Source organism: Capsicum annuum, chromosome 5 (assembly GCF_002878395.1).
Source record: "Capsicum annuum cultivar UCD-10X-F1 chromosome 5, UCD10Xv1.1, whole genome shotgun sequence".
In the NCBI taxonomy this organism is placed as follows: Eukaryota; Viridiplantae; Streptophyta; class Magnoliopsida; order Solanales; family Solanaceae; genus Capsicum; species Capsicum annuum.
This window is the reverse complement of record NC_061115.1, coordinates 60,652,669-60,796,847: the sequence shown is the minus strand read 5'-3', so window position 1 is coordinate 60,796,847 and position 144,179 is coordinate 60,652,669.

Below are 144,179 nucleotides of genomic sequence, written 5' to 3'. Positions count from 1 at the left end.
TCATTCGGGAAAGGCCAATATAGTGGCTGATGCTCTCAGTAGATTGTCCATGGTAGTGTTGCTCACTTTGAGGAGGGTAAGATGAAGTTATTTTAGGAAGTTCTTTAGCTTGCCAGGTTGGGTGTTCATTTGGTTGATTCAGCTGAGGGTAGTGTTTGGGTGCAGAATAGTTTGGAATCATCATTGGTTTTTGAAGTAAAAGAAAAGCTGGGCAGAGATCCTAGTTTAGTTAAGCTAAGAGATTCAGTTAAAGATCAAAAAGTAGAGGTTTTCTACAAGGGCGAGATGGTGTGTTGCATTTCCAGGGTAGACTATATGTGCTAGGTATGGATTGCTTAAGGAAGTGGATTCTTACGTAAGCACATGGTGTGTATTACTCAATTCATCCAGGGGATATTAAGATGTACCATGATTTGCGGGAGTACTGTTGGTGGAGTGGAATGAAGAGGGATATTGTAGAGTTTGTAGATAAGTACTCAACATATTACTAGGTTAATATCGAGCAACAAAAGCCTTGTGGGTCTATGTAGGAGTTTAGTATTCCCACTTGGAAGTGGGTGGAAATGAACATGGACTTGGTGACAGTATTACCTTAAACTCGTCGTCAGCGTGATTTGATTTGGTTCATTATGGACAAGATGACCAAATCAGCCCATTTCTTTCTAGTTCATTCCTCTTACTCAGCTGAGGATTATGCCAAAATTTATTTTAGAGAGTTGGTTAGATTGTACAGTGTCCTATAGTTGATTATTTTAGATAAAGGTATGCAGTTCACCTCACACTTTTGTAAAGCCTTCCAAAAGGGTCTCGGTACCTAAGTTTACCTCAGTACGGCCTTTCACCCTTAGACAGATGGTCAAGAAGAGAGGACCGTTCATACCTTAGAAGATATATTGAGAGTGTATGTTATCAACTTTAAGAGTAGTTAGGATGACCACTTACCTTTGATTGAGTTTACGTATAATAACATGTATCATTCCAATATCCAGATGTCTCCATTTGAGGTACTTTATGGGAGGATATGTAGATCTCCCATTGGTTCGTTTGAAGTATGTGGGTCCATAGTAGTAGCACCTGACCTAGTATTTGATGCCTTATAGAAAGTTTTGTTTATAAGGGAAAGGCTTAAGACAACTTAGAGCCGACAGAAATCGTATGTAGATGTGTGCAGAAAAGATCTTGAATTTGATACTTGTGCTTTTGTGTTTTTGGAAATCTCTCCCATGAAGGGAGTGAAGATATTCAGCAAGAATGGGAAACTCAGTCATCGATATGTTTGTCCTTACAAAATTTTCAGCTATTTTAGAATAGTAGCTTATGATCTTGAGTTGCCTTCAGACTTAGCTTTAGTACACCCTATGTTTTATGTCTCCTTTCTAAAGAAATGCATCAGTGACACAATGTTGTAGTCCCTATAGAGGGTATAGATGTTCAGAATGGTCTCTCTTATGAGGAAGTTTCAGTCGAAATCCTTGATCATCAGGTTCGCAGACTGAGGAACAAAGAAGCTCCTTTAGTAAAAGTTCTTTGGCGGAATCAGTCCGTTGAGGGAGCTACTTGGGAAAAAGAAGAAGATATATGGACCAACTATCCTCACCTTTTCTCTGCAAAATCATACTCAGCTTAAGCTAATAGTCTTACTTAGATTTATGCAGTGCTATATTCAGATTACCTTTAAAAAGTTGGTATCAGTTCAGCTGTGTAGCATTCTCATATCACGTATACCTTTATGAAATAGCTCTATCATTTGCCATGTCTTTTGAATTCAGCCATGCTACAGTTATGTATGTTTAGTATAAAAACTCAGATTATCAGTAGTTTCAATCAAGTAATCATGCTTCATTTGTGCATGTTTAGTATGTAAGCTTAGTCTAGCAGTATTCTCAGCTTAGTCAACCTCATTTGAGGATGACTGTTCCCAAGGGGGAGATATTCTAAGACCCCGTAATAGTCCTAGTCTAATTAAGTTCTATATAGCAAAAAAAGATGTCCCAGACTTAGAAAAATTCAGCTAAGTATTGACACTTAGTTTCTTTTTGGGCTCGATATTTCAATGACTTTATTTTTTATCTTTCCGGCCTTGGATTTTTATTTTTTATTTGATTCATGATTATTGATGTTAATTGGTGTTATCGGGTGAGTTTTGGAATTTTAGGACTAGCATAAGGGTCAGTTTGGATCTCCAAAATAGTAAGCTCTCACGATAAAATTGCGACGTGAGATCCAGTCCCAATTTTTGGGAGTCACATCGCAAGGTCTATTCCTCATTTCTACGTGTTGCAGTGTGAGGTCTATTCTTTATTTCTAGGTATCACAATGTGAGGTCCATTCAACATTTCTGGGAGTCGCGCCTCGAGTGTCAATTACAAGGGAAAAGAGTGCTAGGGATAGTTTAGTCCTTTTTCCCTCACCCAAATTATGTAAAACACAAAATCAAACACCAAATAGGGAAAATTTCATTAATTATTCACTCAATCCTCTTAATAACAAGCCCTTTTTGATCAAGTCTCAAGAATTCTCCACAATCTTCATGAAATTAATAATCAAGATATGTTAGGTGTTCATTCTTAGGTTTCCTTCCACCCGTGGAGTTAAAGAACGCTTTTTAAAACTATGAGTTTATTGATTTATGAATTTATATATTTAAATTTAGGTTGTATTTATGTTTGTGTTGTTGTATGGGTTTCAATTATAGATTTTATTATGAGTTTCATGAAACTAATATACCATGTATGTTGATTGGTATAATTCCCATGTTATAATCCTTGAAATTTGAAGTTTAAGTTGTAGTCATAATGCTTATTTATTGTTCATTATTATGTATAACGATCATGCTCCCCAAGTGTTTGATAGAATATCCATGTGACTTGAATAATGTAATCATGACATGTTAGTATATGTTCTTATTCATGTATAAGTTTATGGCTGTAAGTGTTTGGAAAATTATTTCAGTGAATGAATTTTGAACAATTGACTTCTGCTATACATTTAACAAGTACTATGTATTACCTTTATGCTATTGAGTCCTAGGATTAATTACCCGAATTTTAGCTTTTGACTTAATTGCAGTAGAAATAGAGTAGACCTAGTAAAAAAGTCAAGAACAGTGGTACTCAATTTGTAACAGAAATTAGTAAACTTAGTCCAGTTCAATCAGTCAATATGATTAGTGTTAATTTAGTCAAGCTTTGTATAATCTAGTGATAGTTGTCTATTCATTTGTGAGTAGGATTCCGCACCGTGTGAACCCAAGGATTGGGGCATTCCAGACAGCAGAGGGTTTGACACTTAGTAGTAGTCCCTGCATTACAGAACTACATAGCCATCTTATGGTAAGACGTCCTCCTTCCAGACTAGGGTTGACACAACCATATATATGATTTATGAGTCTTCCGGCCAGACTAGGGTTGACCCAACATTGTTAGTATCCCTTGGCAAGGTGCTAACACCCTTGAAACTAAGGTCACATGTTAGACCCCAACTCAATTTATAATTGGGGTATGTCGGTTAGATAAATACTCCCATAAATACAGTTTCAGTTTTTAGACTTAGTATAGAACTCAGTTCCATTCTACAGAACCAGGACAGTCAGAAATAGTACCTAGTTATCATTAAACTCAGATATTACTTAATCAGTTTTCAAAACTCAGTATTTAGTTTCAGTATGATCTCAGTTATAGTATACATGTATATGCACAGTCTTGCATAATCAGTATGTACAACTTTTATAGATACCCATGTATATAATCCTAGCTCACTTAGCATACCAGTACATTCAAAGTAATGACACATACTCTTTCTTTTGCGCTATGATGTCTCATATCATAGGTTCAGATGCATGGGCTCCTGACCATACCTATCATTTCATATTATAAGTAGTAGATAAAGTGGTTTGTCCTCATATTTTGAGGATGGACTTATTTATATTATCATTCTAGCTAGTTCATGTAATACCCTGGGAAATATTTCGTTGGAATTTTGTGCGTAAATGTGTTGGGTTCTATCTTCTAGACTGAATTATATATTTTTCGTATGAAATATCTTAGATTACGACCCACCATTGCGTAGAGTATCCAATAAGCTTTCTAACGATATGTGGATCATCTAAAACGGACACCCGAGCGACGAGTTATGAACATTCCGATCGAACCATGAATAGTAGTAAACAGTAAAACATGCAGGAAAAAGTACTGAGGCTTGGCGTATTTTTGCTCCAAATTTAAATAATCATAACTCCTTGTACATAATGATCTGGGTGATCTACTATATATCAACAAAAATCTCTACGAGTGCTCTTTCCAATGAAATTGTTTTCATCCAATTTTTCTATCGGAGCAAAACGTTATGGTCGATCTACTTTAGCCTACCAAAAGTAAATTTTTAGGTCAACTTCAAATGATCATAACTCCTCATACATAATGACTTGGGTGAGATACTATATATCAATGGAAATATATGAGAGTCCTCTTTCTAATGAAATTGGTTTCATCTAATTTGAATATCAGAGTAAAATATTATGGTTGATCTACTTCAGACTATCAAAAAGTCCACCAAAGGACAGATTCGAGATTTTTTTTGATTTTTAGGGGCGTTTTGGCCATTCCCCTCACCCAAAATCTGTCCAAACCCTATATTAAATCTTATTAGAAGAATTATATGTTATATTTCATCAAACACCCTCAAAAAGAAAACCCTAAGCTCCTACATCTAACTTCAAGAACCTCCAAAGTTCACCATTAATTCTGCAAATTTATTCAAGATTCCAAGTTCCTACTTCATGAACTCCAAGAACCATCATTCAAAGCACGATTAACATCTCAAAAACAAGTATCGATCTAAAGTTCATCATTCAAGGTATGTGGGGTTTTTCTACAAGAACTCTCTTTAGTTCTTATGCCCAAAAGTAATTTTCTTTACAAAGGCATGATTTTTATTTAATTTTTATGAATTTGAAGCATGAACCCATATCTTATTATGATTATTATGAAATCTTAATGTTTATGATTTTGAAAGATGAATTTACATGTGTGGTGATATAAAGCATGAATCTTGAACGATATTTATAATTATTTTGATATTTGGGTCATGAATCCCCATTAGAAATTGTATTTTTTTTAGAAAGTGTGTGTTATAAGCACGTTGATATTGAATATTTGAGATATTTTGAATGAATTGACCTTTTGGTCTTAATGGAGTTGTTTTGTGTGAAAGAAATCCACAACGTGGTGATTTTGATAGATGGGAAGCATAATGGCTCCCGATGTATGTTTATATATTACTGAAATTGTTTTGTTTTGGATTGTATTTGAACTGATCTGAGCTAAGTCCAGGAGAAATCTTTAGCACCGAGTGGGAGGTATAAAGCGACCTTACTTCCCTAGTTCTACGTGCCCCCATAGGAGTGAGCCTGAGGCTGATTTATCTAGTGATCACTAGTTTGTGTGGATTTATATAGATAGTCCTACTCCGATGGCAAGGATAGGACGGCTCTCCCCAACGTGGGTTGTACGTTGAAATCCATGTAGCTCACATGGTTTATGTCGGTTATAGGATCTCCCTGTGTGTGTGTTTCCTTGTGTCTATGATGAATGGTGAAGTGATTTGAAAGTGGAATTATGAAAGTTATTCTTTCAAAAGATTTAAATGATATTTACATTATGAAAATTAATATTCTTGATGAACCGAAAGTGATTGACAAATTATATGATAACTCACATGTGGTATTGTACTTATTTCATCCTCTCATGATTATGATGATTTTCTTTAGGCTATGTGAGACTTTCATACTTTCTGCATATTTCTTATAAATATTTATGATGATGATGTTTATACAACTGCATACACCCCCATATACTCGGTTCTTTTCCATAGTACTGACCCACATCTTCGGATGTGGGTTGTATTTTCTCAGAATGTAGGTTCAGGTGCTCAGTTCTAGGCTTGACAGTGATTCTTTGGGCATGCTATTCTACATCCTCTGTTGTGGTGAGTCCTCATGTTTCGAGGACGTGATGTCTGATGTTGGTTTCACGGAATTATTTATATTAGATAACTGAGTATGAGTCAGTTGGGGTATGTCTCAATGGCTCGCTGGTTTTATTGATTTTCTTAGAGGCTTGTCAGACTAGTATAGATGTTAGGAGTTAACTAATAAGTCATATTTTGTTATCTATCTAAAATTCTTTTATTCTTGGATGATGATTACTCTGTTGATATTTGAGGGTTATGTATGGAAACCCCGTTGATTTGTGTTGAACTGAATGAAAATGGCTCAAAGGGTTAGCTTAGGGATCCTCGTAGCCTCAAGCACCTGTGACGCTTCGGGACCTGTTTTCTGGGGCGTTACAAACTTGGTATCAGAGACTAATGTTTTAAGTTTTCCTAGAGGGTTTGACAAGCTACGATAAGTAGAGTCTTGATCATCGGTGTGTAGCACACCACATCTATGAGCAAGAGGCTACAAGACGTTTTAGGAAAAAGTGTGATTCTTTCTTTCAGAAGTCTATCGTGCTTAAAGTGTCTCTCTATGCTATTGATTCCTGCTCTTCTCTTTTAGAAATATGCCTCCACGTCGAGTGATAAGAAATATTGATGGTCAGTAACCTCAACCCGATAACCCATTGATCTTCATAGAGTCTTATTAGCTGATCTAATTGAGTTAGACATGGTAGATTTTGATGTAATTCTAGGTATAGACTGGCTATATTCTTCTTATGCCTGTATTGATTGTCGAACCCGAGATGTCAAGTTTCAGTTTTTGGGTGCATCCGTGTTTGAGTGGTCTGGGAATTCTGTGTCACCCAAGAGTCATTTTATATCTTACCTCAAAGCTAGAAAACTTATTTCCAAGGGGTGTATTTACCATTTGGTTAGAGTCAAAGACACTAAGTATGAGACTCCAACTCTCCAGTCTGCTAACGTCATTTAGGATTGATCTTATTCCCGATACTCAGTCCATTTCTATTCTTTCTTACCGTGTGGCCCCTACAGAACTTAAGAAGTTGAAAGAGCAACTTAAATATCTACTAGATAAGGGCTTCATAAGGCCCAGTGTTTCTCCTTGGGGTGCTCCTGTGTTGTTTGTGAGAAAGAAAGATGGCTCTTTGCGTATGTGCATTGATTACCGCCAAATGAATAAAGTCACCATTAAAAATAAGTACCCCCTTCCGAGAATAGATGATTTGTTTGACCAATTAAAGGGTGCAAGTTATTTCTCAAATATAGACCTTCATTTCGGCTATCATCAACTCAAAGTTAGGGAGTGTGACATCCTTAAAACTATTTTCCGAACTTGTTATGGCTATTTTGAGTTTCTTGTATGTCTTTCGCGTTAACTAATTCCCCAATATCTTTCATGGACCTTATGAATCAAGTGTTCAGATCATATCTAGATATGTTTCTCATAGTGTTCATTGATGATATACTGGTGCACTCCCGTAGTGAGGATGAATATTCTGATCATCTCTGAACTGTCTTGCAAACCCTTAAAGATCACAAGTTGTTTGCCAAGTTGAGTAAGTGTGAGTTTTGGCTAAGGTCAGTTGCTTTTCTAGGTTATATCATTTCTTTCGAGGGTATTAGAGTTGATCCCCAAAAGACCGAAGCTGTTAGAAATTTTGCCTAGACCTATTTCTCCGACCGATATCTAAAAGTTTCTTGGGTTTAGCTGGTTATTACCGCCTTTTTGTTGAGGGTTTCTCCTCTATAGTGTCTCCTATGACTCGGTTTACCCAAAAGAAAGTGAAGTTCTTGTGGTCCAAATCTTGTGAGAAGAGTTTTCAGGAGTTAAAGACTTGACTTACCTCATCCCCTATTTTTACTTTGCTTGATGATGTTGATGGTTTTATGGTGTACTGTGATGCTTCGAGAGTTGGGTTGGGTTGTGTATTGATGTAGAAGGGTAAGGTGATAACTTATGCTTCTAGACAGTTGAAACCCAATGTGAAAAATTACCCCACTCATGACCTTGAGTTTGCTGCTATTGTGTTTACTTTGAAAATCTTGAGAGACTATTTGTATGGTGTCCATGTTGATGTTTTCACTGATCATAAGAGTCTGCAGTATGTATTTATCGAGAGAGAATTGAATCTTAGGTAGAGACAATGGTTAGAATTGTTAAAGGACTATGATATGAGTGTGTTGTACCATCCGAGCAAGGCCAATATTGTGTCGGATGCCCTAAGTAGAGTGTCCATGGGTAGTGTTTCAAATGTGGTAGAAGGTATGAAAGATTTGGCTCGTGATGTACATCGTTTGGTTAGATTGGGGGTTAGGTTGTTTGACTCTTCTGAAGGTAGTATAGCGGTTCAGAGTAGTTCTGAATCCTCCTTGGTTTTGGAAGTGAAGGAAAAGCAATACTTAGATGCTAGTTTGGTCAGACTGAAGGAGTCAGTTAAGGACCAAAAAGTAGAAATTTTCTCCCAATGGTGTATTGAGATTGCAGGGTAGATTGTGTCCTGAATGTTGATGTCATTTATTATGTGTTCAGCTGTAGTTTCTTGAATATATGCATTCTATGTTGCATTCGGAGTGAGAAACGATGTGGTGATGAGTCTAACGAATGGTTTCAACTGTATACTCTATTCCCTATCTAATCTTGGCATGTCTAGCATCATTCGAGGATGAATGTTTCTAAGGGGAGATGATGTAATACCCTAGGAAATTCTTCGTTGATATTTTGTATGTAAACATGTTGGGTTCTATTTTCTAGAATGAATTATAAATTTTTCATGCAAAATGTCTTATATTATGACCCACCATTGCGTAGAGTATCAAATAAGCTTTCCAACGATATGTGGATATCCAAAACAAACACCCAAGCGATGAGTCATGAACATTCCGATCGAACCGTGAATAGTAGTGAACAGTAAAACATACAGGAAAAAGTACTGAGGCCTGGCGTATTTTTGCTCCAAATTTAAATGATCATAACTCCTTGTACATAATGATCTAGGTGATCTACTATATATCAACGGAAAGCTCTGTGATTCCTCTCTCTAATGAAATTGGTTTCATCCAATTTGTCTATCGGAGCAAAATATTATGGTCGATCTATTTTAGCCTATCAAAAGTGAATTTTTGGGTCAACTTCAAATGATCATAATTCCTCGTACACAATGATCTGGGTGAGATAATATATATCAACGGAAATATATGAGAGTCCTCTTTCTAATGAAATTGGTTTCATCCAATTTGAAAATCAAAGTAAAACATTATGGTTGATCTGCTTCAGTTTATCAAAATAGTACACCAAAGGACAGATTCAAGATTTTTTTTTTATTTTTTGGGGCGTTTTGGTCATTCCCCCTCACCCAAAATCCGTCCAAACCCTATATTAAAGCCTATTAGAAGTATTATATGTTATATTTTATCAAACTCACTCAGAAAGAAATCCCTAAGCTTCAATATCCAACTTCAAAAACCTCCAAAGTTCACCATTAATTCTGCAAATTTATTTAAGATTCCAAGTTTCTAGTTCAAGAACTCCAAGAACCATCATTCAAAGGCACGATTAACATCTCAAAAATGAGTATCAATCTAAAGTTTATCATTCAAGGTATGTGCGGTTTTTCAACAAGAACTCTCTTTCGTTCTTATGCCCAAAAGTAATTTTCTTTACAAAGGCATAATTTTTATTTGATTTTTATGAATTTGAAGCATGAACCCATATCTTATGATGATTATATTGAAATAGTGATGTTAATGATTTTGGAAGATGAATTTATATGTGTGGTGATATAAAGGATGAATCCTGAATGATATTTATCACAATTTTGAGATTTGGGTCGTGAATCTCCATTGGAAGTTATGTTTTTTTAGAAAGTGTGTGTTATAAGCACGTTGATGTTGAGTATTTGAGATATTTTGAATGATTTGACCTTTTGGTCTTAATGGAGTTGTTTTGAACTCGAGTGTGAAAGAATTCCACAACGTGGTTGATTTTGATAGATGGGAAGCATGATGGCTCCCGATGTATATATATATATTACTGAAATTGTATTATTATGGATTGTCTTTGAAATGATCTGAGCTACGTCCGGGAGAAATCTTTAGCATCGAGTGGGAGGTATAAAGCAAACTTATTTCCCTAGAACTACATTTCCCCATAGGAGTAAGCCTAAGGCTGATTTATATAGTGATCACTAGTTTGTGTGGATTTGATATCGATAGTCCTACTCCGATGGAAAGGATAGGATGGTTGTCCCCAATGTAGGTTGAATGTTGGACTCCATGTAGCTCACATGGTTTATGTCGGTTATAAGATCTCCCAGTATGTGTGTTTCTTTGTGTCTATGGTGAATGGTGAAGTGATTTGAAAGTAGAATTGTGAAAGTTATTCTTTCGAAATATTTAAATGATATTTACTTTATGAGAATTGATATTATTAATGAACTGAAAGTAATTGACAAATTATTTAATGACTCAGATGTGGTATTGTACTTATTTCATCCTCTCATGATTATGATGATTTTCTTCGGGCTATGTGAGTCTTTCATACATCCTGCATATTTCTTATAAATATTTATGATGATGATGTTTATACAACTGCATAGACCCCCATATACTTGGTTCCTTTCTATAGTACTGACCCACATCTTCGGATGTGGGCTGCATTTTCTCGAAATATAGGTTCAGGTGCTTAGTTCCAGGTTCGACAGTGATTCTTCGGGCACGCTATTCTACATCCTCTGTTCTGGTGAATCCTCATGTTCCGAGGACATGATGTCTGATGTTTGTTTAACAGAATTGTTTACATTTGATAACTGAGTATGAGTCAGTTGGGGCATGTCTCAATGGCTCGTTGGTTTTATTGATTTTCTTAGAGGCTTGTCAGACTAGTATAGATGTTGAGAGTTGACTAATAAATAGTATTTAGTTATCTATCTAAAATTCTTATTCTTGGATGATGATTACTCTGTTGATATTTGAGGGTTATTTATGGAAACCCCATTGATTTGTGTTGAACTGAATGAAAATGGCTCAAAGGGTGAGCTTGGGGCAACTCATAGCCTCAAGCACCGTGTAATGCTATGGGACCCGTTTTCTGGGGCGTGATAGTTCGGTAGTCGGAGTTACTTGGGGACTTGTCCCATCAACTCCACATTCAGACAGTTTAGTTAGAGGTTTTTCAAACTAGACTATTTCAGATAGATATTCAATTTCTTAGTATTACTATCAATATTCAGTATTTATTTTAGTATTCAGATTATGAACCTTATGTCATTTCAGCCTAACTTCTGCATTATTTTAGGGTTATTATTCAGTGCGCACAGCAGGTACCAGTCATGGGTTAGCTTGTTGTCCTTCGGGATTATAACTACCAAGTTATGTACAGGGTGCAGACTCAGGGTTTTATAATTTGACTTAAACCTAAAGTGGCACATAGTTTTGTGGCATAAGACCTTGTATTCATACTCAACTCGGTGCTAAATACTACTCCCATTTTACTTAAATTCTCATACTTTAGGAAATACACCTTAAAATAGCATAAGGGTTCATAGCATAAAAGCCAGTTATGATTTTCTTTCTTTAAATCATAATCAGGATAAACAAATGTGGATTCCATATCTTATCTTATGATCAAAAGATCAATCTTTACATTAAATCTTCGTATAAACTTACGGATGGAGCTTAAGAGAATAATAGTATTGAAATCTCAAAGCTTGTACTTAGGACTTATAATATATACTTAATTTCATAGAAATTTATAACGAAACTTCATTGTCAATAATCTTCTTTATATACTTCAACAATTTTAGTCAAGATAATGAAATGAAAATCTTAATATGAATCTTATAAATCCAAACATGAGCATATGTAGTCTAGATGCACTTAAAGCATTTGAATATCATGCTTTATTTTATATAACTGGTAACACAATATCATTCCTAAAACTTAAATGAAAATCTTTAACCAATGCCTCAAATCATACTTATGGTGTTCAAATCACAAAAATAGAATTCTTTGAGTCAATAAAAATATGCACTTTAATACTTCAATCACTTTTGAAATCCATAAATTCAAAATAAGATAATTTGGGTATGAAATCTAATTGCAAATATTATAACATTAATTTTAAAACAAGTTTTGGGCACAAGGATGAAAGAATATCCTTCTTCATAAACCCCACATACCTTAATTTTCTTAACTTGTGAAGAAAATTTGAATCTTGGGACTTGAATGATGAATTTGTGAAGGAAACCCTATTCTTGATGTTTCGTGAATATTTTCATGAACTACAGCATGACTTCTTGGATTCTTGGGAAGAGAAAACTTGAATTTCTTGTTCTTGGGAAGAAACTCTAATCATAATTTTCTTGAGATTGGGGAGGATTATGGAATCTGAAACTGATAAGTAATGGATAACAACACATAATTATGCTTTATGTCATGGTATGAGTAGGTTTTGAGGTGTGGAAAATACCAAAATACCCCTATGAAATTAAATCAAAATTGCTGGAATTTCTTTAGTTGTTGTTTTCGTTGATGGATTGTCAACTGGTTGATAGCCTTTCACCCTAGTCATCAACTCCCTTTCATGTTCTTGGTATAGGTGACAATTTGGCTGATGGTTTATCAACTGGTTGATAGCCTATCAGCCTAGTCGTCAACTCCTCCAATGTTACTTCCTAAGGTTGATAGCCTATCAGTCTAGTCATCACCTTCTTTAGTGATTCTTCCTAAGGTTGATGACTTGGCTGATGGCTTGTCAACTGGTTGATAGCCTATCTTCCGAGTCATCACCTTGATGACAGATGGATATGCTAGGTTAAAATTTCCATAACTTTCCACTCTGATATCGGATTAAGGTTAAACCAGATGTATTGCAAAGAAAGCCTAGCTTGCATATTCGTCAAAACTCTATCGATAGAAAAGTTCTCAACTCATCTTTGAGTTAAAAGGGTATTACGACATTGGTGAATATACAAAGATATTTCTACTCCATATATTTGATAATCACACATACATATACATAGAATAATTCGGTTCAAGTCTGAATGCATAGGAACAACGATTTGAATTCTAGCCCGATAATACGGGGTGTTACATACATCTTCATTAAACCCGAAGAAGAAAAATAGATACTTAGCCCTCATATCATCTTCATCTTCCCATGTAGATTCTTCCACCTTTTTATTTCTCCAAAGAACCTTTACCGAAGACACATCCTATGTTCTCAACCTACGAATTTTCCCATCCAAAATCACCACCAGGACTTTCTCATAGGAGAAGGAATCTGAAATACCAACATTCTCCACTAGAACCATCAAATAAGGATCACCCAAACAATTCTTCAGTGTAGGCACATAAAAAATAAGAAGAATAGAAGCCAAATTCGCGGGCAACTCTAACTCATAAGAACATTCCGAACTCTCCTTACAATCTGATATGGACCAATCTAATGAGGATTGAGGTTCCCCCCTCTTCCCAAACCTCACAACTCCTTTCATAGGAGAAACCATCAATAACACCCAATCAACAACCTCAACTCCAACTCTCTTTGCCTCATATTTTCTTAAGACTTTTCACGACTCAGAGGAGTGTAAAGTCTTTCTCTGATGAATGCTACCTTTTCTATGGCTTGGTGAATTAAGTTAGGACCAAACTATCTAGTCTCACAAACCTGAAAGCATACAGTAGAAGAACTACACCTCCTACCATAAAGATCCTCGAAAGGAGATATCTAAATACTTTAATTGTAACTATTATTGTATACAAATTCAATGAGAGGCAAGTGATCAATCCAGTTTTCCTTAAAATCAATCACACAGGCCCGTAGCATATCCTCCAATGATTAAATAGTATATATTTCTTGCAAGCATATTGGTATGATGATACCAAGTTGGTAAATGCCTTAATAAATGAATACTTTGTTAATGGTTGGTTTATGTGAAATATAATCTAATTTGGGCTTAAAGGGAAATTTATAGCTCGTCGTGAATGTGTAGTCCCAGAGGACCAATATTCAAAACCACGTTTACTAAAATTGGGGGTTTATATGATAATGTTTCTGGATATAAATTATATTTTGAATGGCTATCACCCATGTGTCTTTAGCCTTTTCCTAGATACATGCATCTAACATGGATTGGAGATCTTTTGGCATAGGGTGACAGACCCACATAGCCTGAGGGCACCATTAAGACGGAGCGAGTTACACATTCAGGATTAACTCTTTAAAAGATCATGTTTCTTCACCTTTGTCCCTATCCTAGCACTCTCTATATATGTATAAATTTTGTGCATGTTATTTACAAGCGGATTTTTGTTAATGCATTATTTTGTCCCTATCCATTGAGTTACATGACAATAATCTCCCCATTGAATGTATCCAAACGCTACATCATTTCATGATGTAGGTTTCCAGGACTTTTCTATTTCTTGTTCTATTGATAATTTGTGAAACAGTGAGCCGCCATCCTTCAGAAGGCCCTGTCATTTCATTATTATCTTATTACTTATGGATTCCTTTTGTCATAGATGAGGTGCATGCACAGACTTAGGTTGTATTTCTTGTTTAGAGGTTTTTGTGGACAATGTCGGGATGTTTTGCATTTCTTATTTTGACTTTAATAATTCTTTGGATTTATATACTATTCATAGAATTGTTTGGGTTTTATTATTTACATTTATGTGCTCTTGAGGTAAGGCTAAAGCAGTTTTCTCCGGCCCATGGTGGGCTTGAGATTACCTATCATGTCCAGTCTTTAGTTTGAGTTGTGACAAGCTTGGTATCAGAGCATGATTTAGGATTGTTGGTTGTCCCCAAAGTGGCACAGCTTGGACCAAAGCCTTGTTTTAATGGGCATCCCAAGTTCACCTAGGACCGTAGACCACCCCTTAACCCAACCCAACCACCTTATAGAACCTTAGATACATTGAATTTCGACCATATAACAAGATTGCACAATGCTCTTATGAAGACTTTGGGATAGGGTCACAACCAAGACAAACCTAACCAAGTCTTTCCATACCAAACCAACCATCCATGTCATACCAAACCAAAGAGCATATCGAAACATAATATGAAAGTTAAACCAAAAATGTAATACGATGGAACAACCAACAATATCGTCCAAAAGTGTAAGCCACAACATCCATCTCAATGGCGAGACCAACCCCAATACCGATCCCACCCATTTCAAACTACAGAAGTACCACAAAGTCTCTATCTAAAAGAATACAAATATCCGGTTGGGACATGCCACCAAACCATGGCCAAAACTAATATTCGAAAATTAAATTAAAAGTCTACGAATATCCAAGATATACTAAAGCCTTCCAAGAGGATGGAAGCTCACCACTTCAGTCCTATATGGTGTACCCAAATCAAGTACTATGAACGAGGAGTTGAACATCTAGTTCCCACATAGAGTGGGTATATAAGCACCACTAGACGGGTTAGTAGGTGAAAGCTAGCATGAATCTCGAGACAAGAATAAAGTGATGGCATTTATCAAAACTAAGTGAAAACCATCCAATGCAAACAACCACATATATATAAGTGTTGGGATAAGGGACAGGGTTTAGCATTCCATTTAAAACATTAACCTAAATCGTGCATCCTAGCCGTCCTACCATCCACGAGCCATATTGGTCCAACTCCCCCTACTGAAAGGGTCCCGGTGCATCTAGCCGCATAATAAGGAAATAACCTTGGGATGACTAATACATCCATCCAATATAAATGTGAGACTCATAGGTGCACATAAAAGACCCCTCATATCGAAAAATATGAGTTTTCGGTTTTGATCCCCCATGGATCGCCACCTTCCATGGCTTAGCTTGTACTTCTCACCACTAATACCAATTTAAAACCATGTCCAAACAATCTAATTTTCCATTTATTAACCAAGGCTATTTGATAAACCAGTGGTATCGTCTTACCACTATACTTTCAAGCATTATTCATAGCCAAACCATATAGATTAAGCAGACTCTCAGTGCCCTTTACAGTTATTATATTAACCTCTTGGGAGACTACCATATGCTCCACAAGCATAACCAATTAACTTTTTAAGCGTTAACCATTATAAAAAATTTAAACCATTTGTAGTTTTATGCGTAAGCCAAAAACGAGCAAGAGCTCCCTTTTAAAAGAGTTAATGTAATAACTATATCTTTATAAGAATTTAATCAAACACCTTGGGGGCAAAGTATAATAAAAACCAAATTTCATTACCATTACCATCCAATTCCATTATCCAAAGCCACCATTAATGCATAGAAATCATAAACAAAACCATAAAAATCATAACCAATCTTTTAACATCAAAGCCTTCAAATCAATGATTGAAAACCAAAACCATGCAAAAGTAAAAATCATGAAAGAAACCATATAACCATAATTTTAATTAAAATTACAACTAGGGAGGAGAATCATGCCTTAAACCCAGAATATTGATGGAAAGAATTCACCAAGACAAGCTCCAAAGTAACCCCTTAGTTGAAACCTTAGCTATTTGCACCAAAAGCTCTTGAGTGAATTGTGATATGTTTTAGAAGAGATTGTAAGTGTTTAGGATGAAAATAATATAGTAAATAACCTCCTAAATGTATTAGAAGTTATGGGTCCTTATTAGGGTAAGTAGGGAAATGTCTAGAATACCCCCACTTAAATTCCATAAAAACCTGACACATAGTTACGATTGACCTCCTTATGAGTCATAACCTAGACCCACCTAATCGTAACCAATTCTCAACCATGGATCTGAAACTTTATGGTATATGACTCATCCAACCATGTCGTAATATGAGCATACAATCTGTACCTATAATCTGTATCCCTGGTATAATGTCACACTAGGAGGATCAAACACTGACAACCTTACGAGTCAACTCTATGACTCGTAAACATGCTTTAAGAATCATACTCTCAAGTCTTATCCATTCCAACATCTATGACCATACCACCAACTAACACTGGTCAACTTATGACAGGTCTTCACCATTCGTACCCCTGCTTATGGCTCGTACCATGAGTCATAATGGGCTTGAACAATAAGATTCCTTGAAATTTTCTAAGGGTTTAAACTTGGGATGCTTTAGTCTCCCCCACTAGGAACATTTGCATCTGAATGATGGATAAGGTAGGGCTATTCGCACACAGAGCCATTTACATTATCAGACATCCCATTAACAAAGTTTAAAAATAAAGAGGCAAAGATGTTAATATTTCCTGTAACAAAATCAAAAAATACAGATGTGTTCAAGAGCACATACCTTCCACACGAATATCAGGAGCAGAAAATAAGAGCGGATACCTGGAATTTTTGTCCTCTTCCACTTCCATGTGGCCTCTCTCACCTTTTGGTTCCTCCATAGACCCTTAACCAAATCCATATCCTTGGTCCCCAACTGACGAACTTGTCTATCCAATATGTTAATCATGACCTTTCATAAGATAGAGAATCCGAGATATCCAACACTTCCAAAGGCACAATTGAAGATGAATCACCAATGCACATCGTCAACATAAAAACATGAAATACTTGATGAACATAACTCAAACTATATGGCTACTCAACCTCTTACGAAACATTGACCGCTGTCTGTAAAATCTCATAAGGACCAATAAATCGAGGAATGAGCTCTCCCCCTTTTCAAAACAACACTACTCCCTTCATAGGATATACCTTAAGGAAAACCTTATCCCCAACTGCAAACTCTAATTCTCTTTGCCTAATATCTGCATATGATTTTTGACGACTCTGGCCAGCCTTGAGACTATCCCGAATCACCTTTACCTTTTCCATAGCTTGACAAACAAATTTTGGACTAAACAAATCAGCTTCATTGAGCTCAAACAAACAATAGGAGATCTACAACTCTTATAATACAATGCCTCAAAAGGAGCTATACCAATATTCTTATGATAGCTATTGTTGTAAGAAAACTCTACTAAAGGTAGATGCTCCACCCAACTACCACTAGAATCAATCACACATGCTCGAACCATATCTTCCAATGTCTAAATAGTTCTTTCCACCTACCCATCCGACTAAGGGTAGAAATCTGTACTCAGACTCACCATAGTCCCTAACCCTTTTTGGAAAGACTGCCAAAAATAGGACGTAAACTGCATACTACGATCAGAAATAATTGAAGCAGGATCCCCATGAAGTTTCACAATCTCTTGAAGAGAAAGCTTCGCACAATCCTCCACCAAAATGCTAGTCCACCTGGGCAAGAAATATGCAAACTTCATCATCATATACATAATGACCCAAATCGAATCAAATTGGTTCTAAGACCGAGAAAAACCGGTAAGAAAAATCCATATTGATCTCCTCCCACTTCCATTCAGGAAACTTAATCTCTTGATACAACCCACAGGCCTCATTTGCTCAGCCTTAACTTGTTGACACATAAAACACTTAGACCCAATATCAACCAGGTCCTGCTTTAGGCCACTCCACCAATAGATCTCCTTGATATCATGGTATATCTTAGTGGAACCAAGATGGACAACATAGAGCTACTCATGTGCCTCATCCAAGATTCTTTGCTACAAACCATCTACATCAGGAACACACAACCTCCCTTGGTACCGCAACATACTCAAAATCCGCCAACTTTTGCTCACCAATGCTACCCTTGATTTTTAATCGAGGAAGAATCCAACACTTGTTTCTCCTTAATCTCTACACCAAAAGATGATCTAACCACCTTTTGCACCATCACAGTGCCATTCTTTGAGTCAGTGAGATGAATCCTAACATTTTCCAAATGATGAATATCCTTAACCAATTCCCGCTTTCCTTCTTCCAAATTAGCAAAACTACACATGGATAACTTGCCAAAAGCATCAACAACCACTTTAGCTTTACCAGGATGGTAGTTAAGACTCATATCATTGTTTTTAAGAAGCCCAAGCCATCGCATATTCCTAAGATTAAGCTCTTTTTGCAAGAACACATACTGCAAACTCTTGTGATTAGAAAAGATGTCCACTTGAACCCTATACAAATAATGCCGTCGTATCTTCAAAGCAAACACAATGGCCGGTAGTTTAAAATAAAGAGTAGGATAGTTCCATCTCATGCCCCTTCAACTGCCTGGAAGCATAGGATATCACCTCCCATGTTTATCTAATACGCAAGAAAGACCAACGCAAGATGCATCATAATAAACCACAAACCCATCATTGCCTTTCAAAAAAGTTAGAACTGGAGGCGAAGTCAACTTATTCTTCAACTTTATAATACATCCTTCACACGCATCCGACCAAGAAAACTTATCCTTCTTTTTAGTCAACTTAGTCAAAGGAGCAACTATCGATGATTAGCTCTTAAAAAACCGCATATAATACCTAGCTAAATCCTTAAAACTCTAAACATCATATGGATTTGTAGGTATAGGCCACCTTTTCACTACATCCACCTACTGGAGATCATCATGATCTATTTACTAGAAATGATATGACCCAATGAAGTAACAACATTCAATCAAAACTCACACTTAGAGAACTTAGTGAACAACCGTTATTCCCTTAAGGTTTGGAACACCACAAGGAGGTGATTAGAATGATCCACCTCACTTTTTGAAAACACCAAAATATCATCAATAAACACAATGATGGAGAGATCCAAGTACTGATGAAACACCTTGTTCATCAGATCCATAAATGCTGTTAGGGCAATTTTCAATCAAAATGACATCACCAAAAACCCATAATGCCTATACCTAGTGCAAAAATCCACCTTAGGTGTATCCATCTCCCTAATCTTCAACTGATGGTACCCAGACAGAAGATCTATCTTAGAGAAGAAATTACACCTTATAATTGGCCGACCAGATCTTCTATCTGCGATAGAGGATATTTGTTCTTGTCTGTTACCTTAATTAACTGCCTATAGTCGATGCAGATATGAAGAGAACCATCCTTCTTGTGCATAAACAACACAGGTGCACCCTATGGGTAAACTATAGGATGAATAAACCCTTTGACTAGAAAAACCATAATTTGCTCCTTGAGTTTCGTTAACTCAGCCAGAGCTATTTTATACGGAGGAATAAAAGTTGGAGGAGTGTCCAGAAGTGAATCAATACCAAACTCTATTACCCTATTCGGAGGAACACCTGGTAGATCATCTAGAAAGACCTCTGGAAACTCATTAACCACTGGGACCGCAAATAAAATAGGATCTTCTATATTAGAATCTTTAACCTTGACCAAGTGATAAAGACAATATTTAGAGATTAACCTTTGCGATTTAAGATAAGAAATAAACTCCCCCCTAGGTACTAAGGAACAACCTTCCTATTCTATTTTTTGGCTCATAAAGAAATCTAAAGCTGACCCTATGGGTTCGACAATCCAAATTTGTATAGGAAGAATGAAACTAATCCATGCCCAAGATTACATTAAAATCTACCATACCTAACTCAAACAGCTCTACCAAAGTTTACCTACCACTCATAGATACCACACCCCCTATAGACCCGTTTAACAATGATCAAATCTCCTACCATGGTTGAAACAAAAAATGGATCTGAAATAATTTCTAAATCAAAACGAAAAGACACAACTATATAAGGAGTCACATAAGAAAGGGTAGAGCCTAGATCAAAAAAACAATTCACATCATGAGAGAAAAGTTGTAACATACCAGTAATAACATCATGTGATGCCTTAGATTCCTGATGATATGCTAAAGAATACAGCCTTTTTCGACCAGCACTAGAACGAAAAATAGTTATAGAAGCATATGCCATACCATTATGTGTAGGAATAGGAGATGAAGCCACCAGAATCATATTCGCCCATATAGAAATCTTTTTAAATCGATAATCATTGAGCTGATGGCCTACTTTGCCATACTTAAAGCACTTATCCCTACCTTCCTCAAAGATTCCCCAACGAGGATGACCGCAAAACTAACAAAATGGATACGAAAAAATATACTGAACTTTGCCTACCTAAGACAAGACTCTATGCGCCCGAGAATTATCAATTCCATAATGATGCTTGTCACTCAACTACCGGGGGGTAAGGAGCACTAGCTGTTGATGAGGAACCAGAACTCCCCTATTTTTTTTAATCATTTTCCACCATCTCTACCACCTGAGACTAGGCACCTTCCTAATCAAAAAACCTACCCTGCTTACCCTGCCTGTCTCCATAATTTATTTACCTTCTTTTCTTATCCTCAACATACTGCATATGACAGTCATCCTCGACATGTCCATATCCATCATGAGTAAAGCAGTCTTTCTCTCTAGAATCTTTGTTTATCCCAGAAGTAAACTTCCTCATTCTCAACCTAATACAACCACCCAATCAAGATAATACATCAAAAACTAATGGACCTTTATGGCATACTCCTTCATTGACATTCTCCCTTACCTGAGGTTTATAAACTCCTCTATCTTAGCTTCTCTTAATTCTTGAGGAAAGAACTAATCCATGAAGGAATCAAAAAAGGCCTCCCACAAACCGTACTCTTCTACATAACCCTTATCTCTATCCCACTCACCATACAATAGATAAGCAACATCTTTGAGCTGATAAGCTACAAAGTTTACTCCTTTCAAATTAGTAGTCCTCATTTTCTAAAAGATCTTCTCAATGTCATCAAGAAAGCCCTATCGGTCTTCCTCTACCTTCACTCTCATAAAGTTAGAGGACAAATCTTTATAAATGGTCCAACCCTAGAAGCCAAAACAGATATAATAATGGCCATACCCCACTAAACCAAAGTAGCAACCAGTTGGGCAATAGCATGAAAACACTAACGAAACTCTGCATTTATCACATTGCCCTGAGGAACCTGAAGAGCAGTAGGAGAAATAAGAGAAACTCCAATACAATAAAGATAAGGACCCTAAAAGAAAAGATGTACTACAGACGTAGGAGGTACTCCTACAGAATTATACCTACATGGGATAGATGAATTTCTTTGTGTTCCAGATCTAGGAGTCATGATCTAAAAGATGAGCAAACACCAATTAAAGAAGATTCCATAATTGAGAAGTCAAACTTAAAGAAAGAATACAAATAAAGTAAAGCATTCCTAGATATCTTGTAGTCTATCCCTTATGATTGTGGCTCGCTACACACCCCTTAAAGAGACTCTACTAAATATGACTTTGTGGACACCCAATTGACCATGAACCCAGGCTCTGATACCAGCTTGACACTGCTCGAACCGAGGCCTTATTGTAGTGGGCATCCTAAGTCCACCTAGGACTAGGGACCAACCATTTAATCTAACCCATCCACCTTATACAACCTTAGATAAGATGAATTCAAGACTATAACAAGTTGGTGCAATGCTCTCATGATGCCTTTAGGATAGGGTCATAACCATAACCGACTGAACCAAGTCTATCTATACCAAACAACCCATCTATACCATACAAAAACCAAAGAGAATATCAAAACATAATATGAAAATCAAACCCAAAATATAATATGATCAATCAACCAACAACATCGTCTAAGGGTGTATTCCCCAACATCCATCTTGATGCTAATGCCAACCCCAATACTGATCCCACTCATTCCAACCCTCAGAAGTACCACAAAGCCTACATCCAAAAAGATATAAATATCCAAATGGGATATACCTCCAACCATGGCCAAAATGGTTATCCAAAAAGAAAATAAAAAGTCTAAGAATGTCCAACATGAAATAATGCATTTTGAAAAGATGAAAGCTTACAACTTTAGTCTAATATATTATCCCCAAATCAAGTAATATGAAGGAAGATTCGAACGTTTGGTTACTGTATAGCGTGGGTATACAACCTCCAGTAGATGGATTAGTGGGTTAACACTAGCATGAATCTCAAGATAATGATAAATTAATGCAATTTATCAAAACTAAGTGAAAACCAATCAATGAAAAAAACCAATCATATATATAAGTGCTGGGATAAGTTATCGGGTTTACCATTCCGTTGGAAACCTTAAACTGCGTCATGTATCTTAGCCATCCTTCCACCTAAGCGCCATATAGGTTCAGCTCTCCTAGCTAAAAGGGTCTCGGTATGTGTACCTACATGACCATACAATAACCTTATGATGACTAGTACATCCCTCCAATATAAATGTGAAACTCATACGTGTCCATCGAAGACCTATCATATCGGCAAATAAAGTTTTTTGCTTTGATTCCCCTGGGATCACACCTATCCATGTCTTAGCTTACACTTTACACCATTAATTCCCAATAAAAGTCAAGTCCAAAAAATATAATTATCTATTTGTTAACCAAGGCTATTTGGTAAACAAGTGTCATTGTCATACCACCATACTTGTAAGTATTATTCATAGCTAAACCATTTAGATTAAAGGGACTTTTGATGCCCTTTCCATTTATCATATTAACTGCTTGGGTGAATACCATGTTCTCTAAAAGCATAACAAATTAATATTTAACCTTTAACATTTAACCTTTCTAAACTATTTAAACCATTTGTAGTTTCATGCATAATCTAAAAACAAGCAAGAGTTCCCTTTTAAAAGAGTCAATGCAATAACTATATCTTTATAAGAATTTAATCAAACACCTTGGGGGCATAGTATAGCAAAAACAAAATTTCATTATGATTAAACCATTACTATCCTATTCATTAGCCAAAACGATCATTAATGCATAGAAAGCATAAAAAAACCATAAAAATCATAACCAAATTTTTAACATCAAAGTCATCAAATCAATGATTGAAAACCAACACCATGAAAAAGTAAAAACCATGAAATCAACCATATAACCATGATTTTAATTGAAATTACAACTAAAAAGAGAATAATGATTTAAAAAAAGAAGATTGATGGAAAAAATTCAACAAGACAAGCGCCAAAGTAATCCCTTAGTTGAAACCCTAGCTCTTTGTTCCAAAAGCTCTTAATAAAATTATGATATGTTTTGGAAGAGATTCAAAGTGTTTAAGAATAAAATAATAGGATAAATAACCTCCTAAGTGTATCTGAAGTTGTGGGTCCTTATTAGGGTAAGTAGGAAAATGTCTAGCATAGCCCCACTTAAATCATATAAAAACTCAACACAGGGTTATGAATGACCTCCATACGATTTGTAACAAAGTTTACGATTGATACCCACACAATCCTAACCAATCCTCAACCATTGGTCAGACACTACCTAGTATACGACTCATCTAACCAAGCCATAACCTCAGCATATGATCCATACCCATGATTCATATCCCTAGTAAAATGTAACACCAAGATGATCAAATAATAACCACCTTACGAGTCACTTATATGAATTATACCCTCAAGTCATATCCATTCTAGTGTCCAAGACCATCCCACCAACTAACACTTGTAAGATAACGACAGGTCTTCCCTACTTATACCACAACATATAACTCGTACCATGAGTCGTAATAGGTCCAAAGAACGAGATTCCTAGAAATTTTCTAAGGGTCCAAACACAGAATGCTTCACAAAGCCATGTTGAGTAGAGTCAGTTTCATGGGTTTGTAGCACGCCACATTAATAAAGTGGAGGTTACAAGGCATTTCGAAATATTTCACTTTATTGTATTCTATTTCAAGATATAGAGTCTAGTTGCTGTGAAACTTCTCTAACTCTTGGCTTAATCGCATTTAGATCATGCCTCCCAAAATATCTAACGATCGTAGAAACTATGCTGGAACCTTTGTCCTACCTGAGGAAAATATAATAGGAATTCATCCTACTTATGAAGCACAAACCCATTCTAAGGTCCTTACTCCTGACTATATCACTTCACATGGGGTTCCACCATTTCTTATTAGTCCTTCTTAGCTTCCTAGGTTAGTGATACTTATGCTTAGTCTCCTTAAGGAGATATTTCTAATATGGAGTTGCATCATTCTAATAATATGTTTTCCTAACTTACAAAATTATAATCTCATTGATCAATCATGTTGATCCAGTGGCTACTTCATCTGAGGAAAATTAGGTTAGCTATTTTATGAGGTTGAATCCCCAAACCTTTATAAGCTCTAAGTTTGATGAGATTCCTTAGGGGTTTATTGATGAAATGGAGAAGATATTTAGGATTATGTAGGCTACTGATTTTGAAGGTTTGGAGTTTACTGCTTATCAGTTGAAGGATGTGGCTTACTAGTGGTATGAGGAGAAGAAAGAGATGAAAGGTGAAGATGCTAAGCCAGTGATGTGGGATAACTTTATAGGTGATCTTCTTGATCACCTCTGTAATGCACCGAGTCTGTACCTTGGATGCTATACTGTGCTCATAATCCTAAAGGACCACAAGCTAACCCATGACTGGTACCTTCTACAATAACTATGTAATAAATACTATAATTATTTAGAAATAGGTGGAAACATATGACATAAGGTTCAAATCTATAAATAAATCTGAATGAGGTATCAAAATACCAAAACTGAATATAAGTACTAAAAAACTGAACAAATGTCTGAAAAATACTCTAGTCTGAAAATGCCTCAAACTGTCTGAACTGTGGAGTTGATGAGACAAGCCCCCAACTAACTCCATCTACTTAAATAAAACTGAATTACTATAAATAATAAGAACTTCCTCAAACTATGAGGACGCACCATTACTCTGAACATTGAGAATCTAAACTGCTAAGAGTGCTCTATAGCCCGTGCATCTAAACCTATGATATAAGACATCATAGCGCAAAGAAAAGCATCTGTTAGTACTTTGAATATACTGTTATGCTCAGTGAGGTTGGCTTATATACATGGGTTCATATGCATGCACAATAATGACTAAATAACATCAGTATGATTGAGTAAGAGTATATGCATGAATACATAGACTATAACTAAGATCGTGCTAATATTGAGTACTAAATCAGAATACTGATAACTAATATCTGAGCTTATGAATACTGTGTTACTGATTATATAAATGATAATATCTGACAATTCTGATTACCATATAACTATACTAAGTTTTGTACTGAGCTGACTGACTACATCTGATAATCCTGGATCTATAGAACTAAACTAATTTCAATTCTGAGATTGAGACTGAAACTGAGACTGTGGAAGATAATCATCTAACCGACATGCCCCTTTTCTAAATTATTTAGGGTCCAATATGTAACCCCAGTTGGAAGGGTGTCCACGGGTAAGGACAAGCTGTATGTTACCCCTCTCTGACAGGAATCTCTTTCATTAGCCCTTACTGGAAGGATAAATCGAATGACAAATATCAACCCTTATAATTCTAAAAAGAAGATACCTCAGCCTACGTAGGCTACATAGTTCTGTAATGCATGGATTCCTGCTAAGGGTCAAATCCTTTGCTGATAAAATGCCCCCATCCCAAGGTTAACTCGATGCAAAATCCTACTTTTAACTGAATTGACGCTGAACTGATTTTTAGTTTGTACTAGGCTGGACTGAATGGTTACTGAGATTATTGTTTATCTAAACTAAACTAAGTTAACTAAGTTCCGTTGACTGATGAAATACTACTAAATTCCTTTAGCTAACAGAGTTTAGTGAGGTCTAAACTAGATACTGAATTAGATTAGACTAATATGGATTCTACTAAGTTTTCTTGAGTTCTATAACTAACTGAGAGTTGTACTGATCATGTCGTGACTGATACTATTCTATGACTGACCATGGCTCTAGGTAATTAGCTAAATTATCGAGTACAAATACCCCCAGGACTCGATAGCATAAATTAAGAGACAAGACATAATATGAAATATGTAGACTATGAACTTGATCATTATTCATTCATTGGGGTATTTTGATTAGTACTTGCATAATATAACTTGCACATAAGCTAACTTGACATAGTTTCATTATCTGGATAGTTCACATAGATAATTTATCAAACACTTGGTTAGCATAGTATATGCACATAGTATTGAACAACAAATAAGCATCATAATTCATCTCTAATTTCACAAATTAAGGGTTTATCATGGATTCACATAAATATACACACATAATGATCAATTTCACATGAGATATGTATATATAATCATGAATTAAGAATTTAATCCAAATTGCAATCATGGATATACTTTAATTCCAACAATGGAAATCATAAAATCAATTACTTGAAGTTCAGAAGAGATTCTTGGACTCCAAAGGTAGAAAGAACTCTTGGATGAACACTTCACATATCTTTGTTGAAGAATTTCTGAAAGCTTATAGTTGAATCTTGAGTTCTTGATTTGAAATTGGATCTTCTATTGTTTTGTTCTTGAGAAAATTTGAGAAAGAATGACTATATTTACTCTATAAAGAGTTTAATTTTGTGTTTCGATGACTGAGAGTCGAGGTAAAAATACCTAAATAACCCCAAGAATGTGGTCTTTTAATGACTAAAAATTAGGTTATCGACACACAGGTCGACGTGATTCATCGATGCGATATCCAATGCATTGCACCAATTTTGTGTTGATTCACTGGAATTGGACGCTAGTAGATGGGAAAAATATTAATCAACGTGATAGTTTACGCGGCACACAAAGGTCACGTTGATTCACCATTTTGAAATTCCAAAGGAGCTTCAAACAAAGTCTGTAAAATTCAAAACATGTCTGTAAACACCTACGAACATTTCTGATTATGAATCAAACTAGAAATCTATATTTAATAGATGTAAAGGTTGCAAATTAAGATTTCCAACCTTTTTAGGTTAAATTGACACTAAGTTTGAGTACTTAGCTAAAATATTCTAAGTTTGAGACCTCTTGACAAGTCTAAAGGACTGAATTAAGCTTAGGATTTTACGGGGTCTTACAACATCTTTACCTAGTAGTTGAGGGAGTCTAAGGTCAAAGAATATTTTTAACTTAAAGTATGGTAGGATGAGTGTTATGGAGTATGACTTGAAGTTCCATCAACTATTTTGTTTTGCTCCAAAGTTGGTGTCTAATATGAGATCCCAAATGATGAAGTTTTCGTCTGTGTTGTTTTATGATTTGGTTTAAGAGTGTAAGGATGCAATATTTAATAATATAATATACATTACCGGGTTGATGGTTTATATGTAGCAATTGGAAGATGAGAAATGAAAGCTGGCAGAAATAGGAGAAAGGCAAAAAAAAGTTTAGCTATATAGATGGGGTATGAATTAGCAGAAGAGTGGGAGAGATGGTATATCTAAGAGTTGTTTATATCATCTAATTTTTGTTAAAGGTTAAAATTCTGAGTGTCCTTCTTTAGAATCTATCATCATGGTTAATGAATTTCCTAAATGTTGTCCCAATGATCTTCCTGGAATACCTTTTGATGGGGAAATATATTTTGGGATTGATTTTCTGCCAGATACTTGTCATATTTCCATTCCTCCTTATTGGATGGCTCCAGCTAAACTAATGAAACTATATGTGAAATTGAAGAATCTTCTTGAGAAGGGTTTCATTCATTCTAGTATTCTCTATGGTGTACTCCTATTTATTTTGCGTTAAAGAAAGAGAGGTCTCTTCAGATATGTATGGAATATTGTTAGATGAAAAAGGTTACAGTGAAAAATATGTATGGACTTCTTAGGATTGGTGACCTTTTCTATTACCTTCAGGGTTCTAGGTGTTTCTTAAGAATTAATCTCTATATGGGCTACCATCAATTGAAAATAAGGGTGGTTATTGCTTTTTGGACCTGGTATGTCCATTATGAGTATTTGGTTATGTAATTTTGATTCACTAATGAGGCCACTACTTTCGTGGTTCTTAAAATCAAGTTCTTAGCTAGTATCTAGATTTGTTTGTTATAGTCTTCAATGATGACATCATGGTATACTCCAAAAGTGAGGAGGATCATGACAATTAACTCTAAATTGTGTTGCAAACTCTTAAGAACCAAAAATTATATGAAAATATTTTTGATATGTGAATTTTTTTAGAGTGTTATGAATTTTCTCAGTGATGTTATTTCTAGTGAAGTGATCAAAATGGATACATAGAAAATTGAGGCAGTTAAAAGGTTCCCTAAACCCTTGACTCCGACCGACCTTGGGAGTTTCTTAGGCTTGGCTGGGTACCATACAATGTTTATGGTGAGTTTCTCATCTATTTTTTCCCTGCTACCAAAGTTAACTCAAAAAATGGTAAGTTTATGTGGTTTGATGCTTGTAAAGGTAGTATTGAGAAGTTAAAGGATAAGCTAACTTCTACACCTAGTTTGACCCTAATTGAGGGTACTATAGGGTTTGTTGTGTATTGTTATTCATCTCATTTGGGATTGGGTTGTTTTTTGTTGCAATATGGTGAGGTTTTAGCCTACTCCTCTAGGCAGCTTAAGGTTTATGAGAGGAATTACCCAAATCATGAAAAAGAGTTGGTAGTTGTGGTCTTTCCTTTGATGATTTGGCACCATTATTTGTATGGGGGTGCATATGAATATTTATTATAACTATAAGAGCTTACAGTGTGTGCTTATATGTAGGGAATTAAATCTCAAGCAAAGCTAGTGGCTTGAGCTACTTAAGATTACAACATAAGCTTTCACTACAAACCATGTAATGCTTATATATTGTAGACTCTCTTATTAGCTTATCTATAGGGAGCTTATCTAAGGTTGAGAAGGAGAAGAGTGAGTTGGTGAAGGATATTAATAGGCTGGCTATGTTTGGTGTTTATGTTTTGGACACTATAAAGAGAGGAATGAGTATTCAGGAAGTGGTTAAGTCATCTCTTTGTGCTAAGTTCAAGATGAAACATGTTATGGATCCCATACATATGGAAATTAAGGATGATGTGGGATGACCAAAAGTTATGGCTTTTGATATTTTGGGAGATGGAATCTTATGGTATTAATGAAAAATTCTAAGGTCTTAATATAGATAGTTTATGGGAGAGGACTTTGATCGAAGATCATAAGTTTAGATATACGGCTCATCTGGGTTCGACCAAGATATATCATGACTTGAAGGAAATCTATTGGTGGAATAATATGAAAAGGGATGTGGCAAATTTGGCTGCTAAATTTATGGTTTGTTAACAAATTAAGGTAAAATATTTGAGTCCTAGCAGAATGTCCCAAGAGATAGTATGAAGTCTCAAACTATTTGCCATAAATTTCATTATGGGTCTTCCGAAGTCTCAAAAATAGTATGATTCTATTTGGATCATTCTGGATAGGATGACCAATCCTTCTTACTTTATCCTGTGAAGACTAGCTGCTCAGCAGAGGATTATACTAAGTTTTTCATTCAAGAGACAGTTAAGTTATATAGAGCATTAGTCATCATTTCAGATTGAGGTACACAGTTTTCTTTTACTTTTGGTGTTCTTTCCAGAAAGGTTTGGGTACTCAGATAATCTTTAGCACTAATTTCTACCCTCAAATGGATGGGCAATTGAAGCATACTATTTAGTATAGATGAATATGCTAAGGGCCTGTGTAATTAATTTTAAAGATAATTGGGTTGACCATTTTCCTCTTATTGAATTCCATCAGGACAACATTTATCATTTAAACATTAAAAAGACCTATTTTAAGTCTCTTTATGGTAGAAGATGAGGGTCTCTTATAGGATGGTTTTATCTAGGTAAGACTAGGTTTTTTTGGACCAGACTTGGTTCACTAAGTCATGGAGTAGGTGAGGGTGATTATAGGAAAACTTAAGACTGCAAAAAGTTGCCCAAAGTCTTTTACGAATGAGGCAAAAGGAGTTAGAGTATGAGTTAGAGATTTTGTATTCTTAAAGGTATCTCTTATGAAAAGAGTCATGAAATTTTTGAAGAAAAGGAATCTCGATCCTCGTTACATTGGTCCATTCGAGATTTGAGAAGGATTAGTAAGGTTGCTTATGAATTGGAAATACTGTCATGTATGGCTATCTTTCATCCTATATTTAATATGTCTATTCTTAAGAAGTGTGTGAGCGACCCTTCTTTGATAGTGTCGGTTGAGGATATTGGCATTATGGATTTGTTGTCCTGTGAGTAAGTTTCGATCAAAATATTGAATAGGCAACTTCATAGGGTGAATACAAAGGATATAACTTCAATGAGGGTTCTTTAGAGAAATCAAAATGTAGAAGAGGCTACTTGGGTATCTTAATAATATATGAAAGCCAAGTACCCATTCTTGTTCCCTGTGTTGGATGGAAGTGCTTAAGGTATGAATTTCATTTTCCTTTTACGACATTTCAATTTTTTCCTTGAATTCTACTCTTCTTTTTCTAATATAGAGCTAAAAATGCCACAACTATTCTTTGGGGATGAATAATCCAACCGGGGAGGGGGATAAAGTAAGACCTCATAAAATCTCAATAATTTTATTTTATAACCTCCCATATGTGTAACGTTAATTTTTTACTTGAATTATGATGAGGGATGTTAAAATTGTGTTTTCAATAGTTTTGGAATTTTCGGAATATTGGTATGACGATACCAAGTTGGTAAATGTCTTAATAAATGACTCATTGGTTGATGGTTGGTTTATGTGCAAAGTCTTCTAATTTTTGATTAAAGAGATGTATATCACTGCAAAGGTGTAGTCCTGAGGGGACCAACACTAGAAACTTTGTTTGTCGATGTTGGGGGTCTTTATGACAATGTATCTTGATACACATTATATTTCTGATGGCTATCAAAATATAAGACCTCATAAAATTTGAATAATTTTAATTTTGAACCTACCGCATGTGTCAGTTAATTTTTTACTTTAATTATGATGAGGGGTATTAAAATGGTGTTTCCAATAGTTTTGGAAATTTTTGAATATTGGTATGAAGATACCAAGTTAATAAATGACTCCTTGGTCAATGGTTGGTTTATGTGCAAAGTCTTTTAATTTTGGCTTAAAGGGAATTGTGTATATCACAGCGAAGGTGTATTCCTAGGAGGACCAACACTAGAAACCACGTTTGTCGACGTTGAGGGTCTATATGATTATGTATCTAGATACACATTTTTAGTTTGGATGGCTATCGACGTTTTATCTTTATCTTTATCTTTTCATTGATAGATGTCGCTAACATTGACTGGGGCCCTTCCGATAGGGAAAGTCGGACCCACATAGGTCATGGCTACCTATAGGATGGAGTGAGCTACATAGTTTAGGACCAAATTTTTAAACGATCGACTTTCATGACCCTTGTTTCAATACTGACATTGTATATATGTATATAAATATTGTTCAAGTTCTGTATGAGAGGATTTTGGTAACTGCATTATTTTATCCCTATCATTTGAGTTATATGATAATACTCACCCGACTGACTATCATCGAACCCTACATTATTTCATGATGTAGGTTTTGAGGATTTTTCTGTTACTTCTGTGCAACGTTAGGCGATGGGTAACTTCTGTTGATCTGCTGTGTAGTGCTGAGCCTCCATTCTTCAGAAGTTAATATCATTTCTTTGTTCTTTCTTTATTTTCTTAGTACCTATGAATTCTTTTTGTCATAGTCGGGGGCATGTCTCGACTTATTTCATTTTTCTGGTTTAGTGGATTTAGTGGACACTGTTGGGATTTTTGGATGTGTTATTTTGACTCTAATATTTCTTTAGATTTCTATACCATTCATAGACTAGTTTGGTTTCTGTTGCTTATGTGCTCTTGAGGTAAGTCTAAGGAGGTTGTCATTAGCCAATTGTGTGCTATAGATTTGCCGTAATCAAAAGACTTGGGTTCGGGTCGTGACACCAAGATCACTTAAGAAATAGCTGCTTTAGTGTCCAAGAGTATCTTATGCAGTAGCAATTTGGTAATCATTTAGTCTCTGAAGCAGCAATCATTGTATACATACACTTTTTGTGATTTATCACCATTTTGGGACTTTGAGCTTCGAATGTTAGCGATTTTTAGGGTTTTCATCACCATTTAATCTTGGGTAAGTTTCAAAATCTTAATTTCATTAATTTACATTGAATTACATCTTCGAAACACTCGTTAATCTTGTTTTCCAAATGAGATTTAAAGGGTTTTTCCATTAAGCTTAAAAATGAAATTTCTTCAATTTAGGCCTTACTTTTTACTTTTTTTTGCGTGGGTTAGCAATAGATTCTAATATCATTGGAAGATGTGTTTCTAAAGAAATTTTGGGTTTTACCTCTCTTTTTTAAACTTAATTTTTAAACCCATTTTGGATCTAGCTTAAAAATAGTGAAAATGGGTATTGTTAGCTTTTTGACGCGTAGATGCTATACTTGTATATTTTAGTTGTTTTGAGACCGTTCAAATGGGAAAAGAATCATGTTTAAGGACTTTAGGATTGAATTTCAATATTTGGAGATAGGTTATGACTTAAATTTCTTCAGACTAAGTTGGGTAATTAATGAATAAATAAATCATGCTACGGATTAGGAAAAATAACAATGAAAATTGTTTCCTTTGCAAATATAAATTAATCCTAGAAAAAGATCCAAACAAAAGCATTTCTCCTTCTACATCCACATTGAATTTATAATTATAAATAAAGTGAATTTTTCTTTCATTAGAAGTAATGCTAACAGGAAACTATCATACAATATAAGAAAAAAAGGGGTTCATGAGAAAAGCTCAGTAAATCAGTACACTTTGTGGTGTTGAAATATCCGCAGTCATCTATAGTCATAACAACAATGGAACAGTGGTGTTTCAAAATCATGAAACTGCACTCAATACTTTTAGAAAGTTAATACTGTTTCCAACGTTAGTTCAATCAAAATATATAGTGATTAGAAAAGAGTCCACCAAGGAAATCACAAACATGATAAGTGTACAGTTAAAGCAAAGGATCTTCATATTTAAAAAGAGGGTTCTACATCGAATGTATCTCAACCAATTATTGGATGGAACGGCACCATGTTGGACTAACTCTGAAGGGCCATGAATTTCTTGAGAGGCATTCGATGTAGAACCCTCTCTGTCAATATGAAGATTTTTTTGCTTTAACGCGCCGTGCATTATGTTCCTAATTTTCTAGACCTTGGTGAACCATTTTCTTATCACTATATATCTGATTTATCCAACATTGGAAATATCCTAAACATTCTTAAAGTATTGAGAGCAACTTTATGATTTGGAAACACCACTTGTCCATTTTTGTAAGGATAATAGATTAAAGTAGCTATTTCAACACCATAAAGTGTACTGAGTTCAAGACCTTTTCCAATTAACCTTTCTTTCTTATATTGTGAGAGAGATTCCACTCAATATTAATTTTCATCGAAAGCAAACTTCACTTTATTTCTTATCATGAATAAAAATAGGAGATAGAAGGAGAAACATGTATGTTTTAATGAGGATCAAATGACTTTGTTATATATTATTGTGAGTTTCTTTGCATAGGATGGACTTCTATTTGAAGGGGAAATACATATTTCATAATTGTTGAACAGTTCTAATTAGTGTATTAGTAGCTGTGAGATATAACTATGTTGGCATGAGTTAATTATTAGTGTATTAGAAACCAAGTTATATGTAATAATCTTAAAATATAGGTAGTATATGGATCTAATCATATCCTGACAAATTTTTGGGTCGAACTTTATCAAGTTAGATATTACCATCTTAAAATATTGATATTTTAGGTCTTCGATCTTATCCTGGGCAATTTTTGGCTAAAATTTTCTTTTTAGAAGAATAATTTCATGTGGCTTAATTTGATTAAATTATATCATTAACACATTGTCATAGAGTAATAAAAAATGTTCTTGCTTACTCATTTCAATTAACAATAAATACAAAAACGCATATTGTGATCTATTGATGTACAAAATTTAATGAATGAAACAAGCGATCATTTCAATATTGTCTAAGAAATTTGAAATATCAATTTCGACAATATTTATGCATGTAGAAAAAATATGACCAGTTTAATAATAAATTTTTTTTAAAAAATTCAAATACGTATTGACTATTAAATAGTGATATACATATGATTATAATAGTTGTAGTACTTACAGAAACACATTAGTATTTTCTTTAATTTTGGAAGAATCAACTCTTGATAGAATTTTATGCTCCTTCAAAATATATTAAAAAAAACTATTGCTTAAATTTATTTTTGTGCTGCCTAGTACTCACCAATTCATCACTCAACTGCCATGACCTTAGTCAGGACCCTAGCCGTGATGGATACCATATGTCGACCTAGCAATTAGATGGACCCTATACCTAACATCTTAAGCACAATATTATAAAGAAATTTTGAAGCCAACCCATAAAAAGAAAGAGTTTAGTAATTCTTAAAATGAAGTTTGAAACTCAAATTCAAAATCAAAAGAATAATAACCCCATATTATCTACAAGCCTCTTTCCATGAAACATTTTTTAAGTCGGAACATGACCCTAACTATGCTTGAAGAAAACCAAGGGAACAAAAAATGTAAATAGACTAAAACCTAAAAAATTTTCTAGCTGAGAGAGGGCTCACCACTTCTCACCAGATGTCCAGTAGAATAGCCATCCACCTAATGCCAAACGGGGTCACAAAAAAAGGTCTCCAAACATACATCATTCAACGATGCAGCTTTTGGCGACGGTCATTATGGAGAGTACTGGCATGCAACCCAAGAAAAGGGATAAAATATTAAATTCAACAAAAAATTAGTTATAAATAATATGCATAAAACCACCAACATAGTAAAATATAGGGGTAGGGATAAGGGAAAAGAAACATGATCATTTAAAAATTTAATCCTAAACTATATAGCTCATACCAAACTTTAGGCACCTACGAGCTATATAGATCCGGCTCCCCCGGCTGGAAGGGTGCCAATCTATGTTAGCCGCATGGATCGGAGATTAGGTTGAAGTCACCAAGACAATAATTGCTAAAAAACACACAATGGTCATCCATCTTTAATGACAAGACCCCTCAATATCAGCAAATGTGGTTTCCACTATTGGTTCCCCTGGACTACTCTTTCTTGGTGTTGCTAAATAATTTTCTTTAAGCCCAAATAAAAGATTTTTACATACCATTAACCAATAACCATGGGCTTTTAACTAAGGCATATCAAAATTGGTATTGTCATGCCAAAAAACTAGCATGAGATTCTAATTATGCCAAACTATTTCATTAGATCATTTACACTCCAACTTCCAATTCACAAATTCAATGTAAATCGTTTTTCAACTAATGCTAGACTATTTTTATTTAACCATTTAATGTTTCAAAAGATGGGTTAAATGCTATAAAAATCTCTTTTAAAAACCAAATTCATGAAGTGGGTTAAGGTTTATATTTTTATCATACAAAGTCAATAATGATCATGAAACCATATCACCAAATTACATCATTACCACAAAACATAATTTTATCTTACAACCCTACATTTAAACCATGAAGAAATCATTAAAACAAGGAAAACCAATGTAAGTATATAATAAGAAAAATTAATCAACCCTAGTTTACACAACCATTTAAACACAATAATTACAATTTGATTTTATAATTTAAAGATAAGTAAAAATAAGAGAGTGTCCAACTTGCCTTTTTAGTAGAATAAATTATAGAAGAACTTGAATTGGGGCCTTGTGAGTAGAATTCTAGACCAAACCCTAAGCTTGCTTCTTTTGAGTGTTGAAAAGTTGGAAGAATGATGTTAAAAGTGATAACAGATTGGTTAATAGGGATTAGAGAATGTTGAATATTGTTAAATATGGAAAAGGACCAAAAAGCCCTCGACGATATAGAAAAGGACCAAAAACCACTTGACGCAACTAAAAAAAAGAAAACTGGGAATTTTGTGCCCTTGGGTGTGGCACGCTGCTATTGCGGAGGTCCAACGACATGCCATAATCTTATCATGGCATGGCACACCGCTATTGTGGACCCTCCTAGGTTTAATTTCCCGAAATGACCCCGCCCTCTTTTAAAAAATTCAAAAACTCTCCCTAGTGGTCCCATTTACATCCTTAATCATTACTCATGTAAAAAATAAAGTTAAACAGGAGGGAGGGTAAACAAAATCATCAAAAATTTTAGGGTCATAAATTATCCCCCTATTTGGATCATTAGTCCCCAAAGAGAGCTTAGGACACCCTTAGTATTTGAATTTTTTCAATGGGCACCATGAATAAAGGATCACCCATAGAATATTTGAACTTGAGCTCATCTACATAAGGAACACATAACCTTTCTTGATATCTCAAAATGCCATATTTCAAAATTTTAAAAGCTATAACCTTCTACTGACCCTCATGATCCTTAACTTGTATGAGTATGGGATCCAAAATTTATTTTTTCTTGACTTTATTCCAGAGATATGATTTAGCCACTTCCTTAATAATTACTCTCCCATCCTCAGAGTCCAAAATATAGTCTCAAAAATTGGACAACTAGTGAATATCCTTCGCTAAACCCCTCTTCTGCTCGTCAACTTGAGACAAACTCTCCATGGATAACTTGCTAAGTTCTCAAACTCCCCATGGACAACTTGCTAAATGCATCAACAACAACATTAGCTTTACCTAGGTGGCAGTGCAGGCTCAAAACATGATCATGAAGAACTTCGACCCACCTCCTCTACCTGAGATATAATTCTATCTGTGTGAACATGTACTGCAAACTCTTATGATCTGAGTAAATATCCTCATGCACCTCCATACACATTATATCACCAAATATTTAATTGAAAACATCATAACCACCAATTTTAGATCATGAGTTGGATAATTCCTTTCATGTACCTTAAGCTATATAAGCCACAACCTGACCATACTTCATCAAAGCATAACCCAGTCCTTTATGGCACACAAAACAATATACAAAAAACCCCTCAGTACCATTGGTAGGGTAAAAAATGGAGCAAAATTTAACTTGTCCTTAAATTTCATATGACTACCCTCACAAGCATCGGACCATAGAAACATTACCTTTTTCTGAGTCAACCTCATAAGAAAAGTAGTAATAGATAAGAAACTCTTCATGAACCTTCTATAATAAACCTACCAACCCCAATAAGCTCCTAGTGTTGGTTGGATTTGTGGGTTGTCACCACCTGAGACTTCCCATTAATCATAACGTGGTGCTTAGAGTAACAAGTGATCCAAAGCTAACCCGTGGTCTGTTATAACTCTAAGAATAATAGGAAAGTAACAAAATACTAGGTTTAACCTAAACAGAAATAACTCATGGATATGAAATAATGAAATATTTAATATTAACGAAAAATGGAAATAAAACTTTTTGTCAAACTAACATGCTAAAATTCTAAACAACAGTCTAAAAGCTTCTAAATAATAGTGAGTCGTTGAGACAAGACCCCAACTAACTTTAACTTACTAAAAGTAAAAGAGTGAAAAAATTGAACACTAATAACTAGCCCTTGAATGATGAGCACTTACCAAAATTATTGTTGAAAATGGTGCAGAATGTTCTAAGTGTGATCCAGGTAATGAGCGTCAACCCTATATTTTGAGATAGTATAATGCAGGAATGTTTTGGATCAGTACTTTGAATGTGCTAAGTATATGTGATGGGAAACTAAGTAGTACATCTAAACATGAATGTAAGAAACATAATATCCCTAATGCAAGACCAAGTATATGCCTATGCTATAAAACTGAATAACTGAATACATGGTCATGCATATCGAAACAAACACATAAGCTAATTATATGTTAAGGACTATAGGAGATACCAATAACTAATATTCCCTAATCTAAGCTAATCGGGGTTTAACCTGTAACCCCAGTTTGAAGGATTATATTACCTTGCCAAGTGTAACAACACTGGATGGCATGGATGTACTAAACTGAGTCCCCAAAGAACTAGGGTATCATTCATCAACTTATGTGTGACCGCTTGTAACCTATGGTGGCTCTATTTTTTAGGAACATAGGAAACTTCTACTAATGGTGTCAATCCCAACTGATGAGTGAGTCATCATCCTTGCATTCACTTAGTGTTAAGTACTACTCCCTACTGAATGATACTGAAATATAAACTAAATTTCTCAACATGATCTTATTCAAAAAAGTATCAATAATGGATAATCTAAAGTGCTCAAATACATATAACTAATATATGCATGAACCCTACGTATCAGGTGTTCATAACCCACCTTCTTTGACTATTACAACTAAATATAGTAATATTAAGAGTTAATCATAATAGGGAATTTCATAATTCAAGCCAAAATTTAATGATTAATTAATAACAAGGGAAATTTATGATCTTGGGTATGGTAAAATGCTACTCTTATGGAAAATACATACTCAAGGTTTATTTATAAGAATAAAACTTAAGGAAATTATGAAAACTCATATTTGACTAGAACCCAAAACATGGGAATTAAGAAGTTATTAGGAATCAATTGATAGAAGGAACCCATTAATAAAATCCCACATACCTGGAGGTAAAAGCCTTGGACAAATCTTTAGAGTTTGTGCTTGGATTGGAGGAACCCTACTCTGCTTTTTGAGAAGAGAAAATTGCCCTTTTTAAATATATGTCAATTGATTTTGAGTTTATGAGACGTTAGTATAGTATTAATTCCAAAAAACTAGTCTGACAGTATCGAAATATCGTCTGTTTAGGGTTTAAAGAAAGCAAAAATACTAAAATACTCTTCTTAAAACGTTAAGGAAATTCTAGGAAACAGTTATCATATCATGTAACAACTCATTATGTCTGGTGACAAGTCGTGGAATGAGTCGTGACCTAAGGACCTAAATTTTAGGTCCTTTTTTTATGGAATAGGCTCCTTTCTTGACGACTCATTAGGTTTGATAATAAGTCGGCATGAGGGTCGTTGCTAAAGGGCTGAGTTCTTAGTTCCTTACTATTATGACAATGAGTACAAACACAACGACTACTTTAATCTAACAACAAGTTTTATGTTGGACTCATTTCCACTATGCTCTTTCTTTACTGCCTCAACTTTTAAGGATCCACCTTAACAAAGAAAAGTCACAGCACTTAGCAAATATTCACATCTAGAAACTTTTGCATAGAACCTCTGGTCCTTTATGGTCTGCAACACGGTATGAAGGTTATTTGTATGATCCTTCTCTCTTTTGGACACAAGGATGTCATCAATGAAAACTATGATGAACAAGTCTAGAATATGATAAAACACCCAATTCCTAAGGTCCATAAAAGAAGTCAAAGCATTAGTTAACCCAAATGACATACCCTAGAACTCATAGTGGCTATAATGGGTTTGGAAAGCAGTCTTGTTAATATTGACCTCCCAAATCTTCAGTTGGAGATGACCCAAATGAATATTTATTTTAGAGAAACACTTAGCGCATGAAAGTTGATGAAAAAGGTCATTGATCCTAGGATGAGGGTACTTATTTCTCACAGTAAACTTATTTAGCTGATGATAGTATATACACATTCAAAAAGACCCAACCTTTGTTCAGACAAAAAGCACAGGAGAACCTCTACAAGAAACACTAAAACAGATGAAACCCTTATTTAAGGAGATCCTTTATTTCTCCTTTAGTTCTTTCAACACCACGGGATCAATTCTATTAGGTAAAATAGACATGGGACAGGTATCTCATAGAAGATCAATCCCAAATTTTATGTCCCTATAGGAAGGAACCCTAGGAGGGTTATAATGAAAACTTTGGGAAATTCATTAAACATCAAAATAAACTGCAAGTAGTCCCTTTCAAAGCTAGAGTCTTTGACCCAATCTAGAGGTAAAAATGTCTTTTGGATATTAAATTTTGGGCTTTTACTAAGAGATTAACTTTCCTTTCTGTACTAAGGAACTTATCACCCATTCTATTATTGGTTCATTAGGAAAATAAAAAGTAACCTTTTGGGTCCTACACTCCAAAGAATCATAACACGAATCAAGCAAATCCATCCCTAAGAATATATCAAAATTCACCATATCAAGTTCTATTAAATCTACCAGCATCTCCCTATGAAAGATAGACACCACAAAGCTCCTATAGACTTTTCTCGAAACAATAGACTCATCCACTGAGGTTGAAACTTTAAAGGGGTCATAAGTAATTTTAGGACCAAAACCAAATTTTACAGCCACCTAAGGAGTCACATAGGTTATGGTGGAACCGCTATCAAGCAACGCATAAACATCATTGGATTAACCCTATACCATGCCAGTGATAACATCGAGGTATGCCTAGGATTCCTGATTAGTCAAAAGTGCATAAAGGTGGTTTCGTCCATTCCATATCCCTAAAGTAATACCCTTTACTGTAGGAGCTAATAAAGTGGCAACCCTAGCTAAGAGGTAATCATACTGAACATTACTGGGCTAAGCACATCCATAACCTTAATTCTTTCCTCCTTATAATACGCTCGATGAAGATTCCCATAAAAATAGAACGGGGGTAAGAGGCTGACTGAGCTTCACTATCCTTAACTGGGAACCTTGTGCCCTAGGATCACTATTAGGATAGAAACACTAATCACCCAAAGGCTTAGGGACAGGAGAAGTAGCTATAGAATACAAATTATCCCAAGTATTCCTCTTGAACCATTGTCTACCCCCGTTACCTATTCTGCTGGCTCACACCATATTCTGCATACCTAGTCTTTTTCTTCTACCTTTCCCCAATTTCCACTTGTTTCTTCTTCTCATCCTCCAACTACTACATATAAACCACTAGCCTTGATATATCCATGTAACTATTAACCATATCACCCTTACACTCTAACACCAAAACATAAAATGAGCCCAAAGAAAACTTCGCATCCTAAACTTCATAGTAGATACAAGCTCAAGTGTATAACAAGACAGTTGGGTAAACTTCAATGCATACTTCATAACTCTTATCTTACCCTAATTAAAATTTGCAAAAACTTCATCCTTTGATATCCTTAAATCCTGAGGAAATAAGTGATCAAAGAAAGCATCTGAGAACTCATCCAATAAAAATAGCTCAACATCGTCAGCCCTTAACTCTTCTTACTATTCATATCACTAATAAGTAACTTCTTTCAACTGATAAGATATAAATTCAACCCTTTCTGAATCACTAGCTTTCATAACTTTAAGGATATTTTCCATCTTATTAATGAGACCCTAAGGATCATCCTCAACCTTAGAACCTAAAATGTCAGAGGATTCATCCTCATAAAATTGGCAAACTCAAGTGACCTCATAAGAACCCATGGTAGAGAAAACATAATTAGACTAATAAGACTGTGATGCCATAGTCTGACCAAGCATATGGATGGAGTTATAGAACTCAGTATTCGATACATCTCTCTGAGGGGATTGAGTATAGTAATGCAAGCCTGAGAAGCCCGAAGAGGAATAGTAGAGAATTGTAGGATCCTAGGAGCAGTAGTAGAATAAAGAGTTAGGCTTTATACCAAGTCTGCATACAATAGGTAGGGAGAATCTCCCTAATATTTTCTTGAATTGATGTGTGGGTTCCAACTGAATTCCTGTGGCTATAAGATCTTCATGGAGACATGTTCTGAAATATGAGTGAGCTAGGAGTTAGAGGAAATCAATAGTAATCGGACTCTGGCATGAATCAGAACACACAGAATAGAAACCATTCCTAAATGCTAAATAGCCTCCCCCTTAAATGTGTAACATGCTACATGCTAAAAAATGAGACTCTACTTGACTTGACTTATACACACTTAGTGACCCTGAACTGTGCTCTGATAACAAATTTGTCACAACTCGAGCTTGGACCCTGGTCATGACAAACACACCAAGCTAACCAAGGCATGGGATGGCCTCTTAGCCATACATCATAAGCATAATATTATAATGAAATTCTGGAATCCAAACCATAAAAGATAGAGTTTAGTACCGATAAAATAAAGTTTGAAACTCAAAGAATCCAAAATTAAAAAAAATCCATATTGTCAACAAACCTCTTTCCACAAAACATTTACTATGTTAGGATATGACCCAAATTATGACAGAAGAAAATCAACGGAATAAAAAATATAAATATACTAAAAAGTAACACAACCTTCTTGATGATGGAGGGATCATTACTTCTCATCAACTATCTAATAGAATAATGATCTACCTTAATGCTTCACAAGGTCACAATTAAAGTTCTTCAAACCTGCATCATGAAATGATGTAATGTCTGAGGATGATCAGTTTGATAATTACTAGCATGCAACCCAACGAAAAGAATAAAATATACAATTCACCAAAAATCAATTATAAATAATATGCACAAAACCATCTAGATAATAAAATATTAGGGTAGAGACAAAGGACATGAAATATGATCATTTAAAAATGTAATCCTAAACTATGTTGCTCATAGCGACCTTCAGGAACCCACGATCAATACAGGTCCGCCTCTCACTGCCGGAAGAGCCCAATCCATGTTAGTCACATGGACCAAAGAATAGGTTAAAGTCACAAAGATAACAACCTCTCAATGAAATGACTATGTGCTATTGCGAAGCAAGCGTACTGTTGTTATCTATATTTTAGGAAAAGACCCCCCAACGTTGAAAAACATGGTTTCCAATGTTGGTCCTCGTAGGACTAAACTTTCTCAGTAAAGCTATAAAATTCCTTTTAATCCAAATTAAAATATTTATCTATTTCTATTAACTAATAACCATGGATTTTTCATTAAGGCATATGAATTTGTGTCATCATACTGAAAGACCAGCAAGAGAATCCAATTATATCAAACCATTCCATTAACCCATTGAAACTCCATATTTAGATACCAAAAGTTTAATGTAAAACATTTTTCTATTAATGCTATACTATTTCCATATAACCATATAATTATTCCAAAGATGTAATAAATGCTATCAAAATCTCTTTCAAAAAGCAAATTCATGAAGTTGGATGAGGTTTACATATTTATCATTCAAATGCCATAAATATCATAAAACCATATCACCAAATTATACCATTATCATAAAAGATAATTTTAGCTCATAACCTAATATTTAAACCATGGAGAAACCATTTAAGCATCAAAAACCTATTCAAGTATATAATGACCCAAATTCCTCAAACCTAGTTTACCAAACCCCTAAAACATTATAATATCAAGTCAATTTCATAATTTAAAGATAAGTAAAGACAAAGGAGTGTCCAACATGCATTTTTAGTTGAATTAATTTGAGAAGAACTTAAATTGGGGCCTTGTGAGTTGAATCCTAGAGAAACCCTAAGCTTTCCTCAATTGATTGTTAAAAAGGGGAGGAATGATGATAAAATTTATAACTAATAGGTTGATATAGATTATGTAACGCCTTGAGTCTGCACCCTGGATGTCACACGATCCTTACGACCCTGAAGGATCATAAGCTAACCCATTTTTGGTACCTGCTGTAAACACTGAATAATAATACTAAAATAAATATAAAATTTAGGCTAAAATGTCAAAAGGTTCATAATTTGAATACTGAATGAATATAGAAACTGATAAAAACATCTGAAAAACTTAGTATTGTCTGAACTAGTCTAGTTTGAAAAGCCTCTACTGAACTATCTGAAAGTGGAGTTGATGGGACAAGCCCCCAACTAACTCCGACTAATAAAATACTTAACCTATTGTAATACTGAAATGAATAATATCTTCGATGGATGTGGACTCACTACTTAATCTTCTACTGCTAACTGAATCTGGCTAAAGGTGCTCAGGAACCTGACCTTCCAAACATATGATATGATACATCATAGCACAAGAAAAGAGCATGCTACAGTATGTGGAATGTACTGGTATGCTAGATGTGGTAGGCTGATATACATAGGTTGCTATGCATGATATGATTACTCACCGAATAGTATGGATATAACCAAATGAGAGTACATGGTTAACTGAAAGTGCTGTAAATACTGATTATGCAATACTGTGCATATATATATATATATATATATATATATATATATATATTGTATCTGAGATCATACTAAAACTAAATACTGAGTTCTGATAACTGAGTGACTGATATTTAAGATTACTGATAACTGTATTAATGAAAACTGGGCAACTGTTTATGACAGTACTGATTTTTGGAGAACTGGACTAAGTTCTATATTGAGTTTGAAACTGAAATTGTAATTATGAGATTATTCTTCTAACTGACATACCTCAATTAAATTGAGTTGGGGTCAAACATGTGACCCACATTTTAAGGGTCTTAGCACCTTTCTAAGGGATACTAAAAATACTGGGTGAACCCTAATCTAACAGGAAGACTCGTGAATTATATATATAAATATATCATTGTGTCAACCCTAGTATGGCAGAAGGATGCCTTACCCTACGCTGGCTCCATATTTCTATAATACAGGGACTGGTATTAAGGGTCAAACCCTCTGCTGGCTGGAATGCCCCAATCCCTAGGTGCTCGATACGGAATCCTACTCCCAACTAAATGTACACTAAAATGATTACTAAACTGTACTAGGCTTGACTAAACTGATACTAATCGTGTTGACTGACTGAACTAGACTGAGTTCACTGAGTTCTATTAACTGACTGAGTACTACTATTTGTGATGTTACGAGACTATTTTGTACCTACTATAATTCTAGATAAATAGCTAGATTGTCAAGTATTGAATACTCCCAATACTCGATACCATCAATAGTAAAACATGGCATAATCTTTGAAGCATAACAATAATTGCTTGTTAACAATGCATTCACTTAGACATTTTGTCAAACACTTGAGAGACATGAACTTTTACATGAATGGGAACACATGCTAACTTATTGTGATATCACTATCTAATTAACATAGGCATTCTATCAAACATTTGGGGAGCATAACTAATGTACTTGATAATGGTCAACACATAAGCATCATGAATACAATACTCGACTTGCAATTAGGAGGTTTAACTTGAGGATCACATAATTCAACACACATACTATCTTGATATTCATGACACTTGCAATTAAATCTTGAATTGAAACCCATAAAAATACACAAACATGATCATGATCTAATTCACAACCTGAGAATCATAATTTAAGTTTTTAAAAATGGTTCTTGAACTCCAAGGGAGGAAGAAAACCCGAGAAAGAACAACTAACAACCTTGATTATTGATATCTTGAAGATTGTTGGGGATTTCTATAAACTTGATCTTTTATTTGATGAACTAGGGTTTTCTTTTCTTGAGAGTATTTGAGAAAATAGAGTGAATCATGCCCTTTGGGATTATTAATTTCATGTTTAGGCTGAATTTTGTGAGGGGACAAGGACCTAATTTCCCTTGAAAAATTAATCTTGTAACTAGAACCCACTTTTCACCATCACCATATTGCGGTGAAAGTCTCATCGCTATACTCACCACACCGTTGTGCAATTGCATTGAGTTACTGGTTGAAAATTGTTGATTTGGCCTTAACCACAATGCGATGAGGCTCCCATCGCACTTTCCACCACACAGTGGAATCGCCGTGGCTTATTAGAATTATCCCACCACGACGTAATGGCTTTCTCATCGCCATAGTCACCATGATGCAATGAAATCGTGGTGACTTGCTATTTTGGAAATCCAAACATAGTCCAGCCCTCGTCAAAAATTCCCAAACCTACCCGAGACTACCTATAGATATCCCTGATCATGAATCAACTAAAAAATTTACATTTTAAGTTCGAAAAGATTGTAAATAATGCCATTAAAATATCAAGGTCAAACTTGAGATTAAGTATCAACACTTAGCTAAAATTTTCTAAATTTGGGACCTTTTTATCATGCTATATAGGACTGAATTAGACTAGGACTTTTATAGGGTATTACAATATCTCCCTCTTAAGAACATTCGTTCTCAAATGAGACTGAATAAGTTGAGAATACTGATAGAAAGAGTTTACATACTGAACATGCACAACTGAAGCATGATTACATGACTAAAGCTACTGATAAACTGAGTTTTCATACTGAACATGCATAACTGAAGCATAAATAAATTCTGAAGACATGACACATGACTGAGCTATTACATGAAAATATGCATAATTTGAGAATGTTGTGCAGTTGAAAATGATACCAAGTTTGTAATGGTAATCTGAGCATTGAACTCAGCATTTCTAAGAAAGACTATTTGCGGAGAAGACATGATGGTACTTGATTCATATGTCTACTTCTGCTTCCCAAGTAGCTCCCTCAATGGACCGATTCCATCAAAGAACTTTAACTAAAGGAACTTCTTTTTTCGTCAGTCTGTGAATCTGATGATCAATGATTTCCACTGGGACGTCTTCATAAGAGAGGCTATTCTGAACATTTACACTCTATATAGGGACAAAAACTACTGGGGCACCAATGTATTTCAATATCAAGGAGACATGGAACACTGGGTCTACTGAAGCTAGATCTGAAGTCAACTCGAGCTCGTAAGTTACCTTTCTGAAATAGCAAATAATCCTGTAAGGTCCGATATATCGAGGATTGAGCTTCCCTTTATGGGAGAGATTTTCAAATACATAAAGTCAGCAATCTCAAACTCGAGATCTTTTCTTTCCACATTTGTATAAGATTTCTATTGGCTATGGGTTGTCTTAAGCCTCTCTTTGATTAACTACACTTTCTATAAAGCATCAAATACCAAGTCAGGGCCAACTACCGTGACCTCACCAAATTAAAACCAACCAATAGGAGATCTATATCTCCTTTCATAAAGTGCCTCAAACGGAGCCATATGAATACTGGGATGGCAACTATTATTGTATGCAAACTCAATCAAAGGCAAATGGTCATCCGAACTGCCCTTAAAGTTAACCACACACGCTCTCAGTATATCTTCTAAAGTCTGAATAGTCCTTTTTACCTAACCATCTATCTGCGGGTGGAACGCTATACTGAGGTGAAATTGGGTACCAAGACCATTTTGGAAAGCTTTCTAAAAATAAGAGGTGAACTATGTACCTCTATCTGAAATGATGGACAAAGGGACACCGTGCAATCTGACCAGCTCCTTAACGTAGAGACTAGCATAGTACTCGGAGGAATAAGTGGTACAAACTGGTAAGAAATGGGCTGAGTTGTTCATCCTGTCTACAATGTTCCAAATCGAATCATGCTAACAATGAGTATGAGGCAAACCCATCACGAAGACCATATTTACTTCTTCCTACTTCCATATGAGAGTATTGAATTCCTGCATGGAACCACTAGGATTTTGATGCTTAATCTTAACCTGCTGACATATGGAGAACTTAGCCACAAACTCTGCAATGTCTCTCTTTATCCCACTCCACCAATAGACTTCTCTCAAGTCATGGTACATCTTTGTGGCCCCTAGGTAAATTGCGTAATGCGCATCATGCGCTTCTGCAAGAATCCTCTGCCTCACACTATCCATACATGGCACATATAGTCTACCCTAGCAACGTAGCACAACATCTCCCCCTTGGGACAAAACCTCTACTTTATGATATTTGACTGACTCATTTAGCTAGACTAGACTAGTATCTCTATCTTGTTTTTCTTTTACTTCAGAAACCTAAAATGATTCAAAGCTATTCTGCACCCAAACACTACTCTCAGCTGAATCAACCAACAAGACACCTAGTCTAGCTAGCTGATGAACTTCTTGAATTAGCTTCTTCTTACCATCCTCAATGTAAGCAACACTACCTATAGACAACCTACTGAGGGTATTTTCCACTACATTGGCTTTGCCTGGATAATACAGAACACTTATTTCATAATATTTCAATAACTCTAACCACCTTCTATGATATAGGTTCAAGTTATTTTGAGAAAACACATAGTGTAAACTTTATGGTTTGTGAACACATCAATATGTACCCCATACCAATTTTGCCTCCAAATTTTTAAGGCAAGCACTACACCTTCTAACTCAAGGTCATGAATAGGGTAATTCATTTCATGGAGCTTAAGATGTCTAGAGACACAGGTTGTGAACTTACCTCTCTACATCAAAACACACCCCAAACCTACTCTAGAAGCATCATAATATAAAAAAACTACTCTGAATCATCGGATAAAGTAAGAACTGGGGCTGCAGTCAGTCGACTCTTCAACTCATGAAAACTCTTCTCACAAGAATATTTCAACTGGAACATGACTTTCTTCTCTGTAGATCTGGACATGGGGGATGCAATAGAAAAAATCCCTCAATAAATCATTGGTAATAGCTAGCCAAACCTAAGAAAATCCTGATATTTGATGGAGAGATAGGTCCGGGCTAGTTTCTCACTACTCTATTCATTTAACCATCAACTCTAACCCCATCACTAGAAACTATTTGACCAAGGAAAGCTACCGATCTTAGCAAAAATTCTTACTTACTTTATTTGTTGAATAGTTGATGGGCTCTAAGAGTCTTTAATACTATTTTGAGATGGTGTGCATGATCATTTTCACTATGGGAGTAGAAAATAATGTCGTCAATGAATACTATGATGAACATGTCTACGTACTTCTTGAACATGCGGTTTATCAAGTCATTGAAAGATGCAGGGGCATTGGTAAGATCAAATGAGATGACTAGGAATTTATAGTGACAATACCAAATTCTAAAAGCTGTTTTCAGAATGCCACCTTCTCTAACTCTGAGGTGATGATAGCCTGATCTGAGGTCTATCTAAGAAAAGTAACTGGCTCCTTGAAATTTGTCAAAAAAGCCATGAATTCTAGGAAGTGGGTACGTATTCTTGATGGTGACATTATTCAACTAACGATAGTCAATGCATATTTTAAAAGAACCATCTTTCTTACGCATGAATAGGACTGGTGCACCCTAAGAAGATACACTGGGCCTGGTGAATCCCTTTTCTAGGAGATCCCTCAACTGTCCTTTCAACTCTTTAAGTTAAGCTAGAGCCATTCTATATGGCTGAATAGAAATGGGCTAAGTATCATAAAGACGGTCTATGCCATAGTCAATTTCCATTTTGGGAGGAACTCTAGGGAGATCTTTGAGACACACATTTGGAAATTCGCTTGTGATTGGAACTGACTCAAGAGTAGGAGCCTCAAAACTAGAATCCTTAACTCAGACAAGATGATAAACATACTCCTTAAATATCATTTTTCTCACTCTGAGGTATAAAACAAGATGACCTTAAAGAACTTAAGTATTACCTCTCCATTTTAGGATAGGTACATTTAGGAACTCGAAATGAGCAACTCTATTTCTATAATCAACTAAAGTATAGCATGAATGAAGCCAATCGATATCGAGAATAATGTCAAAATCCATCATCTCTAACTCTATTAAGTCTGCTTAAGTAACTTTTTAAGATACCATAACCAGATAGTTCCTATATACCTGTCGGGCTGTGATAAATTTACCCACTGGGTTAGAGAATGAGAAGGGATCTGCTAGGATTTAGAGATTGAATTCGAAGTCAATATCTATATAAGTATTAATAAAGGATAAAGATGCTCGTGGATCAAGCAAAACATAAATATGTAAATGGTATTCATGTAACGTACCAGTGACTAAATTAGAAGAGCTTTCCTGATCTTGTTGGGACTAAACTAGAAGTGGCACCCAGCTGCAATGGGCGACCTGACCAAGCTGGTGGACGACTAGGCTGACTCTATGAACCCACCTGAGGACACTTTCTGATTCTATCACCTAGTTCACCATACCCAAAACACATAATGTTGCCAACCATTCAGACACCCTGAGAATTTCTAACATTCCACTAAAAAAGAGGATTTGTTCAGGTACTGCTGACTACCCTGAGATTTAGAGCCAGGAACACTATCATTATTACTATTTTTGAATTTAGATACTATAGCAATGGTTGAGGACGGAGATTGTACTGAATATTTTGGGTAAAATTGAAGACAATTTCCACCCTCTGATTTAGGCTGATTAAAGTTGTTGCTACATCTTCTAGCCCTTTTTTTCTCTCTCTCCTTCTCCTTAGTCTTTCTCTCTTCTATCTTCTAATCATAGACCATCAACCTAGCCAAGTCCATCTCCTTAATTAGCATCATAGTCATATACTTCTTGACCATACTATCGGATACACCTAATACAAACTTACTATTCTAAGATCTTCTATCAGCTACCACATGAGAAGCATTTATGGCTAACTGCATAAACATGAGGGAATACTCCTTCCCTGTCATGATTCCCTACTTCAAGTTAATGAATTCTAACACCTTAGCTTCCCTTAACTCCATCGAGATGAACATATCTAGAAAGGTAGTAGCAAACTCTTCCCATTTGATCAGCCATGGATCTATGGCCCTATCTACTTTCCACTTCTTAAAACATGTATGAGCCAAATCCTACAATTCATAAGCAGCAAAAAAGTCACTCTCACTAGAAGTTACCCACATAATATCTATTACCTTCTACACCATATCAAGGAATTCCTATGGGTCCTCTTCAGACTTATACATTGTAAATGAAGAAGGGTTTATTTGGGTTAAATCCTAAATTATAGCTGTAGCAGTATTGTCCATTGTGTTAGCTAAAACAATAATCAGATGCTCATTCTAGGATACTACAAAATGGGCTAGAGTTGTGAAATCTGCTCTAAATTCTACATGAGAAACATGCTCATTCAGGGTATCTTCCTTAACAGGCAAGGGTGCTGGCCGGTTTCCAGTTCTTCTTCCGTTAGTCTTTTTGGGAGGCATATTCCATAAACAAAAGAGAAACTTGAATTAGACAAAGATTTTAACTTGAGCTCATGCCCACTCATAGGACATGAATACTAAAAAAAGGGAAACTTTTCCTAAAAATACTTCATAGCCTCTTGTCCATAAGTGTGGCGCGCTATACATCCCCTTGATGTATCTTTTAGAATCCCTAGGACTCTGTTGAACCTTAGGCTCTGATACAAAGTTTATAACATCCTGAGTCTGCACCCTAGATGTCACATGGTGCTTACGACCCTAAAGGATCATAAGCTAACCCATGACTAATACCTACTTTGAGTAATGAATAATAATACTAAAATAAATGTGGAAGTTAGGATAAAATGCCACAACGATCATAATGTAAATGCTGAATAAATATAGCAACAGATAAACACATCTGAAAACTGAGTACTATCTGAACTAGTCTAGTGTGAAAATCCTCGACTAAACAGTCTAAAAGTGGAGTTTATGGGACAAGCCCCCAACTAACTTTGACTTATAAAATATTGAACCTACTGTAATACTAAAATGAATAATATCCTTAATGAATGAGGACTCACGAATGAATCTGCTGCTTCTAACTAAATCTGGCCAAATACGGTCAGGAACTTAAGCGTTTGAACCTATGATATGATACATCATAGATCAGGAAAAGAGTGCATTAGTATGTGGAATATACTGGTATGCTAGATAAGGTAGGATGATATACAAGGGTTCATATGCATGAAATGATAACTGATTAAATAATATTAATATAACTAAATGAGAGTATATTGATAACTAAAACTGCTATAAATGCTAATTATGCAATACTATGCATATACATATATAAATACTATGTCTGAGAACATATTGAAACTAAATACTGAGTTCTAATAACTAAGTGACAGATATCAGAGATCACTGATAACCATATCATTGATAACTGGGCGACTATTTCTGTATCAGTCACTGATAACCATATTACTTATAACTGGGTGACTATTTCTGACAGTCTTAATTTCTGGACAACTGAAGTGAGTTCTATTCTAAGTCTGAAACTGAAATTATAACTGTGGAAGTGTTCAACTAACCAACATAGCCCGATTATAAACTGAGTTGGGTTCCAACCTGTGACCCTAGTTGGAAAGGTGTTACACCCTTGCCAAGGGATACTAATACTGCTGGGTCAATCCTAATCTGGCAGGAAGACTCATGAGTTTAAATATATACAGATATATATATATATATATATATAAATTTTTGTATATATATAAATATATATATATATATGCTTGCATCAACCCTAGTCTTGCAGGAGGATGTCTTACCCTACGCTGGCTACGTAGTTCTGAATGCCACTATACCTGGGTTCGCTTGGTGCTGAATCCTACTCCCAACTAAATAGACATAGAACTGATTATTAGATGTACTAGGCTTGACTGAACAGATACTGATAGTGTTGACTGACTGAACTAGACTGATTTCACTGAGTTCTGTTAACTGACTGAGTACTATCATCTTTAACATTATTGAGACTATTCTGTAGCTACTATAATTCTCGGTAAACAACTAGATTTTTGGGTATTGAATACACCCAAGACTCGATAGCATCAATAGTAAAACATGGTATGATTTATCAAATATTTGGGTAGCATAACTAATGTACATGATAATTGTCGACTATAAGCATCATGAATATAATACTTGACTTGCAATTCGGAGGTTTAACATGAGGATCACATAATTCAGCACACATACTATCTTGATTTTCATGAAACTTGCACTTAAATCTTCAACTGAAACCCATACAAATACACAAAAATGATCATGATCCAATTCATAACATAAGAATCATAATTTAAGTTTTTAGAAAGGATTCTTGAACTCCAAGGGTGGAAGAAAACTTGAGGATGAACACCTAACATACCTTGATTATTAGTTTCTTGAAGATTGCTGGGGATTTCTTAGAACTTGATCTTGAATTTGATGAACTAGGATTTTGTTTTCTTGAGAGTATTTGGGAAAAGTTAGTGAATCTTTCCCTATGGGATGATTAATTTCGTGTTTTGGCTGAATTGGGTGACGAAAAAAGTACCTAATTGCCCCTGAAAAGTTAAACTAATAACTGGAACCAGATTTTAACCTTCACTGTATCACGGTGACAGTCTAATATCAATACTCACCACAATGCGGTGCAATCGCGGTGAGATACTAGTTTTGAAAATTACCAATTTTTCCTTCACCACGATGCAGTGAGGATCCCATCTCGCCTTTCACCGTGATGAAGTGGAATTGCTGTGGCTTACTAAAATTAGCCAACTGTTGATTTGATATACACTATGATGTAATGGCTTTCCCATCGCCATAGTCACCGCGATGCAATGATATCGTGATAACTTGCTGATTTTGAATATTAATGTCGTCCAACCCTTATCCAAAAAATCCAAAACTTACCTGAGATGACCTATAGATAACCCTGATCATGATTCAATTCAAAAATCAAAATTCTAAGGTCAAAAAGATGTAAATGATGCCATTAAAACATCTAGGTCAAATGTGAGACCAAGTGTAAAAACATAGCTAAAATTTTCTAAATTTGAGACCTCTTTTCGTGCTGTATAGGACTGAATTGGACTAGTACTTTTACGGGGTCTTACAGATTATAGGTTGTTTATTATCGTTTAATAAGGAAAAGGACCATAAATCTTGAACCCCAACTGATAAAATGAAATCTGGCATTTTGTGCCCTTGGGAGTGGCATGCCGATATCGTGGAGGCCCAATAGTGTGCCACGGTTTTATCGTGGTGTGCACGCCTTTATAATGGTCTTCACTTGTTCTAGGTCCCAAAATGACCCCTAATGCTTTTCAAAAATCCCAAAACACTTCTTAGTGGTCGCATTAACATCCCTAATCATGATTTAAGACAAAAATTACCGTTAAACACGAAGAAGGGTCCAAAATAAAATCGTCAAAATTTTTTAGGTCTTCCATTGACTAACATTAAAGATTTTTCTAAGTTGATACTGATATGTATCAATATAAAATAATTGCACAAATTAAACACTGATCAAATCTATTGTTTTTAAAATATTGGGGAACGAAAAAGAAAAATTTTAATTATTTTAAGAAAAGTATTCAACAAGAAGATAAATAAGTTGCATATTATCAAACTAATATTTGTTAAATGAAAATATACATTACACTGTAGTGAGATTTTCTCCTTTGGGATAATGTCCTTACATCGCATATTGTAAGTCAACTTGAATTTTTTCTATTTGACAAAGAGAATGATCAAGTTGCATTCATATTAGACTACACTAATGCCCACTTTCCATTCGACTGCTCGTAATAAAGTCTCAACACTATAGGCGAATATAAAATCTTACCTACAGTAGCAAGGAAATAGGCATAATACCCATGTCTAATTTTTCCACTGATGATTCCTAACCACCATCCATCATTGGAAAATACATCATCCATACCGTACAATTGAAATTCTTTTTCTAACATAGTTTCACGTTTTTCAGGAGGGATAGGGCGGACCTCGAGCACAGTAATAATTTCATTCAGTGCCATAGATTTAACATTTGTAAAAAAAGTCTTGTACTTCACCCAATATTGATAATACCCAACAGAATAAATAATAGTTCTTTATAATATGAACCTATGAATCCATATTCTTGACGTGCCACAAGTTTCAAAAGGGGTAATAAAGTTTAATTGGAAAGTATAAAAAAAAGGCTTGCCACTTCAATTTCATCACCCTGCTAGAATGTTTTTGTTTTTTATTTCTTGTTGAATTCTATTATTTTTACTGTCCTTGAGAACATATCTATTCTTTTTTTGTGGTGTTCCTCAGAATGATGATTGATTTGTTTCTCCATTGATTGAAGCCGTAGAGAAATTCATTATGAGATTTATTCAATTGAATGAAAAAATGAGGATTTTTGGGGCTTTAGCTAGAGAATTTATAGGAACCAAATTTTGTTACCCTTAACTATGTTCCATCATAAAGAATAATAAATGTTGACCGAAGTCAATTACAAAGCCTTTTAAGCTCAAAAAATCGCAAACTCTCTCAAATCAGACAAAAATCCATCAAAAATCATGTCAATCATATTTAACACCATAAACATCATAAAGCAACCAAGGGGAGGAATAAAATTATCAAATCACATAGAAATAAACAATTCAGAAAAATCTAGTCATTACATATGCAAGCTTATCTTCACTAGTAGGAAAATAGACCTAATAATCAACTTTAATTTTCTCAATGATGATTGTTAACCACCATCCATCATTGGGAAAAACATTATCCATATCGTACAAACAATATTTTTTTTCTGACATAATCTCAAGTTGTTCATTGGGGATAGGGAGTACCACGGACAAAGTCACAATTTCATTTAGTAGTGTGGATAGAATTGTACTTGGCCCAATATTGATTATAACCAACAAAATAAATAACAGTTTCTGTGTAATAAGAACCTATGAATCCATAATCTTGACTTGCCAAAAGTATTCATAAAGGATTATGAAGTTGAATTGGCAAGTCTAAAACAAAAGAGACTTGCCACTTCAATTTCATCACCCTTTTGGAATGCTTTTGTTGTGTAGTGCTCCTTGAATGCTATTGTTATAATTGTTGTCGTGATCATAGATATTATCAATTGACAATATTCCTCTGAGTGATTTTTTCCTATATTAATTGAAATCATTGAGAAGTTCTTTACCAGATTTATTTAACTAGTGAATTTATAGAAACCAAATTTGATTTCCCTAAAATGAGTGGGAATGAAAATTGTTGTCCTAATTTAATTTGCTTTCCTTCAATGACTAGGAACTAAATTTATCATTTTTTCTTATTTTACTTGAGACTAGAAGAAGGACTAAGATCTTATTCTGACCAATTTTTAAGGCAAATTTTTCTTATTAGGAGATTAATTGGTTCTTTAATCAGATCATGTAGTATAAGTAGAAGATGGTCATAAAGTAACAATAAATGTATTTTTATACTCAATTCAATCATAAATAAATACTAAAAATGAATATATTGATTTATATTTGTACAAAGTTTGAATATTTGAAACAAGCGAACATTTAAATATATGTCAATTTCAACAGCATATGAAAATACAAAAAAATATAACCACTTTAATAATAAAGTTTTTTTGGTAATACAAATACTTATTGACTATTAAATAGTAATATAGGTATGATTACACTAGTTGTAGTGCTTATAGGAGCATATTATTATTTTCTTCAATTTTTAAAGAAACCACATTTAGTAGAATTTTATGATTCTTTAAAATATATTAAAAATAAAATTTTGCTTAAATTTATCTTTGTCACTACCTAATATTCACTAATTTGTTAGTCGACTTACGTTGAAAATTTTCTTAATTGATTTTGTGATGAATGAATATTAAATAATTGCTCAAATTAAACACTAATTAAAGCTATGTGTTAAACATATAGATGAAAGAAACATAAATTTTACTCATTTTAAGAAAAATATTCAAGAAGCTAAATCAATTGCATATTCTCTTGCTAATTTTCATTGAATGTAAATATACATTATACTCTAATGAGTTTTGTCCTTTATGGTAATAAAATTAAATTTTAATCATGTTGGGATCTAGGATGGGGCTATTCTCAATTACTCATTCTCTTCATTCTTTCAAGTTCCTATCCGGTTGGCCACCACATGTTATAATTAAGAATTAAAGATTGAGATTTTATTAATCAACACAAGGTTCTATGACTGGAAAAATAAATATTTCCTTTATTTACTCTTAAAAAAAAAATTGTCAATCCCATAATTCTCTCTAAAAGTCATATCATCCGTAAATTTATTTTAAATTTCACTCTTTTTATATAATACCTTGTACCATTGAGCTAAAACTTGACCTGTTAAAAGTGAATAACTCGACCCAAACCAAATGAATATGGCCATGAATATGAGCTAAGCCCTAATGTCAATATGTTATATTGATGCAAAAGTGTGGGAGTGATAAAGAACCGAATGAAAAAGTTCGTAGAAATTGTAAGTTGAAGTATGGATCCTACATAAAAGCCATAAGTCGTATAAGCGATATACAACCACTACACTAAACATATAACCGTACTTATGGTCCATATAACGACCTATAAAGGGAATAATATTGGAATATTAAAAAAATTCTAAGTTTGGGAGCATGTATGAGCCTAAGACAAACCTACTGGTTGTTCATAATATCGTGGTTGTGACCTCCACAAAATTAGCAATTTTTAAGGCATAGGTAACCGTATACAACAAACTTATGGACAGTAAAAGTGGAATGTAAGGACTTACATGGAATCAAAAATGAGTTACCAACATTATGGACATCCAAGCATGGTTCACACGTATGGGTTGTAAGTGGAATTCAATGTGGGTACATGGCCATAAGTGACCAAGATGATTATTGAAGCTACTGTTAAGGATTTGATGCCTATGTATGTCGACTATTGATGATATTTACAGACCGCACATGGAATTTTGAATTGGCCCAACATATTTATAATAAATGTGCATTTTTCTTGATTCTTTATTCATTCTTTTATTTTCCATAGAACTGCATTTTATCTCTCCCTCTCTTCCTCCAACAAAAAGATATGCTTAAAATTCAAAAGTCTCTTTGCAGTAAGAGAATTTAATTGACTTCTATTTTTCTACATGTTACAAATTAAAGAATTCATGCATTGCTCAAGTTCTGTAAGAGGAAAGTTAAGGAAGATTTGGTAGCTAATAAAGTATTAACTATATATGTTTCTCTACACATCACAATATGGCTTAAGTAATGGCCACTTTAGAGGCCTAGAGTCACTCAAGTGGTAGCCACTTTAGTGGTCATTTAGTTGATAAAGCAACAATCACTATATATATATAAATACACACACTCTTTTTTACGATTTTTCACCATTTTTGGATTTTGAGCTATTGGTTAAGGCGACTTTAAGGGTTTTCAACCCCATTTAAGATTGGGTAAGCTCCAAAATCAGAATTTCCTTATTCTATATTAAATTATATCATAAAACACTCGTTAATCTTAGTTTCGCATGGGATTTTGGAATTTTTCAGGTAAAGCTTGAAAATGGGTTTTCATCTATATAGACATCATTTTAAACTTTTTTCCAAGTGGCTTTTCAAAAATAGATTCTAATAACCATGGGAAATGTGTTTCAAAAAAAAAATTTTATTTGACCTCTTTTCTTTTTAAAATCATTTTTCAAACCAGTTTTTGATCCAAAATTAAATATAGTGGATATGGGTATCAATAGGTTTTTTAATACATAGATGTTATATTTATATATTTTTATTATTTTTGAGACTTTTCAAAAAGGAAAAAAATCATGTTAAAGAACTTTAGGGTCGAATTTCATTATTTCAAGGTTGGTTGTGCCTTATCTTTTTTAGACTGGGTAGTTGATGAATAGTAAATCATGCTATGAGTTAGAAAAAATAGCAATGGGAATTTCTTACCTTACAAGGAGAAGTTAAATTTAGGAAAAGTTCCACACACACATATTTCTCCTTCTATTTCCCCTTTCAGTTTATGACTAGATATAAACTAAAGTTTTCTTTCATTAGATGTAATGCTGAGTGGAAATTATCATATAATAAGAACAAAAATGGTTCACGAAAAAGATTATTAAATCATTAAACTTTGTGGTGTTGAAATATCTACTATAATCTATAGTCCATAGAATAATAGAATAATGGTGCTTTTAAATCATGAATCTACACTTAATACCTTTAGAATGTTTAGGATGTGTCTAACGTTGGTTCAATAAAAAATTATAGTGATAACAAAAAAGGCACCAAGGTAAGAAAAAGCATCTGCATATAGACATAGATGGTTTTAACTCGAATGTCTCTCAACCAATTATTAGACCAATGACATCATGATAGACCAGCTCTGAAAGGCTAAAAATTTCTTGAGAGGCATTCGATGTAGAACCCTCTCTATCTATATTAAGATATTTCCTCTTCAATACTGCATGCATCAGGTTCAGGATATCCTTGACCTTGGGGACTTCTTTTCTTATCACTATATAGCTTATTGAACCAGCATTTGAGACATCGTAAACTTTCTTAAAGTACTGAGTTCAACTTCTTGATTTGAAAAAACTATTGGTCCATTGTTGTAAGGACAATAGATTATAGTAGAAATTTAGACACCCCAAACTATATAGAGTTCATGAGCTTTTTCAGTTACCCTTTCGTCCTCCTATTTTAAGAGTGTCACCTTTTAGTATTAATTTTCATCAAAAGAAAACTTCACTTTCTTTCTTTTCATAAATAAAAATGGGACACGGGAGGAGAAATGTGTGTGTTTAGTTGAGGATCAAATGACATTGTAATATATTATGTGAGTTGTCTTGCCTACATTGACTTCTAGTTGTAAGGGAAATCTAGATTTGATAAATTTTTGATTAGTTCTAATTAATGGATTAGTACTTGTCAGCTATAACTATGTTGGCATGAACTAATTAAGGGTGTATTACACGCCAAGTTTTATTTAATAATCTTAAAATATAGTGAGTATGTGGATCCAATTGTATCCTGACCAATTTTTGAGTCAAACCTTACCAAGTTTAATGTTACAATCCTGACCAATTATTTATTCAAACTTTTCTTATTATGATAATAATTTAGTGTGGTTTAATCTCATTAAATTATATTATTAACACGTGGTCATAGACTAATAAAAAATGTATTTTCTTAAAAAATGTATTTTCTTACTTATTTAAATTATCTATAAAAATAAAAAAGTATATTTTTATATATAGATGTACAAATTTTAAATATTGAAACAAGCGAACATTTAAATATTTGCCGACTAATTTGAAATATCAGTTTTGATAATATTTAAATATGCATAAAAACATGACCAATTTAATAATATTTTTTTAAAAATTACAAATACTTATTGAATATTAAAAGTGATATATGAATGATTGTAGTAGTTGTAGTGCTTATAGAAGCACATGTTTATTTTGTTCAATTTGGAAGAAACCATATTTGATATAATGTTGTGCTCCATAAAAGTATATTAAAAAGAAAATTTTGCATTGAATTTATTTTTTTTACTTCCTAATACTCACTAATTAGTCACTCAACTCACATTGAATAATTTTCTAAACTGATATTGAGATGAATCAATATAAAATAATTGCACAAATTAAGCATTGATCAAAACTATGTTTTAAACATATTGGGGAAAGAAAAAGAAAAATTTTACTAATTTTCAGTAAAGTATTCAAGAAAAAGATAAATCAGTTGCATATTGTCTTGCTAATTTTTATTGTTGTACTCAAATGAGATTTTCTCCTTTTGGATAATTCGCTTAGATAGAATTTTGAAACTAAACTTGATTATTTTTCTATATGACAAGGAGAATGATCTAGTGGCAGTCATTTTACACTACAATAATATTCATTATCCATTCGACAAATCATAATGAAATTTCAACACATTAGCAGGATATGTTGTCATGACCCAAAAATTAAGGATCATGATGGTTTTTGTGTAAACCAATGATCAAAAATGAAATGGTTTGAGAAAAACATCACCAAATACCAAGGCAAGACTTTTAGAATGAATTCTAACCACACATATATTGTAATAGTAGAAAAATACATAACAATGATATCATAAATCATCCAATAATCTGGTGTCACGGTGTAATATCCAACTAAGTATATCTTGAAGTCCAAAATATACAAGTGATAGTCAAAAAGGAACACAGATTTTCTCAATATACGAAACAAGACATAAACTAGTTATGAAAGCGTATGAGATCGACTCTGAAAGCATTGATTGATCTCTACCTCAAAAAAAATCCAAAAACCACCTGAGATCAGCTACCGCAAAATGCATTCATACCTTGATCTGCATCGATGTGCACACTAGGGATGAGTACGGGCCACTTGTACTCAGTAGGTATCATAGGCTGAATAAGCAAAGTAGAAAATAAAGTATATAAAACACATAATGGGTATGTTACCTTTAATTAGAAAATGTCCCAAATGACAATCCACACCATCTCCACTAACTGTTCTAAAATGTGTACACACAGTAAATACAAGTACAAGAAGAAGAACAAAATAGATATATATCAAATCAAGCACAAAAATACAACACATAATATGCTTAATGTATGAAATATGATGAAAATGATGATGATGATATGATATATCCGAGGTTGTCACATAACCTCCATATACACCTACCCTTCTCTACTCCCGAGGTAGGATCCATGGGGAATCTGCAACTCATATACAGTGCGATAACCAATACCAATACCAATCAATTATCCATAACTCCTCTCCGACATATGATCTTTGGCAAAGATAATTTAAGATGTCACATTTCTATTAGAAAAACAAGAATTTCTACAGTTGTACCAATGCCTCATGAATGTACATATGATATGTGGATGTAATTCTCACAACAAAATGAGAATGAGAGTTTTAGAATACAACCAATACACAAGAACGTGAGCTAGAATTCACTTAATAAGCCAACCATTTGTGATCCAACATAGTCCATGTATCAATAGAATAAGATATGCAATAATATGTCATTGATACCACATAATTCCTAACATAGGCAATTTATACTAAGAAAAAACAACCAAATATGTAAATAACAGGCCAATAACATCATAGAAGACCCCACACAGTCAGACGTATCAAATAATATCTCAAAATACCAACAACTATAACATAGGCCCCTACGCGAGCACAAAACAGTAATAACACCATTTTCATGATTAGTAACCATTCTCATAACATACTTCTTGATTAATATTAACTGCTCATCCAAGTCTGAAGAGATTTAAGCCATAACTAACCTCAAACAAAGAAAAATCTATCAAAAATCATTCTACATGGATTCTTCCACTCACGAACAACCTAAAAAAAACAAAAAATGTATAAATATAGAATCTACATATCTGAAGGAAGCCAACAATATCTATATTTCCCATTTTTGAGTTAGGGCCAAAACGGACACCCAAAATTGGTTATAGAAAAAGAAAGGTAAAACTAAAATTTTTGTTCATAAGTATATTATCTATGATTAAAGGAATCCATAGAAGAAAACCCAAGTGAAAATAGGTTGAAAATAGGGTTTAAATTAAACAAATACTAATATAGGCCTTTTGGGCAAAAATCCCCAAATTTTACTTTTGAAATCATGTTTTAAAAAGCTTTAGATAATAGGAATCAAGGAAAAATAATTAAAATAAAGATTTGAAGCTTATCCAACCTTGAAAGTGAATGAAATTGGCCCAAAACTTTCAAACTCGAAGCTCAAAGTCTCATAAATTTTGGAAAAAATTGACAAATTAAATTTATATATCATACCAGCCGTAACTCTTAAGGTGGAAAAATGACAGCTTTAGAGATACATGGTGTGTAGAATAATTTGTTTAAATGGACAGGTGGTTACTTTAGCAGCCTCCGCTAAAGTTGACAAGGAACTTTAAAGTGTCCCTCAAAAGAAGTTGGGACGCTAAAGCAACCAAGTGGTGTTTTACTTCCCACTGCTAAAGCAACCAAAATGGCGCTTTAGTGACTACACTAGCTGAGTGGTGTACCAGGTGAACATAGAAATTTCCAAGTCTTTACGGACCCTTTGAGATTCATCCAAAATCCAATAAATGCAAAAAACTATGTTAAATTACCAAATTTGATGCTCCAAACTCAATCGTGATTTTAAATTTTTGAAAAACTGTCATTTCACAAAATTGGCCCTCGAGACCTAATTTCACAACTTTATCGAGGGTCGAAATAGGATAGTCGACCAATCCAAAATCTATATTTTAGATCGATGGCACAGTCCTTGTTTCCATACGATACACAGAATAATAAATATTGATCAAAGTCAATAATAAATTGTGATGCCCCGAAAAAAATTTCGTTAAGATCTCGGATGAAAATGTGTTGAATTCTTTCTTTATCATGATTAATAATTTTTTTGTGTTGAATTTCTAGATATACAATCCGTCATCGCGTAGAGCATTGAATAATCTTTTCAATGATATGTGTATCATTCAAAACAGACACTCGAGCGATGAGTTATGATCATTCTGATCGAACCGTGAATAGTAGTGAACAGTAAATGTGCAGGAAAAAAATATTGAGGCCAGGCGAAGTTTAGGGTCAACTTCAAATGATCATAACTCCTTGTACATAATGATTTGGGTGAGCTACTATATATCAACAGAAATCTCTAAACGTCCTCTTTCAAATGAAGTTGGTTTCATCTAATTTGGCCATCGAAGAAAAAAGTTATGGTCGATCTACTTCAGCCTATCAAAATAGTCCACCAAAGGACAGATTTGACATTATTTAATTTTTAAGGGTATTTTCATCATTCCCACTCCAATTCATCCGGGTAAATTATAGATTTAAGTCCATTAAGAGAATTCAATAGATTATTTTTCTCCAAAATTTCCTAAGGCTCAAACCCCAACCCTACTACTCCAAATTTCATCTTTCTATGTCTCTTGATTAAACCATAGAAATTTCAAATTGATTTGAGATTTGAGTTGATCATGTTAAGGGCTTCGAGAAGCACCCTTTATTTTCGTGAATAAAGTTCCGGAGTCAGAAGTTCATATTCATCTTCCATTTTTAGGTATGTGGGTCTTTGAACAAGATTATCCTTTCGATCTTGTGCCCGGTATTTTTGATGAATTACATTGACATGAGATTTTACATGTTTTACCATGAATTGGAAATATGGTTTTATATCTTATATTATTGTCCATGAGCTATGGGATTATGTCATCCGATATGTGTATGATGTTGAGATGGAATTATGTCCAAAGAGTTTTTGATTATGAGAGTATGATGATTTAATTTGTTAAGCCTTGATTTATACATTCCACTATTTTCTTATTATGAATTTATAATTGATATTGGAAATTCTATATCCTTGCTATGGGTTGATATCTCAAGTACCTTTAAATGAGAGTTGGATGGCAAATTGAGAAATATTGATATTAAAGTTGCAATGAGTTTGGTTTTTTCCGGATGGTTTTGATGAATTAAATTGTTGAAAATATTATGTATTGATTCTTCATATCCTTGTCCAAATGTTGAGTCGGTTATGGTTCAACGCATTGATACCTTGTTGATGTTGAGGAAGATTAAAATATTTTGAGCTAAAACATGTTAGAGTTAGGAATCCACAATTTGATATGATTTGATAAATGAGAAAGAGATTTGATTTGGTCTTTATGATAGACCCTTGTGATGTTGTGGTGAATTTCCTAACGCGTTTTGAGCTTGTCGGGGAGTAGTGCTTAGCACTGAGAGGGAAATTTGGTATTTCCCCAAACCTATGTGCCACCGTTGGGTTGTTTGATTATGATATTATTGGCCAGAGAGCCCGATTGTGATTATTGCAATTTTAAGGTCGTACTCCCTGGAAAAGAGTATGAAACTCTCACCAACGGGGGTTTCAAACGTTGGTATTCCATGTACCTTACGTGGGGTTGTCGGTTATTGGAAACTCCCCTGTCTATAAGAGTTATGTTTATTAAAATATCGAGTCACTCCGAGTTTTGATGTGGTAAGTCAAGTTGCCTATGATGATCTATAATGATTTATGAGGTTTTTCTTCTACATTTCCTATCTAAGATATTATGAGTTGCGTGATTCAATGTCACTCAAGCCACGTGTGTCATTATGGTCCGTATGTATGTTTTTATGTAATTTATGCTATCATTTATATTTTGCATGTGCCCCCATATACTCATTACGTATCTTTTGTTGACTCACATATTTCTCTATAGGCTACATTCTTACCATGATGTAGGTTTAGCTACTCAGTCGCAGCCGCGACAGTGATATCCAAGTACTGCATCTACATTCCTTCAATGGTGAGTCCTTATGGTTCGAGGACCAAGTTGCTAGTTTTGGTGCTATTATTTTGTGATAACTTTGGTCTGTTGAGTCAGTTAGGCGTTTGTCTTAATGGCTCATTGATTTTGCTGAATAAAGGCTATGTCAGACTAATGTATTGTTGGGTTGGTTTGTGTATAGACATTCCATATATGTAGAGTCTAACGATATTCCGTGCCATGTGCGATGTGATATGATATGTACTTATATGTATATCGTGATCGTAGCATGTATGTTGTTGTGTTGGAACCCAATGATAGTGTTTTGGCTTAAAGTGTTAGCTTGAGGATACGTGTAGCCTTGGGCAGCGTGTGGCTTCTGGGGATGATATTTCGGGGCTTACATAAATCCTTTTAACCTCCAAAAAACACCAACTCACACAAATCATATCTAAATACACTGTGAATTATTTAAATCATCCCTACACCCCTGAAATATCAAAAACCAACCACGAGGAGAGGTAAAATAGTTAAATTATATAGAAATAAATATGTCGCAAAAATTAAGTCGTTACATCATCCACTACTAAAAATTTAGGTTTTCCTCAATCTATAGGTAAGGGAAATACTTGAATCAGCAAAAAGCTATTTATAGCTACCACGTATATCTGACTTGACCACCAAAGTAGAATTATCTACATGTTGATGCCTTCCATAGAGCTTAACCACCAAAATATCTCAATAACACAACCGTCTAACATCTCTAGATAGAATGGAGATGGGCTCATAGAGAAAGGAAAACATCTCATATAATTGAAGTGAATCCCAACGAATGACCTGAGACTCATCTAAAATGTAATTATGATACATCAATACATAGAAAAACTAAATGAACATCTGATAAATCTGGGTCCAACACTAACTCATTTACCAAATACATAATAGTTAATAGAATCTCAAATGGTTCAAAGTTTGTACCTCAATGTCTAATCTTAGAAATGCCATCTCTTATTTTGATAATGAGCAGTTGAAAATGAGGGACTAGGGCCCTGGGTCTTCATAGAAATATACAGCTATCATATGGTATGCATAGTTTTCTCTTCTAGTGTAACAAACTGCGTAGGTAAGATGTTTAACTTTTAGGACACTTAGCCTAATAAGATTTCTAACCTAGTCATTACTCTACTATAAAAGGAAAAGAATGGTTCTCAAAGTGGAGGATTTCTGCAATCCAGATTATTCAAAAATTTAAAGAGATGAAAACTCGCTGCTCAAGTATTGCTCAAGTTCTCAATTTCTTTATTTGAAAGAGTCAGTGTTCTTTAGTTGTGTCTTGAATTGTAAATGAAATACTCAAATTATAATAGTAATGTTTTCTTATTTTCTTGAGAGTTATTAGGTATAGTTTCATAAGTAAAATATTGGTTAGACTTAATCAATATTGGATAGAGTACTTGGAAAAATTTTCCTGGTAGGTTGTAGTAGAGTTATTACAAGCAAGAGGAGCCTAGAGTTAGGCTCATTGGATTCCGTAATCAACAGGTCGATTATAGTGGATTTTTGGGTGCTTATGAGGGTATGTCATGGTTTTTACTCCCATGATCAGGGATATTTCCACGCTAAATCTTTGTGTCTTTACTTTCCTACAAAGCCTTTTGTTTTCCAGTGCTTTACTATTTGATTTCCTGTGACTAACTTTAAAGGACCTCCTCTCTACTATGTGGTGCAACCTCCAAGAGTTTCATCCATTAGTATTAGAGTGAAAACACTAGAAAAGGTTAACACCTAGAGTAATTTGGTTATTACGTCTGCTCTACCTATTAAAAAAGAAGGGTGATCTACCACTTGACCACTTATATTTAATGGACAGTTCTATGGGTGGTGGAAAACAAGAAAGTATGAATTCATTATGGATAAGTAAAGTGAGTTGATGGCTATAATTCTTCATGGTTCTTATGTGCCAATAAAAGTTGTCAATGATGGAGAAATGACCATAATGGTTGTTAAAAGCAGGAGAGAGCATAATGATGAATATAGGAAGAAAGTGGAGAAGTTACAAGGCCATGAAACTATTATTTTGTGGCATAGGGATTGATGAATACAATAGGATTTCTTCTTGTGAAAATGATAAAGAAATATGGGACTAGTTGTAAATAGCTCATGAAGAGACCACTAATGTGAAGTATTCCAAAGATTTCATGCTGACTACTAGTATGAAACCTTCACCGTAAAAGAAGGGGAGATAATATATGAAATGCATACAAGATCCATTTCCATTATAAATGAGTTACACTATTTAGGAGAAGTGATTCATTTGTACAAACATGTTAGAAAATTTTTTGGGGTCTGCTTAAATCCTAGGAGACCAAATTGGCTGCTATCACTGAGGGAATGAACCTAAGAACTCTCACTATGGATGCGCTTATTGGTAATTTAATGACTCAAGAACTCAAGACACAATAAGAAAAAGAGAAGAAGGAAGTAAAAAGGGAAAGATCCTTGGCATTGAAGGTTTCTATGAAAGATTCACATGAAGAAGACGTTGATGTTGCATATTTGACAAAAAGAATTGTTAGATCCATGTACAAAAGTGGTCAGTTTCAAAGAAGTGAAAGTAATAGCAAAAAAGGAGACACTATAGAGGTTTGTAAAAAATGTGGAAGTCCTAAGCATTTCATTGAGGATTGTCTATTGCACTAAATATATTATCAGGAACATATAAAGATTTGAGGTTATAAAGGAAAAAACTGGGACAAGGTCGTTGTAAAGTCAATAAGACAAGTTGCAGCTGATTTTGTAGTTAAGTAGGCCTTAGTAGTGTGGGGATATTCCTCAAGTAAATCTGATGGGGCTGAAAAGGCTGAATAGGCGTCCATGATAGTAGTGAAGGAATGTGAAGTTATCTGTGATTCTTTGTTTGTTCTAATGGCAAACACTATAAATAAAGAACAAAATGAGTTAACTCTCTCGATATTAAGAAGAATTTAGATAACTATTCTACTTGAAAGATAAAGAAGCTATAAAATATGTTGATTGCTTCAGTATATGAACTTAGTATTGAGAAAAATGCTCTGGAAGAGAGAATAGAGAATCGTGAGATTGTATTATTTAGTTTAACTCTCCAGATTTCTGAAATAGAAGAATAGTTTGCAAAGTTGAAAACTGATAATTTTAGTTTTTTGAGTTAACTGGAGAAACTAGATGGCTATGATGATAAAAGGAAGAAAAAAGCTTCAATGTCTTAGGTTGATATTGAAGAAAAATTTGAGGATTATCAAAATAATCTCATTACTCCACTCTAGAAGAATGATGAGTCAAAAAGGGATGTGGTCTATTTGAGGGAAGAACTTAAAAAATCCCGACAATGGAATACATCATCACAGATCATTTCTAACTTAACAAGTCAAGGTGTAAAAATTGGTAGGTCCTTAGGTATCAATACAAAAGTAAATCATTGGATCTCAAGGCAAGGTGTTCAAGATATCAGAAACAAAGTCTTTAAACCCCTATGCGCACATTGTGGAAGAGATGGACACATGCAAGAAAACAATCAAAGTTGGAATAGAGCTAGAATAAATAGTGTTAGAGATATTCAGCAAGGGAATGTATATCGTAAGGGTTCCAGGATTTTGAAAAATATGAAGAAGCTCTTATTACCAAGATGGGCAAGGCAATGATTTTATTTGTAGGAGGAAGAATGGGTGTAATACCCCGAGTTTGTACCCCGAATGCTATACGGTGCTTCTAATCCTGAAGGACCACAAGCTAACCCATGACTCATACTTGCTGCAATAACTATCTAATAAATACTGTATTGATTGTAGAAATAGGCAGAACATATGCCATAAGGTTCAAATCTGAAAATAAATCTGAATGCGGTATCAAAATACAAAAACTAAATATAAGTATTGAAAAACTGAACAACTATCTAAAAATACTCCAGTCTGAAAAGCCTCTAACTGTCTGAACTGTGGAGTTGATAGGAAAAGCCCCCAACAAACTCGATCTATTGAAATAAAATTAAAATACTATAAATAATTAGCATTTCCTCGAACTATGAGGACTCACCACTACTCTGAAAGCTGAGAATCTGAACTTCTAAGGGTGCTCTAGAGCTCGTGCATCTGAACCTATGATATAGGACATCATAGCACAAAGAAAAGCATGCATCAATACTTTGAATTTACTGGTATGCTCAGTGAGGTAGGCTGAAATGCATGCACAATCATAACTGAATATCATGAGTATGACTGGGTAAGAGTACATGGAAGAATACATAAACTATAATTGAGATCGTAATAATGCTGAGTAATGAATCTAAATACTGATAACTAATATCTGAGTTTATGAATACTATATTTTAGATTATCTGAATGACTGTATTTGACAGTTCTAAATATTATGGAACCATACTGATTTACTATTGAGCCGAGTGACTATGTCTAATAGTCCTGAATCAGTAGAATTGAACTAAGTTCTATCTTGAGACTGAGTCTGGAACTGCTACAGTGGGAAGTACTCATCTAACCGACATGCCCCTTCTCTAACTGATTTAGGGTCCAACCTATAACCTCAGTTGGAAGGGTCTCAATACCATGCCACGGGTAAGGAAAAATGCTGAGTCACCCTTATCTATTAGGTACTCTGAACGAGAATGGTGGTACCCTCTACTAGCATGTAGATCACCTTATCAAACCTCAGTTGGAAGGGTCTCAATACCATGCCACGGGTAAGGAAAATTGCTGAGTCACCCTTATCTATTAGGTACTCTGAACGAGAATGGTGGTACCCTCTACTAGCATATAGATCACCTTATCAAACCTCAACTGGCGTCTTGATGTCTCAACCTGTGCTGGCAACTTAGTTTTGGAATGCAAGGACTTCTTCTGAGGATTAGACCCTCTACTGGCAAGTGGGTCCCCATCCTTGGGTTCACTCGGTGATGAATCCTACTCTTAACTTAATAGATGTTGGACTGAATTCTAAACTGTACTAGTCTGGACTGAACTATTACTAATCATACTATGAAACTGAACTAAACTAATTTTACTGAACTGAGCTGGACTGATTCTAAGTTCACTGAGTTTTCCAAGTTCTGTAACTAACTGAATTGTACTGATCGAGACATGACTGATTTAACTCTGTGACTGACGATGGCTCTAGACAAGCAATTAAATTATTTGGTATTAAATACTCCTAGGACTCGATAGCACAAACTTAAAATACATGGAATAATTCTTGGGACGTGGTAACTAACTACTTAGTCATCATTCATTCATTTGGGCATTCAAGAAAACACTTGCATACATGCTAAACATGATATAATTTATTATTCAACTCACATGGACAATTCATCAAATGCTTATGGGGCATAATATATGCACATAATACTAAAACAACATATAGGGAATGTGATTCAACTCCAATTACATAATTCCAAGAGTTTCAACATGAATTCATATGATAAAGCACACATATCAATTAACTCTTCTTGAATCTTGCAATAAATCATGAATACACATTAATTCAACTTATGGAAATCATGAAATCACTCTACATGAACTTTGAAAGAGTTTCTTAGAATCCAAGGGTGGAAGGAACCCTTGCATGAACACTTCACATACCTTTGTTAAGGAATTTCTGATAGTTAATTATGCAACCTTGAGTTCTTGATTTGAAATTGAATCTTCTAGGGTTTTGTTCTTGAGCAAATTTGAGAAAGAATGATTTTATTTTCTCCCAAAAGTGATTAATTTCGTGTTTTAGAGGTTGAAGGTTGAGGGAAAAAGTCTTAAATACTCCCAAGGATGCAGTCTTTCAATGACTGAAAACTGCATCATCGATGCACAGACTGAAGCACCGCGTCGTTGGTATCGACGTAATAGCCAATGCATCGCATCAAATCCGTATCGACTCACTGGAAATTGATACTGGGAGCAGGGGAAAACATTCATCAATGCAATAGTCAACCCGGCATGCCAAGATCGCATTGATCCACTATTTTGGGATTCCAAAAGTACTTCAAACGAAGTCTAAAAAATTTGAAACTAATCTGGAAATACATACGGACATTCCTGATCATTAATCAACCTAAATATCCATATTTAATGGATGTAAATACAATGAAGTAAGATCACCAACTTTCAAAGGGTAAAATTACACTAAGTCTGAATACTTATCTAGAATATTCTAAGTCTGGGACCTTATAACAAGCTTAGAGGACTGAATTAAGCTAAGGATTCTTTTTTCAGGGTCATACATTATCTTCCCCTTGGGAAAATTTATCCTCGAGTGAGACTGCTAAGACTGAGAATACTAAGAAACTGAACTTAGACACTGGGCATGCATAACTGAAACATGGTTTCATCACTGACATCACTGATACACTAAATTATCATGCTGAACATGAATATATAATTCATGAGCACATAGCTGAACATAATTCATCAATGTATGACTGGGATTACTAATAGGCTAAGTTTCTCATACTGGACATGCATATCTGATGCATGAATACATGACTGAAATGACTCATAAACATGTGACTGAACATGCACTAGTAACTGATGCCAAGTCTGTAACTAAAATCTGAACATGAAACTGAATAAGCTTAAGAAAAACTATTACCTTAAGCTAAATCTGAGGTTGCTAAGAAGAGGTGAGGATACTTGGTATGCATATCTGCTTCGGCTTCCTAAGTAGCTCCCTCAATAGACTGATTCCGCCATAAAACTTTGACTAGATGGACTTTTTTGTTTCTATAATCAAGGATTTAAACTGGAATATCTTTGTAAGAGAGGACATTCTAAACATCCATGTCCTTTATGGGGATTACGGCTGCTGGCTCACCTATGTTTTTCTTTAGCAAGGTAACATGAAACACTAGATGGGTTGAAGATAGATCTGAAGGCAACTCAAGCTCATAAGCTAGCTTTCTAAAATGGCGGAAAACTCAGTAAGAACCGTCATAATGGGGACTGAGGTTTCCCTTCTTGTGAAACTGCTTTACTCCTTTTATAGGAGAGATATTCAAGTACACATAGTCACCAATCTCAAACTCGAGATCTTTTCTACACACATCTGTTTACGATTTCTATCAACTCTGAGTTGTCTTAAGTCTATCCCTGTTCAACTAGAATTTCTCTAAGGCATCATATACATAGTCAGGCATTACTTCTGCAACCTCACCCACTTTAAACCAACCAATGGAAGATTTATACCTCCTCCCATAAAGCATCTTAAATGGAGCCATCTAAATGCTGGAGTGATAGTTTTGTTATATGCAACTCAATCAAGGGCCAGTGATTATCCCAACTACCTTTAAAGTATATCGTACATGCTCGTAACATATCCTCTAAAGTCTAAATGGTCCTTTCTACTTGACCATCTATTTGAGGATGAAAAGTTGTACTGAGATGAATGCGGTTACCAAGACCCTTTTGGAATATTTTCCAAAAATAAGAGGTCAACTGGGTGCCTCTATCAGACATAATGGATAATGGAACACTGTGCAATCTCACTAACTCCCTAATATAGAGTTTGGCATAATCCTCAGCTGTGTAAGAGGTATGGACTAATAGGAAATAATCTAATTTAGTCATCATGTCTATAATGACCCAAATTGAATCATGCTGATGTCAAGTACAAGGCAAACCTATCACAAAGTTCAAGTTCAGTTCTTTCCATTTTTAGGTAGGAAAGTTGAACTCCTGCATGGACCCATAAGGCTTCTGATGCTCAATCTTAATCTACTAATATGTTGAGCACTTAGCCATAAAATTTTCCATATTTATATTCATCCCACTCCACCAATAGATCTCCCGCAAATCATGGTAAATCTCAGTGGCCCTACGATAAATAGAGTAGCACTCACCATGCACTTATGTAAGAATTTACTGCCTCAAGTCATCTACGCCTGGCACACGTAGTCGACCTTGACAATGCAAAACACCATCTTCACCTTAGGAGAAAACCTCTACTTTCTAATCTCTAACTAATACATTTAACTTGACTAAACTAGGATCCCTATCCTTCTTTTCCTTTACCTCAAAAACTAGGGATGACTCTGAACTACTCTACACCCATATACTACCTTATGCTGAATCGACTAAATGAGCACCTAGCCAAGATAACTGATGGACTTTCTGAGCTAACTTCTTCTAACTATGCTTTACATGAGCAATACTACCCATAGACATTATCTGAGGGTGTCATCCACTGCGTTGGCCTTGCTCGGATGATATAAAACACTCATGTCGTACTCTTTCAATAACTCCAACCACCTTCTCTGACAAATGTTTAGATCTTTTTGATAGAACACATATTACAGGATCTTATGATCATTGAATACATCAACGTGCGCATGATTCAAATAGTGCCTCTAAATTTTTAGGACAAAACTACTATTTCTAACTCAAGATCATGAGTAGGATAGTTATTAACATAGGGTTTAAGTTGTTTAGAGGGGTAGGATATGACCTTACCTCTCTATATTAAAGCACAACCTAATATGACTCTAGAAACATTACAATACAAAACAAAGTTGTCTGAACCATCTGGTAAGGTCAAAACTGGTATTGTAGTGAGTCGAGTCTTCAACTTCTGAAAACTCTTTTCATAAGAATTTGACCACTGGACTTTGACTTTCTTCTGAGTCAATATGGACATAGGGGATGCAATAGATGAAAATCCCTCAATAAACCATCAGTAGTAGCCGTCTAAACCTAAGAAACTCCTGATATCTGACAAAGAGATGGGCCTGGGCTAGTTTTTCACTACTTTGGTATTTTAGGGATCAACTTTAATGCCATCACCAAAAATTATATGGCCAAGGAAGGCTACTGAACTTCCAAAATTCACACTTACTGAATTTGGCAAATAGCTGATGGTGTCTAAGAGTCTGTAATACTATTATGAGATGGTCTGCATGATCATGTTCACTGCGGGAGTAGAAAAAATGTGTTTTATGAAGACTATGACAAATATGTCCAAGTACTGCTTGACCACACGGTTCATCAAGCCATGAAAGTTGCTGGGGTATTGGTAAGACAAAGGACATGATTAAGAATTTGAAGTGACCATACTGAGTTCTCAAAGCTATTTTTGGGATGTCATATTCCCTAACTCTGAGCTGATGATAGCAAGATCTGAGGTCTATCTTAAAATAATAGTTGGCACCCTGAAGCTGGTCCAATAAGTCATTGATTCTGGGAAATGAATACTTGTTCTTGACCGTAACTTTATTTAACTGATGATATTCAATACACATTCTAAGAGAATCATCTTTGTTACATATGAATAAAACTGGTGCACCCCATGGGGACATGTTTGGTTGGATGAATCCATTATCTAGGAGATCATTTAACTGTCCCTTCAATTCTTTGAGTTCTACTGGAGCCATTTTGAATAGCGACATAGATATGGGCTGAGTATCTAGGAGAAAATCTATCCCAAATTCAATTTCCATTTTGGGAGGAACTCTAGGAAAGTTTTCGAGAAACACATCTAGGAATTCACATGCTACTGATACTGATTCAAGAGTAGGTGTTTCTCAAATAGAGTCCTGGACTCAAACGAGATGGTAGACACATCCTTAGCTATTATTTTTCTAGCCTAAAGGTAAGAAACAAGCTGACCCCTAAGTGTTGAAGTACTAACCCTCCACTCTATGATGGGTTTATTTGGAAACTGAAACTGAACAATTTTATTTCTATAGTCGAGTGAGGCATAAAAGGAATGAAGCCAATCTATGCTGAGAATGACATTAAATGAGTCATCTTTATTTCAACTAAGTCTACTAAAGTGACTTTTTAAGATACCACAACCGGACAGTTCCTATATACCCGTGAAGCTATGATAGATTTACCTATTGGGGTAGAGACTGAGAAAGGCTCTGCAAGGATTTCAGGATTGACTATGAAGACAACAACTATATAACGAGTAACAAAAGACAAAGAGGCTCCTAGATCTAGCAAAGCTTAAACATATAAATGGTAAACTTGTAACATACCAGTGACCACATCTGGAGAACTCTACTAATCCTATCAAGAATGAAGAGCATAGAGTATGTTTGGACGTTGCCCACTGGTGGCACTAGAAGCAGCATCCTATTAATTCGGGTGACTAGAATGAGATGGGGGACAGTTATTCTGACACTGAGAACCTGACTGAAGACAATCTCTGAATCTGTGGCCTGGCTTTCCACACCCAAAACATACATCGTTGCCTGCTCTATAGATACCTTAGTGGTTTGTGCCACACTTCTGACAAAAGGGATTGGTTCGGGCACTGCTAACACTTCCATGGTGTTTAGGGCCTAGTGCCCTATCCCTATTACCGTCTCTAAATTTCAGCATAGGAGCACTGGCTGAGGATGGAGCTGGAACTAAAGATTTTTGGTGGAACTAAGAATGATTCCCACTTTTTGACTTAGGATGCGTAAAGTTGAAACTACCAGTTCTCGCTTTATTGTTATCTGTCTCCTTCTTTCTTGTTATCCCTCTCCTTTTCCCTATTCTTAGCCTCCTCTATCTACTGAGCTTAGAGAATGAGCCTATATATGTCCATCTCCTTAATAAATATTATGGTCCTACATTCCTAGACCACGCTGCTAGATATATTTGACACAAACTTACTCATTTGAGATATGTTATCTGCCACCACATGAGGAACATATCTTTCTAATTGAGTAAATTTGAGAGAATACTCTTTGACTGTCATATTTCCCTGCTTCAGATTAATAAATTCCAAAACCTTTACTTCCATCAACTCCAGTGAGAAGAACCTATCCAAAAAGTAGTGGTAAACTCCTCTCACTCTATGAGCCTTGTATCTATAGGCCTCTCAACCTTTCACTATTTAAACCATGAGTGAACCATATCCTACAAATGATATGTGGTAAACTTAGTGCTCACAACAGTAGTCACCCCTATAATATCGATAACCTTATACACCTGATCAAGAAATTCATGAGGGTCCTCATCTGACGTAGACTCAGTAAACAACAGAGAATTAATTCAGGTAAAATCCTGAATCCTAGCAGTAGTAGTGTTGGACAGTAGGTTGGCTGGAACCACAGCTGGACGTTTATTCTGGGCTGCTCCAGAATGAGCTAGCATGGTGAAGGCTGCTCTAAACTCTGCATGGGAGACATGCTCGCCAAAACGATCTTGATGAACGTCCTGAGAGGCTGACTGGTCTCCCGTTCCTCTTTCCTAAATCCTCTTAGGAGGCATATTCTAAAAATAAAAGAGAAGCTAGATTAGAAAGAGAGTGTTACTGAAGCTCATGCTCACTCGCACGGTAAGAATACTGAAAGAAGGGAAACTTTTCCCAAAATATCTCGTAGTGTCCTGTCCAGAAGTGTGATGTGCAACACACCCTTGCACAAGACTATACTAGATACGACTTTCAGACTTCCTAGGACACTGTTGAACCTTAGATTTTAATACCAAATTTTTAACGCCTCGAGTCTGTACATCGGATGCTACACAGTGCTTATAATTCTAAAGGACCACAAGCTAACCCATGATTGGTACATGTTGTAATAACTATGTAATAAATACTGTAATTATTGTAGAAATAGGTGGAAATTATGCCATATGGTTCAAATCTGTAAATAAATCTTAATGCAATATCAAAATACCAAAAATGAATATAAATACTAAAAAATTAAACAACTATCTAAAAATACACTAGTCTGAAAAGCTTCTAACTATCTGAACTATGAAGTTGATGGGATAAGCCCCCAACTAAGTCCATCTATTGAAATAGAATTAAAATAATATAAATAATAAGCGTGCCTAGAACTATGCGGACTCACCACTACTCTAAAAGCTGAGAATCTGAACTTCTAAGGGTGCTCTGGAGCTTGTGCCTAAGATCCTATGATATAAGACATCTTAGCATAAAGAAAAGCATGCGTCAGTACTTTGAATGTACTGGTATACTTAGTGAGGTAGGCTAAAATGCATGGGTTCATATTCATGTAGAATAATAATTGAATAACATGAGTATGACTGAGTAAGAGTACATGTATGAATACATAAACTATAACTGAGATCGTGCTAATGCTGAGTACTGAATCTGAATATTGATAATCGATATCTGAGTTTATAAATACTGTATTATTGATTATCCAAATTACTATATTTGACAGTTCTAAATACTGTGGAACTATACAAAGATTCGTGCTGAGCTGAGTGACTATGTCTGTTCGTCCTGAATCTGTAGAACTGAATTGAGTTCTATTTTGAGACTAGGAATGGAATTGAGACTGTAGGAAGTAATCATCTAACCGACATTCCCCTTCACTAACTTATTTAGGGTCCCACATGTAACCCCAGTTAGAAAGGTATCAATACCGTGTAACGGATAAGGACAAGTGTTGAGTCACCCTCATCAGGTGGTACTCTAAATGAGAATGTTAGCACCCTCAACTGGCAGGTAGATCACCTTATCAACCCTCAAATGGAAGGTTGATGAATCAACCTACGCTGGCTACGTAGTTTTGGAATGCAAGGACTACTCTAAGGATTACACCCTCAACTGGCAAGTGACACCCCATCATTGGGTTCACTAGATGCTGAATCCTACTCCCAATAGAATAGACTCTGGGCTGAATTATAAACTATACTAGGCTGGACGGAACTCTTACTGATCGTACTGTATAACTTAACAGAACTGATTTTACTAAACTAAGCTGGACTGATTCTAAGTTCACTAAGTTTTTCTAAGTTTTGTAACTAATTGAATTCTACTGATCGAGACATGACTGATTCTACTCTTTGACTGCCCATGGCTCTAGACAAGCAGCTAAATTATCGAATATTAAATACCCCTAAGACTCGATAACAAAAACTTAAAAGACATGGAGTAATTCTTGATACATGGTAACTAACTACTTAGTCATCATTCATTCATTTAGGCATTCAATAAAACAGTTCTATACTTGCTGAATATGATATAATTTTACTATTTAACTTATATGGACAATTCATCAAACACTTGTGGGGCATAATATATGCACATAATACTAAAATAGCATGTAGGGAACGTGACTCAATTCCATTTACATATTTCACAGAGTTTAAACATGAATTCACATAATAAAGCACATATATTAATTAACTCTACATGAATCTTGAAATAAATCATGAATACAATTTAATTCAACTCCTGGAAATGATAAAATCACTCTACATGAACTTTAAAAGAGTTAGTTAAACTCCAAGGGTGGAAGGGACCTTTGGATGAACACTTTACATACTTTAGTTAAGGAATTTCTGAAAGTTAATGGTGGAACCTTGAGTTCTTGATTTGAAATTAAAGCTTCTAGGGTTTTGTTGTTGAGCAAATTTGACAAAGAATGAGTTTCTTTTCTCCCTAAAGTGATTAATTTTCTGTTTTGAGGGCTGGAGGTTAAGGGAAAAAGACCTAAATACCCCCAAGGATATGGTCTTTTAACAACTTAAAACTGTACCATTGATGCGTAGAACCACACACCGCATAGTTGGCATCGACGCAATAGCTAGTGCATCGCGTGGAGTTTGTATTGACTTACTATAAATTGACACTGGAAGATGGGAAAAATATTTATCAACACAAAAGTCGATGCAGCGCACAGAGATCGTGTTGATCCATTATTTTGGGATTCCAAAGGAGCTTCAATCGATGTCCAAAAAATCCGAAACTTGTCTGAAAATACCTAAGAACATTCCTGATCATGAATCAACCTAAATATCCATATTTAATGGATGTAAAGGCCATGGAATAAGATTTCCAACTTTTAAAGGCTAAAATGACACTAAGTCTGAATATTTAGCTGGAATATTCTAAGTTTGGACCCCTTAACAAGCTTAAAGGACTAAATTAAGCTAATGATTTTTTTGCGGGGTCTTACAATATGATTGCAGCTAAAATATGTTTATTTATTGTAGATATTCAAAGCATGACTGGAAGGTCTAATTGCATTCTCTCGCTAAAGGAACATCAAAGTGGAGGTACCTCATGTGGAAATGGTTAAAAGGATAAAAAATATTTGTGGCTGATAGGAAGTAACTTACCTTCGTGTTCAACATTATTATGTTGATTTATAGGACATGTAAGTTCATCTAAGCTAAACTAGTTGATTTCAAGGCACTTGGTCCTTAGAATGTCAATATTAAAAATTCTAGACAACAATTCTAAAGAAAATGGGATAAGAAGTGTGTGCTTATCAGTAAGGATGACTACTCAATGATTACCTAGAAAATGCTCCTGAGATTCAAGGATGAAATCTATGGCACTCTTGGTATTCTATGGGACTCTTGGTATTCTTTCAAACAAACTTAAAATGTTGTACTTAGGGGCGCCATCTCAACAAACCAAGCAAACAAAGTTCTCATCGAACGGAACTTTGTGCATTGAAAAAAAAATGTATTTGGTCAATAATGAGTTAGGAAAAATTATAAATCAAAGTGATGATGAATATTCTGACATTGAAGAACTCATTCCGTCCAAAGTAATGATGCTGCTAAAAATGATGGTTAGGGAAAAATTTAATACATAGGTGTATGATGACAGTGATGGTGTTCAAAGATCTCAGTCATAAACTTCAACGCAAGTAAAAATAACTTCAAGTGTCAAAATTTCACAGGGACCTTGTCCCAGTGAAATTCATATCAAAAAAAGAAAGTTTGGAACTTAAAAGATGTTAAATTGGGGACCTAGTTCGTAGACCTATTTTTAGAAAAAATTCTATTATAAATGTGTCCTTAAATAACATGCTAAAGCTGGAATTGATCTAATCAACCTTGGATACTAAATGAATTAGTCCTCTTCCTAAAACTTGCTATGATAAGAAGACTGGTATTATTGGTAAAATAAGTACTTAATGGTCTAACACAGTACCATACTCTTACAGTTATACACCCATGGGAACAACTTGGCAGAAAAATAGTCAAGGCAAACACAAATGAAAAATTCACTTAGGTAAGAAAAGGACCTGGTCTTATATCTCAGGTTAGTACCATTCAGTGTACCTTAAAAATTATAAAACTCCTGTATTAAAGGCCACATATCTTTTCTCATCTAAACAACTATTGTCAATTCACAATAAATGTGAAGAGTCACATCCAATCAGAGTGTGACAGGTATATTCAAAAGGAATCTTTTAATGTCAAATGGTCATATTCCTTTATTAGAAATCAAATTCTTTGAATTTTAATCTCATTAAGATTAACTCGTATCATATTATTCAATATACCTCTTCTCTAAATTGAGAAGGAATTTTTTTCTCCAAAATTTTAAAATGGTAGAAATTCCATCTTTCTTAGCCCACCTTAATAAGCCAAAAGTTGTTAAATTCACCAAAAATCACTGAACAACCCGAAAATTAAACCTCCATTTCCTTAGCACCCTATAACATATAAGAAATAACCTCAAGTCCTTAATAAGAACCTATGTTAAATTTGGTTATTGAATCCTTCTTTGTAAATCCAGAATCCCTAACTGAGTCTATTTCTTCCTCCACTGTCGGATTTGCTACTAAGTTATCCATGGAAGAAGATTTAAATCAAGGATTTGGTTCACCAATTGAAAAATAAATTCCTCAATATAGATTACCTTTTTCCTTAATAGACCAAAAATTACCTGAAGATTCTTAAATCTCAATATCTTCTGAAGAACCAGAAATGCTTGAAGTCACAATAACTCTAAAAGTACTTGGTTCTCCTACACCCTCTGAGTCAAACCGAATATTTTCCTAATCGTGTGATGAATAAATATCCGTGAAAGGTTGGATCTCTATCGAAGTGATAATTGGATAGCCAAAAATTTGCTTTTACTTTCATCTAATCCTAAGGAAAGCACTGTTGGTGTAGATGACCAATCAGGAGGTAAAGGGATAAAAAGACAAATAATGAAAAAGTTAAGCTACCTCCAAATGAGAAAGGAGAGGAGGATAAAGATAGAACACCTCTAAAGTTGTCTACAAAGAAAGAGACAGGAATCAAAGGCTAGGAAAAGGTGACAATATTGATGTAAAGTTTGTCAGATCCTATTCCACTAGGGGATAAGAAAAGAGAGAGTTGATGGGACAAGCCCCCAACTAACTCCATATATTGAAATAAAAATGAAGTACTATAAATAATAAGCATGTCCTAGAACTATGAGGAATCACCTCTACTCTGAAAGCTGAGAATCTGAACAACTAAGGGTGCTCTAGAGCTCGTGCCTCTGAACCTTTGATATAAGACATCATAGCGCAAAGAAAATCATACGTTAATACTTTGAATGTACTGTTACACTCAGTAAGGTAGGTTGAAATGCATCGGTTCATATGCATGCACAATAATAATTAAATAACATGAGTATTACTGAATATGAGTACATGCATGAATACATAGACTGTAACTGAGATCATGCTAATGCTGAGTACTGAATTTGAATACTGTTAACCGATATTTGAGTTTACGAATACTATATTACTGATTATTTGAATGACTATATTTGAAAGTTCTAAATATTATGGAACTATACTAAGTTCCATACTGAGCTGAGTAACTATGTCTGATAGTCCTAAATCTGTAGAAAAGAACTCGGTTCTATCGTGAGACTGAGACTAGAACTGAGACTGTAGGAAGTAACCATCTAACCGACATACCCCTTTACTAACTGATTTGGGGTCCAACATCAATCCCCAAATAAAAGGGTCTTAATATCGTGCAGTGGGTAAGGACAAGTGTTGAGTCACCCTCATCTGGCGGTACTCTAAACGAGAATAGTGGTACCCTCAACTGGTAGGTAGATCACCTTTTCAACATTAAACTAAAAGGTTGATGTCTTAACCTATGCTAGTTACATAATTCTAGAATGCAAGGGCTACTTCTAAGGATTACACCCTCAACTGGAAAGTAAGTCCCCATCCCTGTGTTCACACGGTGCTGAATCCTACTCCCAACTGAATTGATGTTGGACTAAATTATAAACTGTACTAGGCTGGACTAAACTCTTACAGATCGTACTGTATAACTTAACTGAACTGATTTTATTAAACTAAGCTGGATTGATTCTAAGTTCATTGACTTTTCCTAAGTTCTTTAACTAATTGAATTCTATTGATCGCAACATGACTAAATCTACTTGTGACTGACCATGTCTCTAGACAAGAAGCTAAATAATCGGGTATTAAATACCCCTAGGACTCGATAGCAAAAACTTAAAAGACATGGCATAATCTTTGAGAAATAGTAACTAAGTACTTAGTCATCATTCATTCATTTAGGAATTCAATCAAATACTTGCATAGATTCTAAACATGATATAATTTTACTATTCAACTCACATGGACAATTCATCAAACACTTGTGGGACATAATATATTCACATAATACTAAAACAAAATAAAGGGAACGTGATTCAATTCCATTTACATTATTCCAAGATTTTCAACATGAATTCACATGATAAAGAACACATATCAATTAACTCTACATGAATCTTGCAATAAATCATGAATACATTTTAATTCAACTCATGTACATCATGAAATCACTCTACATGAACTTTAAAAGACTTACTTGGACTACAAGGGTGGAAGGAACCCTTGGATGAACACTTCACATACCTTAGTTAAGGAATTTCTGAAAGTTAATGGTGGAACCTTGAGTTCTTGATTTGAAATTGAAGCTTCTAGGGTTTTCTTATTGAGCAAATTTGAGAAAGAATGAGTTTATTTTCTCCCTAAAGTGATTAATTTCGTGTTTTAAGGGTTTGAGGTTGAGGCAAAAAGACCAAAATACCACCAAGTACATGGTCTTTTAATGACTTAAAACTGCACCATCGACGCAAAGACCCATGCACCACGTAGTTGGCATCAACATAATAGCCAACATATCACGGTGTGTCTGCATAGACTCACTGGAAATTGATGTTAGGAGCTGGGAAAATATTCATAAATCCAATAGTCGATGCAGCGCACCCAGATCGTGTTGATCTACTATTTTGAGATTCCAAAGGAGATTCAAATGAAGTTCAAAAAATCCAAAACTTGTTTGGAAACACCTATGAATATTACTGATCATAAATCAGCCTAAATACCCACATTTAATGGATGTAAAGGCGATGAAATTTTAAAGGATAAAATGACTCTAAGTCTATATACTCAGTTAGAATATTCAAAGTCTGGACCCCTTAACAAGCTTAGAGGACTGAATTAAGCTAATGATTTTTTTGTGGGGTCTTACAATGGGATTGCAGCCAAAATAAGTTTATTTATTGTAGATATTGAAATCATAACTAGAAGGTCTGATTGCACTCTCTCTCTCAAGGAACTTCAAAGTGGAGGTACCTCATGTTGAAATGGTTAAAAGGATAAAAAATATTTGTGGCTGATGGGATGTAACTAACCTTGCTGTTCCACATTATTATGCTGATCTATGGGACATGTATATTCCTCTGAGCTGAACTAGTTCATTTCAAGGGACCTGGTCCTTAGAATGTCAATGCTAAAAATTCTAGACAACAAGTCTAAAGAAAAAGGGATAAGAAGTTTGTGCTTATCAGTAAGGATGACTACTCAATGTTCACCTAGAAAATTCTCCTAAGATTCAAGGATAAAATCTATGGAACTCTGGGTATTCTTCCCAACAAACTTAAAATATTGTACTTGTGGGCAGCATCTCATCAAGCTAAGTATACAAATTTCTCATCAAAAGGAAGACTATGTTTTGAAGACAAAATGTATTTGGTCAATAATGAGTCAGGAAAAATTATAAATCAAAGTGATGATAAACATTCAGACATTGAAGAACTCATTCTGTTCAAAGTAATGATGTTGCTGAAAATGATAGTTAGGGAAAAATTTGATACTGAGGTGTATGATGACAGTGATGGTGTTCAAAGATCTCAGTCACAAACTTCAACATGAGTAAAAATAACATCAAGAAGTGTTAAAATTTCATAGGGACCTAGTCCCAGTGAAATTCATATAAGAAAAAGGAAGATTTGGAACTTAAAGGATGTTATGTTGGGGACCTGGTCCGTAGACCTATTTTCAGAATAAATTCTATTATAAATGTGTCCTGAAATAACCTGCTGAAGTTGGAATTGATCTAATCATCCTTGGTTACTAAATGAATCAGTCCTCTTCCTTAAACTTGCTATGATAAGAAGACTGGTATTCTTTGTAAAATTAGTACTTAATGGTCTAACCCAGTACCATACCCTTATAGTTATACACCCATGGGAACAACTTGGCAGAAAAATAGTCAAGGCAAACACAAATAAAAAATTCACTCAAGTAAGAAATGGACCTGGTCCGATATCTCAGGTTAGTACCATTCAGTGTACCTTAAAACTAATAAAAATCCTGTCCTAAAGGCCACATATCTTTTCTCATCTGAACAAATATTGTCAATTCATAATAAATGTGAAGAGTCATACTCATTCAGAGAGTGAAAGGTATATTCAAAAGGATCCTTTTAATGTCAAATGGTCATATTCCTTTATTGAAAATCAAATCCAATGAATTTTTATCTCATTCAGATTAACTCATATCATATTACTCAATCTATCTCTTCTATAAATTGAGAAAGAATTGTTTTTCTCAAAAATTTTTAAATAGTAGAGATTCCATATTTCTCAACCCACCTTAACGAGCCAAAAGTTGTTAAATTAACTAAAAATTAGTCTGAGAACCCTCCAAATTAAACCCCCATTTACTTAGCACCCTGTAACATAGGAGAAATAACCTCAAGACCTTAATAAGAACCTGTGTTCAATTTGATTTATGAATTTTTCTTTGTAAATCCAGAATACCTAACTGAGTCTATTTCTTCCTCAACTATCAAATTTGCAACTAAGTTATCCATGGAAGTAGATTTAAATCAAGGAATTAGTTCACCAATTGAAAAATAAATTCCTCAATCTAGAGTACCTTCTTCCTTTATAGACCAAAAATTACCTAAAGATTCTTAAATCTCTATGTCTTCTAAAGAACCAGAAATTCCTAAAGTCACAGTATCTCTAAAAATACTTGGTTCCCCTACACCCTTTGATTCAAACCAACTATTTGCCTTATCTTGTGATAATAAAATATTCGTGAAAGGTTGGATCTCTACAGAAGTGAAAATTGGATAGCCAAAAATTTGCTTCTACTTACATCTAATCCTAAGGAAAGCACTGTTGGTATAGATGATTAAATAGGAGGTAAAGGGATATAATGAAAAATAATGAAGAAGTTGTGCTACCTCTAAATGAGGAGGGCGAGGAGGATGAAGATAGAACACCTCTGAAGTTGTCTACAAAGAAAGAAAGAGGAAGCAAAGGCTAGGAAAATGTGACTAATATTGATGTGAAGGTTGTCGGATACTATTCCACTAAGGGATAATCAAAGAGTGTGTTCTATAATACTATAGAGACTAGCAAGTGATCTGAGGTGGTTTTATGAACTTTAGTGTTGTTATCCCTGCTTATTTAGCCTTGTTTTGAGGACACCTTATGTTATTAATATGTTAATTATGGTATAGTTGAGCATCTAAGTGTTTAAGTATGTGATTAAAATGTTTATGGTGTCTTTCGAACAATTTTATACCTAATTGTGTCACTTATTATTCAAACGAGAAAACTAATTTTACTAGTTTGAGCTAGGTGTTGTTTTGGTAAATCTCGATGGGTTCTAGTGTGTTAATAAGCTCTTTAGGTTGTTATTATGTAATTATCTATGGAAAAACTTGTCTATAGAGTTCAAAGTAAAATTGAATCAATCCAAGAGTCAAAACAATGAGCTAAAGATTAATAGGATGACACAAGTTCTTAACTTGAATTTCTAGCACACTGTTCTTGATGTTCTGTTATTTTGAGCTCTAATCCGTGGTATTTGATTATATTGGATTCTTGGTGAGTTATTTTTGATGATATTTGGATGATGTATAAGCTGTAAATGAAGTGTAAACAGCACAAAAATGCTTGGTATTGAAGAAAAAATTATAAGGCGAAGTTGAACATAAAAATTGAACTTCCAAAGAGGCCTCGCGATAGAGGTGCTCCGTGACCCTTTCTTGACTGGAATAGAGGTTTCTGTGTGACACCTAATTGAATGGAATAAGTATTAAATCATGAACCATATTCAATTTTACTACCTATTACACCAAAATACCTATTACCACCACAGCCAAGAGTTTTATCTTATAAATAGGACACTTAGACTTGATTTCCTGCACCTTGGATGACTTGGAGGTTTGGAAAAGGGATATTAAACACTTTGATTAGGGTTTATTTCTCTTTATAATTTCTTATGAATTGATTATATAATGTATTCATTAATTTGGATTACAATTATGTCCATTAGTGGGTAAATGCCCCTTTCTTAGGTTAAAGCCAAGAACATGTTTACTATTGCTACGAATTGAATTAGTTTGTTTATTTATCATATTTGGTTGGTTATTTGCCCTTTTTATCACTATTTAAAGGATTTTAAACCCTTATAATATATATATATATATTGACAACCTTGTGAACTTGGTAGGGGGAATATGAAGATAGAACGTGGGGGTAAATAGAGTAGGGTTCTTATTACCTTATATAATAAGGGATTTCATTTAGCTTCTAGGATAGAAATATACCTAGAAGCCTTTCTTGGTTCACTACAAGATGAATATAAATGCATTTAGCTTAGTTCTCACATCCCCGCTCAATGATGTAGATGTGGATCTAAGTTAGATAGGTGGTTAGAGTCGGGAGACAATGAACATAAAATCAACCTCGTGAATCAACAACCAAAATAAGTAACTTAAACAATGAAGTTCAATAGAATAGTATGATTATTCTGAGTGCTTTAACCCCGGGTTTTCATCCATTGACTGTTCAAACTCGTTACTTTCCCATATTATTTTAGCTTACTTTTTGTTTATAAGTTGTCAATACTCTTTTGGTTATGATTGCACCAATATCATCACAATAGTAAAACTAGAATTGGATAGTTGCTTAACACAATCATTGAGGGATTGATATTCGGCTTTATTTAAGGCCATTATATTATTTAGTAAGACCAAGTACACTTGCGTGTGCGCTTAGGCACAATCAATTTTTTTGTGCCATTGTTGAGGACTTGTAATTTGGCAATTGTTTTATTTTTAGTTTTTCTTTTCATATTTCTTTGATGCTTTCACTTGGTCTTGGTGTTGAAATTGCAGAAAATAGGTTTACGGTTACTAAGCTGGAAAGGGATAGGGAATTGGTTAAGCCAAGTGCTGAAATCGAGCAATGCTTTCTTCAATTGAGGAGAGAAATGATTATTCTCCACCATATTCTTCAAATTCAAGTAGAACAAGATAATCATGCTCTCATGGCTGGAGATCAACAAGCCCACAGGATAATTTGTACAGTGGCAATTTGACTTTCGATAAATTTAACTACAGGCTACTGGAAGTAACTTTGAGCTGAAAAAGTACATGGTGCCATTTTTGATCAGCAGTAGACAGTTTATGGGGATTTCACATGAAGATCAAAAAGTCCATCTTCAGAACTTTTTAGAGATCAGTTGTCACGACTCGAGTCAAGAAACTAGCCGCGATAGGCATCCCAAACCATGGAGGCCCGGATGCCACTTTCTATCTCACAATCATGCGCAACATTCATATAATTTATAGAAATGCATAAAATTATCATTTGGAAACATGGTCAATTTCATAATTCAACTAGACAATTTGAAAGGAAACCCTAAAAAATGTTCAAAACACATGACACTCGTCTGTGAAATCACTAACATTCTAAGATTCAACATATGTCGAAAATCAACCGCAGACAAGGACCCCAGATGGACGATGAATCAAATAAATTAAAAAGTTATATAAACCCGTCCTTTTAGAATAGAAGAGGCTCACCAACTACAATTCTCAGACACACCAATCTACTGCTTAGTGAGACCCCAAGACTAAGCCTCTGATCCTGAAATATAGGGGGTTAATACAAATGTACTGGTACACAGAGTAATCCAAAATAGTATAGTTATATACCACATAAGTAAGAGCAATTCATAAAAACATATTACATACAACATAGGAAAATGCATGGACATACTTTAATGACTTTCAAACAATTCTTTGAAATCATTATTCACTCTTTATCATACTTTTGAGCTCGGCAGCATACCCTACAAGCCTAGTACCCATGGGCTATATGGGTCCACCATTAACTTGTCGGCCAAGCCCCCATATCCAAGTTGCCGCAAGGATAGGGGTCCTACATACTAGTCTGGTATACCTGTGTCTCAAGGACAAGTATACATTAGCCTTTGCCAATTACATAACCCGAATTGGCAAAACTCATTTTCCAGCGATGAGTTCTTATACTCAAATGCCTTCATCGGTTAACCATCTAACTCTATTTAAGCTCATTCAAAACATTTTGAATCAAGCATCTTTCTAAAAAGTGGTCTAATGCCTAAAAATTTTATGTATTAAATTCTAGTCTAAGTCTATTATGGCATTTGTCTGATTAGGTATTGTCATACCAATACTTGCAAGTCATATAAGCCATATAATATCATGTTACAGTCTTTTCATTCAAAACATAATGTTAGGACCACCAAATCATTCAAACAGTACAAGAGAATTAGTATTTCAAAATACATGGAAACTTATGCCAGAATTTTGTCTTTCAATTCTTCAACATGTGGTGGTCACTTACCTTGTAGTAAACCATGTAATTCTTTAAATAAACATCTTTAACATTAACTAACAAGTAAAACACCCTCTCTTCAATTAACAATCAATCTCAAATCATTTAACCATAACCAAGAAACAATTATACCATGGTTCAAAAGGTTAAATTTATCAATTCATACAACAACAACAAACCCAGTATATTCCCACATAGTGGGGTTTGGGAAGGGTAAAATGTATGCAGTCCATACCACTACCCCCGAGGGAGTAGAGAGGCTATTTTCGATAGACACCCCACTTAAGATGAAGGACCGTGGACAAAAGACGAGCAAAATGATAAAATAACAGAGAAACATCATCCACAAAAAAAGTCCAATTACCCAACCAAAGACCCCCCTCCCCCAAATCTAGAACTACCAACCAAGCTGCGCCTAACCCTTCTACTTTCAGACTACGACTCGACCACATGTCTTAGCCCTCTAACTTAGTACTCTTCCTCCAACCTTTTCTATCGAGGGTCATGTCCTTAATAAGATGTAACTACTCCATGTCACGTCTAATTACTCCTGTCCAGTACATCTTTGGTCTACCTCTATCCAGCTTAAAACCCTACAAGGCTAACCTCTCACACCTTTGAAATGGGGCATCCATGCCCCTTCTCATCACATGACCAAACCATCTCAACCTCACTTTCCGCAACTTATCCTCCACCAAAACCACTTCCACGTTTTCCAGAATAATCTTATTCCTGACCCTGTCAGCCCTTGTAAATCAGCACATCCACCGCAACATTCTTATTTTTGCCACCTTCAATATTTAGACGTGATAATTCTTAACAGGACAACACTCCACCTCATATAATATGGTCGGCCGGACCATAGCTCCATAGAATTTACCCTTAAGCTTGAGAGGTACCTTCTTATCCTATAAAATTCCTGAGGCTAGCCTCCATTTTGTCCAACCTGCCCCAATACAGTGAGAGACATCCTCATCAATCTCTCCATTCCCCTGGATCGTAGAACCCTGATACTTAAAACTATTCCTCTTACAAACCATCTATGAGTCCAACTTCACTACCATGTCATCATCTTGATTTAAATAAATAAACTTGCACTGTAAGTACTCCTTCTTGGTCCCACTCAACCTAAATCTTTTAGATTCTAAGGTTTTTTTCCAAACCTTCAACTTATTATTGACACCTCCACACGACTCGTCACTTAAAATAGCATCATCCATAAAAGCATACACCAAGGTACCTCTCCTTGTATATTATGAGTCAAGACATCCATCACTAAGGTAAATAAAAATGGACTAAGAGTCGATCCCTGGTACAACCCTATCAAGATCGGGAAATACTCAGAGTCCCCTCTTACCGTCCATACCCGAGTCTTTGCCCCCTCATATATGTCCTTAATTAAATGAATGTACACCACTGAACCCCTCTCGCCTCCAAGAATCTCCAAAGAACCTCCCTAGGGACCTTGCCATACACCTTTTCTAAGTCAATAAACACCATGTGCAGATCCCTCTTTCTCTTTCTATATTATTCGACCAGCCTCTTCCCTAGGTCAATGACCTCAGTCGTGGAGCGACCAGGCATAAACCTAAATTAATTCTCCAAAATAGGCACTATCTTTCTCAACCTTTGCTCCACCACCCTTTCCCAAATCTTCATTGTGTGACTCAAAAACTTAATACCATGGTAGTTGTTGTAACTTTGAATGTCCCCTTTGTTCTTATATAAAGGTATCATCCTGCTCCATTTCCATGCCTCGAACATCTTATTGGTCTTGAAAATGTTGTTAAAAAATAGGGTAGCCACCTCAACCCTACTCCTCTTGCAAACTTACAAAAATTTACCAGAATATCATCGGGCCCCGTCGCCCTGCCCCTTCGCATCTTACGAATAGCCTCACAAATTTCCTCTACCTTAAAATGCCGGCAGTAGCTGAAATCATGAGATTTCTCGATGTACTCCAACTCTCCTAACACAATACCTCTGTCCCCCTCATCACTCAAGAGCTTATGAAAATATGACTGCCATCATTTCTTAATTACAACATCCTCCACCAAAACATTGACATCTTCCCCCTTAATGCACTTCACTTGGTCCAGATCCTAAACCTTATGCTACCTAGTTTTGGAAAGCCTTTACAACCTCTTTTCCCCACCTCTCTCCTCTAAACTCAAATATAGTCTTTCAAAAGCTACTATTTTAGCAGTTGTAACTGCTAACTTAGCCTCTTTCTTGGTTAACTTGTACTTCTCCTTGCTCAACCACTTCTCCTCATCATCCTTACTCTCAACCAACTTAACATAATCCGCCTTCTTTGTCTTTACATTCTTCTTACCTTTTTCATTCAACCACCAATCCCCTCAATGCCAGCTAGATAAGCCTTTCGAGAAACCCAAAACCTCTTTAGCAGTTTTCTTAAGGCAACCTGCAGGCCTATCCCACACATTGTCCACGTCCACCCAACACTCCTATGCCTCATCCTTTCTAACTTTGCCTCTATCTCTAAAGTACTGACCGGAGTTAGGCCACCCTACCTAAATTTAGGTCTACCCTTCCCAACCCTGCTCATAATATTCAAAAATCAAAAGGGGTCATAACTAGAGAGGGAGTACAAATATTCATGCTCTTAATTTAACTTTCAAACCCCAAATGTATAAATACATTTATATGAATGAAAATCAAATTCAGGGGAAGGCTTCAAGACTAAAACATTATAATCAAAAGGGTTCACAATGCATATTTGTTGTTATAAATTGAAAACCCTTCATAATTAAATGATGCAATAAATTTAAACCTTACTAAAAATATTTTCAATTATCCTATATAGTTTAGGAAAATCCCACATACCTTAGATGACTAAATTCAAAGGATAAACACCGAATCTTGATTTGTTTCTTTGAAACCTTGACTTAAGAGCTTGATTCTTGATCTTTGGGGTAGTATTTAGGGTTTTCTTCTTGATGGATTTGAGCAATTTTTGGCATATATTTCCATAATAACATTTTAATCAATGGTTAACACGACTTGGGGTTATGGGGAAAAGTCTAAACTGCCCTGCAAAGTTAATTTTTTTAGCGGATTCCTACTTTTGGAGCTCATTACAACATGCCACTATCACGGTGTCTTACCGATTCTGACAAAAATGAGCATAAGTTTTTTCTTCGGTATCGGTTTAAGGCAAAATTTATATTATTGGAAAGATGACTCAATTATATACAATTTGGTGGGTCTTCATATTAAAAATTTCCATATAGTTATAGACGTTAAAATTTGACCCTTGTATAATTGAATACCAAACTATGGATGATTCAAAGGATCTTAGCTCAACTTCACTCTAAGTGATTTTATGAACATTTTTCACCTCATAATCTTTTAAAACACTAGGATAAAGATCATGACATATGAATATAAATATGAATCATAGGATTAGAGTTTACACAAGTAGGAATGATGGTTCGATTTATAGCTAGAAAATGCAAGTTGTTAAATCAGTGACACATTCATCCCTATGGGTGTGTCGATAGATTATATTAGGCTAACACTATTCAATTTTTCACTATTGGGGGAAGTGAATAAGTGGTTGAATATTTATCTAAAAATTTCAATCACAACCTGGGATGACATAGCTCAAAAATTTCTCATCTGATATTTTCTATCTGGAAAGACTGTGAGATGGTGCAATGAGATTATGTGCTTCAAAAAAAAGCTATATAACAATTTATATCATACATAGTATAGGATTAAATATATTCTTCAGTACTTTAAACATAATCAATAGTTCGATGAGGTAGTAGATCACACTTTTGTTGAGACACTTGATCACAACAAAAAACTTTTTCTAGTTTCAGCTGCAGGTGGTCAAGCATTGGAATTGACATATGATGAGTTGTATACCATATTGAACTAGACAGAAAAAGGTAACACTGAGTGGCATTCTGACTCATGAAGTGCTACAAAAAAGGTTGCATGCGTATTAGAGGTGGACAAGTTTACTATTATATCCACTAAGATTATTGTGTTATAGAATCAATTAACAACTTAATTCAGCAATATTGAATTGGGGGTCACATAGCGTGCAACAACAATTAATGTGATATAGCAGACAAGGAATTGGTGCATGGTTTGTGGCAATAGTGGTCATTCTATAGAAATGTGTACTGCTAATCCTGAATCAGTGGTGAATGTGGGAAATGTTCAAAGGATAAATTATAGGAATTCCGACAATATAAAGTGGCAGACTCAACCATTAAATCAACCATTGAACACTCAACTATAACAATTTAAACATCCACAGGCATAAGGAAATCAGGGCACTAGCAATATGGAAGAGATGATGAAACGAATTTTAGCTACTCAAGCATAATTGGCAGTAGATATAAGAGTCAACGAGAAGATATGAAAAGCTAGTAGGTTGGGTAGATACAGCAAGCACCAAATGCCAGGCCTCAAAGTATTTTTTTCAAGTAACATTAAACCTCCTGAAAAAGTAATGACAATTACTTGAGGAGTGGTAAAGATCAGAATAAAAAACCACCAAAAACAACTAAGGAAATAAAGAGGTAGATGCGAAGTTGGCACCTAAGCAGGTAGATAATAAAACTTATAAAAACTCGATCAAGTCTGGGTACTCAAAAACAAAAGTTGTTTAACAGGTGATGGAGATACCACCATTACCCTTCCTACAAAGGCATATAAGATCAAAGGAGGATGCATTCTTCAAGAAGTTCTTTGACATATTCAAATAGCTTCTTATTAACCTTCATATTTTAGATGTTTTATAGGGAATGCCCAAGTATGCTAAGTAGTTAAAAGACTTTGTCACTAACAAAGTCAGGATTTAAGATATTGAGACCGTAGCACTCACTGAAGAGTGTAGCTCTGTAGTGATGCAGAAGATGCCTTAAAAGCTCAAAGATCCAGGGAGATTTACCCTTCCTATTTAAATTGGCAACAGTGAAGTGGTCCATGTGCTGAGTGATTTGGGGGAGAGTTAAACTTGATTCCCCTATCTTTGTTCAACAAGTTGGAACTGGGAAAGTCGAGACCAAGATCTGTGATATTCCAATTATCAAACTAGATCCTAGACCATCTTGAAAGAATCATAGAGGATGTGCTCATCAAGGTTGGTAAGTTTATTATTCCTGCTGACTTTATTGCTTTACATTTTTCAGGCTATGTAAGAGTACCAGTCATCTTGGGATGTCCATTTATAGTGACAGAAGTATCATTAATAGATATGATGGAGGACATACTTATAATAAGGACGGATAATAAATAGGTGATTTTTAAAGTGTACAAACCACTGAAGACACTATCCTATTATAAAGATTTATACGTGAGTACAGTGATTGAAGGGGATAAGTGCAGGGTGATGGAGTCTATTCCATAAAAGACCTCTTCAGAATTCCTCACTGAGCAGCCTAAGACACAACCGCCACATCCCAAAATGATGTAGATTGATGAGACTGAAAAGGATATTATTGAGAAAGTTGTTGACCATGAGAATTCACACTCAAGAGGTAAGAAACAAATAAGAAGATGGCATCCAAGTTTAAGAAAGAGGTTCAATGAAATGAATGATTTAGTGATTGGGTTGTATCGCAAAACTAAATCAAGCATTTCTTGGGAGACAACCCAAGTTAAAGAAGGTTTTCTTTTAGAATTATCAGTTCTTACTTTGCTAGATTTTATTTTTTTTAAGCCACAAGTTGATGGAAAGTTTGAGTACAAAAAAACCCTGAGCTACGTCATATGGCAAAGACTAATTGTGGGGTCCTTGGACCCTCTTAATGTATAAAGATACTACTAGCTAGGCCTACAGGCCTCAGGGAGTATTTTTATCTCTACTTTTAAAGTATATTTTTGGGACAAAGTAGATTTTTAAGTGTAGGGTGATGAAATTCCAATTTTTAGGGTAATTTAAAATTTTTGTATGAGGAATAAGTGGAATGTTCTTATTGGTGCTATATTTAATTGCATGATGCAAGTGGTTTGGTTATGAGGAGCATGTTGATTATGTGAATTACTACTTTGGAGACTCTTAGTCTCATGATTATGACCCTTGTCTTTGTTGAATTAATTATGAATTCATGCTATTGTTAGATAGAGAGTCTTTGATGATCCTACCTGCGTTGAGCGCATGCTATGTATGTGAGGTTGTTTTTATATTCCTTGTTGTATTTAATGCTAAAACTTTCTTGGTGTGTGTGAATCAAAATAAAGAGTGTGGGTTTAGGAGATAGTATCGGTATTTCTTTGATATCCATGTTTTATACCCTCTTTTGACCTACCATTATGCATAATCCTAGTTATCCCCATTGAACCTTTATCTTATTCTTTGGTAGCCTGATTGGTAGCTTAACCCTCTTTTTTATAGACCTTAATTTTATCCAAAGCTCCTAAGATCTTTATTGAAAAATTAATTGAGTAAGGAGTTTGAAAAAATAAGAGGAGGGTGAAAGTGAAACCCCAAAATAGTAGTTATTGCTGTGTAAAAAGTGATGTGTTGTGGTTGGGAACGACGTAATAAAAAGAATAAAAGGTTGTTCAAATTGAATAATGTGTACATAGAAAACACTCCCAACATATTCTATGTGAATGAGTATAATTAGATGGGGTAAAACAAAAGATGTGTGAAGGTAGTACAAGTGAAAACTGGTTGTTAGATATTATTCTTCATTGTATAATGTGATATATTAAATCTCTTAGGGAAGATAGTAACTATTACTAGTCAGAATAGTTCCTTCCCATCCCTAAGCCTGTATTACAACCCATAAAGACCTAATTTATCCTGAGCTTAACATTTTGATATTAGTGTAGTACATCTCTAAGGTCAATCCTATGGTTCATCATTTGTAACCTGTGAATTCTTTGTGAGAGTGGGCTCAATTTTATTCTTGTACCTATTTTGTTATGAATTGCATTATTGTGAGTGATTATGGGTAACTCTCTTTTTGTTAGCACACATGTTTGATAAATGTTGGGTAATTCATATGATGTCTTTGATTAGGAAATATGCGCGAGTTTTCTAAATTGGTGTGTCAATTCTTGAGTCTAGGAGGTTTTGAACTAGTGTTCTTGAACTCTCAATTTTACATAATATGCTTAGTGTAGAAAATTGCATTCTGTGTAGTCATTATAGTACTATCTTTAATTTTTTGCTCATGGTAGAATTTTAGAGTCACCTTATCTTATTTTTCTTAGTGTAAAGAGTTTTTCAAGGATGAACAAGGCTTTATGTGTGGAGTGGTGGTCTGAGGTGGTTTTATTCACTTTAGCGTTGTTATCCTTTCTTATTTAGCCTTGTTTTGAGGAAAACTTGTGTGATTAATGTTTTAATAATGATATAATTGAGAATAAGTGTTTAACTATGTGATTACAATGTTCATGGTGTCTTTCATACAAGTTTGTCCTTAATTGGGTCAGTTACAATTCAAACAAGAAACTAGTGTTACTAGCTTGAGCTAAATGTTATTCTAGTTGATATTGGTGGGTTCTAACGTGTTTAATGAGTTACATAGGTTATTATTGTTTAATTTTGTGTGGAAAAAATTGTTTGTATTTTTCAAATTGCAATTGAATCAAGCCTAGAGTCAAAACAATGCGCTAAAGATTAATAGCATGACACTAGTTCTAAGCTTGAGTTTCTAGCCCACCGTTCTTGTTGTTGTGTTGTTTTGAGATCTAATCCTTGGTGTTTTATTCTATAGGGTGCTTGATGAGTTTATTTTTATTATATTTTTATGATATACAATCTGTAGATGAAGGGTAAACAACACCAAAATGCTTGGGATGGAAGAAAAAAGTGCAAGGCAAAGTTGAACGTCAAAATTGAACTTAAAGAGAGGCCCCGCTATAGAGGTGCACTGTGACCCTTGCTTTATTGAACTAGAGGTTTATACACGGTATCTACTTGAATTAAATAATTATTGAGTCATGAACCCTAGTCAATTTGACTACCTATAGCGCCGCAACCCTTATTCCCAACACAGCCAAGAGTCTACTCCTATAAATAGGACAAACTTGTTTGCATGCACCTTGGACAACTTGTGGATTTGGAGAGGGGATTATACAGAATGTAATTAGGGTTTAGTTATATTTAATTTTTATTTTTAATGTATTATATAATTTATTAATTGATTTGGATTATATTTATATCCATTAGTGGCTAAACGCCCCATTTACGGGGTTAAAGCAAAGAACATGTTTACTATTGCTATGAATTTAATAGGTTTTGTTTGTTATAATATTTGGCTGTTTTTTTTACCCTTTTTATGATTATTTTAAGGACTCTCAATCCTTATATTACATATATTGTCGACCTTATGAACTAAGGAGGGGGAATAGGAAGATAAAACGTAGAGTTAAATAAAGTAGGGTTATTATTCGTTTATAAAATAGGGGAGTCGAATTAGCATCTAGGATAGGGATATACCTACAAGCCTTATTTGGTTCACTACAGGATGAAATATAAATGCGTTTAGCTTAGTTCTCACATCCCCATTCAATGACATAGTTGTGGGTCTAAGTTAGAGAATTGGTTAGTGGTCGGGAGACCATGATCATAAACTCAACCCCGTGAATCAAAAAAAAAGATAAGTAACTTAACCAATGAATTTCAATAGCATAGTATGATTGTTCGGAGTGCATTAACCCTGGGTGTTCATCCATTGGTCGTTCAAAAGTCTTTACTTTCCCGCATTATTTTAGGTTAGTTTTAGTTTATAAACTATCGAAACATTTTTGGTTACATTTTTCACTAATTTCATCTCAATAGTCAAATTAGAATTGGATAGTTTCTTAACACAAGTCTATGAGTGATCAATATTTAGCGTCATTTAAGACCACTATATTACTTGGTGAGACCACATACACTTGTGTGTGGTCTTGGGTGAAACCAAGTCTTCGTTGCCATTGCTAGGGACTTATAATTTGGCAGCTATTTTCTTTTTACTTTTACTTTTCAGATTTCTTTGGTGCTTTACATTTTGTCTTGCTATTGAAATTCTAGAAAATAGGTTTACAGGTTAGTAAGCATGCAAAGAATAGGGAATTGGTTGAACAAAGCTCCAAACCCGAGAAACGTTTTCATAAATTGAGGAGAGAAGTAATCTTTTTCCCCAGTATTCCACAAATTCAAGAGAAATAAGGCAGTTCTTCTCTCTTGGTTGAAGATTAACCAGCTTGCAGGAAAGTTCGTGAAGTGGCAATCCCATTTGCAATAAATTTGACCTCCTATTTTTAAAAATCAGCTGCTGGAGGTAACTTTGAGCTGAAACAGAACATGGTGCAACTTTTTATCAGTAGATAACAATTTTTGGGGCTTTAACATGACGATCAACAAGTCCATATGTGAAACTTTATGGAGATCAGTGGAATATTCTTCCCTAAGGGTGTGTCAACTGGTTATGTTAGGCTAACACTATTCCTCATTTCACTATTGGGGGAAGCAAAGAAATGGTTGAATGTTGAGTCCGCAAGTTGTACAACAACATGGGATAATTTTTGTTGAGGCACAAAATCATAACACAAATTTTTCTAGATTCAGTTGTATGTGATCAAGTGTTGGAATTGACGTATGATGAGCTATACACCTTATTGAACAAGATTTCACAAGGAAATCTTGAGTGGCATTCTGACTCAAGAATTGCTATAAAGAATGTTGCGTGAATATAAGATGTGGACTAGTTTACGGCTATATCCACTCAGATTATTGAGTAACAAAATTAGTTATATAATAAATTCAGCAATATGAAAACGGGGGTCACATAGCCTACAACAACAATTAATGCAATTCGGCAGACGAGCACTTGGTGCGTGGTTTGAGGAAATAGTCATCATTCTTTAGATATGTGTGCTGCTAATCCTAAGTCTATGGTGTTTGTGGTCAATGTTCAAATACTAGAATATGGGAACTCATAATATCTAAATTTGCAGACACATCCATTAAATCAACCATGGAATGCTCAATAGAAGCAGTTTCAGCAACAACCGACACAAGGAAATTAGGTCACTAGAAATATGGAAGAGATGCTGAAACAAATTCAGCAGATATAAAGAGTAAGTCTGAGGATATGATGGGTAATATTGTTCCTACAAAGAACTTGGATATGCAAGTTGGGGAGATGCAACAGGCATAAAATTCCAAGCCTTAAGGTTGTTTGCCTTAACGCACCCTTTTTGGGGTTAAAGCCAAGAACATGTTTACTATTACTTTGAATTTAACTGGTTTAGTTTATTCATCATAATTGGTTGTTTTTTACACCTTTTATCATTATTGTAAGGATTAGAGACCATTAGATTACATATATTGTCGACCTTGTGAACTCAGTAGGGTGAATAAGAAGATAGAACATTGGGGTATATAGAGTAGGGTTCTAATTCCTTTATAAAATAGGGGATTTGAATTAGCATCTAGGATAGGGATATACCTAGAATACTTACTAAGTTCACTATGGATTGAAATAAAAATATGTTTTAAGTTAGTATGTGGTTAGTAGTCTGGAGACCATGATCATAAAATCAGCCCCGTTAATCAACAACAAGGATTAGTAACTTAACTAATGAAGTTCAATAGCATAGTATGATTGTTCTAAGTGCTTGAACTCTTGGTTTTCATCCATTGATTGTCAAAAGTCATTACTTTCCCGTATTATTTTAGGTTACTTTTAGTTTATACACTGTGAAAATTCTTTTGGTTAAGTTTGCAACAATTTTATTTTAACAGTCAAACTAGAATTGAATAGTTTCTTAACACAAGTCTCTGAGGGACCAATATTTGGATTTATTTAAGGCAACTGTATTAATTTGTGAGACCACGTACACTTGCATGTGTGCAATTAGAAATTCTTCAACCACTAGGAAAAGAATGCTTAAGAAAGCTGTTGCAATAGAAGCGGAGGAAAATGTTAAAGTTGTAGAAATTTGTAAGGTGAGGATATGGATTCAGACGTTGCTATTGCAACTGCGAAGAGAAGAAAAAAATTTCATGTTGCCAAAAGGACCAGGTCCTCTAGTCCAATGTCAAGTAGCCCTATTGTAAGTAAAAAGAAAAATATTGCTATCAAAAAGAAAAAATTTCTCTGAGGGACCTAATCTCAAGAAGAGATAAGTTTTGAAAAGGAAGTGTCAAGTAGTGAGCACAAAAGAAGAAGAAAATAAAGATACATTAGGAGTAGCAAGAATTACTATTTTGAAAACTTAGGAGGTATTGACTGGAAGAATGTTTGATCACAGGATTTATGATAAACCTGGAATGATAGAGTTAGTTGAGTATGTTAAGCACCAAGGATGGTTACACTTCTTAGATAAACCAGCTTCCATAGTATTTAAGAAGGATGTAAGAGTATTCTACTATTTAATGGATTTCTCAGAAGATGGTTTGAGCTTGATAACTCAGGTGAAAAATAAAAGATATAATGCTAGATGAGGAGGTACTTGGAATGATTCTGGATATACCTATAATTGGTGTGAGGACTGTTGTGAAACATCATCCCTCAGCTAAGTCTATGACTAATGCATCTAAAGTAGGCGATACATCAATAGCTGGCCTGAGAAAGAAATTTCTCACCAATGAGTTCCAACTGGTATATGAATTCATGAACAAGGTCATTTTCCCTAGATTGGAGAAAAGGACCATTGCCTCTATTGTCAATTTTCCCTAATTGTGTGCTTAAGTAAATTGGATCTGATAAGTCTTCCTGCTCTTCTGATAGAGCACATCAACAAAGTGGTTGTTGAGAAAGAATAAAGGCATGGGATTCCATATGGATACTTCTTGAATAGAGTTTTTGACTACATTGGAGTTATTAGGACAATGAGTACTTATGGAATAGTAAAACAAAAGCTTAGTCAGACAATATTTGTTGAGAATGAATGCATTGAAGGGAAAATGGGAACTATGTTACAAGTGTCAGAACTAATGGCTGATCAGGAAAGTCTAAAAAAAGAACTTGAGGAGATGAAGATCAAGCTATCATCAAAGGATGCTGAGATTGTTCATCTGAATATACAAAAGTAGAAGTTGACCTTAGAAGGAGCTAGTGCCACTGAGGATTTTGCAGCAGAAAATGTAAAGCTCCAGGGCAAGGTTGCAGAACTTACTAGTGAGGTACGAGTGTTAAATGCTGAAGTGAAGACTCTCACTAAAAAATTGTTGGATGCTCATGCTGCTGAGGCTACTAGAATAGAGTTGTTTCTAAAATCTATCTCTCCTAAGCCCCTCTCTACCTGAGTCTTACTATTCTAAGTTTTCTACGTCAGTTTCCTGTTCCTGCCTATATTGTGGCTTGTGTGGAAAGTAGTATCATATTTTATTTAGAATATTGTAATGGTGTTGATCCTTTATAACTAAGAATGAACTTCTGTTTTTGTACTTCATCTAATTTATCTCTAATATAAAACGTTGTTTTTTATTTTAGTGTTGCCACAGTGGCCATAGGTTAACTATCTTATGGTTACTTTATCTTTAGTTTAATGTTATTACCTTTCAATGATGCCAAATTGGGGAGTACTAAATGCATAATGTAGGTACTAGGTATGTAGGTTCTGAGGTATAAGGGACCAGATACCAAGAATATAATATGATAGGTGATATGTAAAGAATGCTCAAATGGTGAAGAAATAAAGGAAGATTGAAAGGGAAAACAATGCTCAAAAGCACATTGATGAGTACAAGTAAATTGAAAGCTAGAATATTGAAATGCAGTAATGAGTTGAGATATTGATGTTAATTGACAACAAGGGACCTGGTCCCTTGGTCTTCATGGAAAAATACAGCTATCACATGTCCTACACAGTTTTATCTTCTAGTGTAACGAACTGTGTAGGTAAGATGTGCACCTTTTAGGAAACATGGCCCAATCAGAATTCTACCGTAAACATTACTCTACTATAAAAGGAAAAGAATATTTTTCAAATTGGTAAGTTTTTACGATCCAAATAATTCAAAAAATTAAAATAGACAAAAACTCAACTGCTCAATTGTTGGAGAGAATGCTTGGCAAAGTTGTCAAGGCAGGCTTATAGTAGAGTTATTACAAGCAGGAGGAGCCAAAACTTATGCTCATTTGATACTTTAATAAAGAGGATGATTATAGTGGATTTTTGGTGCTTGTGAAGGAAAGCCGTGGTTTTTCCTCTCATGAGCAAGGATGTTTCAACGTTAAGTCTTTGTGTCTTTACTTACCTGCAAAGCCTGTTGTTTTCCAATACTTTACTATTTGATTTCCTGTAACTGACTTTAAGGGACCTATCCCTCACCGTATGGTGAAACCTCCTCGAGTTTCAAATAAAAACCACAAACCAACCAATTGTAGAGCGATAATTCCTTTAAGAGAGCCATCTCAATACATGACTGGTAGCTATTATTATACACAAACTCTACCAAAGCTAGTTGTTGCTCCTACTAACCTCCATTGTTTATAACACTAGTACAAAACATAATCTCAAAAACCTAAATAGTCCACTACAACAAATAGTCAATCTAGGGGTGAAAAGTTATGCTAAGATCTACTCGAGAACCTAACTCCTCTAGAAAATCCTTCTAAAAGTAAGACGTGAACACTAAACCACTATATGAGTAGATAGACACAGGTATACAATGAAGAAGAAATATCTTATGGATATAAATATGGGCTAACCTCTCTGCATTGAATAAAGCCTTACAAAGAATGATATATGTTGATTTGGATAATCGATCCACGATGAACCAAATACTATCAGAACCATAAGAAGTACGAGGTGACCTAGTCATAAAGTGTATAGTGATTTATTCCTATTTCCATTCGGGAATAGGAAACTTCTAAAGGAAAATACTTGACCTTAAATACTTAGCCTTCACCTCCAGGCCACATATGCAACGAGCTATAAAATTTGGTACATCCTACCTTATAATACCCCACCAGTAATGCTCTCTCAAATTACGGTACTTCTTAGTCACTCTTGGATGGATGGGATACCTTGAATAATGAGAATGCTCCAAAATCAATCTCAGACAGTTACCATTTTTGGCAGACAAACTCGGTCTCCATTCCTCAAAACACCATCTGAATCAAGTGGGACTTTCTTAGCCTCATCATTTAACACTTTATCCTAAATCACTCTCAATCCAACATTATCAAACTATTACACCTGAATCTTCTCCATATGGAAGACCTAGCCACCGAAAATGCTAAACAGGTCCAGGTATCAAAATATTAAGTTAACCATCTAGTTTGCCAAAGACTAAACGTCTAAGGATAAAGGCATATCCTTTGTAAAAATATGTTCCATTCTACCTATGCTAGTCGACTTCTGGCTTAAGACATCCGCAACCACCTTTGCTTTGCTAGGATGATAGAGAATAGTAAGGCCATTATCCATAAGCCACTCAAGATAATAACATTGCTTCATGTTAAGATCTGGATGAATAAAGAAATACTAAAGGCTACAATGATCTGAGAAAATCTCAAAACATATACCATACAAGTAGTGCTTCAAAATCTTTGGAGCAAAAATAATTATGCACAGTCACAAATCATTCGTAGGGTATTTTTTCCATGGGGATTGAACTAACGAGAAGCATACAAAATTACCTTACGCTCTTGTATCAACTCAACACCTAACAAAACACCTGAAGCATTATAGAAGACGGTAAAACCTATGTACTCCTTAGACAAAGTAAAGATTGGATCTGAGAATAATGAATTCTTGGGATTTTGTAAGCTTTCCTTACAAGCATTAAACCACTGAAAAGAAATCTTCTTTCAAGTCAAATTGGCCAACGAATCTACAATAGATGAAAAACCCTCAAAAAAGCATCGATAATAACCTGCTAAACCATCAAAACTATAAATCTCGCTTGTAGAAGTAGGCCTAGCCTAATCACAAATTGCTGAAATCTTGTCAAGATCAACCATAATAATCTAGCATACGGACTAACCAAAACACAAACTTGGTGGACTTAGAAAAAATTTTCCTATTACTTAAATCTATGAAGTACAATATGCAAATTCTCCTTATGGTCGACCTAAATTTTGAAAAAATAGAGATATCAACTATAAACTTAATGACAATCGTGTCGAGATACGATTGAAACACCTGGTTCATTAACTCTATGAATGCAACTGGGGTATTGGTTAACCCGAATGATATGACCAAGAACTCAAAATGATCGTACCTAGTTTGAAAAGCTATCTCCATAATATCAAAAGCTCTAATCCTCAACTGGTGATACCTAGACCTCAAATCAATTTCAAACTACCATAAAACCCTAAAGCTAACAAAACAAATCATCTTTAAGAGAAAGAGGATTCTTATTCTTAATAGCCACCTTATTCAACTATCGATAATCAATACACATATTTATAGACCTCTTTTTTCTTCACAAATAAGGTAGACGTACCCTAAGGTGATACACTAGGTCAAACGAATACCTTATCTAATATATCCTACAACTTATCCTTTAATTTATTCATCTATGCTGGGCGCCAATCTACATGGAGGAATGGATACGGGCTTGGTTCCTGGCTCTACATCAATGGCAAAGTAAATATCATGATTTTGAGACATACCAGGCAAACCCATATGAAAAATATCTATGAACTCATATACAATATGAATAGAATCCAAAGAAAGAAGTGAATAAATACTAGTATCACAAATATGGTCCACAAAAGATAAATACCCTATCTCTACCAAATAATGGGCTTGAAGAAAGATATAACTCTCTTGGCACCCGAATAAACTGCACCCTAACAAGATATCCTAAACGCACACAATGGAGCTATACTCACTGTCTTAATAAAATAGACTAGGATAGTATGATGAGGAGCTAAAAAATCTATACCCATGATGACATCAAAATCTATCATATTTTGGATAAGTAGATCTACCCCATGTCTCATCACTACCTCTACCTCATATACCTCTTAAAGAACATCTACCTCTTTATGCCGATATAGAAGTAGGCCTAAGAATATGGAGCGGGCAGTCCTCAGCCAAATGGCCGATTTAATCATACACATAGCAAACTTTACAACTCAAATCAATATGAAGAGGTGCGACCAAGCTAGAATAACCATGTAATTCTATAGAACTGAAAGACCCACTACCTGACCCCTAAAAAAGTTTCCTAAACTGGTCTACTAGGATGCCCATGGTAGACTCAAAAATAACTACCTAGAGGAGTGGAACTACTAAGCTCACCTTAGTGAAGCACCATCTTAGCATTTCCCTGAGATGCTATAAGAATAGACTCGATCATCATTTTATGACCCATAATACTCTAAAATGATGCCCTTGACACTACTATTTGGGCAGTAGCTAGATGAAGAAAAACATCCAGTCACTTTGCGAACTTCTAAACCTTTTTTAGACTCGGTGGCAATACTGGCATAAGAATATCTAGAGAAGTTAGGGAAACAAGCCTCATACTCCACAACATTTATGGAGCCCTACTCTAATTGATAAAACTCATTTCTATGATCCCTCAAATATAAAGGGGTTCCTTTAGGATGGAGCGAACTACACAATTTAGGTTAATTCTTTAAACTCTCTTATTCATGACCCTTGTCCTTACCCCAGCATCCTATATATATATATATATATATAATTTTGGTCTTATGGTTTTGATTGGCTTATGGTATTAGCATTATATTATCACTTTCCCTATGTTATATGTTAGTGCTTGTATAAATGACCATCCTAGAATGCTACATTATTTCATGATGTAGGGTCTGAGGGCTTTTCTGTTTGTCCCATACAGCATTAGGTAGTTTGGTACATCTACCGAGTGGCTCTAAAGTGGTGAGCCTCTAGCTTTTTAAAGGCCTAGTTATTTCACCTATTTCCTTTATGTTTTAGTATTTTATTTAATTTTTCTTTTTGGTATGGATAGGGACATATCCCAGCCTATTTGGAATTTATGGTTTTAGAGGAATTTATGGACAAGTGTTGGTTGGTTTTTTGTTTTGACTCTTATTTATCATTTGGTTTATATATTCATATTATCATCATATTTGGTTGTCTTCCATTGTATTCTTTCATAATGTTTTGGAGGTCACGCTAAGGGGGTATCTCCATCTCTCGATGAGCTTCAGATACCTGTAACGACTCGGCCCTAGTTTGAGTAATTACAAGCTTGGTATTAGAGCATAGTTTAAGGTCTTTGGGTGTCCACAAATTTATGTCAAGTAGAGTACCTATTATGGATGTGTAGCACAACACACTTATAGGGAGAGGTTATGAGAAATTTAGGAATGTTTCACTTTCTTGTGTTCTATTTTGGGCTTTAGAGTCTAGGTATATTGAATATTTTCTAACACTTCGATTACCCGTACTATAGCTCATGCTTGTAGATCTTGAATCTCCAATGATCTGACATTTATAGAAACTCTTCTTTAACCTCTACACCACGTGAGAAAATCTTAGAGAGAACTCACATTGTTTAAGGAGTGTGGATTTAGTCTAGCTTCTCTAATCCTGACTATACTGCTCTATGTGGGTTTCTACTGGTACCTACTAATGCTCTTCGAGATTCCCTAGATGGTGACATTCATGGTTAGTCACCTCAGGGAAATATCTCTAATATGAATTTGCGTCATTCAATTCATATTGTTAGTTGGTGGCATTACAGTTTCATCTTTCTGATTATATTAGTTTTATTGTTCATTTATTTGAGGTCACTCGGGTTGGCCAATTTATGAGGATGAATCCCCCAACCTTTATAGGATCTAAGGTTGACGAGGATCCTTAGAGGTTCATTGATGATATGGAGAAGATTTTTAGAATGATATATGCTAGTGATTTTGAGGGTGTAGAGTTTGTTGCATATTAATTAAATGATGTAGCTTATCAGTGGCATAAGGAATAGGAAGCGATGAGGGGTAATAATGCTGAACTGGCATTATGGGATGAATTTTTAGTGTCCTTTCTTTATCACTTATTTCCTCAAGAGTTGAAGGAAGCTAAGGCTGAAGAGTTTGAGAATTTAAGTAGGGTAAGATGAGCGTGGACAAGTGTGCTCTAAAATTTTAGTTTTTGTCATGCTATACTCTAGAGTTTGTGGTTAACATGAGACCCAAAATAAGAAAATTTTCTCTTGGTTTGTTCAATAATTTTGTATTAGATTGTAAGGTTGAGATATTGAATAATGATACAGATATCTTAGGTTGGTGTTTTATATGTTGCGGGTACAGAATGAGGAAAAAAAATAGGTAGATATTAGAGAGAGGTAGAATAAGACGTTTATATATTTAGATCAGGGTGAGAATCAATAAAATAGTGGGAGAGATGTAAGGTAGTTGATGAAGTAGAAGAATTGGCAAAAATTTTATTCAACGGCTAGTCCTCCTTATCCTAAGACTGCTGGTGATCATTGTTTTCAATCTAGAAGTGGTCCTAAGGCACAGGGTGCCCAATATTAGGCTAGTGGAGCTTGGTCGACCCCACCTTAACTTTTTTTAGTGTTTTGTAGGCATCTTTACCGTAGATATTATGAGGAGGGGAGAATTAGATACTATAATTATGGTCAGCTTTGTCATACGTAGTGATATTGTCCTTTACCCAAAGTTCCAACAGGAGCTATTAAAGTGTTGGTTGCCAATTCTTCAACCCTAGCACCTAAAGATTCCACTTCGAGTACCAACACTAACCGAAATCATCTCTACATATTTGCTACTCGCTAAGAATTCTAGGCATCCCCCTATATTATCACTGGTATGTTGCAATTCTTCTTTTGTGATGTTTATTATTTGCTTGACTTGGGTTCTACCCTTTATTATGTGACCACTTATGTGGTTGTACATTTTGTTATTGGTCATGAAAATATTTTTGGCCCCTTTTATATGTCTACTTTGATGGGTGATTCTATTATTGCTAAAAAAATCTATTGGGGTTGTATGTTGTCCATCTTTCACGGAAAGACATTGATGGATTCGATAGAGCTTGATATGGTGGATTTTGATGTGATCTTAGGGATGGATTGGCTTCTTACACTCTATGCTTCTCTTGATTATTGGAACTGAAAGGTCAGTTTTCAATTCCCTAATTAACTAATTATTGAATAGGAGAAGAGTTCCTTAGTTCCTAAAGATAGGTTTATTTCGTATCTTAGAGATCAAAAGTTGATTTCCAAAGGGTATCTATATCATCTAGTTCAGGTTAAGGATTCTAATTCTGAAAGTCCTTCTTTGCAATCTGTCCTTGTGATTAATAAATTTCCTAAAGTGTTTCCTGATGACCTTCATGGGATTCCTACCGATAGGAAAATAAATTTTAGGATTGATCTTCTACCGAATACCCATTCAATTTTTATTTCTTCTTATAAGATGGCTCTAACTTAATTAAAGGAGCTGAAGGGGTAATTAAAACATATTTCTAATAAGGGTTTTATTCATCTTATTATCTCTTCCTAGAGTGTTCCCATTCTTTTTGTGCAATAAAAATATAGTTCTCTAAGGATGTGTATAGATTATCACCAGTTGAATAGGGTGATAGTGAAGAATAAGTAATCTTTTCCTAGCATTGATGATATTTTCGACCAGTTTTAGGGTGCTAGCTGTTTCTCTAAAATTGATCTTTGATCGGGCTATTATAAGTTGAAAATCCAGGATGTTGATATTCCTAAGTCTCTTTTCCAAAATCGGTATGGTCATTATGACTTCCTAGTTAAGTCATTTGGGTTGACTAATGCTCCAACTGCTTTTATAGATTTTATGAATTAGGTGTTTAGGTAGTTTTTGGACTTATTTTTTATAGTTTTTATTGATGACATCTTGGTGAACTCAAAGAGTGAGGAGGATCATGCCAATCACCTCCGAATTGTGTTGCAAACTTTTAAAGACCAGTAGTTATAAGCAAAATTTTCTAATTATGAGTTTTTGTTAAGTGTTGTTACCTTTCTTGGGAATGTTATTTCTAGTAAGTGGATCAAGGTGGATCCATAGAAAGTTAAGGTAGTTAAGAAAGAGCCTAAACCCACGACTCCAACCAATATTAGAAAATTTTTAGGCTTGGTTGGGTATTATAGGAGATTTGTGAAGTGTTTCTCTTCTATTATTGCTCTGCTGACAAGGTTGACCCAGAAAAAGGTTAAGTTTTTGTGGTGCAATGCTTGTGTGGGTAGTTTTGAGAAGTTGAAGGACAAGATAACTTTTGCACCAGTTTTGACCCTGCCCGACGGTACTAATGGGTTTGTGGTGTATCGTAAAGCATCCCATTGGGATTGGGTTATGTTTTGATGAAGCATGGTAACATCGTTTCCTATGCTTCCAAGTATCTTAAAGTTAATGAGAGGGATTATCTGACTCACAACCTAGAGTTTGTGGCTATGGTTTTTGTTTGAAGATATGATGTAATTATTTGTATAAGGTGCATGTAGACTTCTATTTGAGATTATATAGAAGAAATTAAATCTTAGGCAGAGGAGGTGGCTCGAGCTAACTAATGATTATGACAAGAGTTTGCACTACCACCCAGGTAAAGCTAATAATGTTGCCGAAGGTCTTAGTAGGTTTTCTATAGGAAGCATATCTCACGTATGAGGAGAATAGAGGGTTGGTGAAGGATATTCACAAGTTGTCTAATTTAGGGGTTCGTCTCTTGGACTCTAAGGATAGGGGTGATTTTTAAATAAGAGGTTATATTATCTATTTGTGTTGAGGTGAAAAAGAAGTAGGTTTTGGATCCCATACTTATGTAGATTATGGATGATGTGGTCTGCAGAAGGTTATGGCTATCTAGATTAGACGAGATGGCAACATGAGGTATTAAGGGAGGTTGTATGTTCTTGATGATGATGGGATGCAGGAAATGATTTTGACTGAAGCTCATGAGTGTAGATATATAGTTCATTTCGGTTCGACTAAGATGTATCATAACTTGAAGTAAATCTATAGGTGGAATAATATGAAGAGAGATGTGGTGAATTTTGTGGTAAATGTATGGTTTGTCAGCAAGTTAAGGTCAAACACTTGAGGACTGGTGGCATATCTCAATAGATAGAGTTGCCCATGTGGAAGAAGGAGATGTTTAATATGGATTTTGTTACAAGTCTTCTCGTAATCAATATGATTCTATTTAGGTCTTTATGTATAGAATAACTATGTTGCATATTGCACTGGTGTCCATCATTTTAGACTAAGCAATGTTTTTATCTTACTTTTGGGATTCGTTTCAGAAAGGTTTGGGTACTCAGGTGACCCTTAACACCACTTTCCACACTAAAACCAATGGGCAAGCGAAGCAGACTATTTATACTTGTGAGGATATGCTAAGGTCCTGTGTGATTGACTTTACGAGTAGTTGGGTTTACCATCTACATCATATTGAGTTTGCGTATAATAATAGTTAGCATTCTATTTTTCAGATAGCTCCTTTCAAGACTTTTTATGGTAGGAGGTATAGGTCTCCCATCGGGTGGTTTGAGGTAGGTAAGAGTAGGTTGTTTATTACTGACTTGGTTGATTAAGTTGGGGAGAAGGTGAAAGAGATTAGAGAAAGATATAAGACTGGCCAAAGTCATCAAAAGTCTTACGCAGATATGAGGCAAAGTGAATTAGAGTTTGACGTTAGTAATTGGGTATTATTGAAGGTATCTCCTATGAAAAGAGTCATGAGGTTTGGGAAGACGGGGAATCCTAGTCCCAATTATATTGGTTCTTATCAGGCCTTAAGAAGGACATTAAATGTCACTTATGAGTTAGATTTGCCAGCAAGTTTTGTTTTTATTCACCTTATTTTACATGTGACTATGTTGAAAATGTGTGCAAGTGATCTTTCTTTGATAAGACCAGTTGAGGATATTGGTGTCATGGATTCTTTATCTTATGATAAGGTACCGATTTAGATATTGGATAGGAAATAACATAGATTCAGGACTAAAGATGTAGCTTCTGTGAAGGATCTTTGGAGAAATCAAAAAGTGGAAGAATCTACATGGGAAGCTGAGGAAGATATGAAGGCCAAGTACCTGTTTTTATTTCGCGTTGGATGAGAGTTCTTAAGGGATGAGTTTTGCTTTCCCCTTGTATAATTTAAAAATTTTCATTTGATTCTGATGTATTCTTGTTATTATCGTGCCATAAAAGGGCCTAACTTATCATTCGGGGATAAAGGATACTAACAAAATATAATGTAAAACCGCAAAATTTTTTTTGATGATTTTATTTTTGACCCTCCCTCATTCATAATGTCAATTTTTGACTTGAAATATGTTTAGGGGTGTTAAAGGGTTGGTTTGGGAAAGTTTTAAAATTTTCGGAAGGGGTTCAGGGCTATTTTGGAACTTCGAGGTAGTATGCCTCTGTGATATTGGTGTGACACGCCGCTGGAATTTCATGATAGAACGTGGCATGGAGGCCAGCCTCAACGATATTAACATGAGACATTGTTGTGTTAATATAGCCTTGTTTTATTTTATTTTCAGTTGGGGTGCAAGGCTTTTCGTCTTTTTTCCCCTTCCACGACATATAAACATAAGTTTTTCAAGAAAGATCAAGGATTTCTCAAGAAATCTTTACTCTAGATCCAAACTTTGAATTGTCTTTAATTTCTTACGTATTTCAAGCATGTATCTCATTCTCCAACTTTTATTTTACATTGTGGCATTTATTTTCTCATTATCCATGTAGTTTGAATTGATGGATTTGAAATTGGGTTGACGAGTTTTGATTGGTATCACTTGAATTACTTATCGCATGTTTTAAATTGATGATTTATTCTTTAATTATCATTTTTGTACTGAGTGGGTGCATTGTTATGGGAATTGGAATGGGGAACATGGCTTTCCCCAAATTGGTGACTTTTTGGCTTGTTAATGGCACCATCCCCAACCCACTTGGTAAATTTTCTTCCTGAACATGGATATTGCATAATTTAACTTATTTATGAATCCATTGCATTGCATTAATTGATAATTAGTTAAAACAGATTTGAAAGGTCCTTGGGGGCCATTGTTTGGATTTTAAAATGGACCTTGGGAATCAAATGTTACATAGGTTGGAATGGCATACTTATATAATCTTGCGAGCATAATTGGTATGACGATACGAAGTGGTAAATATCGTAATATAAAGTCTCCTGGGTTATTCATTGGGTTTACGTGCAAACTATTTTAATTTGTGCTTAGAGAAAATTATGTAGCTCAGCGTAAAGGTATAGTCCTCGGTGGACTAACACTTCAAAACCATGTTTGCTGGTGTGGGGGTCTACATGATTGTGTTCTTGGTTCACACAATATATTCTTGATGTCTAGAGACTTATTGTCTTTAGACTTTCCTTTAAATTCCTTGGTTCATGCAGCTAACATACATTGGATCCCTTTAAGAATGGAAAGCTGAACCCACATAGCTTGTGGGTGTATTTAGGACAGAGCGAGCAAGTTTATGACCCTTGATCCGATACAATTGTTCTGCATATGGTTTTTAATGGTTTTTGCCATTCACATTATTTTATCAATTTCCCTGAGTTACATGCTAATGCTTATCCCTTTAACCATCCTGTGATGCTACATTATTTCATGATGTAGGGTTTGAGGTCTTTTGTATTACTCATATGCAACGTTTGGTGGTTTGGTACATTTATTAAGTGGATGTGAAGTGGTGATCCTCCATCTTTCCGAAGGCCTCGTCATTTCACCTATTTCCTTAGGTATTAGTATTTTCTTGGATTTTTCTTTGGGTCATGGTCGGGAGCATGTCCGGACCTATTTTGCATTTTTGGTTTTAGAGGCTTTTGTGGTCAATTGTGGGTTGTTTGTTTGTTTTGACTCTCAGTTCTCAATTAGTTTATAAATTCATCTTATCATTATGTTTGGTTGTTTCTGCTATATTATTTTATTTTCTTCTAGATGTTAGGCTAGGGGGTGGTCTCCATCTTATGGTCAGCTTGAGATATCTATCACGACTATGCCCTGGTTTGGGTCATAACACTAAGTCACCACTAGGGAACCTAAAGGTTTGCAACTGACAAATGACCTCCACCATTCCCTGGACCCATTACTCAATTGGTAGTAGTGTAAGCAACACCATGCAACTTAAGTTATCCAAGGTTATGTAAATTCTCCTGTCAATCATTTAAGATCTCATAGGTGTCCTCACCCACAACACCACTAAATCTGGGCAGACCTAAGCGAATGAATCTCTAAAATCTCTTCTTATCCTCAGAAGACATAACTTCACCTGCAATAATAGAAGGCATTGTGAATCATGCTAGCTGAGATGCCACCAGAGGGGTAACATTATCATATGTCGATTCCACTAAACAATGCAAACATAAAATTAAAAAAGATACCACAGGAAGACTTTGGCGTAGATGGGGGTACAATAATCGAAGCTAGAGAAACACCAAATGCATTCAAAGTAACAAACTTTAAATGAGTCAGCAAATGAATTGATAACCCCTCCAAGACCAGGGTAGAAGAACTCTGTGGAACCTAAGTAGGTCCCTAATGTCTAGCATGCTCAACCTGAGGCTCAGGGGAGTCCCTCTAGTACTACCAATGGAATTGAAGATACTCATGCCTATCCTCTACCTTGAAACCATCCACGACTCATAAAGTATCCCCTAGGATGGACTCTCTCTTCTCAGATAAAGGCTCAACATCTCTAGCCTCATGGGATTTATTCCTCACCATCTGCACAAAATAGAGTGAAACTAAATATACAATAAAGGGTATGGAAAAATTTGCATGATAAGGAACAATACAAGGAAATTTCCTAAAGATATTTTATAGCATCTAAAATATAGATTCAGGCATCTACGTAACAATATGCGAGACTCTACTAGATATTCAGTTCTTACCCTGATGAGACTAATGATCCTAGCTGCTCTGATATCAATTTTTCACAATCCCGAAAACCAATGATCATGATGGAACTTGTCACGGGAAGAGTTGACATGTAAGTCAATTATTCAGACAAATATGGAATGATAAAAACATCAAATCCTATACTAAGACTTCTAGAACGAAGTTGAACCATAATATACAATAATAGTGTAAATATACATAACAATGATACCATAAATCATCCCAAAATATGTAGTCTGTATGTAAGAACCAACTAAGTACATCTCAAAGTAATAAATATACAACTAATAGTCCACAAAGGAACATAATGTGTCTCAGAATATGAAACAAGATATAAAGTAGATAATAATGGGTAAGAGATCAACTTTAGAAGTATAGATCGACCGCTACCTCAAAAACACTTAAAAATTGCTAAAGATCAGCTACTGTGTGTCACAATTATACTTGGATCTACACCTATAGGGAAGAGGAGGGACGAGTAACGATCCACTTGTACTCAGTATATATCATAGGCCAACTGAGCAGAGTAGAAAATAAAGTATATAAATAAACAATATGGGTATGTCACCTACAATTAGAAAATATCTCAAATGGTAACCCATACCATCTCCACTAATAGTTCTCAATTATAGACTACACATACAAAAAATACAAGTATGAGAAATAAGAACAAATAGATAAATATCAAATGAAGCACAAAAATACAAAACAGAATATGTAGAATATATGAAATACAATGAAGTTGATGATGATGGTGATGTAATATGTCCGAGGTCTTCACACAAACACCACATACACCTATATAACTCTACTCCCGTGTAGGACCGATGGGGGTTCCTCAAACCATATACAATCCAATAACCAATACCAATATCAATACCAATTCAATATCTATAACTCCTCACTAGAAAATAATCTTCGACATAAGGTTTTTAAAGATGTCACTTTTTTCTTAGAAAAACCTATGTTTCTACAGGGGTACGAATGCCTCATGAATGTACACAAGATATGAGGATGTAATGCTCACAACCAAACCAGAAGGAGAATTTCATAATACAACCAATACATAAGTACATCAGCTAAAAATCCACTCAATAAGTCAACCATCCATGATCCAATATTGTCTATGCATCAGTAGGTAAGATATGCAATAATGTCTCATTGATACCATATAATTAGAAACTTGGGAAATTTTCATCAAGAAGAAAATGACCAAATATATAAATACCAGGCCAATAATATAATATAAGATCTCACGCAGTCATGAATAGAAAATAATATCTCAAAACACTAATAACAATAACATTGGCCCCCACACGGACACAAATTTGTAATATAACCATTTTTATGATTAGTACCCAAACCCCCAATTTTTTTATATCATTATTAACTACCCAACACTGTATGAAGAAAGTTATGTCATTACCTACATAAAATAAAGAAGAACCTGGTCTACAGGCCTTCAAAGAAGATCCTTCCCTTCACGAACGGCCTCAAAATTAACTAAAACATACAAATATAGAATCTATACATCAAAAATATTCAATGATACTCATATTCTCCATTTCAAAGTCGGGGTCAAAATGGACTCCTATAACAGGTTTTCAAAAAAGAATCATATAATTGTAATTTTTATCCGTAAATATATTACCCAATATTAAAGTAATCCATGGAAGATAACCTATGTAAAAATAGGTTGAAATAGGGTTTTAAATTTAAGAAATAATAATTTAGACCTTTTGGATAAAAATCCCCAAATTCTACTTTTCACATCATGTTTTAACAAGCTTTAGAAGACAAGAATCGAGAAAAAATAATTAAAATAGGGATTTACAGTTAATCGAAGATTGAATGTTGAAGAAGTTGAAGAAATCCCTTAGAAATTTTAAAACCAGATGCTTAAAGTCTAAAAAAATGGAAAAATCATGAAAATCAAATTATATATTGTACCAGCTTTGACTTCTAAAGCAAAAGAAATGACCGATTTAGCCATCACTGCTAAAGAGATCAAGTGCCACTGTATTAGTCATCTCTAATATGGTCAAGTACCGCCTCAGTAGTACCTTATGCCAGACGAGTATGCTTTAGCGGACAAGGGGCCACTTAAGCGACCTTCACTAAAAAAGATAAGGTGCATTAAAGAATCCCCCCAGATGGAGCCAGGCTGCTAATGTGGCAAAGTGGTGCTTTAGCACCCAATGCTAAAGAAACTAAAATGGTACTTTACCAGCAACACCAGTTGGGTAGTACACTAGTTGAAATTGGAAATTTCTCTGTATCTGTAGTGCACTAGTTGAAATTGGAAATTTCTCTGTATCTGTGTACACCTCGGAATTTATTTTGAATCCTATAAACATAAACAAACTATATTACCCTACCAAATTTGATGCTCTAGACTCAATGAAGAGGTAAAATTTTTGAAGAAACATCATTTTCACTAAATTGATCCTCGAGACCTAATGTCACAACATTTCGAACCAAGGGTTGAAATGAGATACTAAAGCCGTAATATGCCTATTTGATTTTATCAGTGATGATTTCTAAAAACCATCCTTCATTGGAAAATAAATCATCCATATCATACAAAAAAAGTATTTTTTTGACATAATCTCAAGTTATTTATGAGGGATAGGGTGGACCATGGATACAATAACAATTTCATTTAGTGGTGCGAATTTACCACTAGTCCAAAGAGACTTGTACTTGGCCCAATATTGATTATAGACAACAGAAGAAATAATAGTTTCTATGTAATAAGAACCTATGAAACCATATTTTGGACTTGCCAAATGCATTCAAAAAAAGTGATGAAGTTAAATTGGCAAGTCCGAAAAAAGAAAGACTTTCCACTTCAATTTCATCACCCTTTGAGAGTGCTTTTGTTGTTTGTTGCTTTTTGAATTCCATTATTTTCTTTGTCCTCGTGATCATAATCATTCTCAATTGGCGGTGTTTCTTTGAATAATTTGTTCCTGCATTGATTGAAGCCATTGAGAAACTCTTTATGATATTTCTTCAATTGATTGAAAAAGTGAGAAACTTTGGGGCTTTAACTAATGAATTTATAGAAACCGAATTAGATATCCCTTAAATGTGTGGGAATGGAAATTGTAGGTGTAATTTCTTTTGCTTATCTTAAATGTCTAGGAATTGAGTTTGTCATTTTTCATTATTTGACTAGCAACTAGAAGAAGGATTGAGATCTTATCTTGAACAATTTTTGAGTCAAACATTTCTTATGAGGAGATTAATTGGGGCTTTAGTCATATTAAGCTATATCATTAACCCATGGTCATAGTGTAATAACAAATCCATTTACTTACTCACATCAATCATCAATAAATACAAAAAATGTATATTTTAATTTATAGATGTACAAAATTTAAATATTTGAAACAAGCGACCATTTAAATATTTGCTAAGAATTTTGAAATATCAATTTTGACAATATTTTGAAATGCATAAAAATATAACCAATTTAATAATTTTTTCTTGTAATACAAATACTTGAATATTAAGTAGTGATATATGTATAGTACAGTAGTTGCGGTGCTTATAGAAGCATATTATTATTTTTTTTCCATTTAGGAACAAACCACATTTAGTAGAATTTTGTGCTTCTTTAAAATATATTAAAAATAATATTCAACTTAAATTTGTCTTTGTTACTTCCTAATACTCACCAATTAGTTACTCGACTTACATTGAAAGTATTTCTAAATTAATTTTGTTATGAATTAGTGTCAAATCATTGGACAAATTAAATACTAATTAAAGCTATGTGTTTAATATACTGGGGCAAGAAAAAGAGAAATGTTAATTTTTTAAGAAAAGTATTCAAGAAGAAGTTAAATCAATTGCATATTGTCATACTAACTATTATTAAATAAAAATATATGTTATACTCTAATGTGATTTACTTCTTTATGGTAAGAAAGTTAAATTTCAATCAACTCAGGATCAAGGATTGGGCTCCACTCAATTACTAATTCTCTTTGTTCTCCCAAGTTCCTATTTGTATTGAAGTCACATGTCATGATTATAAATTAAAGGTTGAGATTTAATTATTCAAAACAAGGTTTTAATTACAATCTAAAAAATATATATTTCATTTATTTACTCTAAAAAAGTTGTCAATCCCATAAATCTCAATAAAAATCATACCATTCATAAATTTATTTTAAATTTCACTCTTTTTCTATAGCACCTTTTACCATTGGGCTAAATCTTGACTCTAAAAAGTGAATAACTCAATCCAAACCAAACGAATATGAACACACATTTAAGCTAAGAACCAATGACAATATGATATGTTGATGCAGAAGTGTGGGATAGAAAAGTAATTGAAAGAACAAATCTATAGATATTTTGGGTGGAAGTATGGGTCGTACATTGGATCCAAGAGTCCTGCAATTCCACTACACTGAACTTAACATCGTACTTACATGCATACAATGACTTATAAAGGGAATACTATTGCAATCATAAGAAATTCTAAGTATGGGGAGAATGTATGGCCATTATATGAACCTAGGGGTCATACATTGTATTGTGGTTGCGATAAACTTAGCAATTTTAAGGTGTGGGTAACCATATACAGCCAACACATAGACCGTTAAAGTAGAATCAAAGAACTTACATGGAACCATAAATGAGTTACCAACACTACGGACAACAAAGCATGGTTCTCACATATGGACCATAAATGGAATTCGTTGTGCGTAGATGGAATACTTTACCAAGCCGATGATTGAAGCTATTGTTGAGGATCAGATATTTATGTATGTTTAACCAATACACTATTAATGACATTTATGGACCACACATGGCATATAAGATGGCAGTAAATAGCCCAACACATTTATAATAAATGAAAATTTTCAAACTATATTAATGGTCTTACCACTTTTATTTTGAACTAATTAATCGAATCCATTTTAGATCCAACATAATAAATAGTCGTTATGGGTATTAATATATTTTGTACCACATAGATGCTATATTTATATTTTTTAGTTGCTTTTGAGATCGTTGTAAAGGGAGAAGCATCGTGTTGAAGGATTTAAGTCTTGGATTTTATTTGTTCAAGGTATGTTATGACTTAACTTTCTTCGGATAGGACTGACTGATTGATAAATAACTAAACCATTCTATGGGTTAGGAAAAATAGCTATGGGAATTGCTTCCCTTCCAAAGAGAAGTCAATCCTAGGAAAAGATCCAAACACACACATTTCTCCTTCTATTTCCCCTTTTAATTTATGTGTACAAAATAAAGTGAAGTTTTATTTCATTAGAAGTAATGCCAAGAGGAAATTATCATACAATAGAAGATAAAATGGTTCACGAAAAAAGCTCATTAAATCAGTACACTTTGTGGTATTGAAATGTCCATTATCATCTATAGTCTTTATAATAATGGAATAGTGGTGTCTTCAAATCATCAAGTTGCACTCAATACTTTTAGAAAGTTTAGGATGTTTTTAACGTTGGTTTAGTAAAAATATATAGTGATAAGAAAAAACCCACCAAGCTAAAGGAAATCACGAAAATGATGCATGCAGTGTTTAAGCAAAAGGATCTTCATATTGACATAAAGGGTTCTACATCCAATGTCTCTCAACCACTATTGGACTGATGGCACCATGTTTGATCATCTCTAAAGGCCAACAATTTCTTGAGAAGAATTCAATGTAGAACCCTCTCTGTCAATATGAAGATATTTTCGCTTCAAAACTACATGCGTCATGTTCATGATTTTCTTGACCTTGGTGAACTCTTTTCTTATAACTATATATCTGATTGAACCAACATTTGAAACATCCTAAACTTTCTTAAAGTATTGAGTATAGCTTCATAATTTGGAGAAAAAAATTATCCACTGTTATAAGGACTATAGATTAAAGTCGTCATTTCAACAATAACAAAGTGTATTAAGTTCGTGAGATTCTTCAATTTACCCTTTATTCCCTCTATTTTGAGAGCTCTTCCTCTCAATATTAATTTTCATCAAAAGTAAATTCACTTTCTTTCTTTTCATGAATAAAAATGGGATATAGGAGGAGAAATGTGTGTTTTTGGTTGAGGATCAAATGATTTTGTTATATATTATGTGAGTTTCTTTGCCTAGAATTGACTTTTATTTATAGAGGAAATCTAGATTTGAAATTTTTTGTATAGTTTTAATTAGTGAATTAGTACCTGTCAGAGATAACTGTGTGGATATAAACTAATTAAGAGTGTATTAGATACCAAGTTATATTTAGTCATCTTAAAATGTATGTATTTTATGGATCTGATCGTATCCAGACCAACTTTTGAGTCAAACTTTACCATGTTTCGTAATACCATCTTGAAATATTGATAGTTTATGGGTTCGATTTTATCATGGCCAATTTTTGAGTCAAACAGTTCGTAGTTTGAGAATAATTTCGTGTAGCTTAATCTGATTAAATTATATCATTAACACATGTTCATAGAGTAATAACAAATATGTTTGCCTACTCATTTAAATTATCTATAAATACAAAAATGTATATTTTGCTATATAGATTTAAAAAATTTAAAGATTGAAACTAGTGAACATTTCAATATTGGCTAAGTAGTTTGGAGTATAAATTTCAAAAATATTTGAATATTCATAAAAACATAACTAATTTACTAATATTTTTTTTTTTTAAAAATACAAGTACTTATTGAAGATTAATAGTGATATATGTATGATTATAGTAGTTGTAGTTCTAATAGAAGCACATTATTATTTTATTAAAATTTGAAAGAAACCACATTTGATAGAATGTTATGCTCCATAAAAATATATTGAAAAAAATTGTAATAAATTTATTTTCATTACTGCCTATTACTCACCAATTCATCACTCAAATTACATTGAAGTTATTTCTAAGTTGATATTGAGATCAATCAATATAAAATAATTTCACAAATTTAAAACTAATAAAAGTTGTGTGTTTAACTTATTGAGTAAGAAAAAAAAGAAATTTTACTCATTTCAAAGAAAAGTATTCAAGTAAAAGATGAATCAGTTGCATATTGTCTTACTAATTCTTATTAAATGAAAATACACATTATAACCTAATGAAATTTTCTCCTTTACGATAATCCGCTTACATGAAATTTTGAAACTAAACTTGATTTTTTTTTCTATATGACATAGAGAATGATCTACTGACATTCATATTGCACTACAAGAATATTCACTTTCAATTCGATCATTCTTAGTGAAATTTCAACACATTAGGAGGAGATGCAATCTTATCTGCACTGGCAGAGAAATAGACATACTACTCCTGTCTAATTTTATAACTGATGATTCCTAACCACCTCCCACATTGGAAAATACATCATGCATATCATGTAAACAAAATCCTTTTTCTGACATAGTCTTAAGTTGTCTATGAGGGATAGGTTGGACCTCGAATACAATAATAATTTGATTTAGTGGCACAGATTTACCATTAGTCAAAAGTGTCTTGTACTTGAACCAGTCTTGAGTATAGCCAACAGAATAAATAATAATTTCTATGTAATAAGAACCTACGAATTCATGGTATTGACTTGCCAAAAGCATTTAAAAGGGTGATGAATTTGAATTGACATGTCCAAAACAAAAGGACTAGCCACGTCAATTTCATCACCCATTTGGAATGCATTTGTTGTATGTTGCTTCTTGAATGCTATTCATTTCTCTATCCTCGTGATCATAGCCATTCTCAATTGATAATGTTCCTCTGAATTATTTTTTAATGCATTGGTTGAAGCCATTGAGAAACTCCTTACGATATTTATTCAATTGAATGAAAAAAAGTGAAAAACTTTGGGGCATTAACTAATGACGTCGTAGGAACCGAATTAGATATGCCTTAAATGAGTGGGAATGGAAATTGTAGTCCAAATTTATTTTTCTTTCCTTAAATGACTAGTAATAACAAATGTATTTTCTTAATCATTTAATTTAACAAGAAATACTAAAAATGTTTATTTTGTTTATTTTGATTTATGGATGAGCAAAATTTAAAGATTGAAACAAGCGAACATTTAAATATTTGTTGAGAAGTTTGAAATATCAATTTCAACTATATTTGAAAATGCATAAAAATATAAACAATTTCACAATAGTTTTTTTAGAAATACAAATACTTATCAAATGTTAAATAGTGATATATGTATGATTATAGTAGTTGTATTAATTATAGAAGCACATTATTAGTTTCTTCAATTTTTGAAGAAACGACATTTAGTAGAATTTCATACTCCTTTAAAATACATTAATAAAATTTTGCTTAAATTTATTTTTTGTACTGCCTAATACTCGTTAATTCTTTACTCGACTTACATTGAAGATTTTCCAAAATTGATATTGAGAAGAATCAATATAAAAAAATTACACAAATTAAACACTGATCAAAGCTACATGTTTAACTTATTGGGGAAAGATAAAGTGAAATTTTTTACATTTTACGAAAAGTATTCAACAAGATAAATCAATTGCTTATTGTCTTATTAATTTTTATCAAATGAAAATATACATTATACTCTAATGAATTTTTCTCCTTTATGGTAACAAAGTTAAATTTTTATCATCTCGGAATCTAAGATGGGGCTCTTCTCAATTACTCATTACCTTCATTCTCCCAATTCCTATTTGGTTGTTAGCCATAAGTCATCAATAAAATTAAAAGTTGAGATTTAATTATTTAAAACATGATTTTTTTACTTTGATTAGAAAAATAAATGTTTTCTTTATTTAGTCTTAAAAAAATATGTCAATCCCATAATTCTCTCTAAAAATCATATTACCCATAAATTTATTTTAAATTTTACTTATTTTCTATAGCACCTTGTACCTTTGGGATAATACTTGAACCATGGAATGTGAATAACTCGACTTAAACCAAATGAATGTAGCGACACATGTCAATATACACGTTGATTCACAAGTCTGGGAGTGATAACAAATTGAAAGAATAAATTTTTAGAAATTTTTTGTTGAAGTGCGGATCATGCATATTACCTACGAGTCGTGTAGGTGATATATGACCACTACAATAAGCTTATGGACCATACTTACGGTCCATTCAATGACCTATACAGGGACTACTACTGGGATCCTCCGAAATTCTATGTATGGGGAACATGTATGGAGAAAAAATGAACCCACGGGTCGTACATGATACAGTAGTTGCGATCTCCATAAAGTTAGGCTATTTTTAAGGCATGTGTACCCATATAAGGCCTACTTATGGACCGTAAAAGTGGAATGTAAGAACTTATATGTCACTATAAACAATTTTACAACATTATGGACAACCAAGCATGGTTCATACATATGGGCCGTAAGTAGGATTCACAGTGCGTACATGGCCATACTTGAACAAGCAAATTTTTGAAGGTATTGTTAAGGATACAATGCCTATGTATCTCTAACCAATATACTATTAATGTGTCACGATCCGAATCAAGGCCTAATAATGACAGGTATCTCAAGCCCCTAACATACAAAAAATAATAAAAAAATAAGGTGGAAGAAAACCGAACAGTAATAGGAAAAATTGATAAACCAAATGTAAACTCTAAGATTCAAAACAACCTTCCAACCCGCATTTGTCCATAAAAGCCTTTAAAACTAGAATACCAAACTTGGTTGGAATATGCCCCCAGTCATGACTATAAAAAGCTCACAATTCCAAATATTTGAAAAGAAACCTACGGTAAAGGCAGTTCTTTTTGAAAATATGGAGGTCCACTACTTCACAACAAATCAACCAACAAACCACACCACCTAAGGCTGCACAGGAACAACTAAATAATCTTTAGACCCTATATCATAAAAGTATGGAGTATCCATGAAAGGTTAGTGGAATAAACACTGGCATGTAATATTGGGTTCAATAGGATGTGTAAATGGAAAATAGAGGGAATTCCTTGAGGGAAAGTGAGCTGACACTTACAAGAAAAATGTACTCAATAAAGGAAAGTCTACTTCTCCCACATTGGTGGGAGAATGCAACTTTTTTGTGTTTTTATTAAGAAACACTCCTTCAAGTGGATAGTTTGGCAAGAACCAAAAGGTGTCTCACACTGTCATCATCATTGCTTGGCTCGGTTTTGGCTTTGTATTTGAATTTTGATTTGGCAAATGATCGATGTGATTAATTGTTTAGAAAAAATTTAATTGAAACTATGAAAAACAAGTGAAATTTTTAATCCAAAAATGCAAAAAAAATATTTCTCCATGAATTCCATGCAAACGTAAGAAAAAACGCTACTCAAAAGGGCGCACCCCTTCGAAGAAATGTCACTCTATTTCTAAAATATGGCGATTGTTCGGTAAGATATGACTGTCAAGAAAAGACACCCTATTTTGAAGAGATAGACATGATTGTTCCGAAGATATACACATTTCCATGAACCATTTATTCCTTTTTGAAGGGGAACTTGAGGGCGATAAATACCTAAACTTTTTCCTCAAGTATGTACAAAAATTTCGTATTGAAAAACACTCTTCTACATTCAAAAACTCTTTGTGATCATCATCCATTAACTATGTTCGAACAATTCCAAGGTTTGAGGTACGACTACATTCATATTGTGATCCATTTTACCTTGGGAGAAAAAATTCCGCAACCTTGGGTACTTAAGGGGAATAAATTTCTTAAGGAGACTCCGTGAAAGTGGAGGAATTGGTTCTGTTTCTACTTTATCTTGGTTCTTTTAAGATAAAAATACATCTTTTATAGTTCATGTTGAACTTGTGCTGAAGGAGTTTAACTTCAGTGTTGTTCTTGAAATTGTGTTGAGCTTAAAGTTAAGTAAATTGTGCAAACATATAGATTGTGTATCCGAAAACACAATTAGTATTGTTTGGTTCTGGAGATTAATCTTGTAATCTTTATTGTTTGGTTCTGGAGATTAAAGATTTATGCTTTCTACTTTATTTGAACTTAACAAATGATTTGAAGAAATAAAAACTTCATCACAAGCTAAAGGTCATTCGGTTAACGATTGAAAGACATAAAAACTTCATCGTTAAACTAGAAATAGGTAGTTCTTAAAGTTACTAAAAACTTGTAATTAGTATTTTGATATACTAAAGATGACCGTCTTTTTGTGATACAAAATATGACTACTGATGGTGGGACAAATATAGTAGCAATGAATGTTTCTACAACTAGTCTCATAACTACACAACCTACTATGGTACTAGCATAAAAGCCCAAAAATTTTTCAGGATTAGATTTTAAACGGTGGCAACAGAAAATGTTCTTCGATCTGAAAACCTTGTGTCTTCAAAGATTTATATTTGAAGATGCTCTTGAATTGCTCGAAGAAATATCGAACAAGAAGTGGTTCATTGTAATAGAGGCATGAAAACATTCTAATTTCCTATGTAAGAATTATATCCTAAATATCCTCCAACATGATTTATATAACATTTACAATGGAATGAAGACATCAAAAGAGTTGTGTAATTAGTTATAAAGAAAATATATGACTAAGGTGGTGGAACTAAGAAGTTCTTTGTTGCAAGGTTCCTTTAGTACAAAATGATTAACAGTAAGACTGTCGTATCTCCAGTACGGGAATTGTAAATTATCATCCATGATCTCCTCATTGAAGTTATGACTATTATGAATACCTTAGTTGTACATAAAAGGCATCGTTTCCACCCCAAACTATACCCGAAAAGTCGAAGCCATACCTAAACTATACTAGTGACCTTTTACACACCTAAACTATAAAAAAGTGAAACTATTTACACCCTGTCAGGCTACCACCACTTGCATGTGGTGTAGTGTTTTACACGTGCTGCCACGTCAGCACAACGTCAGTAAAAAGTATCACTTTTTTATAGTTAAGGTGTGTAATAGGTCACTTATATAATTTAGGTGTGGATTCGACTTTATGACTATAGTTTGGGGTGGAAACGATGCCTTTTCCCTTAATATTTTTAGCCGTTTACTTTTGTTATTTAATAGGCTGGACGCGCGTAAAATAAGTGTAACACACGCGCCTTAGAATGGAGGTCGCGGGGAGTAATAATTTCACTTTTATATAGTTAAGGTGTGTAATAGGTCACTTATATAATTTAGGTGTGGCTTAGACTTTTCTTGTATACTATGGGGTGGAAATGATGCCTTTTACCTAATGAAAATATTCTTAATGTTCACATAAACTATATTGTAGGTTGGGTTGTGAATGAGGCCTTTCAAGTTGCTGCAATAATAGAAAAGTTTCCACCTTTGTGGAAGGACTTCAAAAATTACTTGAAACACATACGAAAGGAGATGACAAACAAGGAACTGATTGTGATGTGCATTTAGGAAGAAAACAAAGTTGTAGAGAGGTGATCGAAAGTAAATTCTAAAATAAGTGGAGCTAAATTTGTAGAAGACGACCCTAACAACTCAAAGAAGTAGAAAAAAGTTGGACAACAAAGCAATCATCCTAAGTAGAAACTCAAGGGGAAATGATTTAATTATTAAAAGATTGCCATAAGTCAACAGATTATCGTGCCCCAAAGAAACGCAAAAAGAAGGACCAAGCGAATATGGTTGAATCCATAAATAAAATGGACGATCTATGTGCCAAGCTTTTTGAATATAACTTTGTGTGAAATCATTGAGAATGATGGATGGATTTTGGTGCTACCTACCTTGTTTGTCCCAATAAAGAGTTATTTGTTGAATTTGCTCTGACTCAAGGCATAGAGAAGATCTATATGGAAAACTCTGCAACTGTAAAAGTTGAAGGAACGGGACTAATTTTCTTAAAAATGACGTCAGGCAAAGGGCTGACACTCAACAATGTCCTTTATGTTCTATAGTTGAGAAAGAACTTGATTTTCGTATCACTTCTTGACAAAAATTGATTCAAATATGTATTTATTTCAGGTAAGATTGTACTTAGTAAAGAGGAAGTTTTAGTAGGAAAAGGATACCTAACTAAGTGCCAATTTAAGATGAATGTAATGACAATTGAAATCAACAAAAGTTCTTTTTCATCTTACTTGCTTGAGTCTAACAAATTGTTGCATGAACAATTAGGACATGTCAATCACAAAACTTTGCGAAAACTGATTAACTTAGAAGTTTTTCCAAACTTCGAGTGCAATAAATAAAAATGTCAAAGGTGTGTTGAATCAAAGTATTCTAAGTATCTGTATAAGTCCGTTGAAAGGAATTCCATTCCTATAGACTTAATCCACACTGACATTTGTGATATAACATCAACACCATCTCGTGACAGGAAAAAGTATTTTATAACTTTTATTGAAGATTGCACTAGGTACTTTTATGTCAATTTACTAAACAATAAGGATGAAGTAATAGATGGATTTAATCAATATAAAACAGAATTTGAAAATCAGCTAAAGAAAAAAATCAAAATAATAAGAAGTGATAGAGGTGGATAATATGAATCTCCTTTTGTAAAAATATGAGTAGATAATTGAATTATCTATCAAAAGACTACACCGTATTCACCTCAGTGTCATGGAACTATCGAAAGAAATAATTGAACCTTAAAGGAAATAATAAATGCCTTACATATAAGTTCAGGTTTACCACAAAACTTGTGATGGAAAGCTAACGTTACAGCTAACCGAATACTCATTTAAGAGCCCCATAGTAACACACATTCAATTCCATATGAAAAATGGAAAGAAAGGAAATCCAACTTGAAATATTTCAAAGTGTGGGGGTGTCTAGTAAAATTTCAAGTTCCTATGCCTAAAAGGGTGAAAATAGGGTCTAAGACAAAGGAATATGTGTTCATAGGATATGCTAAAAGAAGTAAAGCATATCAGTTTTTGGTTCATAAATTCTAATATCCAGATATCAATGAAAGTATGGTAATTTAATTAGATAATGATGTGTTCTTTGAACATAGTTATCCTTATAAAACTAGAAATGAACAGTCTAGTGTAGGGTGTAAATGACCTCGAGATGAACTAAGCGAGGGTGGAACAACCTAAGGATTTTGTGGTTGATGTTAAATAAAAGAAGGTTTGCAGACTTGTTTAGTCACTCTATGGACAAAAAGAAGCACCTAAATAGTGGCATGCGAAGTTTGACCAAACCATGTTGGTAAACGGTTTTAAGAAAAAGGAATGTGATAAATGTGTTTATATTAAAGACATTCCTAATCACATAGTCGTTGTTTTTTGTATGTGGATGGTATAATGATCATCAATAGAGACGTTTCTTACATATATGTTACGAAATGAATGCTTGAGAGTAAGTTTGACATGAAATACCTTAAGAGTTATGAATGTGATCTTAGGAACAAAAATTGATAAAACTTGACATTGTCATTGTCTCATTACATTGAAAATGTACTTGACAAGTTCAAGTATTTGGATTCCGATAATGCGAAGACTCCATTAGATGTGAGCTTTGCACTTCAAAAGAATGAAGGTGAATTGACTCACATTTGAACTATGCAAGAGTATCAAGATTTTTAATATATATCATGAACAGTACACGATCGAACATAGTATGTAAATATTATTAGTAAGTTGAGTCGGTACACAACTAATCAAAACAAAAATCATTGCATGACAATGAAAAGAGTTTTAGGGATTCTTAAATATACAAAAGATTATGCTTTACATTACAATAAATATACAATGGTAATTGAAGGAATAGTAATGCATATTGGATCACTGGATTGAAAGAAGTAAAATCCACTAGTGGATTTGTATTTACTTTAGGTGGAGGAGCATTATCTTAGAAATAGTCCAAAAATACATGTATTGCTCGTTGTACAATGGAATTTGAATTCATCGCATTAGATAAGGCCGGCGAAGAAGCTGAATGGCTCTAGAATTTCTTGGAAGATATTCCTTATTAGACCAAATCATTGGCACTAGTATTTATATACTATGATAGAAAAGCAGTGATAGGTAGGGTAGCGAGCATGATGCATAATGGTAAATCCTGTCATATAAAATGGAGACATAATACCGTTAGAGAGCTATTCTCTAGTAGAATTATTAGTGTTGACTATGTGAAGTCAAAGCATAATGTTTCAGATCTACTTATAAAAGGCTTGTTTAGAGAGTGAGTTAAGAAAATATTGAATGACATAAGTTTATGGCCTAGGCAAATTCAGAATAGCGGTAACTCTACCTAGTAGGCTGGAAATCTGAAGTGTTACATTCAAGGAGATCAAACAAAGTTGTGACTAATGGTTCAACATTGTCAATATACCCAATCCATTTTCATGATGTAGACTATGTTTAAGAAACAAGGATATGGCTTATGGTTTAAACCTTTCTAACGATTATCTAAATTTGGATTATTTGACCAAATAGTTTAATCTTTAGGATGGAACATTGAGAAATAATCTATGTGAGGCTGAAGTGAAAGTTACTTCAGGAAGAATGTTAGTAAAGGCCTATTCTCTATGCTCTCATAAAACCAGGACATGTTCATAGCTGAAACCAAAAAGATCCCAATTAAAATGTGCAGGAAAAATAAAGGCCAGTCGCCATAGGTAATGTAATAGCTTGAGATGTGTAATCATGAGTCATTACCTAGACCCATTACCTAAGGATCAAAATCCTGGTACCCTACTGTTATGACAACAAGTCTCACACAATGAAATATTGTCTAATGTAACGACTTATGATATCAACTCTTGATCAGAGAAGAACTCCCGGGAGACGACACAATTGCGACACCGAGTTTTCCTAATAACTTGTTATGTGACCGCATGACTAATTACGTGGGTCATTACGACTAGCAGTGTTTATATTATTTCATAAGCTAGTCTACTAAAATTACTCAACTCTTTGAGGGTCTATAGCATAAAAAAACTTGGGGTGTCACATAACCTCCCCTCTCTACCAAGGATCATTCATCTCTAAATGATGAGTTAGGACAATTATAGTACAAGAATAGAAAGAGTGCAGTATAATTCATGAATAAATTTAAAAAATAGACATATGGGAAACAAAATTCATGCCTTACACACTTTAATCCAACACGGCGAATAAGAATAGGTATTTGGCTTTCATATCTTTCTCAACTTCCCATGTAGCCTATTCCACCATTTGATTTCTCTAAAGCGCCTTTATCAAAGTTATATCCTTAGTCCTCAACCTATGAACTTTCCTATCTAATATCTTAATTGGTACTTTCTCATAATTCAAGGAATCCAAAATACCTACATCCTCAATAAGAACAATCAAAAAAGGGTCACCCTTACACCTTTTAAGCATAGATACATAGAAAATGAGGTGAATAAAATCCAAACTCCCAGGCAAATCCAATTCATGCGTAACATTCTTGATTTTTCTCACAACCTAAAATGGAATAAAGTAATAGGGAATGACCTTCCCCTTCTTCCAAAATCACATGAATCCTTTCATAGGAGAAACCTTCAAGAATCCAATCAAAAATCTAAAATTCCAACTCCCTTTACCTCACATCTGTTGAAGAATTTTGGTGACTCTAAGCAGCCTTAAATATTTTTCTTATCACATTCACCTTCTCCATGGCTTGGTTAACCAAATCAGGACCAAATAACCTAGTCTCATCAACCTCAAACCACCCAATAGGAGACCTATAACACCTACCATAAAGAGCATAAAAAGGTCCATCTGAATGTTAAAATGTTAACTGTTATTGTAAGCAAACTCAATAAGAGGAAAATGATCAATCCAACTACCCTTAAAATCAATCACACAAGCGCTTAGCATATGCTCTAAAGTCAGAATAGAATGCTCTACTTGTCCATTCTTTTGAGGGTAGAAAGAGGTATTACAGTTCAGCTAAGTACCCAAACCTTTTTTTAATCAATGCCAAAAGTAAGAAGAAAACTACTTTCCTCAGTTTGAAATGATTGACACGGGTGCTCCATTAAGCTTAAATATCTCCTAAATGAATAACTTAGCATAATCCTCTTCTTAGTAGTAATTCCTCACAAGAAAGAACTGAGCAGACTTATTAATCCTATCCATAATAACCAAAATAGTATCATACTAATTATGAGACCGTGGATAACCTGTAACAAAATCCATTCTGATCATCTACCATTTCCATATATGCAACTCTATATCATGAGACATTCCACTAGGTCTCAAATATTCTACCTTAACCTGGTGACAAACCATACACTTGGCAGCAAAATTCACCATATATCTCTTCATATTATTCCACTAGTAGTTTTCCTTCAAGATATGATACATCTTAGATGAACTTGGATAACTATATATCTAGATTCATTATCCTTCATCGAAATCCTTTCCCGAAGCCCATCAATCTTAGGAACACACAATCTTCCTTGATACCTTGCATGTCATCTCCCTTAATCTCGAATGCCATAACATTTTGCTAACCAACATTTTCATTAATCTGCATTAGAATAGGATCCTAAGCCTGCTTCTCCTTTACCATAGCACCAAGAGATAATTTAACCACTTCTTGAACAATCACTCTTCTATCCTTAAAGTTCAAGAGACGAACTCTAAAATTATCCAATCTATGAATATATTTCACTAACCCTCTTTTCTCCACATCAATGTGATAATAAGCTCCCTATAAATAACCTGCTAAGAGCATTAGCAATAGCATTTGCGATACCTTAATGGTAGTAAAGACTCATGTTGTAATCCTTAAGAAATTCAAGACATCTCCTTTGCTTTAGATTCAACTCTGTCTAAGTAAATACATACTACAAGCCCTTATAATCTGAATAGATGTATACATCAACCCTATATTGATAATGGTACCAAATCTTTCATCCTAAAGCCACATCCGCAAACTCTTACATCGTGAGTTGGGTAATTCCTCTAAAGAACCTTAAGCTTCCTGGAAAGATAAGATATAACTTTATCATGCTACATCAAAACACAACCCAGACTGACACAAGACGTATCATATTGCATCACATACCTATCAGTACCCTCGAGAAGGAATAAAACTGGTGTAAAAGTCAACTTAAACTTAACTTCTAAAAACTACCCTCATAAGCATCGAACCATAAAAATTAACCTTTTTCTGAGTTAACTTTATTAGAAGAGCACTAATAGATAGAAAACTCTCCACAAACCACCTATAATACCCAGACAAGCCTAAGAAGCTCCTAATGTTAGTTGGAGTCATAGGTCAAGGCCACTTCTTAACTGCCTTAAGTTTCGGTAGATCTACATTGGTCCCCTCAACAAAAACAACATGCCCCAAAAAAGTCATAGCTTTTAGCCAAAACTCATGCTTAGAAAACATGACATACAATTTCCTGTCCTTAAGAGTCTAGAATATGATTCGTAGGTAATTGGCAGGCCCCCCCTTACTGTTAGAGTACACCAATATGTCGCCAACAAAGACTATAATAAAAAAATCTAGAAACTATCAAAACACCAAGATAATAAGATCCATAAAAGCAGTCGGAGCATTATTCAACCCAAATAACATAACTAGGAACTTATAATGACCATATCGAGTTTGAAAAATAGTCATGAGAATATTAATCTTCTAAATTTTTGAACGTCAATCTTAAAAAAATACCTAGCACCCTAAAGCTAGTCGAATAGGTTATTAATCCTGGAAGGATGATACTTATTTTTCATGGTAAATTTATTCAACTGATGAGAGTATATACACATCAAAAGAGATCCATCTTTCCTTATTATGAAAAGTACAGGAGCACCCCATGGACAATTCTATGATGAATAAAACCCTTATAAAGAAGATCTTTCAACTGAACCTTAAGTTCCTTTAATTTAGATAGAGCTATCCTATACAAAGGAATAGAAATATAATGTGTATCGGGTCCAAGATCAATCCTAAAATCTATTTCCCTATCGGGAGAAATTCTTGAAAGATAATTGGGAAAAACTTAATGAAATTCATTAACCATGGGAACATATTGCAAAGAGGGCTCTCAGAGTTAAAATCTTTTACTCAAACTAGATTATATAGGAACCTTTTTGAAATTAACTTTCGATCTCTAATAAAGGAAGTAAACCTCCCTTTTGGCACTAAGGAACTACTCTCAATTACAATCACTGCAGTATTTTATCAAAATCTAACATGTCAAACTCTATAAAATCCACTAATGTATACTTATGAAAGATGGACATCATAAAAATCATATGATTTTCCTAGCCATAATAGACTCATCCATCAGAGTAGAAAAGAAAAGGGGTTAGATATATTTCAGGACCAAAACCAAAGTGTACAGCCATATAAGGGGTTACATAAGATAAGGTGGTACCCAAATCAAGGAAACAGTAAATATTATAAAAAAGAGCTAAAATATATCAGTGACAATGTCAAAGGATGGCTCTTATTCTTAGCAAGTGGCAAATGCATAGAGATAATTTTGGCTAGTACCAATACCCAAAGTAGATCCCTTAGGTACCGGAGCTGAAAAAATGGTGAACAAAATATTATTATCCCTAGTGGCCACCTTAGCCATAGGGAAATCCCTTAGCATATATCCAGACTAACCATAATTGAAACATAAGTTTCTTTCCTCCTCACAATAACCATGGTGAATCTATCCATAAAAATTACAAGAAGGATAATAGGGCTGACTGAGCTCCACTAGCCTGAGATTTAGCAACCTATTCCTTATGATAAGGAGCACTAGCTATCGAATAAGAATTTCCACAATTCTTATTCTTAGTCCATTGCCAACCATATCTCCCACTTTTATACTAAAATGCACCCTACTTTGAATTTCTTAACTTCTTATTCTGTCTCTTTCTTATCTCCACCTAATTCTTCTTTTAATCCTTTACATGTTGAATATAAACCACCGACTTGGCGATGTCCACAACATTTTTAAACATCATAGCTTTACACTACAATACAAAATCTAAAGACAAACCAGAAGAAAACATCCTCATCCTAGTTCTCATGCTAAACACTGGCTATGGAGAATTACTGACAACTGCTGAAATAGTAGAGTATATTCCTTTAGACTCTCTTGTTTTGCTTCAAGTTCACAAACTTTTCTGCCTGAGCTTCCCATAACTCCTGAGGAAAGAAGTGATCAAGAAAGTTATCTTGAAACTACTCCCACACCTCTAACTCAGTATCATTACCTTTCAGCTGTTCCAACTGTTGATACCACTAATAGCTATATTTTTCAACTAATACACAACAAACTTTACACCTTTAAAATTTGTCACATGCATTACCCTAAAAATCTTCTCTATCTCATCAATAAAACCGTAAGAATCCTCCTCAACCTTAGAGACTATAATGGTTGAGAGATTAAATATCATAAACTGTCTAACTTAAGTAACCTCAGATAAATGGGTAAGAGAACCAACACAATCAAACTAATGAGATTATGATGCCAGCAATACAGTAATTATATGAATAGACTAATAGAACTACACATTAGAGATATCACCCTGAGGAGGTGATTCAAGTGGAGTTTTGATGAATGTTAGAGCTTCAGGGATGCATGATTGGAAATGCAAGTAATCTAAGATTTAGAGAGGTTTAAAGAGAACTAGACTCTATAGACCAAAATGGAACACAAAAAATGGAAAACATTCTTATATTCCTTGTAGCCTTCTCCCTAAAAGTTTGGCAAGCTAAAGACCCATAAAAGGGACTCTACTCGACACGATTTTGTGGACACCTAATGACCCTGCATCATGCTCGAATACCAATCTTATCAGAAATCGAACCAAGTAGTTCATGAAGGGTATCTCAACACAACCATGTGTTGAAAACCTATACTATAGCCTAACATCCAGAACATAATAAAATAATACTGTGGAAAATAACCAAATAGTAATAGGAAGAATAGACAAACCAAATATAACCTCTAAGATTCAAAACAAGCCTCAAACCCACACTTTACCATAAAATCCTCTAAAAAGTACCCAATTAGGTAAGGACATATCGAAAACCATGAAAAAGAGCTCATAATTCCCAAAATCTAAAAAGAAACCTAAGAAAATAAAAGGACTTTTTACAAAGATGTAGGCTCACCACTTTACATCAAATCAACTGGAGAATCACAAGATCTAATATTGTACAAGAGTAATAGAAAAAACCTATGATGATATATCATGAAATGATGTTGCATCCAGGGACAATTAGTGGGGTAAGAACTTGCGTATAACTTAGGAAAAGTGATAAAATAATGTCATATATAGGATGCGGTGATAGGGTAAAGAGTCATGACAATGAGAATTTAAACCATTAACCTGAATTGTGTAGCTCGCTCCATCCTAAAGGCACCCATGGGATATATAGGTTTATCTCTCCCTACTGAAAGGGCCCAATCTGTGTTAGCTGCATAAACTCGGGAAATTAGAAAAAAAGGCTAAAGACATAAAGGCGATAGCCATTCTAAAATATATATAGTATGTACCATGCACATAGTCATATAGACCCCCATGCTGATAAACGTTGTTTCCCCAATTTGTCCCCGGAACCTCCACCTCCATAGTAAGATACACAATTTCCTTTAAGCCTAAATTAAAATAGTTTTCACATAAACCCAACCAATAATCTAGGATTCATTCATTAAGGCATTTACTGAGATGGTATCATCATTCCAATTAGACTTGAAATATTATATATATTTATGCCATACCAACCCAATTTTATGGCCAGCGAGGGCCTTCCAAATCCTTTTTCATTATCTATTATCCTTTAATGCAATGAAAGGTTACAAAAAGTAAGCTTAATCATGCAAATTCCATATTAAAAAACCAAATTCATAACGTAAATTGAGGTTAATTCCATTACCAAGACAAAAATCCAATAATTTAGAGAAAACTATGTTCCTCATTTCAATCTGCATGGCCCATTTAGTCCTAAAACATTAATCAAAGTATGAATAACATATTTAAAACATATGAAAAGTTATTCAAGTAATCAACATCAAATTAAATCAACCTAATTTCAAACCCAATAATGAAATCATATGAATATTAAGCAAATTTATACCAAAATTATATATAAAATTTAGGGGTGAGAAAATTGTCTAAAATAAATTAGCAATTGAAAGAAAATTTGAAGTTTGTAGCCTAGATATTGAATCTCTTGTAAAACCCTAGTGTTCTTGCCTTGAGAGTTAAAGAGGAAGAAGTAGTGTTTTTTATTAGATAACTAATGTTAAGGGGTCATTTGAGTGTTGTTAAGTCACGGTTGTCCAGGTACCGCACTATTAGGACAATGAGTCTTACACAATCACTCATTGTTTGAGATCATGACTCATGACGTCGACTCGTGATCTGAGTACAACCCTCGAGCGACATCACTGTTGTGACAATGAATCTTTCTAACAACTTTTTATGTGACCTGACGAATTGTAATGTGGGTCATTGCCACTGTAGTGTTAACAATATTTTAGAAATTAGGCTACTTTAGTATCTCAAGTCTTGAAGGGTCTAAAGCTCAAAAACACTTAGGGTGTAACATAATGATATTTATGGGCCATATCTGGCATCTAGAATGTTAGTAACTGGTCCAACACTTTTATAATAAATATGCATTTTTCCTAATTCTTCATTAATTCTTTTATTTTCCAAGTCCTAAAACTATATTTCTCTCTGCTCCCCTTCATCTCACCTAAATACTTTAAATTCAAAAGTTACTCTAAAGAATGATAATTCAAATGACTTATAAGTTTTTATGCATTACAAATTAAGGAATTCATGCATGGCTCAAGATCGGCAAGAAGAAAGCTATGGAGGATAATTTCACTTCTTAGATACAAAAAGTATTACCTCTTTATATCTATCTATAAGCGGACCAAGACCTAATAAGAAATATCTCTTTAGTGGAATGGAGTTGCTTAAGCGGTAGCCACTTTAGTGGTTATTTAGTTGTAAAGAAGAAATCGCCATATATATACTTTTTTATGATTTTCATTATTTTGGGGCTTTAAGCTTCAAGTTTGGGCAACTTTTAAGCTTTTCATCAATATTTAAGCTTGGGTTTGATCCAACATCCTAATTTAACTACTTTACATTAAAATTATATCATCAATACACTTGTTGATCTCCACAAAGAACGAGAACACCTTTAATAACACCATATTACATAGTGTCTACTGACACTTATTTAAACCTTCTTAAACTCTAAAGAATCAACTGAGTCTTAGATATTTTTACCGTGGATTTAGAAGGTCACCTAAATATAAGGCCCTTACTTTCTTTTATGAGGGTCCTCAAATGGGATTTTAAGGATTTTTCCAGAAAATCTTAAAAATGGATTTTCTTTAAATTAGACCTCATTTTTAACTCATTTTCATATGGGTTTTCAACAATAGGTTTTGAAAAACATGAAAAATATATTTCTAAAGAAAAGTTTTGGTTTTAGCCCTTTATTTGTTAACCTATTTTGAATTCGGCTTAAATATAATTGATATGGGTATCATTTGTATTTTTAATGCACGTAAGTTATATTTGCATATTTTTTTTATAGATTATTCAAAGAAGGAAAGCGTTGTGTTGAAGGACTTTAATCTTGTATTTCATCATTTTGTGATAGGTTATGAACTAGTAAATCATGCTATAGGTTGGGGAAAATACCTATGGAAATTGTTTCTCAAGCTATTATATATTGCGTGATGCCCGAGTGGGGGCTTATATTCTATTGTCATTGACTTGTTATATTATATATTTCATGTTGTGCATGTGGAGAGATTTATATGAAATCATTAGCTTTATTTGTTCAGTTGAATGCCTTTTTTCTTAATGTGATGACTGAGTTGGGGCTTGAATTTATAGTATAGATCTTTTTAGCATTATTTTCCCTTATCATTATAGAAATGCCTGAGTTTTATGTTAATATGGTATTAATAATTTCTTAAATGTATATTTTTTCCAATGATGGCATGCTAGAACTAATATCTTGAATTATTAATATATTAAGTTGACTTCTTAGATTAGTTATTACGTTTTGAATAGATTAGTGATCTTCTTACTAATTTGATTATGAGATTAATATCTTTATCTCATACATATATAGTCATGAGATATTAGTATCATTGGGAAACATTAATTTTTACAAAGAAAATAAGACACTATTCAAATTCCTAGACGGAGAGATATGTCAGTCGGGTAGATTAACACATGCAACTGAGATTAGTGGAAAATTTTGAGATAGTATATGGTTTGCGAACCCTCCATGGATCCTATTATAGGTTCACTGAGGCTCGATAGGTGTATACACAATCTCATGTGAGTACTTTCAAAAACTCACTTCTTCATTCATTGCATTGCATTGTATTTGTTTATCATGTGTTATGTTTATGTGTTACTTGATATGTAATTATCTTTTCAATATAAATTCGTGTATGCATGTCCCTTTTGATATTGAACTATTAGGGGAGATGGTTTCACCTTCTATTTAGGAACTTTTCTACTTACAGGTTGTGTGCTTATAATATTCTTCTTACTTATTTTATTTTCTATCCTCTCAGTAATTCTATGATACCTACTGAGTGCAAGTGGATTTTATTTACCCTTATTTTTCCTTTTCAATGCATATTTACTATGCATGGTAGTTGAGTTCACGTGAGTTAATCAAATTCGACGTGACGTACTTGTTCGCTCTTGTGTTTGAGGTAGATTCTAAATCTCATCCGATTATTTATCTTGTCTTTATTTTGGTATAGAGAGAGATTTTTTATTTTAGTTTTAGAAGTTGTACTAAAATGATCTTACATTTATGACACAAGTCTTGTGGAGTTTATGGCGTTCCTTGAGCTTTTATTTATTATAGATACATAAATTGACTTTGTTATAAGAGTCTCATATGCCTTATTTCCTTATATATCGTATACCGCTTTTCTTATTCGGTGATTCACTTGCTTATCAAGGTTGGGGCGTGATAACTGCCATTATTACCTTAATTATTAGGTCATAACAAATTACTATCAGAGCACTAGGTTTATTCGTTTGATAAATGTACGAGTAGGATACCTAATAGAGTATCACAAATTGGTATGCAGATATTTGTATCTATCTTTGAAAGGTTATAAGATGTCTTTAGGTAAAATTTCTCTAATTTGATTCCTTATTATGCGGGATGTTCATACCCAATATTCTAAACTTGTACTCCATTTCTTTTTCTACACTAATAGTGCGGACTTGGTCCATGAATGCTAGGGATGCTAAGACAACACCTAAAATAGGAGCCTTAGTTAGAGTATAAGGTAGACGTCATGGTTGGCCTAGAAATAGAGGATGGGCACGAGGAGCTTCCCTAGCTTGAGGATGTTCTAGAGAGGCCACTTCTAAACTTAAGGTGGTGTATACTAGAGATGGCTATAAGACAAAGAGTGAGGGTGAGATCAAGTTTTGTAAAGCTCAGTTGACTACCTAGTGCTTTAGGATTTGTTGATTTTTCTTTTAAGTCTCATAAAGGGTGTTCTTACTTAAAGGGTACAGTAATTATTTATGGAATCCCTATCTGTGGAGTCATTTCTTGTCAGAATTAATATTTCTCTAATTTCTTTGGGTACAATGATGTTATCTGGTGACCAAAAGTGGTTTGAGAGATTTATTCACTTAGTTCCTCCCAATATTAATAGAGCAATTGGGAGGATTCCTATGAGTTTCTGATTAACTATCAGGATATGTGATAAAATCTTGGATCCCTTATGTCTCATGGAGTTTCTCATTCAACCAATCAGTTAATGGATATAGTTATGGATTGGTGAAGGTCCTTATACAGTTTTAGGCCTTAGAGTTCTCCTTTTATAACTTGGGCCCCAATTTTTTGAGGATTTTTCAAAGGTTTTTGTTTAATAGATTAAGAGATCATATGTGTGATTATTTGATCACTTGGAGTAGGTCTCCATGTCTGTTACCAAGTATGACTCATGTTTCTATGCGCTATCCAAGTATTTAGCCACTAGAATTTCCACTGAGTCAGAAAGGATTTATAAGTTTTTTATGGGGTTAGAGGTTCTTTATCCATTGGCTACTATATAGATGGTTGTCACAAGAGCTTTTGTCATACTATTATTGAGCATGCCAAATTTACCAAATCTATTACTAAGGCTACTTAGGAAGGCACCAAAAAGTTACACCGTAAGGGTGAGTTTAGTGGTTGCGCCTCTTGAGATAGAGATGACTTAATTAGAGGTTCTCATGGATATTTTGGTACCCTGGTTTGGGCTATTTTTCAAGAATTAAGTGGTATACCTTTATGTTGTATTGCTATACGTAGTCAATCGTACAGAAAAAATACTGGAGATTCTAGTTTCAATTCTTTAGCCCAGGGCGGTTATCCTAGTTTATTTATTCCACTTTAATTGATTCAGGATGTAGAGGATGACTTTAATGTGATAATGTTGGTTATTTTGAAAAGTATTGTCCCCAATATATGAATAGACATACTCCATAAGGTTCTTAGCTTTAGCTTTTCTCTATTTCTATATCTATAGTAAGAGGTAGTTCACAAAGCTCTAGGGGTGGTGATATTAAAGCTAGAGGTGCAAGAGGTAGAGGTTGAGGAACTCATGGTGGTGGTCAAAAAATCACTTAATCTGATAGTGGACATAGACAGTGTTGTGCTATACTTGGGAAACCTAAGGTAGAGGCTTCTAATGCAGTTTTTACAAGTATCATACAACTTTTCGAAAATTGTGCTTTCTTGCTATTTGACCCAAGGTCTATATTCTCCTATGTGTATACACATTTTGATTTTAGTTTTGATGTTGCATGTGAGCCCCTTTATATAAATTTTCATATTTCTACCTTTGTAGGAGATTCTTTAGTGGTACATTAGGTGGACCAATCTTGTGTGGTTATATTTGTGGGGTGTGAGACAAGAATAGACTTGATTATTCTAGATTTGGTGGATTTTAATGTTATCTTGAGTATTGTTTGGTTATCTCCTTAGCATGTTGTTTTGGACGTTTATGCCAAGATAGTAACCTTAGCTACACTAGGTGTAACAAGGTTAGCTTAGAAGGGATGCATAATTTATATCCTTTCTACATGCTTGTTTCATGGTAAAAAAGTTGTTTGTCTTATGTAGCCTATGTTCATGAGACTAATAATTCCTCACCACCTCCTATGAATTTGTTTTTTATTTTTTGCAAGTTCATGGATGTGCTTCCTATGGATTTTCCTGATAAGACACAAAATTAGGAGATTGACTTTTCTATTGATGTAAAGTTAAGCACAAAACCCATCTCCATTCCTCCTTATATGATGGCCCCAGCTGAGTTAAAGGAATTGAAGAAGTAGTAATAGGATTCATTGAGTAAAAGGTCCATGAGACCTAGTGTCTCTTCTTGGGGTGATCCATTTTGTTCAAAAAGAGAAAAAATGGTTCTTTTCGTATGTATATTTCTTAAATGTAGTTTAACAAAGTGATAGTTAAAAAAAAGTATCTTTTTCCTCTCATTGATTATTTGTTCGACTAGATTTAGGGTGCTTTCATGCTTTCTATAATCTATTCGAGATTCTGGTATCACCAGTTAAAGATTAAAGCTTCAGATGTTTCGAGCATGACTTAATAGACTCGATACTGTTATTATGTCTTATTGGTCATGTCATTTGGGTTGACCAATGCCCCTATTACATTCATGGAGTTAATAAATTTGTTATTTCGTTCGTATCTTGATTCTTTTGTGATTGTATTTATAGATGACATCTTAATTTATTCCAAGAATGAGGCTGATTATGTGAGACATTTAAGGATCATATTTCAAAGGTCGCATCATTAGAAGTTGTATGTTAAGTTGTAATACCTCGTACTTTTCTTAACTTTGTTCAGCTCATAATGCATGCATAAGAGACTTAGATCTTGAAAAATTAGGAAAATTTAGCTAAGTTTTGGGGACTTAGCCTTATTTTTGACAACTTAACTTTGAGGATTTTTAAACTAATGTTCTGTAACAACCTGTATTTCCCTAGCTTAGATTAAACCAAAGTGCATGGTTTATCCTAAATAAAAAATTTTAAATACTAACTAATTTTCAGATTAGAGCCTGCCACTTCATAGGAAATTCAATTAGCTTTCCAACGATATAAAATTCGCCGAAATCTGAAATCCGTGTAACAAGTTATGGTGATTTTAAGTTTCAGTTGCTAAACATCATTATTCAGGCCAGTAGCACGTCGCGGAGTGTGACAAAATAGCAATTATCAATTTCCAGTGTTGCTTCGCGATATTAGCACAACGCGCCATAGATCCAGTTCATAATTTTTAATTTCCAGTGTACCAATGCCATTCCACCATGTCGCGGTGCACTTCCAGTTTACAAATAAAGTGGAAATGCGATACCACCGTGTCGCGCCAATATGCAATTTTCCAGTTTTCATACATACCACGTCGTGGTAGGGGTCCAGATCAAAACAATTTCACGAAAAATTAATGTTACGCCCAGGGTTAAACCAGTCTTTTCCCTATTTTATTCCACCCAGATGTGGGATTTATTCCCTAAAACTGTGTAAAACCCTTCATTATTCACTTTTACCCAAAATCAATAGGTATTTCTCTCTCAAGAAAACAAATCATAGCTCTTAAGAGTCAAGGTCAATCCAAAAAATCTCTCCAAGAACTCCAAGAATCTCACGAATTAAGGTATGTTAGATGTTCATCCATGGATCCTTACCTTCCATGGAGCCCAAGAATCATTTTTTAAAATATAAGATTTATGATTAATAATTTCCATGTTTGAATTAGATTGAATTCATGTTCATGATGTTGTTTGAGTTTTAATCCATGATTTAGATTACAAGTTCCAAGAATTGATTCTTGTATGTGTTGAATTACGTGATATTCATGATAAACCTTTCAATTTGCAAATTAATTGTTGTAATGATATTAACCCTAAGTGTTTATGATCTAATAAACCAATTATGATTCTTATGTGTTTAATAAAATGTCTATGAGAATGAAATAATACCATTCTAGCATGATAATATGTATTTCCCGTCCAAGTACAAGTTAATACCTTACAAGTGTTTGATGAAATGTCTCTGTGAATGAATTATGCCCAAGCGAACATTGTTATGTTACTCAAGATGATTCTTTTCTTTACTTTTCATGCTATAGAGTTCTGGGTGTATTTAATACCCGACAATTTAGCTGTTTGCTTAGGACCACTTTCAGTGGCAGAATAGTATCAGTAATGTCACAATTAGTAGTACTCCCAGTTCGTTACAAAACTCAGCAGAATTCAGTCAGTTATAGAACTTAGAAAAATGAAGTAATCTCAGTATCAGTCCAGGCCAATTTAGTATACTCAGTTCAGTGTCTTTCAGTTGGCAGTAGGATTTAGTATTGAGTGAACCCAAGGATGGGGGCTTACCTACCAGCAGAGGGTGTGATTCTTAGAAGTAATCCTTCCGTTCTAGAACAACGTAGCCAACATAGGTTGAGACATCAAACGTTCTAATTGAGGGCTAATGAGGTCCTCCACCTGTCAGTAGAAGGTACCACCATTATCTTTTAGGGAACCTTCCAGTAGAGGGTTACTCTTTAGCTTGTCTTTACTCGTGACACGGTACTCATACCCTTACAATTGGGGTTATAGATTTGACCCCAGCTCAGTTATCTTATCAGTTCAGATTTGGGGCATGTTGGTTTGATGATTACCTCCCATAGTTGTAGTATCATTCTCGATCTTCAGAATAGAACTCACTAAATTTCTATAAAATTAGGACTATCAGATATAGTTACTCAGTTATGAGTAATACAGATTATCAGTGATCTTAATTTATCAATATATTTAGTTATAAGTAATCAAATTCAGTTCCAGTATACTTAGTTACAGTATGCATAGTATAAATAGTAGTTACAGATCTTTCTTGTACGCTAATCCAGCTATTGCATATCATTTACTTAGTTGTTGTTCACTCATACAAACCCATGCATTCATTCTTACCTCATCTAGCATACCAGTACATTCTCACGTACTAATTGCATACCCGTTTCTTTCTCTATGTGTTTCATATCATAGTTTTGGATGCACAGGTTTCTGACCACGTTTAGCAAGATTCAACCAAAAGTAGCAGAGTTAGCAGTGAGTTCTCAGCTATCGGTGATATGCTTTTATTTCACTACTTTAGCTTAGTAGTATTTTATTAGATTGAGTTAGTTGGGGGATTGTTCCATCAACTCCACTTTTAGACAGATTCAGTTAAGGGCTTTCCAGACTAAATTTTCAAACAATATTTCAGATTCAAATGTTTTTATTCATTATTAATATTTTAGAGGTTTTGAACCTTATGGTCTTTCAGTCTATTATTCTGCAATTATTTTAGTATTATTATTTAGTGCTCATAGCAGATATCATTCATAAATTTGTTTGTTGACCTTCGGGGTCACAAGAACTATATGGTGACTAGAGGGTAGTCTCGAGTCATTACAAAATTGGTATCAGAGCCTAAGGTTCAACAGTGTCCTATGGAGTCTAAAAAGCTACATCGCGTAGAGTCTTGTGCATAGGTTTGTAGCACACCACACTTATAGAAGAGGCTATAAGATATTTTAGGAATACTTTCCCTTCTTTC